This window comes from Hyperolius riggenbachi, chromosome 6 (genome assembly GCF_040937935.1).
Source record: "Hyperolius riggenbachi isolate aHypRig1 chromosome 6, aHypRig1.pri, whole genome shotgun sequence".
Lineage (NCBI taxonomy): Eukaryota > Metazoa > Chordata > Amphibia > Anura > Hyperoliidae > Hyperolius > Hyperolius riggenbachi.
In genome coordinates this window covers 199,978,944-200,123,122 of record NC_090651.1, presented here as the reverse complement: position 1 = coordinate 200,123,122, position 144,179 = coordinate 199,978,944, and the positions used below count along the sequence as shown (strand labels likewise).

Below are 144,179 nucleotides of genomic sequence, written 5' to 3'. Positions count from 1 at the left end.
GACAGGCAGAGTGCAGGGCTATGGGAAGATAGTCTCTAGTGCAGGGCTTCGGCAGCCATCTTGCCGTAGCCCTGCCCTGCCTCCGGGAGAAACTGGCTGCTCCGCTGCAGAATCCTGCTCTGCCCAGGGAGCCAGTTTCAACACCTGGGGGGTCCAGGCCCCCCGGGCCCCTCCCCCGCCTCTTTAGGAGGCGGGCCCGGTCGCCACGGCGACCCCTGCGACCGCGGGCCCTACGCCCATGGCCACACAGCATGATGGAACCACCACCATATTTTACTGTATGTAGCAGGTGTTTTTCTTGGAATGGTGTGTTGTATATCCTCCATGCATAACCCCTTGTTATGCCCAAATAACTCAATTTTATTGAAAGTAAGAACAGTATAATAGGATAAACATTATACAGCTAACAATTTCAGAGAAGCGGATTTGGTAGCATAAGTGTTCCAACAATGTTCCAGAGGGGCCTATGTAGTAAAAACATAAAAAAGAAAGAAAGCGGAATTGCCCAAGAAACATAGGACAATAATTACAAATCCTTCTCATGTAACAGCAAATATATTACGCTAATTGTAATCACAGTAGATGTATTCAATAATGTACCAGGCAGCTTTAATTGCCTATATATCCATGTACCCAAGTAGAGAAAAAAAGAAGAGAAAAGAGGAAAAATAAAGAGAGGAAGAAGGAGGATGGTAAGTATCTTATCGTCGAGAAAGCAATTGAGCCCAACTCCAGTCGTGGAGACCGGGGGTGGCGTGATGACGCATTTCCGCTTAAAGCGGAAGTTGTTTTCAGCGTTCCTCCGCCATTGCTTCTCAGCGGCAGAGCGGAGCAGAGGGAAGGCATGGAGCAGTCAGACGCCTTACCCTCTGAGCCCAGCGGACCCCCCTTCAGTCACCTCACAAGCGACAGGACAGGTGAGAAGTGGACAGACAGAGGCTCTTTTTTGTAAGGCATTGCCACAGTCTGTCCACGAGAAATCCATCTTTGCGTGTGATAATGCTGGGCAGTACCTGTTAGCCTATATTGTGTATGTGGGTCATCACAGGTTACTGAAAGAAATGTATATGTTGTTATGTTTTGCAGACTGTCCCTTTGCCACCTGAGGACTCTAGCCAACCTCAGAAGGCTGCTGACAAGGCCGGGCGCTGCAAACAGTGTGATGTTAAACTAGCCAAATCAGGGTCTAGATCACATTGTGAGAAATATTTAAAGTCAAACCCTACCCCTAAAACTCCAGACCCCACTATAGTTATGATGAACTTAATGGAGTCTATGCAGAAAGACTTTTCGTCCACATTTAAAACTTTTAGATCTGTTATGTCCTCACCGACTCTATGTACGGTACCTCAGTTACCTACACCTGTCGTGCCGACTCTTCCTACCCAATCAGAAACTCTGCGCACTCCTCAACCCCCCCCCCCCCTCCTCCTACAGGTGTACCGGCTGCCCCTCCTGGGGTCCACTCAAAGCCCGGCACTCAGGATGTGGCAATCTCTTCCTCAGTGGAGGATTCTTTAGAGGAGGGTGAGGAAAGGAGTGAACCTGACTCGGACTTGGAAAATTTAGAAGATATTCCTCAGAAATTCTTCTAAATACCTTTTCAATGCAGGGGGGACTGCGGGAGGCGATATATGAGGCGGAGCAACTAGCTGAGCCAGCGGCTTCATCATGAGCAAGAGATGATATTTTTGCAGGGTTGGAGTGTTTAGGGGGTAGAGGCTTTCCGGTACACCCGGCTATTCAGAAAATTATTTTAGCCCAGTAGGGAGACCCGGAGAAAAGACTTTCTATTACCAGATCCTTTAAGCATAGATTCCCCTTTAAAGAGGAGGACATTGCTTTATGAGGAAAATGCCCTAGACTGGATGCTGCTTAATCACAATATTCCAAAAATACTAATTTGTCTTTTGAGGACGCGGGGGTCCTGAAAAACCCTATGGATAAAAAGACCGAGAATTTGCTTAAAAGAGCATGGGAGTCCATTTCTTTTTCCTTTAAGCCAGCAATCTCGGCCATTTGCTTATCCCGGAACTGGAACAAATGGCTAGCAGGGCTTAATAAGCATCTGGTGGATGGCACGCCTCATGCTACTATTCTAGAGTCATTTCCGGTAATTGCGCGATCAGTATTTTTTTTTTTTTTTTTTTTTTTTAGCAGATGCTGCTACTGAATCTCTGAAGTCTGCAGCCAGAGCTTTGGCCTTAATCAATACAGCAAGGCGAGCGTTATGGTTAAATACCTGGGAGGGTGACTTGGTTTCTAAACAGAAATTATGTTCGATAAAATTTGATAGTGACCTCTTGTTTGGTAAAGGATAGACAATATTCTAGAGAGGTCTTCTGAGAAGGGAAAAAATTCCCGGACAAGGGGAAAAAACATTCCTTTCGTAAGAACTTTCAGGGCAAAAGGCAGTTTGCCCAAAAAGATACAAAGTATCAATCCCCGAGAAAGAGGTGGACGTATAGCTCAGCAAAATCTTCAAATTTCAGGGAGCTTTTTGCAGTAAAATTGTCACTGCTGGAGTTCTCCCAGCCATACAAGATTGTCACGTAAACATACTGTCCGACAATATAGTAACTGTATCCTACATTCAAAAACAGGGAGGAACGAGATCAAAGGATCTAAGGGATTTAGCGCTCCAAATTCTACAAATAGCGGAAGAAAAATTTCAGGACGATCTCGCCGGTGCATATAAAAGGCTAGCTAAATATTTTAGCGGATCGACTAAGTAGATAACCATGCGCAGAAGCAGAATGGTCTCTCAACCAAGAAGTGTTCGACCAGTTAATAGCTCATTGGGGACAGCCGAGTGTGGATCCATTTGCGTCACCACAAAATGCGAAAGTCAAAACTTTCTTTGCCCTTCATCCCTCATCCAGTCTGTCACACCTGGATGCTCTGGGGGTACCATGGCCGAAAGGACTTCTATATGCTTTCCCTCCCTTCAACTTGATAGTGAGAGCATTGAAGAAAATAGAGCAGGAATCAGCTCTAGTAATTTTTGTAGCCCCCACTGGCTAAAAATAAAAAGCATGCTTTTCGAAAATACTTCATCTATATCTATAGGGACCGTTGTTTCTACTTCCCAGGATGGACCTTTTGTTACAGGCAAAATCTTTGCACCCGAACCCCCAGAAATTTGCCCTAGCGGCCTGGCTCTTGAGCGGGAATCCGTGAAGTTAAGAGGATTCTCAGAAAGAGTCATTTCTACTTTAGTCAATTGCCGTAAGTTGACTACAAGGAAGATTTATTGTAAAGTTTGGAGAGTATTTTCTTCTTGGAAACGAAAAAAGGAGCATAAAAGAAACCACACTACCTATTATTTTGGATTTTTTGCAAGATGGTGTTGATTTAGGTCTTGCTACCAGTACCCTAAGAGTCCAGGTTGCGGCTCTATCCTTTTTTTCCTAAATTGAAACTAGCCAAGGAACAGGCAGTTATTGATTTCCTGAAAGCAGTATCTAGATCAAAGCTGATCCCGTCAAAGCTAATACCTCCCTGGGATCTAAGTTAGTTTTGAATTATTTAACTGATTCTTCTCTTGAACCACTCAATTCAATTTCGTTAAAATGGCTAACTTTTAAAAACCGCTTTCTTAGTTGCTATAACGTCAGCACGTAGAGTGGGGGACATTCAAGCCCTTTCAATTAAATACCCGTATATATCGGTATTCCCAGACAGGATAGTCTTCAAAACAGATCCCACTTATCTGCCTAAGGTCTCCTCTGTATTTCACAGATCTCAAGATATTATTATTCCCTCTTTCTGTGATCCACCTTCCAATCAGAAAGAGGCAAAATTTAACAGACTAGATGTCAGGAGAATTCTTCTTTCTTACCTGGAGACTACAAAATCTTTCAGAAGGTGAAATCACCTTTTCGTAGCCTTTGCAGGCTCAAGGAAAGGACTACAGGTCTCAAAGAATACTATCAAATAGATGAAGAAAAATGGAAGCTGGCACTGCTGCAGGTGGTCAATTTAATGTCGTAATATAGTAGGTACAAACGTGCAATAGTGTAACAAACATGCAAGTTACAAATGATGAAGCACATACCCTGTGAGAAGAGGCATAGGTGGTGGTGGGTGCTGGGCACTGATGCCTGACGGCCGTTTCGCGCTAAGCAGCGCTTCTACGCCTGTAGTGCCAACCTTCTGCTTCCCTTTACTTCTTACTCAAAGAATACTATAGCAAGATGGATTAGGGAGATTATTACTTTAGCCTCTAGCGATGCAGGACAATCCATCCCTCAAACTGCAAATGCACACTCCACTAGATCCCTCGCCACTTCTTGGGCTGAAAGGTCACGGGCTTTCTTAGAGCAAATATGTAAAGGAGCGACCTGGTCTGGTCATCAGACTTTTGTGAAAGCATTATAGAGTGGATCTATTGTCAAGTCAAGACTTATCTTTTGGGAGAAAAGTTCTACAAAACATCATCCCTCCCTAAGGTAACCTTATTAAACTTCTCGTTGGTCTCTCATGTATTAGCCATCCTGGAGGATGAGTTGTTAAAACCCTGTTAGAACTTACCGGTAGCGGTATTTCAACGAATCCTCCAGGATGGCTACCTTAGTTCCCTCCCTATCTGGGGGATTATAAAATTTAGTAAAATGGTTAATATAACTATGAATAATTGCATGTTTTCCTCTTCCTGTTGGATCCTTCTAAGTGGTACTCTATAATAACTGAGGAGGTGAAGGCAGGGGAGGATTTATGGGGCCTGTCTAATTGATTAATTTGGAGGTGTTTCCTTTGGTGGGTGGAGCAGGCTTCCTCTCATGTATTAGCCATCCTGGAGGATTCGTTGAAATACCGCTACCGGTAAGTTCTAACAGGGTTTTTAACACACCTCGGGTTCTCTTTAAGGATCCCTTGTGATTCAGTATGAAAATCTTTTGCCAATGCTCATCATCCCACACAGTTCCCAAGTCCTCTTCCCAATATCTCTGAAAGTTGAATTTATCTGCATTAGGCGTCTGTACTACCATCTGATACAGAACAAATAACTCAATTTTAGTTTCATTAGTCCACAGCACCCTTTTCCAAAATGAAGCTGGTTTGTTCAAATGTGCTTTAGCATACCTTAAGCGGCTCTGTTTGTGCTGTGGGCAGAGAAAAGGCTTCCTCTGCATCACTCTCGCATACATCATCTCCTTGTGTAAAGTGCGCCAAATGGTTGAACAATCTGCAGCAATCTCCATCTGCAGCAAGACGATGTTGTAGGTCTTTGGTGCTGGTCTGTGGGTTGACTCTGACTGCTCTCACCATTCGTCGCTTCTGTTTATCCGAGATTTTTCTTGGTCTGCCACTTCGAGCCTTAACTTGAACTGAGCCTGTGGTCTTCTATTTCCTCAATATGTTCTTAACTGTGGAAACAGACAGCTTTCTGTATCCTTCCCCTAAAGGATGATGGTGAACAATCTTTGTCTTCAGGTCATTTGAGAGTTGTTTTGAGACCCCCATGTTGCTACTCTTCAGAGAAAATTAAAAAGAGGAGGGAAACTTACAGCTGACCCCCTTAAGTACTCTTTCTCATAATTGGATTCACCTGTGTATGTAGGTCAGGGGTCACTGAGTTTACCAGGCCAGTTTGAGTTCCAATAGTTAGTTCTAAAGGTTTTGGAATCAATAAAATGACAACAGTGCCCAAAATTATGCACCTGCCTAATTTTATTTAAACAATTATTGAGCACTTTCTGTAAATCCAATAAACTTAATTTCACTTCTCAAATATCACTGTGTGTCTTCTATATGATATATTTAACTGACATTTTTTAATCGGAACAACTAATTTATACAGGAAAATCATGACAATTAACAAAGTTGCCCAAACTTTTGCATCCCACTGTATAATAATTCAGCAAAATTGCACTAAAGTCAATGGCACAGACGTGCAGTTAATAGCAAAACTCCCATATTTGCTAGAATCACCAAGGAGAAAAGTGGGAACAAGGGAAAACATTTTTTTGAAAAAAAAAACACAAAAAAAAAAACCCAAAACCTTGCAGTTTTGTAGTTTGAGAAAATCAATTTTAAAGTATACCAGAAAGTGCTGAAACACAAAAATTGATACTTATCCAGGGCTTCCTCCAGCCCCATAAGCACGTTTGAGTCCCTCGCCGTCCTCCGTTCAGCCGCAATCACCCCCAGTAACTGGCTCAGTCGCGTCAGTCGGGGTCTTTTGCACATGCACAGGAGGTCCGCGAAAGCCCAGAAGACCCTGACTGACGCTACTGAGCCAGTTACCAGACCCCAACTGACGCTCCTGAGCCAGTTGTGGAAATGGGTAAGGGGTTGTTAAAGCGGGCACCATGAATTCCCCCTCCCACTCCTCAGGTCTACATCCTCTGGTGTTGGGGTAGTTACTCCTACTCTCCTCCCGGGCACTGTAGGTGGGGATGAGCCCTTTGTCAATGGATTGGAAAAGAGGTCTGGGGGAGAGGGGGAGGCTTTCCCACACCGCTCTTCCAGAGTCCCTCCCATACTATGGACCATGCGGTCTAGTATAGTTCAGGCTGTGGAGCCCCACAAGGTCCCTCAGCAACAGTTCTGGACTGAATGCTGTACAGATACATCGTTAAACTACATGCTAGCAGAGGAGGGATGACGATGCAGTGGACAATGGAGAAGCTTGCGCTGGGTGGGGTGCATAAGGGAGCAATGCAGTCAGGTGTCATCTTCACTAAGGATGCCACATGGCCAAGTGCTGTATGTAACTAGTATCCAGTGAGTATAACTAGCTTAAAGTGTAACTGGCGGCATAAAATCAAAAATTAATTATTTATTTATACCTAGTAAACAAGTAATAAGCATGCTACCCAGGCAATCCAAAAGTTAAAATCACTATTACTTTTCTTGTTGATAAATGATCATTCCCCAGTTTACCTGACTCTTATTTGGTACATTGCCGCACAGAGGAAGTTGCAGGGCATGCTAGGTTGTCTTTTTTTTTGCTTCTTTACTTTGCTCTCAGACTTAACTAATGTAGCCTGATTGGCTGAAGCGTCTTTCCCCCATTTTCCCCTGCCACACCTCTGTTCCTCTCTGATTGGCCAATATAGCTCTTGCTGAGACAATGTACTTTCTATTGCATAGCTGGGTGGGAGTGCCTGAAGACTGGTAGGAGGGTGGGCAATGCATACACAATTAGAGGAGATTAAGGGAGGAAATGAAATCAGGATTGCCTTCAAGATAGACACAGTTGAAATTGAGAATCCTAAGAAGGATTTTCTATTTTTTTTACTATAGAAAAAAGAAAATCACTAAAATCAAGACGTGGACTGCACTGTGTTATGTTATGTAAGTAGAGCAAGTATTTATCTACTTACATATGTGGGTTTTTTTTCTGAGATATTATGGCTGACAGCTCCTCTTCAAGTCAAAATCCCTTGGGTGCTTGTGTTCCTCTCTTTCACATATTTGGGACTGCTTATAACACACATTCAAAAACAATATGTACCAGCAAGTTGGAAGAAGAGTGTTCAAAAAAGTTATGGACAACAATAAGTTAATCTTACGTTGCTACATTAAAATAAATCTCTAGCCAAAAATGTATTTTATTTGAAGAAAAAGGCAAAAAATAAAAATATGGTTAGAGCCTGGACAGGTTTTTATTGCTGTCCATTTCAAATGCTAGGGGAATTCCTTCACTTCCTGTGGTGTTCCAAGGAACAAGGAACAGAATATCACGGGAATCCCCTCTGGTGGGAACACAGAAAGCAAATGAAGTTGTATTTTCAGAATGCCTTGTGGAGCTGAACCATGACAATGGCTAATTGGCTGTAGTAAGCATTCTATACTTCTATGGTATGACTACATTCTGCAACATGACTATTCCGTCACTGGTATCTGTTTTTAATGCACAGTGGACAAAAGTGAGACTCACATACATGATGAGGCTTAATGCTGCTACAGCAGAGTCAGCCACACAAAAGACATGGTAAAAGGTCAAGGGGAAGTGTGAGGCAGTTCTGGGACAAAGTTATAACTGCCTCTACTTTGCAGTTTTGGTAGTGAGAAAGCCAGAAAGCCTGAGGCCGGCTTCACACTGCATATTGGCAGTTCGGTGCAGCTGATGCCTCAGTGTGAAAGGGCCATTAAGGTTACAGAACTAGATCACCAGTAAAGGGGATTGCACCATAGAAGAAGAACACATGGATGTGCCGATTTAATGTCTCATGTACGTAAAAAGAAATTGTCACAATTGCGAAGATAAATGACAAAGAATTTTGGAAAACGGTCATCTACGGTGTCCTGGTTACTCCATTTGACCGCAAAGATTAAAAAACGCCACTGGGTGCGGGGTACCTTAAATATGGTGCATGATATTATAGCCAATTGAAGTGCTCAGCTAATAGATAGCCCAGCACTTGGCTATAGAGCCAATCGTGAATTTGGCGCATCCACTCCACTATAACATGGCCGAGTGTTCACAGTGCGCATGCACAGAAGAGCCGACTGGTGCGACTGAGCCATTTTACCGGGACCGATACCAGGCGCACCATGCCACTCGGGAGGATGGCGAGGGACGTATCGGTGCTCATGGGGCTGAAGGAAGCCCCAGGTAAGTATAAAATCTTTTTATTTGCCCATCTCAGGTTTACTTTAAAGGCATACGAAATGTATTGGATATTCAAACTAAGCTTGCTACAACCAGAAGGGCTGAATAGCTGTCTGGAACACATTCTATAGAGACCGAATATCCCACTGACAAATAATTTCCTCTCATTAACAGCTATGACAGCCACCATACACTTCTCACTTCAGATAGTCCAGCCGGCCACTATCCCCCTCTGGCACCCAGTACTAACTTTGTATCCAGAAAGGTAAGCCATCCCAAAGCAGCATCAATTTTAACCCATACCTCTTATCTTTACTTTATAACCACTATTCAGCCCTGCCCATTCCAGAGCGGCACCCCGTATCTCCGATCATTAAAGCCTTACATCAGAGCTCTACCGATACACCCCCTATCCCATGCCCCGAATCTTTTAGCCTTACCCATTACCTTATATATCCCCTCTCACGCCCCATAGTGTACCACGATATCCTGTTCTTTTTTCCCCCCTCATACACCAATATTCCCTGGTAATACTTGGTTAATCCCATACTGCTATTTTCCTTCACTCATTTTTTTTTTTATGTATATTATTCCTTTTGTATATTTCTATAAGATCTGCTACGATTAGATATTTATACATTTTATTACCATTCATATCACCTGCTATATTGTTTATGGGAGGAGATGGGGCACGTGTGTCCAGACTCCATTACAAACCCAGAATGATTAACTATATATGTTACATACCATACAAATGTCTATTTTAGTACATGTTGTAGTGTCTTATTTTAGTCCTGAGCACACTGCTTATTTTTAACCACTTTCCCCACCACTACAGTATATCTACGTCAGCTGTGGCACTCTCCAAGCCACAGCCACGTAGATATACTGACCTGCCTTAAGCCCTTTTGTGCAGGGACAGGTGCGCTTCAGAGCGCACCCCCCGGCACTGTCGGTTGCCTTACTAATTGGCAAAAGGGAACATGTTCCCTTGTAGCCAATTAGTGACCCCCCCCGCGGATGAACGATCACCGCTGTAACAAACAGCGTGATCCTTCATCTCCCCCTCCTCCGTGCACAGATGCTAAAAAAATGTAAATAAAGCCGCCTCTCTCACCTTACCTCGTTCCAGCGATGAGCCTGCAGCCTGAGCATCCGATCCCAGCTCTGAACTCAGCCGCGTATTGCCGGTGACCCGGGTCCCGGCTTGATGACGTCATCAAGCCGGGACCCAGGTCACCGGCAATACGCGGCTGAGATCAGAGCTGGGATCGGATGCTCGGGCTGCAGGCTCATCGCTGGAACGAGGTAAGGTGAGAGAGGTGGCTTTATTTACATTTTTTTTAGCATCTGTGCACGGAGGGGCTGCCTAATGGGGGGGGGGGGGTTTCATACATCTGGCTACCCACACTGGGGGGGGGAGGGGGGGGTTGGGGGTGCAAAAAACTGCCAGGCATCTGGGTAATTGGGGGGGATGACATCTGACAATGGGGGATCATTTGATTATCTGGGGGAGGGGGTAACCTAATACTGGGGGCACATCTGGCTATAATTGGTGGGGGGGGCAATTATGGGGGTACATATGGCTATAAAGGGGGAAATTTTATCCGGGGGACACAACTGCCTATAATGAGGGGTGCCAATCCTGGCGGCGTTACTGTCTCTCTGTACTGGGGGGTGGTAGATACATGGGACACATCTGACTATACCGGGGTGCCGATATTGGGGTCACATCTGGCTAAACTGGGAAGGTTGGGCTGATACTCGGGGCACATCTGACTATATTAGGGGGGACATTAACTGGTGGAATGGTTTTATAAACTGTGGTACTTTTTATTTTTAAACTGGAATTGTTAAAAACTGAGAAATAATGCATTTTTTTTTATTTTTGTTCCCTTTTTTCAATTAAAATGCCTAGAAAACAAAATTGTTCTTGGGACTAAATACCCCCCATTGAAAGCCTGGTTTGTCTTGAAAAAAACGATATATAGATCATTTAGGTGTAGTGAGTAGGGATAAAGTTATTGCTGATTGAATAGGGACACCGCTAAAGCGTCAAAACTGCTCTGGTCAGTAAGGGGAAAACAAGGTCTGGATGCGAAGTGGTTAAAGAGAACCAGAGGTGGTTTCTTGGGGGGTAGATGGGACACAGAGGCATGTTCTCTGCCCCATGACATGCCTCTGTGTCCCCCTACCGCCGTTCTCTGCCCCAGCCCCCCCCACTGCTGTGCTATGGCCTCCCAAAATTAGCAACAATATTGGTCGCTATCTCTGAGGGTAATGGAAGGAGAGATTCCCTGCTCAAAACGCCCACTATGGGCATTCCTGCAGGCTTTCTCTCCCTGGCCAAGCCCCCTTCTGCTCCGTGAGAGATCTCTCTCCTTCCAGCGTTGTGACCCACAGGTTATGAAAATGAAAGTGGGGCAGTGTGGGCCTCTGAAGCGGCAGTTTTGGCGGCTACCTGATCCACCCAGCACCCGGATCAGGTGGCATAATTTTTTTTTTATTTTATGAGCCCACCTCTGGCTCTCTTTAAGGTACAATATTTGAAAGCAGCATACGCCGTAAAATGCATTGTCTACGAGTGCACAATAAAGAAAGGTTTTTTTAACTCTTAAACTTGAGAATTATTTATCGAAGGTAGGATCTCACTTTCAATAATGTGCATACATCGTTTACAGATACACACACAACAATTTTTGGAGCATCTCCAGTAATAACCTTACTGCAGCTGAAAAATGTAATCCCTCACACTCAGTGATGTTAGTCTTAAAGGCTGGTGCACACTACAAGAGAGAGCCTTTCTAAGCACCTTGTGATTTTAAAAGCTCCTGCGAATGTTATCCTATGTGTATGTTCACACTAGAGCTATGAGATTTTGTAAAAATCCCCCATAGCACTGCATTAGCAAGAGCTTTTAAAATCTCTAGTGTTTAAAAAGCTCTTGTAGTGTGCAGCAGTCCTAAGACTAATTAAAAAAAAAAATCAGCCTTGGATGCACAGCCTTCTGGGTAATTACATCACTTGCAGCTCCTTCCTGATTTTCATAACTGATGCTGCTGATATGTATGCCCTGGTATCTAAGCACTCATACCTCCTACACGTGTACTCCATAGTTCGAGGCTAGAGAGCGACCCACCAAATTAACTCTGTGCCACCACTGGTTCACAAGGTAGCTTCCATATACCCCATCTCAGGAACGAGCAAGAGTGGGGGCTGCAATTTGGCACAAAGGTAGTTTGTGGGGTGCCCTCCCAACCTTCGAAAGGTTGATGTGTGTAGGAGGTATGAGTGACATGAGATATCGGGGATTAAATATCAGCACCATAATCTAATATTGTAGAAAATTTGATCAGGCACAGCTCCGGCATAGCAGCCTAGTAGAAAACAGAGAAATAGCAGAAAACAGTGTGAAAACCAGTCTGTCTCACACTAAACATTGCGGCAAGTACATTTGCGATTCTCTTTCAGAGAACAAGAATCGCTCGCTAAACGAGAATTGTAAACAGAATAAAATTGGGTATCTATATAAGAAAAAAAAATGGGTGTGTTTTCAACTAAGGGAATAAAAAATAACCCTTTAGCTCTGTGTGCCAGTAGTAAACATGATTCCTCCCATGCTGCATGAGGCATTTTTTCTATACCACACTGACAGGGTAAGATGATTTTGTCTCTTTGGATTATGTTCTCTTCTCATAACACACTCTTTTCCTGTGTTTTGTAAAAACATTTTCCTCACCTTACAGTTTCTCTTTAAGACAACTTACTAAGGCCTAGTCACAGTTCCTCTTAACAATTCTAAACAAAATAAAAAAAATTGTTCACAAAGCACATTGCTAAAATACTTGGTATATTGGCAGGTAGGAAGGGATAGGTTTTAGGGATAGGTGGTAGGAGCATTTATTTATTTTTCTGCACATAAAGTAGTTTTACTAATGTACATTTTATATTTTTACTTAACTAATGGTAATTTGGACAATATATTCCTCTTACTTTTTGACGGTTAAAAAGTAAACACATTTATATGATTTATATAATTTTACTAATGAAAATAAGTAACAAAAATAGTAATACCATAAGCAGGCAAATTTAAATGAGAGGAAAGAAGAGAGAGAGACAATTCTTAATGACATCACTCAGTCTTTGTGCACAGAAAACAAAAAGGTGTCACCACATTTTTTTCCAGGCCTTTACTGAAAAAAAATAAAACGTTAAGAATAGCAAAAAAAGTGGCCCAGGCAGGAAAAACTGACAAGATGGAACAGTATGAGAGTACTGAAAAGTATGCCCCAAGAAGTGAAATTCTGCATATGAGTGTCATTTGTCACATCATCAGTGCTATTTATCAGATCATCAAGTTTACATTTCTGGGTTGTATCAAAGTCGTGGAAAATGTAGCCAGCAGAAGTAGACCATACAAGTATTACAAGCTTACAAGTATCTTCTCCTAAACTGCTAACGACAAGCTTTGTCAGATTTACCTAGCCAGATGGTTAAGACCACATGCCACTAGGGTGCCACTCAGTGGCATAGCAATAGGGGGTGCAGAGGCAGCGACTGCATCGGGGCCCTTGGGCCATAGGGGCCCTCCCCCAACCACAGTATTAGCTCTTTATTGGTCCTGTGCTGATAATATTCACTTCTATAGATGCTTTGAATAGTAGTAATCACGAAAACTGTTCCCCAGTCCCTTTTTGCACCTCTGATATTGTGGTTGTCCTTGATTGCTGAAATCTGCTCCCAAAACCGCTAGCGTTTTGCAGATCTGCTAGCGGTTTTGGTGTGCACTGGGCCTTACAGATTGCCCAGCAAGCTCATAGTAAACCAAAACGCAATGATTCAGAACATGGAGGAGCTCCTACAAACTGTGTGAGAAAGCCCATGTAGAATGTCGCTTCACACTGACTCTCTTAGTCTCTTGTGTATCATCATACACACATGATTTAACTGACATTCATCTGCAGATCAGATCCACCAGGATGGATTTTCAGATCTGCAGATCTGCAGATGAATGTCAGTTAAATCATGTGTGTATGATGATCTGCAGATCTCATAGACTATCATTGCAATTTGCAGGAATTGATTTTTGGCAGGAACAGATCTTTTGCAGATACTGATCTTTTGTGTCTGTACAGCATCTGTGTGTGCAGCATCTTGCAAAGATTTTTTTCTGATGTGGAGTTCAGCTCCATAGAAAAGACTGTGTAGAGTATGGCTCTTATACTACAGGAAGGGTGGTAAGATTGGCCTGTGATCTTTCATTTTCCAAAGACTATGGTCTGATGTCTGTATGTGGCCTAAGAGTAGGTTCCCACTTGTTTTAAAAATGTATCCGTTGCTCAGTTTTTTGGCCCGGATCAAAAACAGAGCCATGCATACCAATCATAAAAATAGCATCCTTCTTCACTAAAAAAAAACCCAAACAAACAAACAAACAAAAAAAAAAACAGATCCGTCTGCGTTCAGGGGGATCCGTTTTAAAAACCTGAACAGACGGTATGGATTTGCAGCATTTTCCCGGACCGTGATTTTCTTCGCATACACGGAGGGGTAGTGAAGGGCAATGTAAAAACGGATCCCCCTCCACACAGGCAGTTTTGGACACAGAAACAGATCTGTTTCTGTGTCACAGCCTGTGGGTGGGGAGGGGGTCGCCATGCTGGAGGGGGTAGCACCCAGGTCAGGGGTGACAGCGGTCGTCGGGGAGGGTCACCCCCTCCCTTGGGTCTCCTGTCCCTGCTCCCCCTCCAGCTATTCATGCGAAATTTGTTAAAATGTATGCAGCAAATGGGTAGCTTACCTTCTCTCCACTTGTTCCGCTGGCTACGTCACTTCCTGCAATGCTGCTCTCCAAATTATTGAGGGAGACATTGCAGAAAGTAAAGCGGCAAGCGGCGAAATGCAAGAAGAGAAGGTACGCTTCCCTGCTCGCCGCATACTTTACATTTTAACAAGTTTTGCACAAATAGCTGGAGAGGAGTGAGGACGGGGGGACCCAGGTGAGGAAGGAAAGGGCGACCCCCCCCCCCCCTCCGACTGCTGTCACCCCCGTCCTGGCTGCTTCCCCTCCAGTATGGCACCCTCTTCCCCCTGGGCATACGTTTCTACGGACTGGAAACGTATGCTCCTAACATATTTAGAAAGTTAAAAACTGAGGACAATAAAAAAAATAGAATATATATATATATATATATATATATATATATATATATATATATATATATATATATATATATATATATATATATATATATATATATATATATATATATATATATATATATATATATATATATATATATATATATCAAACCGGATCTGTTTCAAAGTTCAATAGTGCACTGCATAACGCTACAACAGGGGCAGAGCCCAACGTGCACTCTGCACATTATAATGTGCAAGTTCCTTTATATAGCATGAAGCCTGTTATAGTAATGTGCTTGCTAATGCAGGAATTATCCAGAAATGCACTGTAGAAATTCCATTTAGGTAGCAGACCAGGTAAATAATAGATATTAGATAGCAATCAATTATTTACCTGATTGACCGCAAATTGACCAATGTACTTCCACCTTTAGGGCTCATTTCCACTACAGCGAATTTGCATGCGTTTTTCGCATGAAAATTCGCATAGCAATACAAGTGAATGGGACTGTTTCCACTTGTCAGGATTCCTTTGCGTTTTTCTGTGCAGAAAAAATTAGCATGGCAGAGCCATCAGAATTCGCATACCGCATACCGCTATGCGAATCGCATACAATATATTTAATAGGAAATTCGCATGAGGTTTGTGCATGCGAATTTTCATGCAAATTCGCATAGAAACAATGGAAAAGCACACCAGCACTGCCATGGTTAAATTCGCATACATCGTCATCCGTTCGCATGAAAATTCGTATAGACCCGCATGCGAAATTCGCATCCGCATGCGAATTTTTACCGCGGCCATTCGCACCGCACAAGTGGAAATGCAGCCTCAGGATACTTTCATACAGGAGGCTGAATTGTACACGCTTGTCAAGCATTCTCAGCCTCCAGGCCACGAGCGCCTTTCGGGTGCAACTTCATTCAGTGCTTGTAACCCCACACATCTACATTTGACACATGATGGTGTTCAGTGGAATAACTAGGGAGCTTGGGACCCAGGTGCGACTTTTACATGGGGGCCCCAAGCACTGTATTGATATGGAGCCCCAAAATCTATTAAGGACAGCTGCAGTGTCAGAGAGGTGTATTTAGAGAAAGGAAACAGTTTGTTAAGGCATACCACTATGCAATGCACATACAGAGGTGTTCATTATCAGAATAGCACCAATAAAAGCTAATAAGATGAATGAAGGTGGGCCCCTATGGTCCAGGGGCCCCGGTGCGGTTGCTACCTCTGCACCCCCTATTGCTACGCCACTAGTGGCATTACCGTGACATGCCACTTCTCCATCATCCACTCCGAGTGCTAGCAAGTGCCTGGCTAGTGCAAGGAGGCAGATGACAGGCAGTGAATTCAATGCCCTCAACCTCCTGGGTGAAAGAGACCAGACATGACTTGTTCGGTGTACTCTGAAAAAAACCTCTAAAGAAAACTTCAGTGCTATTTGTTTCTTTCCCTCCATGCACCTTCCCAGAAACCATTGTAAGGGCCAGTGCACACCAAAAAGTGCTAGCTTAATCACAAACGCTTTGCGCTTTTTGAAGTGATTTTTCAGAGCGATTCTAGGCATGTGCCTAGTGATTTTCTAATCATGCCTAGCACTTTTTGGAGCATTTTGGTGTAGCTTGGAAAATCGCTCTGTTCTAGCACTTTTCAAATCAATTTTTTACTTTCCTATACTTAAAATGGAGGCTGAATCGCCTCAGAAAAGCGCAGAAATGCTGCAGGACCCACATTTGCCTTTGGGAGAAAAACACGTTGCTCTGGTGTGATCCATCCCATTCAAATACATTAGCCAATCGCTTTTCAAAGCGCTAGCATTTTTAAAAGCGCTCAGTAGCGCTCTTGGAGCTCGATTCACAAAGCTGTGATAAATGCTATCATGGCCGTGATAAGCTCAGTGCGCGGGTTAGCGCACGTACAGGTTTGCACGCATAATAGTAAAGGTTTGAGTGCATTAACTTTCCCATTTCCCATTGAACGGGGAAAGTTAATGCACGCAAACCTTTACTATTACGCGCGCACAAACTTGTACGTGCGCTAACCCACGCACAGGGCCAGTTTTAGCAACAATGGGGCCCCAGAGCAAAATAAACCTGGGGGGCCCCCCAACAGATGCCCCAGTGTGAAGCCTTAATCGATCGGAGCTCCACATTCTGGCTATCCTAGCCTGCAAGAGGGGACACAACATCATTTAAAAAAAAAAAAAAAACTTCCCACACTCTTAACATAAAAAAAAAAAAAAAAAAAAAAAAAAAATATATATATTGGGAAAATAGGAAAAATGCCAGGGATCTTCATACAGCCATATTACGGCTGTATAGCGATCCCTGGCCAAAGCGCTGCGGCTGCGGAGGGGTTTCCAGGAGCGTATGGACCCCCTGGAAACCCCGTCAGGAAATTCATTCCTCTTTCTTTTGATACATGTAAAATTACACAACCGTTAGGTTTATTACTAAAAGTGTCATTTACTGCATTCAAAAGTATACTTTTTTCCTTTGAAACTTTAAAATCGATTTTCTCAAAAACTATAAGGTCTTTTTGAAAAATGTTTTTTCCTCTTATTCCCAATGATCTCCTTAACATATGCTGCAAATTTAGAGTTTCTAGCTTTTAAGGTGGATTTGCTATTAACCGTTAAAGTCGGCGGGTTTATAAATGTGTATTTTTTTTCTTTTGAAACTTTAAAATTGATTTTCTCAAAAACTATAAGGTCTTTTTTGAAAAATGTTTTTCCTCTTGTAGCCACTGGGGGCCCCTACAGGCTCTGGGGCCCTGGGGCAATTGCCTCCTTTGCCTCTATGGTAGCGCCTTCTCTGCCCGCGCACTGAGCGTATCATGGCTGTGATAGCATTTATCACGGCTTTGTGAATCAAGCTCAAGGTGTGCACCAGCCCTAACAGGGGGCCAATGAACCAGAAACAGTACCACCCCTCCAAGTGGAGCATGGTAGTGTGTCGTTACAGCCACACTGTAACGCAGAATGTCGCACCACAATACAAAACCAATTTGACATTCACAGTGTGGCCATGGCTGTGCAGTCTAATGGTGTGCAGCATCCCAACACACTGCATGCAGTGCACTACCGCACCTTAACAATAACAGTAAGCATACTTTCATTGATGGCATTCTTCACTGTATACAATGCAAGATTCAGATAACGTGCAAGTACGACTTTTCTGTTCCGTTCTCCTGCTTTACAGGGGGTGCAACGTAACTAACGACCCACACTGAGAACCTAGCCTTAAGGCCCATTCGCACTTGCGTTTTCAAAACACCGGCGATTTTTGCCGGCATTTTGCAGTAGTGATTTTTCCGCAATTTCACATGGAAAAATCACTGAACACTGCGTTGATTTGTGCTTCTATAGCACTGAAACGTGATCGCCAGTAAATCGCCTGAAAATGGTGCAGGCTACGTGTTCACGGTTTTTGGGCAATTTGTGGCGATTAGCGCTAATCGGCCAAGTAAGAACGGGCTCATAGGGTTTTATTACACTAGCGCTTGTGTTTGAGCGTTTTGCCAAAACCATGGCAAAACGCTCTAGTGTGAATGAGCCCTTAGCGTCTGAGCCCACTAATGCAGTTGTGTCCAATTCTGTCCACTTTTCAGTATCTGTAACATTGATGTGTGTTACAAAAAAGCAGAACAACTGCAATAGTGGGCTCAGGCCCAAAGTGAATTTTGATTTCTCAGAATGCAAAAGATAATAAAAAAGGTTTCACAATCATGAAAGGAAATCCTTCAGTTTTGCACATCTGGGTTTTTTTTTCCCGTTTTTTTAAATAGCTTTCTATTCCAGTACCTTAGACAATAAAAAAATATTTCCACTACGTCTGCTTGCAGGTTTCAGACCTCCCACAAGAGCTTATTATCCATTTGAAAAGAGATGAAGGAGATCACATTAATGAAACCATATAAAACATAACGTGTTCCAGGAACTAGATAATAACACCAGGTCCATTATTATAGGCTGCAGAACCTCAGTAAAAGAAAAAAAAAATCATTCACTTTACAGAGACTTGATCGTGAACCTATACAATTTCCATAAAATAAAAAAAATCTTTCTATCCTATTATGGATTACAGTAACTTATATTTAGTCTGCATTAGGAATCTTTCAAGCGAGCATTCTAAGGCCACATTTGCAGTGGGGTATTGATTTGTTTTCCCTATATAACAGGAATGCAACGCAATGGAACGCAAAAGACGTATCACACCTTACGGCCGCGTTGCTGCACATACAGTGAAGCACCCAGTCAATTAATAATAAGCTTTACCCTACCGTAAACATGCATGTTTCTTGGTAATGCAGTGCGTTACCATACCGCAATCCATTGTTTCGCAATGCACCCGCCGCACCATGAACATCGCCTAGGTGGTGCATAGTGGTGCAGTAAGCCAGGTTACAACGCGGCCATTGCACCACTGTGAACACGGGGCACCACTGCCAACACATGGTAAATGTACGACTTGAAAGTTATAATACATTCAAAAAATAAAGAAAAGAAAAACTCACCCAAAAAAACAAAAAAAAAACCTGCAATTATGGAATTACGAGGTATTAAAAAAGAGTAAATGACCTTAAAGGGATACTGTAGGGGGGGGGGGGGGTCGGGGGAAAATGAGTTGAACTTACCCAGGGCTTCTAATGGTCCCCGCAGGCATCCTGTGCCCGCGCAGCCGCTCACCAATGCTCTGGCCCCGCCTCCGGTTCACTTCTGGAATTTCAGACTTTAAAGTCTGAAAACCACTGCGCCCGCATTGCCGTGTCCCTGCACCCGCTGATGTCACCAGGAGCGTACTGCGCAGGCCCAGTATGGTCTGTGTCTGCACAGTACGCTCCTGGTGACATCAGCGGGTGCAGGGACACGGCAATGCTGGTGCAGTGGTTTTCAGACTTTAAAGTCTGAAATTCCAGAGGTGAACCAGAGGTGGGGCCGGTGCATCGGTGACTGGCTGCGTGGGCACAGGATGCCTGCGGGGGACCATTAGAAGCCCCGGGTAAGTTCAACTCATTTTCCCCCGACCCCCCTACAGTATCCCTTTAAAGGAGTTCTGTGTTAGTCAAAAAGTAAAATAAGCTGACACTTACCTGGGGCTTCTATCAGCCCCCTGCAGCGGTAACGTCCCGCGCTGTCCTTTCCCGATGCGCCGGTCCCCGCCGCCAGTTCCTGTGTAATCACGCGAGTGATTTCACTGCAGCTGCGCGGCCGAGCTCTCGCTCCCGCACGCGTCATCAGAGCTTACTGCGCAGGCGCAGTACAATAAAACTTCGTACTGCGCCTGCGCAGTAAGCTCCCGATGATGCGAACAGGAGCGTGCATTATTCAGCTATGCCAGACGAATAATGCCCGGTGCCGGTGGCAGGGAAAGGGTGATCAGAGGAGGATGGTGTGGGACATCACCGCTGCAGGGGGCTGATAGAAGCCCCAGGTAAGTGTCAGCTTGTTTTACTTTTTGACTAGCACAGAACCCCTTTAACATGTAAAAAGCACAAAAAGGGCTGGTTCACACAGGCTTCTGCCGAGCTTTCGCTCAGCGCCACATTCAAATGCCAGTGTTTAGACGCTAGCTTTTGAAGGCTTTTGGGAAGCCTTCAAGGCTAGCAGTTTGGATCTTTGCACTCTTTTCCTGCCATTTACCGCCTCTGAAAGCAACATGTTTCTTTCAAGACGAAACACAACGCCTAAATCTACCGCAGGCTTTCATGAAAGCCTGCCAAAAGCCAGCTCTAATCGCTCCAATTCACTCAAATGGGACGGCGGTAGATCCCCAAAAATGCCTGTGTGAATCAGCCCTTACACATTAAAACTATTGTATCTGGTTCAAATGTGGCCTTTTACAAAATTAACTGCAAAATGTGTACAGAAATGTTTCCACCCCATTAACCTGTGAGATAGCGGATTCAGCAGACTAGTATTTAGTACTGGAAACTCCTCAGTGCTGACCTTGGCTCCTGAACAGTTACAGATTGATGCTTCAGTGCATAGGCATTCTTGCTACAATTGTTGACAACACACATGCTTGCAACACTCGGCCACAGGCATAAATTCTGACTAGACACAAATTCATTCTGCCACATTGTAAAACAGACAGCATCGCTGAGGAGAAGCCAATAGATTCCTATTATGTACACACACAGAAGGCAAGAGGTTCTGGAGCAGCTGCATTGGTTGTAGACGGCTGTGTTTACGGACTTGTCAGAGACGATCATTTCTGCGAGCACTACAGCTGTGCGCTCTATTCGCTGCAGACCGTCTACAATGCGTAACGCTGCTAGATATTCCATGAACACGCCAAATAGCAGCTGCGTTCCCAGCCCCCCCCTGCGCGCTAATCATTCATAAATTTCTCAGAACTGCAGAAACACGGCTAGAGTAGCAGCAGCCGCAGCCTCTGAATCCTCCTTATCAGCGTAGCGGACCAGATAGAACTTACGCCCTTGCTTTCGGGAAGCCCATGGACAGCAGGATTTCAAGGGAAGATCCATGTTTGATGGTGCCTGTGCGGTGCTGCCTGTTCTTTCGAGGGATGATCTTACTGTAGAGGTCTTCTTTGGCTGCCATAGCAGGGATGGGGTGGAAGCAGTTTTACGGTCTCATTCAGCCATGTCACAGACACAGGCTTGTGATAAGAGGCAGCTTCTAGTGTCAGCAGCTTCCTGCAGTGGTCACAGGCAGGGTAGGAAGTGACACATTTTATCAGTGATCCAGCACGCCTGCTATGAGCTCACAATTCTCCAGGAGAGCCCCCCTCCCCGCACTTCCTCCAGCCAGGTAATGGGCCCTCTCTCCACAAGTCATGTTTGAATGGATCAAAAGAGGTGTCTTCGGGCCATGCTACCCCCTCCCTCCTCCTTAAAGGGGCAGCACGGGGTCCCCAGCTTTAGCTCTTTGGAAACAGCAGAGCACTGTTGCCTATTTTAATGCACATTCACTCCTGACAAATAGTATTGCAGTGCAGCTGCCATCTACTGGCTTAATACAGACACTGCAATATCTATTGCACTCACAAAATGCTTATATTACTTTTTCAAAAGTGGAAGAAATTCAAATTCAATAACCCGAATAAACATAATGTAAATCTACTGAAATATGTACTAATAATATTGTGGGACAAAGTAAACTTAGATACTGAAATAAGCTTCAGTTTGTGGAGTCCCTATCCCATCAAGGAACCCCACAAGAGACTGAGCCATGCTTCAGAACTACATGCTCAATTTAGATTTTCCTCAGCCAACCTGTTTCTAATTCTTTTGCCTGGTTTTCCCTAATCTGGTTGGTGGTCACCAATACCCATTATTCAGGATCTTAGAAGATTCGGGACACCACTTTGCACCAGGGAGGAGCCAATGTGCCAAAAAGTAGGCATGGTCATGATAGGCAGATCTTAATGCGCATAAGCATAGCAGCGAAGTAATTCAAAGACAGTGGGCAGACCAAGCAAAACTTTGCCAAATTCTTTAAAAACAGGTTCACTATCGCCCCCCAAAAAAAATAAATACAATTAGTTTTTTTTTATCCTACATACAGATAAAATGTACATTTCTCCCAGAGTACAATGCACTTTAAATTACTTTTTCCTTATGTTACAGTCACATACATTAGGTAGTAAAAAGCCGATAAATCTGACTATCTGACGATTTTGGACTACTCCACTTTCTTATGGGAGATTCTCAGAATTACCTTTAGGGTACATTCACAATGCATCACTTGTGTTGTAGAATAAATCTGCATATCAACTCACTGTCACTCACAATTTAATCAGTAGCTCAATGAACAAAAGAACAATTTCTAAAATTTTCATGGCTGAGTTTTATTGAACACTTGTTTACCTCCATAACATGAAATTAAAGTTAATAATAAAACTTAGATCACAAAATCTTTAGTTTTGCTCAAATTGGTTGAAGCAAAAATGAATACACCCCACAACAAAAACTACTACATCTAGTATTATGTATGACCACCGTGATTTTTAAGGACAGCGCCAAATCCTCTAGGCATGGAATTAACAAGTTGGTGACATATTGCATCTATTTTTTCCATTCCTCAAGAATAACCTCTTTTAGAGCCTGGATGCTGGATGGAGAGTGATGCTCAACTAGTCACTTCAGAATCCTCCTCAGGTGTTCGAATCTGTTCAGATCAGGAGACATAATGTAATAGATAGCGGAGATGCCGCCGCAGCGGTGAGCGGCATGGCGGCTGTCTCCGCGTCTCAGCCGGCGGCCTCCGCCGCGCAATTACATGGTGGAGTTTTGCCTGGTCCTTCAGTTGCAAATAGACTGTGGGCTACACGCACGCGCACCAGGCGGCAGGACCTTTATGCGAATTGAAGGGGAGTCAGCTGATCGGCTGGTCAGCTGACTCCAGCAGTGCTCCTGATTGGCTGAGTGACTGGGGCGGCGCTGTGGGGCGCTCTCAGTATATATAGGACCTGCCTGTCAGTAGCTCCTCGTCTGCTGTTGCAAATGCTACGTGTTAGCACTCAGACCTTAGTCAGATCCCAAAGTGTGCTAGAACCAGCAGGAGCTGGGGATCCACACTTAGTCAGATTCTGTTGATAGCTAAAGTACTAATTTAATTGTATTATTTGTTATGACCTTCTGCTAGCCTTGACTACTCTTCTGATTACTGATTCTGTGCTTCTGCCTATCTGATCCTGTTGCCGACTCAGCCTGAACACTACTCTGATTTAGCCTTCTGTCTTTGTACCGTATCTGTCCGTTTGTTGCCGAATCTGCTTGTCTGACTCTCCTGCCTTCACCAGTAAGCCTAGTCCCTGGTGAGGGATTCTCTGTACAGCTTAATCACCTGCTCCTCAGGTGACCAGTAGCTGCAGTACAGTCTTAATCACCTGCTCCTCAGGTGACTAGTAACCACGGTACTGTCCTCATCACCTGCTCCTCAGGTGATTAGGAGCTGCAGTACAGTCTTGATCTCCTGCCCCTCAGGTGATCACCTGCTGCAGTGCAGTCTGAATCACCCACTCCACGGGTGATCAGAACACATTGTCTTACTGAGCACCACCCGCTCCTCGGGTGAACTGGTTACTAGTTCATCTGCATCTCCGGCTTGCTGGAGTGCTGATCCCTGTGTTCTATAGAGATATCTTCCTCTACTAGCTCCTCTGGGGGAGTTGGTATCTCTATCTGTATTACTGTTGCACCAAACACCTATCTTTACATCTGGTGGTCCTGTGTCTCGCTATACTCGCATTATTGATGATTCTACAGATCACTACACAATCAGGTATAGCATCTGTATTATTGGTGATACTGCAGATCACCAATAATCAGAAAATCTGTTCTTGCTGACACCAATCGTTACACATAATTGGCCATTCAATCACCTTCACCCTGTTCTTCTTCAGACAAAGCAACAGTAGCTTTAGATGTGTGTTTTGGATCATTGTCATGTTGGAAAAGTGTATGATGGCCAAGTGCACGGAGTGATGGCAGCATCTTCTCCTTCAGTATAGAGCAGTACATTGTTGAGTTCATGATACCATCAATGAAATGCAGCTCCCCAACCCCAGCAGCATTAATGCAGCCCCACATTAGGATACTGCCACCATCATGTTTCACTGTAGGCACCATGCATTTTTCTTTGAAATCCTCAACTTTACAAAGCCATACAGTTTTTAAACCGTTAGTTCCAAAAACTGATCTTTGTCTCATCACTTCAGAGTATAGAGTCCCAGTAGTCTTCATCTTTTTCAGCATGGGCCTTAGCAAATTCTAGGCCTGCTTTGTTTGTGCATGGTCTTTAGGAGAGGCTTCCTTCATGGATGATACCCTTGCATGCCATTCCTCTGCAGTGTGCGCTGTATGGTGTCACCCGAAACGGTCACTCCAGTTTGGCTTTCTACTGCTTTAGCTAACTGCAGTGAACTTGCATGGCGATTTTCTTCAACCCTTCTCATCAGAAGACGCTTTTGTCGAGATGTTAACTTCCGTGGATGTCTCTGTAAGATGTTTGCACTTCCATCTTTCTTACATTTTTGGATCACTTTTGCTACAGTTTTTTGACTGATATGTAAAGCTTTGCTGATCTTCTTGTAGCCCTTATCTTTTTTGTGTAAAGTAATGATTTTCTTTCTCAGATTTTTTTTTTTTACATTTCTCTTCCATGTGGAGCCATTGCTGACAGCATGAAATGGGATGGGCGTTTCTTTGTTAAGTAATGCCCTTTTTATAGTCACCTGTCTGCTGGACACCTCTTAAATAAATCATTAGGCTAACCTGTGGTTGAATTTTATACCAATACAAGGATATGTATAAAAGATATTGAAGAAACTCAAAAAGGTTTAAATGCAAAAATACAAAAAGTCTTTATTGAAGACAAAAGTCGTGCAAAATATTCATAAAAGGTATCCTTCAAGGATCATATTCCATAGCAGAGGATGGCGAACATACAGCAGTGATTAACATCAAGATTAGTGCAATACTTACAATTGCACTAATCTTGATGTTGATAGGAGTGCAGCTAAGGCTAGACAGGTACTGGTGGTAGGGGATTAAATTATTAGGCACACAGGGTAATCTGTAAAAGAAACCGTGAATGCCGTACAGTCTGTTGTGTCCCGGGTGCTCGAGTTCGGCATGTAGCGGAACGAATTGACAGATTATTGGGTGGGGCTGGGGAAGACCCGGCTGTTATGGTACACATTGGCACCAATGACAAAGTTAGTGGGAGATGGAAGGTCCTCAAAAATGATTTTCAGGTACTTGGAGATAAACTTAAAGCAAGGACCTCCAAGGTGGTGTTCTCTGAAATACTGCCAGTGCCATGTGCTACATCTGAGAGACAGAGGGAGCTTAGGGAGTTAAATAAGTGGCTGTAAAATTGGTGTAAGAAGGAGGGGTTTGGGTTCCTGGAGAACTTGGAAGACTTTGCAGTCGGCTACAGCAGGGATGGGCTGCACCTTAATGGGGAGGGTGCAGCTGCATTGGGGGAGAAAATGGCTAAACGGTTGGAGGAGATTTTAAACTAGGATCTGGGGGGAGGCGGGAGGATAAAGTCTCAATACATAGACAAGATCAGGTAAAAAGACAGTGGGAGCCTAACATTATGGGGGGTGGGGTCAGTGTAAAGATTAAGGAGGTTGGTAAAACTTCAAGTAGCCCATTTCATGTAAATAAAATTGGTAAATGTGGTGGTAAAAATATAAAGTGCATGGTAACCAATGCTTGGAGCCTTGCAAATAAAATAGACAAACTAGAGTTCATTCTGAATGACAAAGGCTATGACATTGTGGTAATAACGAGACATGGATGGATGAAAGCCATGACTGGATAGCTAATTTAGAGGGATACAATGTGTTTAGGAAGGATAGAACAGGGGAAAAAAGGTGGAGGGGTTTGTCTCTTTGTTAAGAATTCTTTTACAGCTGTCCTCAACAATGAGATGGAGAAAGATTGCGAAGATGTGAAGTCCGTTTGGGTAAATATTCATGGTGGAAATAAAAGTTGCCAATTGCTTATTGGGGTATGCTACAGACCACCTCATATTAATGAAGCTGCAGAACTGCGATTACTACAGCAGATTGAAAAAGCTGCAAGTAAAAATGAGGTCATATTTATGGGCGACTTCAACTTTCCAGACATTGACTGGGGTATTGAGGCTACCCATTCTGGTAAAAGCAGCAGATTTCTCGCAGCACTACAGGACAATTAAATTAGCCATACACTGGCCGATTTGCCATTAGATCGACCAACTGACAGATCCCTATCTGATCGAATCTGATCAGAGAGGGATCGTATGGCTGCCTTTACTGCAAACAGATTGTGAATCGATTTCAGCCTGAAACTGATCACAATTTGTTGAGCTGCTCCTGCCGCCTGCCCCCCCCCTCCCCCCCCCTCCCCCGTATACATTACCTGAAGCTGGCTCCGGGTCCTCTTCTCCGCGCTGCACCGCATCCCAGTGTACACTGAGCGCCTTCTATTTGAACTTCCTGGTCACTGGAGTGACACAGGAAGTTAATGTACGCTGGGATGAAGCAGGAACAGAGCCGTGCAGCGCGGAGAAGATGCCCGGGAGCCAGCGTCAGGTAATGTATACCTGTATCGGATCGGCCGCCGCTACCCGCGGGCGATCGACGGTAATTTCCCGCACGGCGCGATCGACTGACCGATCCGATTTCGGGAGGAAATCGGATCGGCGGGTGCATTTAGCGCGAACGATTGGCAGCAGATTCGATCCCAGTGATTGAATCTGCTGTCGAACGGCGGCAAATCAGGCCAGTGTATGGCCAGCTTTACTTGACTCAAATGGTAACGGAACCAACTAGGGGGAATGCGTTACTGGATCTGATCATTTCTAATAGACCAGATAATGTATCAAATGTGCAGGTTCAAGAACATTTGGGAAATGGTGATCACAACATGATAACATTTGACCTGGTGACTGATAGGCCACGGGGCAGCGGGACCACTAAAACTATGAATTTTAGAAAAGCAAAGTTCAATCAAATTAGGCAGGCACTAAGTTTGGTGAACTGGGATAATGTACTACAAGGGAAAGACACTGAAGGGAAATGGCAAGCTTTTAAACTTATTCTCAATCAATATTGTAGTATGTATATCCCATATGGAAACAAAATGTCTAGGAATAAAACAAAAGCCTCTATAGATGAATAGAAAGGTTAGAGATAAAATGAAGAGGAAAAAGAATGCCTATAAGGTCCTAAAACAGGAGGGGACCGAGGCTGCACTAAGCAATTATAAGGAGTGCAATAAAAATTGTAAAAAAGAAATTAGGCTGGCAAAGATCGAAGCTGAAAATCAAATCGCTAGGGATATCAAATCTAACCCAAAAAAAGTTTTACAAGTACATCAACTCTAAAAAAGAAAAGGTTGACTGTATAGGACTCCTAAAGGATGAGGGTGGGAACTCAATGGTGGATGACCAAGGTAAGGCAGAGTTATTAAATGCTTTCTTTGCTTCTGTCTTCACAAAGGAAACAGCACTGTTGCAAATTACGGATGCAGAAGAGTCTCAATCTTCCAACTGTATTATTAAATACTTAACGCAGGAAGAAGTGACGGCAAGACTAAATAAATTAAAAACAGACCAGGCACCTGGCCCGGATGGCATGCATCCTCGGGTCCTAAGGGAATTAAGTTCAGTTATAGATAAACCCCTTTATCTTATCTTTTGTGACTCTCTTGCAACTGGCAGAGTCCCAGTGGATTGGCGTACAGCCCACGTTTTCCCATTATTTAAGAAGGGCAAACAATCAGATCCAGGAAATTATAGACCTGTAAGCTTAACATCAGTTGTATGCAAACTATTTGAGGGGTTACTAAGAGATACTATACATGACTTCATAGTAGAAAATAATCTTATTTCTCAGCATCAACATGGGTTTACTAAAGACAGGTCCTGTTTGACTAACATGCTCAGCTTTTATGAGGTAGTGAACGCTAATATGGATATGGTAATGGTAATGCTGTAGATGTTACATACTTAGACTTTGCAAAGGCCTACGACACTGTTCCACGCAAAAGTCTGATGCAAGGACTGGGGAAGAGTCTGTGTGCATGGATAGGGAAGTGGCTAATGGACAGAAAACAAAGAGTTGTGGTCAATGGATCGTACTCAAAATGGGAGACTGTTAGCAGTGGGGTCCCACAGGGGTCTGTACTGGGTCCAGTGCTCTTCAATTTATTTATTAATGACCTAGTAGATGCAGTAGTGAGCAATGTTGCTATTTTTGCAGATGATACAAAATTGTGCAGAATCATCAACTCTCAGGAAGATAGTGTCCTATTGCAACAGGATCTGGATAGGATGGCTATATGGGCACATAAATGGCAGATGAAATTCAATGTTGAAAAATGTAAAGTCATGCATTTTGGTCGTACCAATGGTCTAGCACCATACAAAATAAATGGGATACAGTTGGGGACATCAAACTTGGAGAAGGACTTAGGAGTACTCATCGACAACAAATTAAATAATCGTACTCAATGCCAAGCCGCTGCAGCTAAAGCTAACAAAATTTTGGGATGCATTAAAAGGGAAATAAAAACTCGAGATGCTAGCATAATATTGCCCCTGTTTAAGGGCCCGTTTCCACTATAGCATTGCGGAATCACCGGCAAATCACAGCAGGCGAAATCGCATGCGTTTTTTGCCGCGATTTCGCATGCGAATTCGCATAGGTTAGGGTAATGCGATTTTAACCATGTCACTGCCTGTGTGAATTAACATGGGTACCTATGCGAAATCGCATGCAAATTCGCGGCAAAAAGCGCATGGGGAAAACGCATGCGATTTCCCTATTAAATACATTGCGTGCGATTCGCCTGCATTCCACACGCAAGCAAATTCTGAGGGCTCTGCCGTGCAGAAAAATCCTGCACAGAAAAACGCACAGCAAAACTGACAAGTGGAAACAGTCCCATTCACTTGTATTGGCTGTGCGAATCTGCATGCGGGCAACGCATGCTGATTCGCGATAGTGGAAACGGGCCCTAACTTTCTAGTAAGGCCACATCTGGAATATGGAATTCAGTTCTGGGCACCCCATTACAAAAAAGATATTGCAGTTTTAGAGCAGGTGCAGAGACGAGCAACAAAATTGATACGTAGGATGGAAGGTCTCGCTTACCAAGAAAGGTTAGATAAACTGGGTTTATTTAGTCTAGAGAAAAGACGCCTTAGAGGAGATCTAATTAACATGTATAAATACATCAGAGGGCAATATAATAGCTTGGCGGATGAGCTTTTTGTCCCTAGGCCTTCTCAAAGGACTAGAGGACATGATCTGCGTATGGAGGAAAAACGTTTTAGCCATTTATTTAGGAAAGGGTTCTTTACAGTAAGAGTGATTAAGATGTGGAATGCATTGCCACAGGAAGTCGTTATGGCAAACTCTATACCTGCATTTAAAGGGGGCTTAGATGCTTTCCTTGTGTTGAAAGACATCCATGGCTACAATTACTAGGTAATGCCTAATGATGTTGATCCAGGGATTTTTATCTGATTGCCATCTGGAGTCGGGAAGGAATTTTTCCCTTTTGGGGCTAATTGGACCATGCCTTGTAAGGGTTTTTTTCACCTTCCTCTGGATCATCAGGGATATGTGAGGGAGCAGGCTGGAGTTGTACTTTGTACTGGTTGAACTCGATGGACGTATGTCTTTTTTCAACCATAATAACTATGTAACTATGTAACATAATAGCACAGTATGAAATAAAAAATGGAATAAAATACTTAAGTTTGTGGAAATATGTCCTTTCTGGGAAAATCTGAGCACATGGAAAATGTCCTTTGTTTCAGTTCAGGAAAACGGCCGCCAGCCACTTGGTCCTCTGGCTAGCTTGATCAGGTGATGGTACACAGGGGAGGACTGCCCTTCCTTGTATGCATCCTGGTTGTATGGAAGCTAGTTTCAGGGTGGGACCAAGCCCGCCCCTCTGGTTGACAAACCAATCACAGTTTAAGTCCTTGGAGAGAGATTTAGGTTTAAACTTATAAAACGCTGTAACTCAAAACCGATAAATGCCACATTTGCGCTAATAACAGATTAATACACAGTGGATTCAGGGAATCATACAGAGACCAAGAATCCTGAGTCTCGCCCAAGTGGTTGCACCAAAATTAATAACTCTGCTTAGGGATGGGCTACAAACTCCCACGATCTCTTAAAACGTGCCCAATTTCAACTGCGCCTAAATGTGTTATTTTAGTAGAGATAGTCAGTGGCATTCTGCTACAATCTTACCAAAAATGACTGGCTATATTTTCACTTTGGGCTGTCCATATGACAATATCCTGCTGTGTTGCTGCCATTCTGTCTGTGAGACTGCAGTTTTTGAATATATTTTTATCTAAATAGGGCCTTTCTCAGCAGGAGCCCTGAGCTGTCTCTTGTACAGAGGAATCCTATTCATTCAAACGACCCAAAATACAGAGGAATCCTATTCATCACCTCTCTGGCAACAACTACAGCTCATCAGAAATTATGGATCACTTTGGATGGCTGATATTTAAACTGGATTAAAATTGGACTTGGACTGAAAATGCCTAGCCTGCTAGAAGCTGACCTCAAACTTTGAAATTCTTCAACTTTCTTCAACCCTCAGCTCCTGATCCTTCTTACAGCTTGCAAAAGACCCCTTCCCTTTGATCTCAGCAGGATGTCTATCAGCTGTCCAAATGTCACCATTAAAATACTCCGCTGAGATGCTTATCTTTATTGCAACCTCTGTTCCCAAGAAACTCTTACAAATAGATTCTGCTTTGATTATCCCTCTAAAATCCCTTGGGATTCTCAAGAAAACAAGGCGAGGTAAGAGGGGAAGACGTGCAGGCACCCATAACTCAAAGCGAAATCAATCCTCACATATCTATAAATCCGCTGTATCAGTAAAGGACCCAGATAACAGAGACAGCTGCCACACTCCTGATTACAACCCCCAGCCAGGAGCTACAAACACAAGCCTCAAAGTTAAGGCAAACAACATTAAAGCAGTACTCTGCAATGCCAGGTCCATAAACAACAAAACAGCAGTTATTCATGATCTAATAGAGGCTTCAGATCTAGCTTTAATTACAGAGACATGGTTGGATCAGAACTCAGGACCCACTCTTGCGGCTGCGGTACCAGACAATTACTCAGTTTTACACTGTGAACGGCAAAACCGCAAGGGAGGAGGATTAGCTTTGTGCTTCAAATCCAGTTTGAATATTAAACCCCTTGCTGTAGCCCCCACCCACTCTTTTGAATGTCTGGCAGCCGAACTCTCAGCTGAGAAAAAAATAAACATACTGCTTGTCTACCGACCCCCTAATGGTGGCTCAGCTTTTCTCAAGGAAATAGCAGAACTTGTATCTTGCATAACACTAAAACACCCTAGGTGGATAATTCTGGGTGACTTTAACGCATGGGTCGATACACACTCTTCCCAATTTGGAACTGAGCTACTTCTCTCCATGAATGAACTGGGCTTCTCTCAAGCCATCAACCTCCTTACCCACAAAAAAGGACACACTCTGGACCTCATTTTCCATTCAGAACTCCTAATATCCAATGTGGAAATTGATCCAGTAGTTTGGTCAGACCACCACACTGTCCACTTCTCCTTTACAGCACCGGCTATAAAACACCAAGTGAAAGAACTAATAAAATATCGTTCCTTGAAAGGTTTGACACCCCAACACCTGCAGAACAGCCTCAATCTAGGCGGACTGACAGATCACAACTTAGGCCTTGAACCCATGGACCTTAAATATAACCACGATGTCTCAGCCGCTTTTGACGCCATAGCTCCATTAAGGATAAAACGTTCCGCACCATTACATCATGTTTGCTGGTTTGACAACTCTATAAAGGAACTAAAGAAACAGGGACGCAGACTGGATCGAAGGTGGCGCAAACACCAGTCCCCTGATGAAAAACTTTCCCTAACTGCTCACCTGAAAAAATATCAAATGGCGATTAGCAAAAAGAAGTCCTTATTCCTGTCTCATGAAATTTCAAATGCAGCCAACAGACCTGCCCAACTATTCCGCACGGTTGACAGTCTCTGCAATTGATCTTGCAGGAAATCCAGCATCAGACCGTCACAGGAACTGTGCGAAAAATGTGCCCACTTCTTCTCAGACAAAGTCTCCTCCATACGATCTGCCATTTAATTCACAGCCCAAGAAACCCATGCAGAGCCATATAACCGATGCAAAAATAGCCTACCACCATGGTCTGATTTTAAAGTAATCACTGAAAAAGATATCTTGGACATCCTTGTAGAGAGATAAAGTGTAGAGAAACCGAGAGCCCAATATAGTGTAGTATGTTAAGCATAAATAAAGTAAAGGTTATCGTGAGAAAATTATACTCACAAACGTGGGTTACCACAAAGGCAACCACTGTATAGGCAGGTGAGGAGATTAGACCTGTCCTCACTCAGGGATAAGAAGTCACTCTCTGTAGATGCGAAAGGGGTAGATCACCCCTCCACCAGGGGTGGACACGGTATAGCAGTAGGAGAACAGAGGCGCCAGCAGGATAAAAGCGGATAAAAACTTTAAAATTTGCTGGGAGGAAGCGGTGGACTGAGGCGCTACACCTGCTATTGCTGAAATTCTGTCTTGTCCCCATGTTTATTGCCTGATGAAGCGGGCTGGGCCTGCGAAACGCGTTGCACTGTTTTGGGGTATTAGTTAATAAATGTGATTGCTACTATTCAGACAGTCTTTCGTGTCTGCTTTATGGAGGTAAGTCCACCGCTTCCTCCCAGCAAATTTTAAAGTTTTTATCCGCTTTTATCCTGCTGACGCCTCTGTTCTCCTACTGCTATATCTTGGACATCCTCTCAAACCTTCGCCAGACTACCTGCGATCTGGACCCTGGCCCCACTAAGTTCATGTTGAAATGCCCTGAACTATTTACACCGGCATTCCACAAAATAGTCAACGGTTCCTTACAAGAAGGGTGGTTTCCCTCTACTCTGAAAGAAGCAATCGTCAGGCTACTACTCAAGAAACCATCCTTAGACCCAGATGCTCTAAACAGCTACAGACCTGTCTCTAACCTCCCCTTTCTGGGAAAAGTTATTGAAAAGGCTGTCTACCTCCAACTTGAAGACAGGCTCTCCAGAAACAACATCCTTGACCCTCTTCAATCTGGCTTCAGGAAATATCACACTTGTGAAACAGCCCTCACCCAGAGTTGCAATGATCTGCTCATTGCAAGAGACAAGGGTCAATGTTCCATCCTGATTTTGCTCGACCTCTCAGCGGCTTTTGACACAGTGGATCATGAAATCTTGCTCAACAGGCTACAAGAGTACTGTGGCATAGATGGCATTGTTCTCCAGTGGTTCAACTCCTTCCTGGCTGGCAGAACACAAAGGGTAGCCTTAGGGCCCTTCCTCTCCAACCCTGTACCACTAAAATACGGTGTACCTCAGGGCGCAATATTATCCCCTTTACTTTTCAAAATATACATGCTGCCACTTGGAGAAATCATACAAAAACATGGCCTGACATATCATTGCTATGCTGATGACACCCAGCTATATTTGTCATTCAAACCTGGCATCACAGACCCTACTCCACAAATAAACTCATGCTTAGCTGAGCTTCAGAAGTGGATGAATATTAATTGGCTAAAACTTAATGCTGACAAAACGGAGGTTCTTGTTATCGAGGGCCAGGGCTCAACAGCAAAGCAGCCCCAGTCTCAACCAACACCGCTAAGGATAGGGAGCTCAGACCTGAAAAACTCGGACTGTGTGCGCAGCCTGCGAGTACTGATTGATAGGAAATTACGCTTCAGGAATCAAATCTCAGCTGTTGTGAAACATTCCTTCTTTTATCTAAGGAATATTGCAAAGATTAAACACCTAATTCCTTCAGAGGATCTTCCAACCCTAGTCCATGCCTTCGTCACATCAAGGTTAGACTACTGCAACGCCCTCTACACAGGCCTGCATAAGAAAGACTTACGCCGCCTGCAATTAGTACAGAATGCCGCCGCAAGGCTGTTAACGAGCCAACCCTGCCATTGCCACATAACACCAACCCTGAGCTCACTCCACTGGCTACCGATAAAATGGAGAATTCTGTTTAAGATTGGCTTACTGACATTCAAATCCTTGCACAATCTGGGCCCTGGATACCTGAAGGACTTGTTGCAACTGCATCACACCCCCCACAATCTTAGATCAAAAGGACGCAACACCATGGTCACCCCCAGAGTCCACCTCAAAACCTTTGGAGACAGAGCCTTTTGTCATGCTGCCCCTACACTTTGGAACTCCCTGCCACACCCAATCAGGACAGCTCCATCCCTGGAAGCATTTAAGTTCAAACTGAAAACCTACCTCTTTAGTCTGGCATTCATGAACATCTGACTATCTCCTATGTAACACAACCCAGCCTGCAACCCTGTATTAATCTGAGACACAACTATGCGCTTTGAGTCCTATGGGAGAAAAGCGCTTTGCAAATGTTATTGTATTGTATTGTATTTAGGCCCCCTGCTGTGGCTTTTCCTGACTATTCGTGTGTATGCTGTATAGGCCTGCACGATTTTAGGAAAAAATTGAATTGCACGATTTCTGTCCAAAATTACGATTTCGATTAGATTCACGATTTCCTTCAAATCAAGCTTTGTCCCCCCCCCCCCCCCTTTGTGCCTGTCTGTTCCCCCTCTATCCCCGTCTCTCATTGTGCCCCCTTTGCCCCTTCATGCCTTCTCTGGGTCTCTCTCTTGCCTCCTTTGTGTCTCTGTGCCCACTCTGTTTCTCTCTGTGACCCCTCTGTGTCTCTCTTTGTGCCCCTTTTGTGTCTCCTGTCTCTCTCTCTCTCTCTCTCTGTGCCCAACCTGTCTCTCTCTGTGCCTCCTCTGTCCCCCAAGCTGCATCAGTTCTGGACATAGCTTCAAGCACGAGTCCAGCGATGCCTGTCTATCCACTTTGCCTCCTGCAGGCTCTAATGCATGGAATACTTCCTGTATATCATGTGACATACAGGAACCCGAAGTTTTGCCAAGCACAAGAGGCGGCAGAGGGCGATAGAGGATGGAAAGTATGTCCAACGCTGCGGGCACTGGGACTTTGGGAAAGTTTGAAGGCACTTCTTCAAACTTCCTCATGTGGAAATGACGTCATCGCGATATTCGCCGCTTTGACGATTCTGAAATTGTGATCTTGGTTCCATTTAAATTCGATTTATCTTTCAGGCCTAATGCTGTAGTTCACAGGTAACTGTGATGGGGTTAATTACCTGGTCTGAGTTGTGACAGGTACGTGTGAACTGTCTTCTTGATCAAGTTAATTTAAACCAACATGTCTTAGCTGGTCAGCAAACAGACTTCAGGAAAAGGAAAAATGTCATTCTGATCGCTGCAATGACTGTGCAAATGTAACCGGGAAGCGATCAGAAAATCGACTGCGCGAATAATTCCGATTCGCCAGCGTTTCTCACGGCTGTTCCGTGACAGTGCCCATCCACAGAGATTACTTACAACCAATTTGATCAGAATTTCTGATCGCTCTAACGATTTTTTGCTAGAAATTGGATCGTTAGTGAAGGCTTTCTCCTAAGCCTTCATCCTGTACCTGTACAATTACAGTAGAAGGACACAATCTGGGGAGATGGGGATGTTGAGGCCCAACAACTGGACACTGATGTGAAATGCATGCAGGCTCATGCGGCTGTTTGTGGAGGTGACCAACCTGGTGAGTCGCAGTGAAGGCACCATCAGACTTGCCCTCCATAACAGATTCTCGTTAAAGGATTTAAAGTTGATTCATTTCACATATACAGCAGGGACTCGAAAGTTCTCCTGTATTGTTATTTTTGGTCACTACCTCGGGACGTGCATGCCATGCCTGCTGCTTTCCTTGGATGTGCAGAGGTGGTAGCCATTTCTTAGGCTCCCACTCCGGCCCGGAATCGAACCAGGATTCCCCGGCCAATACCCGTGGTCACTCGCAATGGCAGACTTGCCCTCCATAAGATTCTCGTTGCAGGTACTGAACAGCAAGCAGAACAAGTATTTTAAAAAATAGATGTAAGCTTTAACAATGGTAGAGAAAGAACCATTGAAAGTTGGTAAGGCAGTCAGACATTACCTGACATCACTGAGTGAGTAAAAGCAATCTCGCCATGGTGCGCACCAGTCCAGCACAGCCGTCACTACGCAAACAGCTGTTTGCGGTGCGTTACACAGTGATTTTGGTGTGTCCGTGTGAAGCAGTACTCTAATTACACTCCCTGATTGATGTATACACATGCAAGATTTTTTAACCTCCCTAGCGTTCTGGACGAGCTAGGCTCGTCCAGAGACGCCGGAGGTCACCGCTCAGGCTCCGCTGGGCCGATTTGAATAATTTTTTTTAAACACGCAGCAAGCACTTTGCTTGCTGTGTGCCTTACCCAAACCGCTGCTACCCACCGCGATACAGCCCCCCCCCCCCTCCCAGCCGAGACCCCGTGCGCTGCCTGGCAATCAGTGGCAGGCAGCGCTGAGGGGTGGATCGGGTCACGACGTTCCTCGCCATGGCGACAGGGAAGCTCTCAAGGAAATCCCGTGCAGAATGGGATTTCCAGACGGGCCATTGCGCCGGAGGCGATCGGAGGGCAGGGAAGAACGCCGCAGGGAGGGGAGAATCATGTAGCTAGCGCTAGGCTAGCTACATGGAAATCAGAATGCCAGGCAGGTTAAAGCACTTTAGGCCTGCAATTTAGCATTCAATGTGATTTCTGCCCTTAAAACGCTGCTTTGCGTCAAATCCAGATCTTTCCCCAGGACTTTTGGCGTCTATCCCACTCATCCATACAAAAACTCAGATGTTAGACCCCTTGAAACATCTTTTCCATCACTTTTGTGGCCAGCATAAAGTGTTTCTAGTTTTCAAAGTTCGCCTCCCCATTGAAGTCTATTGTGGTTCGCAGAAGTTCGCGAACCGAAAATCGGAGGTTCGGGCCATCTCTAGTCTTTAGTAGGAACTCGCACATTTCAACCCAAAAAAATTATTAAAGCACTAGGATGTATACTGATCAGCATCTGATGTGCTTGTATTTCACAAAAAAACTGTAACTTATAGTGCTTAAAAATAAATGAATTGGATTTGTTGATATTAATGGTAAATGACTCTTAAAATCATACAGTCATGCAATAAATGTCAATAAAAGTTCATATAAAATCGTGCACACCACATCCAAACATGGAGTTTGGATAACCTCAGTGTCGTTTTCGGTAACACACAATGTAGGGTTATACAGTATCTAAAAAAGTCAGTACTCCTCCAGGGGCTTAACAATAGACCCTGCAAGGGATGCACCTGCAGGGGGGCCCAGAAGCCACAGGGGGCCCCGTGGGGGGGAAAGTTTGAGAGCCTGACAACTAATGGCATGGAGAGAAAACACTTTCTGCTCTTGTACCATTGTTATATTGACTGCATGTGTCCACCACACAGATAAGGTATCATACACACTTTGGAATTTGTACATTGTCCATGCTCCCTAGCGTTCCTAAAAAACATCACACCATCACACTGCAGCAAAGTTCTGATGACTTCGTTACAAACGTTACAAACAAAGGAGTCACAGGTTGAAAAAAGTTGTAGACTGGCCCCTATTCTGGGAGCAGAGCTGCGACAAGGGACTTGTTGTCGGCTGGAGGAAGCCCCGGGTAAGTAGGTCTGGGACTAGCATAGACGTTTCCTTTAAGTCTAAGGCCTCTTTCACAGTGTGACGTTAAAGTCGCATGTTAGAAAATGTTTCAACTCAGACTAACGCACAGCAATACTAAGTCTGTGCTACATTCACAGTTCACACGTTGCGTTTGTGTGTAGAATTATTAGAAAGTGCTGCATGCTGTGCGTTATACACGTTATTAGCTGTGTTAGACTGTTTGCACATGCTCAGTAATGACTTGGAAGCATACTTTTCATTGCCAGTATGCTCTATTGTATGCAACGATAACGGGGCATTAAGTTGCGTTGCAACTTTTTTGGGGTGTTGCGTTGTAATTTGTGTTGCGACTTTATCGTTGCATCAAAACGCAACGTCCTACTGTGAAAGAGGCCTAAGTGTTTTTATCTGCATGTGGAAAACACATTGGTCCTCAGTTTTCCTGTGCAGAAAGCGGTGGGGGTGGGCCCATCCAAAGTTTTGCAGGGGGACCCAGTGATGTCTAGTTATGCCCCAGTACACCTCTCAAATTTTTCCAAAGAGAACAAACTCAAAACACAGTATTTTATTATTATTATTTTTTAGTATTTATATAGCGCCAACATATTACGCAGCGCTGTACAGTGTATATATATATTTTGTCACTAACTGTCCCTCAAAGGAGCTCACAATCTAATCCCTACCATTGCCATATGTCTATATTATGTAGTGTAAGTACTGTAGTCTAGGGCCAATTTTTAGGGGGAGCCAATTAACTTATCCGTATGTTTTTGGAATATGGGAGGAAACCAGAGTGCCCGGAGGAAACCCACGCAGACACGGAGAGAACATACAAACTCTTTGCAGATAGTGCCCTGGCTGAGATTCGAACCAGGGACCCAGCGCTGCAAGGCGAGAGAGCTAACCACTACGCCACCGTGCTGCCCAGTATTACAGTTTCATAAGCCATACAGTGCAGCTTTGCCTATGGATAAGTATCACATTCAATGCAGTAAGAAAAGTGGCAGCGCACATCCATAAGTCAGATTTTATTGCAAAAATGTTAAAAACACATTACCAGATAGCAACACATCGCTATGGAGAGAGGGTATTACACGGCAGTAAGAGGGTCAACAGCCGCTTCGTACTGCCAAAGCACAGCGCTTCTTCAGGACCTCATTTTTGTAAATATTTTATTCTATATTTTCATGGGACAACACTGAAGATACAATGTAAAGCAGTCAGTGTACAGCTTGTATAACAGTGTAAATTTGCTGTCCCATCAACCTCACTGCTTTGTCAAAAACTTTTCGTACATTTTTTTCTCTTAACTTCCTTTTTAAGAATTTTTTTTTTTTTTTTGAGTGTTGATTGAAATCTTTATCTTTTTAATTATTTTAGCTGTGTTGCACAGACTGGCTATATGGAATGGCCCCTATCTTGTAAAACACAAACAACCCACGCCTCTCATAATGTATTACATTTATTGAGCTAAAAAGCAGACGCTTAAAAAACCACACTTATGCTTTGTTCACATCTAAAATTGACATTGCAAATGCCAGCGATTTTTGATTTTTTTGCGTTTTTTTGTTGTTGTTTTTTTTTTACCTCCCAGCGCTCCACTGTGCGCAATGATTTTGTGTACAGCACTTTTCATAGCGATTTTGCAGAGCGATTTGTTTTGTCACTTCCAGGCGTAAGTCAGGAAGTGAACTTATTGACCCGGAAATTAGTAAATACAATGTATTTATTCATGAAAGCGCGAACGCAATCACCACACAAAGTGATTTTGTGGGCATATTGCGCTTTTCCTATACCTTCCATTGTAGCAAAAACACCCTAAAAATAGTACATGCAGCGCTTTGCTGAACTGAAAACAGACGAAACGCGCTGATATGAATTATCCCATAAGGATTTATTTCACTGGTGATTTTAGGGCGTTTTTTAAAATCGCCGGCGCTCAAAAAAAACGCCCTAGGTGTGAACGAGCTCTTATAGAAAGTCACAGTGCAGAGTGTGGGGTAGCAGATCTCATCAACGGAACCGTGGCCAGCGGGACCGCAAGACTTCAAAAGCCCCAACTGGGACGGCAAACAATGGAGCTCCACGCACCAACGTCACTTTCCGTAGGAGTGGTTGAGTCACCTGTATCTTGTGTGTAGGGTGAAAGTGTTCTCCATGTAGGGCTGAATTTGTTGCAGTTGATTTTTCGAAAACCCTCTGTAACAACCTCATTACCTTCCACCTTAAAGTGGGCCCAAATAAAAATACAAGATTTCAGGAATAAAATATATTTTCTAAATTATAATAATAAATAGCAGCCTTTTCAGCTGCATGATGACAAATATAAAATATTTTTTACATTTAGTGGAGGAACCCCTCCCTTCCATATTGCCGGATCGTACACATGGTCTGTACAGACAAGCCCTATAGGTAAGTATATACAAGTGAATAACTTGTTTGTATTAAAAACATTGTTTGGAGAGGAACCATGCTGTTCAATAAGCTGCAGTTGTGTAGCAAACAGCAGATACCACAGTTAGCGTCCATCACTGGTTACCACAGTGGCTAGAGGATCAGGGGTGGACCCAACCAAGCTGCAAGACTATCCAAACCTGCGCAGAGGTCACACCCCCGATCTCTCCTATTTCGCTTGCCACAACCAATTAGATACAAGCCATAGATGAGTGCGGACAGATCACTGTGCAAATAAAATCAGGCATAGAGAGACCAGAGTGCAAGTGATCCATTTATAGCTCGCCCCTCCGCAACCATCTTAAATATGCACTGCGTAGTGACAGAACAGAAAGGAGTGATGATTCATTTAAGAGACCTCAGTCCCAAAATAAACACCCTCAGAGTGCAGGAGGGGAAGAGAAGATATCAAGACAGGATAACTATTACTAATATTGATTCTGTATATACAATATTGAGAAAAACTAGATAAAATGACAACAAATACATACATATAATGCTATCATAAAATACATACATAAAATACATAAAATGCTATCATAACTAATATGTAATGATCATAGCAGGGGAGGGATTTATTTACTGTATTTAAGTATTTAGATAGCGCCGACATATTACGCAGCGCTGTACAGAGTATAATGTCTTGTCACTAACTGTCCCTCAGAGGGGCTCACAATCTAGTCCCTACCATAGTCATATGTCTATCTATGTATCATGTAGTGCATGTATTATAGTCTAGGGCCAATTTAGGGGGAAGCCAATTAACTTATCTGTATGTGTTTTAGGATGTGGGAGGAAGCCGGAGTTCCCGGAGAAAACCCACACAGACACAGGGAGAACATACAAACTCCTTGCAGATGTTGACCTGGCTGGGATTCGAACCAGGGACCCAGCGCTGCAAGGCTAGAGCTCTAATCGCTACGCTACTGATATGAAGACGACCAGGTAGATTCAGTACGGTCCCAGGAAGCAATTTGATTCATTTTTCTAATTCCTTCCAAAATTCCCCAATGCATTGGTCTAAGCGATAATTTTTGCTTCCTTTTGAAGAAATAACTTCTCTCTATCCCCCTCTCTATGGGGTACTTTAACAAAGCCTAAACCCACAATTTTAAATGCTAAGATGTCACCCCATGGCAGAGGAGTAGCTATGGGTGGGCAAGGGGGGACACATGCCCTGGGCACAGCACTGTAAGGGGGATCAGCATGGCCACTGCAGCTCCACATGCGTGGGAGGCAGCTCGCTGGCTGCCCAAAGTGCCCCTGCTTCTCTCCCTGCCTCTGCAGAGGAGTGCAGAAGTGTTAACAGCAGTAGAGAAAGCAGGACATGTCTGCATATCTAAAGGGGGGCACGTCTGGCTATGTATAGGGGGCACACCTCACTATCTAAATGGGGGGAGGGGGCAAATCTGGCTACTTAAAGGGTGGCACATTTGGCTGCTTAACCATTTTAGCCCGCAGGGATTTTCCACCTTATGCATCAGAGCAATTTTCACCTCCCATTCATTCGCTAATAACTTTATCACTACTTATCACAATTTATTGATCTATAACTTATTTTTTCCACCACTAATTAGGCTTTCTTTTGGTGGTACATTTTGCTAAGAATTATTTTTTATAAATGCATTTTAACAGGAATATTAAGAAAAAAATTTAAAAAAATCATTATTTCTCAGTTTTCGGCCATTATAGCTTTAAAATAATACATGCTACCATAATTAAAATCTATGTATTTAATTTGCCCATTTGTCTTGGTTATTACACCATTTAAATGTTCTCCCTATCACAATTAGAGATTCGCCGGCGAACGGTTCCACGCAAACTTTGCGTTGTTCGCGTTCGCATGCGATCGCGAACTTTCCCGGAAGTTCGGTTCTCCCCCATAATGCTCCATTAGGGTCAACTTTGACCCTCTACATCACAGTCAGCAGGCACATTGTAGCCAATCAGGCTACTCTCACTCCTGGAGCCACTCCCCCCTTATATAAAGGCAGGGAGCACCGGCCATTACACTCACTCGTGTTCCTGCTATAGAGCGAGAAGGGCAAGCTGCTGCAGACTCTCTCCTAGGGAAAGATTAGTTAGGCTCTTGGCTTGTAAGCTTGTTCCTGGCTAATTCTTATTGCTATAATAGCACCCCACAACAGCTCTTTTGAGAGCTAATCTTGTTCTTATGATCTATTTTTTGTTCTGTGTTTCCCATTGATCTGACACTTGTGTTGCATAGACAGCTTTTGTAATTCATACTGTGTGTGTACCACTGCCCGGCCCAGCACATTCAGTGACTACCTGTGTGTGTGATAGGCAGCTGCACATTGTAATACCCATTACTGCACATACCAAGCTGTTGTGTTCAGTGAACTCACCTCATCACTGCATATACTTACCTACCTTTTGTGTTAAGTGAACCCACCTCATCACTGCATATACCTAGATGTTGTGTTCAGTGAACCCACCTCATCACTGCATATACTTACCTAGCTGTTGTGTTAAGTGAACCCACCTCATCACTGCATATACCTAGCTGTTTTGTTCAGTGAACCCACCTCATCACTGCATATACCTAGCTGTTTTGTTCAGTGAACCCACCTCATCACTGCATATACCTAGCTGTTGTGGCAAGTGGTGTCATCATTGTCCGCCATAACAGATTCTTGTTAAAGGATTTAAAGTTAATTCATTTCAAATACAGCCGGGCCTCGAAAGTCCTCCTCCTGTATTGTTATTTTTGGTCACTACCTTTTGTGTTGAATGAACCCACCTCATCACTGCATATACCTAGCTGTTTTGTTGAGTGAACCCACCTCATCACTGCATAAACCTAGCTTTTGTGGCAAGTGGTGTCATCAATGTCCACCATAACAGATTCTCGTTAAAGGATTTAAAGTTCATTCATTTCAAATACAGCAAGCCCTCGAAAGTCCTCCTGGATTGTTATTTTTGGTCGCTACCTCGGGACGTGCATGCCATGCTTGCTGCCTTCCTTGGATGTGTGGTGGTAGCCGTTTCTGCTCCTTTGCCTACAGCGTGCCTGCTGCCTTCCTTGGATGTGTGGTGGTGGTAGCCGTTTCTTAGGCTACCACTCCAGACCAGAATCGAACCAGGATTCCCCGGCCATTACCCCTGGTCAGTCACTATGGTACTGAGAAAGTACCACCGATAATTTTACACAGTTGAATGAATGGCAGACTTGCCCTCCATAACACATTCTTGGCAAATGCGTTCAAATTGGTTTGTCTTCCGCTGGGTCAAGGCTCCATCTGACCACATATGCCTGGTCTGCAAAGCACAGTCAGGGCAGGTACATTGCTTATACAGCATGGGTCTCAGGCTCCCACTTTGGACCAGAATCGAACCCTGATTCCCCAGCCATTACCCACAATGGCAGACTTGCCCTCCAGAACAGATTCTCGTGAAAGGCAAGTGGTGTCATCATTGTCCGCCATAACAGATTCTCGTTAAAGGATTTAAAGTTAATTCATTTCAAATACAGCAGGGCCTCGAAAGTCCTCCTCCTGTATTGTTATTTTTGTTCACTACCATGGGACGTGCATGCCATGCCTGCTGCCTTCCTTGGATGTGTGTGGTGGTAGCTGTTTCTTAGGCTCCAAATCCATACCGGAATAGAACCAGGATTCCCCAGCCATTACCTGTGGTCACTCACAATGGCAGACTTGCCCTCCATAAAAGATTCTCGCCTCCTTGAGGAGGAGACCAACCTGGTGAATCGCAGTGGAGGCACCATCAGACTTCCCCTCCATAACAGATTCTCGTTAAAGGATTTAAAGTTAATTAATTTCACATACACAGCAGGGCCTTAAAAATCCTCCTCCTGTATTGTTATCGGGACGTGCATGCCTGCCTGCTGCCTTCCTTGGATGTGTGGTGGTAGTCGTTTCTTAGGCTCCAACTCCAGGCCGGAATAGAACCAGGATTCCCCAGCCATTACCTGTGGTCACTCACAATGGCAGACTTGCCCTCCATAAAAGATTCTCGCCTCCTTGAGGAGGAGACCAACCTGGTGAATCGCAGTGAAGGCACCATCAGACTTGCCCTCCATAACAGATTCTCGTTACAGGATTTAAAGTTGATTCATTTCACATACACAGCAGGGCCTTGAAAGTCCTCCTCCTGTATTGTTATCGGGACGTGCATGCCTGCCTGCTGCTTTCCTTGGATGTGTGGTGGTAGCCGTTTCTTAGGCTCCAACTCCGGAATAGAACCAGGATTCCCTGGCCATTACCTGTGGTCACTCACAATGGCAGACTTGCCCTCCATAATAGATTCTCGTTGCAGGTACAGAACCGCAAGCAGAAAATGTAATGTAAAAAAATAGATGTAAGCTTTAACAATGGTAGAGAAAGAACCATGGAAAGTTGATAAGGCAGCCAGACAATACCTAACCTGACATCACTGAGTGAGGAAGAGCAATCTCGCCATGGTGCGCAGTAGTCCAGCACGGCCGTCGCTACACAAACAGCTGTTTGCGGTGCGTTACACAGTGAGTTTGGTGTGTCAGTGTGAAGCAGTACACTAATTACACTACCTGATTGATGTATACACATGCAAGATGTTTTAAAGCACTTTAGGCCTGCTATTTAGCATTCAATGTGATTTCTGCCCATAAAACACTGCTTTGCTCCAAATCCAGATTTTTCCCCGGAACTTTTGGCATGTATCCCACTCCGCTATGCCCCCCTCCAGGGGTTAGACCCCTTGAAACATCTTTTCCATCACTTTTGTGGCCAGCATAATTTTTTCTAGTTTTCCAAGTTTGCCTCCCCATTGAAGTCTATTGCGGTTCGCGAAAGTTCGCGCGAACCGAACTTTTGCGGAAGTTCGTAGACCGAAAATCAAAGGTTTGGGCCTTCTCTAATCACAATGTATGGCATCAATATTTTATTTTGAAATAAAGGTGCATTTTTTCAGTTTTGCATCCATCACAATTTACAAGCTTATAATTTAAAAATGTTCGTAGTATACCCCCTTCACATGCATATTTTAATTTTTTATTTTTATTGTAATTTTCTTTTTTCATAAAACATTTTACTTAGGTAATTTTTTGCTGTTGGGAAATAAACAGTTAATTTTAAATATTATCTAGTTTTGCTATTTGACCACAAAATGTGACTCCACCCATGACCACTTCCACATTCTGAAGTGTGGCAGGTACACTTTGTCCAGGTGTGTGTGTGTGTGTAGGGGGGCGCAAAAACTGTCTTTGTCCCTGGGCGCTACAAACCCTAGCTACGCCTCTGCTCCATGGTCATTCCTGAAATGTTAATTACCCTTGGACAGCCCTGTCCAGACTCAATAGACCTCTTATGCTCCTGGAATCTCGCCCTCATCGGCCTGGTCGTCATCCTTATATAAAACCTGCCACACGTGCAATAAAGTGCATACACCACAAACCCTGTATTGCAGGTAATAAAGTCCTTAATGATGTAGTTACATACACCCAGGACAATATTCTTCTGTTTCTAAGTAAAGGAACATGTGGAAAAGTGGCCACATGGAAAGTTCCCACTTGGAATCATACCTGATAACCATGTCACATTCTTTTTCTTCCTAAACTCACTGGTAGTCACTATGTCACTTATAGTTCTACATTTCCTAAATGAGATAATCGGGGGATTTTTCGCACTGTCTTTAAGAAAAGGATCATCTTTTAACATAGGCCAATGTTTGTTGTTTCCTTCACTTTTTTGCCATTGTAGAAAAGTCAAATGTGAAAAATGCTCTTTTAGATGAACCCGAATGACTCACCACCTGGTTTCTTGCCCTTTTCCAGTTCCTTGGTTTCTAAAAGAGAGACTGAAGTCTCATTTTTTACTTTAATTTCTTATTCATGCTTCTTTAGCATTAAATTCTAAGCTGAATCGCTGCATCCTCGCAGCAGAATGAGTTATTTATAGCCCTGAAATCGACCTGCAAAGTTCCACGACTTTGCAGGTCGTAAATTTTGCAACCTGGTAGAGACAGAGCTTTGCTCAGTAGCTCTGCCTCTACTCCAGTCAATTTCTGCCGATCTCCGCCTCTTTGATGAGAAATGGGTGTCTTCCAAAAGATAATAAGACGATGTACAAGAGGAATTAATGTGGGGAAAAAAACAATTTCTCAGCTTTTTTTTTTTTTTTTCTTTCTTTTTTTTTTTCTTTTTTTTTTTTATTTTAAACTCAGCACACAGCCCCAAATTCATGAGTAATCAGTTACATGGGGCATTAGCAATTTCTTTTCTTGCCATACCCCTAAACTGAAATGTGTGATCATCATAGTTTATTCATCATAGATTGGTAAGAGCTAAATAAGCATATCTGTGACTTTCTTCACCATTAAACTCTTATTCCTCACCATTACATGACTGTTGCTGAGACAGCTATCTATTTATCCTTCTCATACCACAATCATATACATTTGCCCCATCAACATCCTGCATATACTCCTCTCATCTCTCCAACCTCTCTTTTAAAGGGTATCTGTACCCTGCAGAATCATCCAACAAACATAAGCGTCCCAAACGTACCACTCACAGTCACCCCATCATCCACTCCTTCCCAGGGGCCCATCATCACACTCTAATACCAACCAACACCGCCCCCCTCCAGCCCCAACAACGCTCGCCAGCGACTCCCAATTCTCAGCTCAGTCCCTCCCCAGGGTAAACCTAACCGAGATTAGCTGTAAGGCTTCTCCATATTTCTTCTACTTTATTCGTACTTCCCAGATCCTTGTTCTTACACAGTTCATCCATCCTAACAAACCATTCTCCTATATCTAACCTAGACGGATTTTTCCAGTTATTAGCGATAATACTTTTGGCAACTATCGTGCCGTAATCTTTAATCAGAGAGCATCCAGGGCTTTCTTTTTTAGCTGTGTAACTAAGGATTGCTTCCTTCGGTGTAAGTTCAAATTTTTCTTTTAGCAATCTCTCGGCCAAGAGGATGATATCATCCCAAAATTTTCTAACTATCGAGCACTGCCACCACATATGTAAAGTACCTCCGTCCCCCTGTCCACACCTCCAGCACATCGCCTTGCGGTTCGCAAACTTACCAACACGGAATGGTGTCATGTACCATCTACCAATTGTTTTAAATTGTATCAATTGCAACCTTGGATCTTGGATTTTAAAAGTATTTACCCATATTTGTGGCCATAACCCTTCCAGACTGGACCCCAGCTCAATTTCCCATTTCCTGCAATATGCAGGAAAGTCCTGGTCACAATCTGCTGCGCAGATATCTGAGTATAAACTAGAGATAGATTTATTCATTTTTTTTCCCAGGTAAAAATGTTTCTCAAAATTGTTCAGATCCCTCTTCTGAACCAAATGCGAGGTAAACTTATAGAAGAAACTATGTATCTGGGAGAAACCCCATGAATTAATCTGGTCATTACACTCAAAGATCGGTCTAATTCCCAGCGTGGGGTTTCCCCCAATATTAACAACACGTGTTTCGCGACTTATATTGTGTTTACCAAACCAAGCTGGGTCAAGACCTGGGGGAAAGTCTGGATTATCTCGTAGGGTTATTAAATGGGAAAACCCTGTTTTTTTTTTTTTGCCATTTTTCAATTATCCAGAGCAGTGATTTCAGGGTTGGTTTAATCAACGGATGGGACGATAAATTATATACTTTATTGATATTTTTAATGATCCAAGTAAAGACAAGATCAAAATCTGATTCTTCCTCCTCTAGCCGCGGCCATATCTTATTTTCTGCATCAATGGTGGCCTCTATTTTCCATTCCAGAATTCTTGTCAGATGTACACTTTTATGATAGTTATATAAATTTGGAGCGGCAAGTCCGCCCTGGTCTTTTCTTTTCATAACTAGTTTATAATTTATTCTGTGCTTAGCGTTGTTCCAGATAAAATTCTGGAATATCTTGTGCCAGTTCTGGAACCATATATTAGGGATGGCTATTGGTAAGCTCTGCAACAAAAAAATAAGTTTAGGGAGGATCAACATTTTAATAATGTTGATCCTACCAATTAGGTTGAAACACGGACGGTCCCAGGATCTCAACTTTTTTTTACATTCACCTACTATTTTTAAAAAGTTATTTTTGAAGAGAGAATCAAGATTGTTGGTAAGGTTAATACCTAAGTATTTAATTGCATGATTATTACACTTAAACTCACTGCTCTGTTTTATCTCCTCCATGAGTTCTACCGAACAGCCTATGTTTAGGATCTCTGTTTTTTCTTTATTCAGTTTAAAATTTGAATATTTTGCAAAAAAATTAAGTTTATCTCGACATTTTATAGTTGAATTAAGTGGGTCCGTCAGAGTTAGGAGTAAATCGTCGGCATAGGCCAAGATCTTCATTTCGCCTTGCCTAGTTTTTATACCTCTAATTTCATCATCTTGTTGAATAGCTTGAATAATTGTTTCAATGCCAAGATTAAATAGAATGGGGGACAAGGGACATCCTTGCCTAACCCCGTTTGAGATAGTAAAAGTGTGATCAAGCTGATTATTTACCTTGACGCTTGCACTTTGGTTTTTATAAAGTTTCTTCAAGTTCCCAATAAATATTGGGCCTAGTCCAAATTCTGCCAGCACTGCAAAGATAAAGCTTCTTGATATACGATCAAATGCTTTTTCAGCGTCCACTGCAATCATCACTGCAACTTCCCCTCTGTTTCTACACCTGTGAATCAGATCAATTGCAGTATATATATTATCCTTAGTTTGTTTATTTTTAATAAAACCTGATTGTTGACTCCCCAAAAGATGACTAATTATTTTATTTAATCTATTTGCTAATATTTTAGCGTAAATTTTTACGTCACAATTTATGAGGGATATAGGTCGAAATTGAGCACAACTTGGGTTCGGTTTATCCCCTTTTGGAATTAAAGTTATGGTTGCTCGGTTTGATTCATTAGAGAAAATTATGGAGTTTTCGTCATTATTCACAAGCTTACAAAAGAGGGGTGCTAAGATGTTCGTAAATGATTGATAGAACTCGGCATTAAAACCGTCAGGGCCTGGGCATTTTTTTTTGGGTAGCTCCTTTACAGTGCTGAAGAATTCGGCCAGGTATATCGGGGATTCTAGTTCTGCTTTATCATTCAAGCTTACCTTTGGGAGGTTTATTTTGTCTAGGAAGTTTTTTGGATTTAGCAGGCTTGATTCGTCCATATTATATAGTTCCTTGTAGAAATTAGAAAATTCACTTGAGATCTGTTTAGTATCATGGATTATTTTACCTTTTTTATCAGTTATATGGTGAATAAATTTATATCTTCCTTTATCTTTCAGGAGGTTGGCTAGAACTTTCCCAGATTTGTTTTTCCCCAATGTATATCGTTTTTTTAATTTTTTATGTTCTGATGAACATTTGTTATTCAGGAGACCATTAAGTTCTGTTCTAATTTCAGTCACAATTGATAAAGTTGTTATAGTTGAGCTTTTTTTATGTTCACTTTCTGCTTGTTGTAGGGATTTTAGTAAAGTATTAATTTTATTATTCCTTTCTCTGTTCACTTTACTTTTAATGCTAATTAGAATTCCTCTAATAACGCATTTTAAGGTGTCCCACAGGATACCACATGAACTGACAGAGTTTTCATTCAGATCTATAAAATCTTTAATTGCACTTGCAATTTGTTGCCTATAATCAATGTTGTCCAACAGTGAAACATCTAGTTTCCATTGTTTACCTTCAGTGGATCTTTTCCCTAATAAAATAGATATTATCACCGGTGCGTGGTCGGAGAAGGTAATTTGTCCTATTTTTACATCTGTCACTGACAATATAGTATCCTGCAGGACTAAAAAATAATCGATTCTCGAATAATTATGATGAACATGTGAGAAGTATGTGAAATCTCTTTCATTAAGGTTTTTAATTCTCCAAATATCGACCAATCTATTGTTACTAATTGCTTTTTGAACTTCTGATATTTCATTTTTAGACAGATATGACCTGCCCTTAGAGGTATCTTGTTCAGGATTTAAAGGTAGATTAAAATCACCTCCCAAAATTATCATCCCTTTAGCTTTAATTTTAACTTTATTAATAAAATTGATCACAGCGGCAGATTGGCCTCTGTTCGGGGCATATATATTAGCAAGTGTTACAGGGTCTCCATTTACCCTCCCCAATACAATAAGTTCCCTGGCATCATCATCCTTGTATATTCTATCCACAGAAAAATCGAGACCAGTTCTTATAATAATTGAAACCCCACATGTTTTCTTAAGACGGTTAGGATTATTGATCCACTCCTTATATCTTTTATCAAAGATTGTTGGGGCCTTCCCTAATTGAAAGTGTGTCTCTTGAATAAAAGCAATATCAATTTTATTTTTTAACAACATATCAGTAATTCTTCCTCTCTTACAGCCTGAATTGGCTCCTTTTACATTCATAGAAAGGATTTTTAATTCACACATCTTTATTTATTTTTTTTAAAAGCAATAGGCAAAAGAAATGATTCGCGGCCAGGGGAGAATAGGGCAAGAGGGCGCGTGAGAGGAGATGTAGGCTGGGGGAGGGGCTCCAGGGCAAGAAACATACGACCAACCCGCCACACTCCCATTTCAATCATACCTAAAATAAACATCGCAAACAATCAAACAACAAACTCTCTTTTTTTTTTTTACCTAGTCCGCTCTGTCAACCTTGTTGACTTTTTGTGTCGGACTCTTCTAAACCTGTCAATCAACAAAAGTAACAGGAGTAGAGCCCCTGCTGCCCAATCTGACGCATATTCACCCCCCCCCCCCCCCTCCATCAGTGATCATACTAGAGAATCAGGGACAAACTATCCCTACACATCTGCCATAAATCAGGCCTCAGTGTCTTCCCAGCCTGGGATATGTATTGTGGGTAGTTTTAAAGCCTTTTGGATATTTATCAGTGGTTCTCCATCTGTCAAGTTATATGTTTTTCCATCTATAGTTGCTCTTAAAGAGAAGGGGAAACCCCAGCTATATTGCCCTCCTTTTTTTTTAATCGCCTCCAGTAACGGTTTTAATTGTCTTCTTCGATCGATAGTTCGTTTTGAAAGGTCAGGAAAAAGTTCAATTTTCCAACCCTTAAACTCGATATTGCCCAGGGATCGCGCCTTACTTAGAATTCCTTCCTTTTCATGAAAGAAGTGAATCCTACACAGGATATCGGTACTTTTCCCCTCTTTTTGTGATCTTACTCTACCAATCCTGTGGATTCTGTCAATCACAATTTTATTTTCAGAATCCTTATACAGCAAATCTTTAAAAAGTTCTTGTGCTAGTGATGGTAGTTCTTTGGCCGGAATGTTGGAGGGGACACCCCTAATTTTTATATTATTTCTTCGACTTCGGTTTTCAAGGTCATCTATTTTTAGTGTAATTTCTTTTATCATCTTATTATGTGTTGCTAAATCGTTTGATTGCTTATTAGTGGTTTTAACCACTTCCTCCACATTTTTTTCCAGCCTATCAACTCTGTCCATGAGCTGATGTAACTCTTCTTTGATAATTTTGAATTCATTACTCACTGCTTCTTTAATAGTAGCTTGCCCTGTTTCGACCATAGTTACTTTTATTTTTGCAGAGAATTCTTCCATTAAGTCCCTTATGTTTATATCGGATGTAGGTCCCTTTGGGCAACTGTTCTCACAAATTTCCTGGTTAGCCTCATTCTCCGTTGCCAGTGTGGTTAAATGTTGTAATTCTTGGGGAGTAGCTTGTTGTACCTCTTTAGTATTTTTTTCCCCCCGCCCTTGAGTTTCTTTGACTGATTTTTGGACCATGTCACAGAATTCTGAAATGTTTTTGATGTGTTTATTAATATCTTGTGGTGTTACCGATCCGTGGGGGGAAAACATACCCTCTGCTTTTCTATTTGGTGTTGAGGGTTTACTTAAAGGTCTTCCCCTTGACCTGCTCCCCCTGTACCAAAGCCAAAGTTATGTAGGCCCTTTTCAGGTTGGTTTCCCTTATTTTTCCTTGTACCTGTAGCCATTGTTGGAGTTCAATCTTACAATCTTAACTAACACTATACAGCAGACAGTACACAGTAGACACACAATACAGAGCCTTTTGTTAAGAAGGATTGTACTTAACTCTCCTTGCTGGGTCTTCTGCTGTGGTAGAGATGTATAATATGTACTTTAAATAGATGAGACAGATGCTGTCAGGAGTTAGATACTCAGAGTACTCAGAGTATCATCAGGTCCAGAGTATTTTCAGTCCAAAGCCTAAAAAGATCAGGGTATCTGTAATGTCTTGATTAGTAGCGACTGGTGGCAAAAGTGTGGTATATAGTTGATATAGCTGCGATGAGGGGACAGCACCACTAATCAACAAATTGCAATTGTCAGATAAGTAGCAGTAGCAGCAACAAATTGCAATTGTCAGACAGCAGCCGACCACGGCACTGAGTACATGATAATAGATCAATAGTCGTTCTGCAATCAAATAGCAGTTAGCAGTTGACCAATGGTCGCCGCTGTAATCGCTGCAGCAACAGCAGCAGCAGCACAGCACAACACAGCATAACACACAGTACAGCAGCACAGCAGCACAGTCAGCACAATCAAATAATATTGGTAGTATTTGGTAGTATTTGTAAATAGTAAATAGTAGATAGTAGATAGTATTAATATAGTATTAATGTAGCCATTGTTAACAGCAATATAGAGAAAGCCCAGTTAGTCCAGTTAGTAGTTGCGTTGCGTAGTAGTTGCGTTGCGTAGTGTACAGCTTGACAGGGCACAGGGCACAGGTAACCTAGGAAAAGCATTCAAGACAGGAGAACATATAGAAGCCAACATAGGACATCCAGGGGGCATCCAGGGGTACAGCTGCTCAGCTGCTCCGAGGCTACAGAGGCAGGCCAAAGAAACAGGCTAAAGAAGGCCACCGAAGCCACAGCCGCAGACAACACCAGCCGCAGGCAACACCATGCACCAGAATGCCTGACGGGCCGTCTCAGGCACAAGGATACATCCTCTCCCTTCCCATACCGTGTCTCTCCAACTGCAACTGTACCTGACCCGCTGCATGCACGGACAGCGGGCAGTTATAGATGAACCTCCACAATGGGGAGCAGGAGCAGGAACTCAGCAGGAAGAGCAGACAAGATCCGGGTGTCAGAAGTCAGAGGTCTGCAGCGACGACAGGGAAGGCGACAGAGAAGGTAGGAAGACAGGAGGAGGAACGGGCCGGAAGCTAGATACCGCTGGATCCGCCGGGCGCTGTGACATCCGTGAGCGCCGAACAAAACAGCCAAGCAGCCGAGCAGCAGAGCCGGGCAGGGCCAAGCAGACTAATCCGATCCGCGGCAGCCAAGTAACTATCCGCTGTGCCCGCAATGTCAAGCCAGCTGTATCCGGATCAGCAGGCGGGTGAGCGGGTGAGCGTTCAAGACTGCCGCAGAAACATGCCACCTAAACAGCGCAGGCAGCGCAGGCAGCCAAGAAGCCAAGGCTTGAGCTACACGAAGAGGGGTGGGCGGAAGCGCGTCACAATCAGGAAGCTGGGCAAACAGGTCCTCACATCCTCACATCCTAACACCAACCCCTCCTACCTATGCCTAATACTATCCTTTCCTACCTATGTCTAATTTCTCAGCTTTTATTTACATTTCAGCAAAAAGTGTCCAGTCCAAAATTATTCATACCCTTCTCAATAATCAATAAAAAGGCCTTTATTGGCTATTACAGCAATCAAATGCTTCTTATAATTGCAGACCAACTTTTTGCATGTCCCCACAGGTATTTTTGCCCATTCATCTTTAGCAATGAGCTCCAAATCTTTCAGGTTGGAGGGTCTTCTTGCCATCACCCGGATCTTTAGCTCCCTCCACAGATTCTCAATTGGATTCAAGTCAGGACACTGGCTGGGTCACTCCAAAAACGTTAATATTGTTGTCTGCTAACCATTTCTTCACTACTTTTGCTGTGTGTTTTAGGTCATTGTCATGGTGAAATGTCCACTGGTACCCAAGACCAAGTTTCTCTGCAGACTGCCTGATGTTATCGTTGAGAATCATCATGTATTGTTTTTTTTTTTTTTTTATATGGTGTCATTTACTGTGATTAAGTTGCCTGGTCCATTGGCTGAAAAACACCCCCAAAGCATTAAAGGGGTTCTTTCGCGAAAAAAGTAGGCAGTTAAAAAATATGACAGATGACAGGTTTTGGGCCAGTCCATCTTTTTCAGGGGGATTCTCATGGCTTTCTTTGTTTTCAACAGCATTTCCTGGACAACAGTTGCAAAATTTAACTGACATAATAGTGTGCAAGTGATTAGGGAGGCCGGCTGGTATCTTGCTATTTTGGCAGTTAAACTGTTGTTCAGGAAATGCTGTTGAAAACAAAGAAAGCCCTGAGAATCCCCCTTAAAAAGATGGACTTGCCCAAAACCTGTCATCTGTCACATTTTTTAACTGCCTACTTTTTCGCGAAAGAACCCCTTTAACTTAAGTTCCCAACACCATGTTTGACAGTGGGGATGATGTTCTTTGGGTTGAAGGCTTCTCCTTTTTTACGCCAAATGAAGGAAACCTCATTGTGACCAAACAATTCAATTATTTGTTTCATCTGACCATAACACAGAAGACCAAAAGTCTTCTTCTTTGTCCAGATGAGCATTTGCAAAGGCCAATTGAGCTTTTGTGTGCCTTATCTGGAGAAGTGGCTTCCTCCTTGGTCTGCATCTGTGAAACCCAGCAGTGTGCAGTGTCCATTGGATCATCTGCCTTGAGACATTGCCACCAGCTGAGCCCAGATTTACCAGGATGGCCTTGGTGGTGATCCTTTGACTCTTTTTCGCCTCTATCACTATCCTCCTGGCCAGCACAGGTGTCACTTTTGGCTTCCGACCATGTCCTCTGAGATTTCTCACAGTGCGGATCATCTTGTATTTTTTTTTATAATACTTTGCACTAGTCACTGGAACTTGAAAACATTTAGAAATGGCCTTGTAGCCCTTTCCTGACTTGTGAGCAGCCACAATGCGCAGCCGCAGATCCTCACTGAGCTCTTTGTCTTAGGGCTCTTTCACATTAGGGCAGATTTTCTGCGTTTCAACGCAAAGGGTAAAGTTTGCGTTACCCAAGGTGAAATGAAAGTCCATAGACTTTCATTTTAGCTTTCACATGTAACGCAGCCTTTTTGTGCGTTGCGTTACACTGCACCCAGGCGCAGTTTTTCGGCCGACGCTAGCTTTATGCGTTACAATGTTAGTCAATGTAAAACGCACACTATGCGCGTTTTTAATCCGTTAACGCAGGCAATCAGTCCCAGAATGCAACAGAGGAACAATGTAGAAAGTTGAAAACTAAAAGAAAAAAAAATTACCTGCGTTTTTCTATCTGCAGTAACGCATTGAAAACGGATTAAAAACGCACACTCACTGCAGTGCAACGCATATCAAAATGCATACAACAAAACGTATGCTTTGAGCGTTCTCCAACGCAAGCTCTGATGTGAAAGAGCCCTTAGCCATGACTGTCCACAAACCAACTGCAGAGAGCTGCTGTTTTTCACCTGTTAAGTTGATTAAAACAGGTGTTCCCAATTAACCAGGGTAATTAGGATGCTTTACAGCTTGGACTATTTGGAATGGTATAGAACTTTGGATTTTCCCACAGACCGTGGCAGTTTGTGAAGGGTAAGAATAATTTTAAACTGGACACTTTTTGCTCAAATGTAAATAAAATGAGAAATTTTTTTTCCACAATAATGCCTCTTGTAAATTGTCTTACTGTCTTTTGGGAGCCACCTATGTCATTTCCCGTCAAAAAATTACTTGCTGGTTGAATAAAAGTAACTTTAAGTCAAAATTTGCCAGAGGTATGAATAATTATGGGCAGCACTGTATATATTGTCCCTTCAAAGCCATTTTACCTTCATATACAATACAATAATATTTCTATAGTGCGTTTCTCCAATAGGACTCAAAGCGCTTCGGCTCTCTCAGATTCAGTAATTGGTAGTAGCATGAAGTATTCACAAAACAAAAGTTATATTTCTGCAAATGCCAAATTGAACAGGTGGGTTTTCGGTCTGGATTTAAACACGTCCAGGGATGGAGCTGTCCTGATCTGTTGAGGTAAGGAGCTCTAAAACGTAGGTGCAGCATGACAGAAGGCTCTGGGACCAAAAGATTCCAAGTGGACTCTGGGTATGACTAGATTATTAGAACCTGTGGATCTGAGAATGCAGGGATTGCTACGTAGCTGCAACATATCTTTCATGTATCCAGGGCCTAGATTATTCAGGGATTTAAATGTCAGTAGGCCGATCTTGAATAGGACCCTCCATTCTATAGGTAGCCAGTGAAGGGAGTGCAGGATTGGCGTTATGTGGCAGTGACGGGGTTGGTTGGTTAGCAGTCTGGCAGCAGTATTCTGTATCAGCTGTAGGCGGTGCAAGACCTTTTTTGGAAGGCCAGTGTAGAGAGCATTACAGTAGTCCAGTCAGGATGTGATGAAGGCATGGACTAAGGTTGGCAGATCTTCTGGGGGGATGAGGTGCTTGATTTTTGCGATGTTCTTTAGGTGAAAATAGGATGATTTCACCACAGCAGAGATTTGAGTTCTGAAGTTTAACTCTCCATCAATTAGAACTCCCAGGCTACACACATGATCAGAGCTGCGTAGATCCGTGTCTCCTATTCCCAGTGTTGAAGACTGCAAGTTAAGTTGTTTTGTTATCATGCTCTGCCCTCCAATCAGAAGGACTTCAGTTTTGTCTGCATTCAGTTTCAGCCAGTTGTCATTCATCCATTGCTGTAGTTCACGTTTTTACTCAAATGTCACCATTTCTGACCCCAATGTCCTTAGCAATAGCTATAGGCAAACAATTTGCGCCCACTATACCCAAAGTTCTAAGTATGTGTAAGGCACATTAATCAACCATTTCAACAATGCATCAACCTGCAATTGTTTATCTTATATATTAAAAAAGATCAAACAAGGTTTTATTTTTATTTTGTCAATAACTGACCTAATTCTTCCATTTGTTTTCATGTAACAAAAATTTGAACAGTATGCACTGTACCCGTATGCATTTGTACCTTCCAAATTTCAGTGCTACACGTCACAAAATAAAACATATTTTTCTTTTTCCACAGTTTTGATTTTCTCCTGGAGAAATTGTGGCCCAGACTTATAAGGACAACTACAGTGTTGAGGTGGCCTATCTGTCCTACACAGAGTTTTCTCATAACACTAAGGTACATTTAATTTAAAATAATGACCACTTTGTGGTCAAAGATAAAAAATAACATTCAAAATCTTTAAAAAACAAAATGTAAAATTCAAAATTAAACCTTCATAACTATTTGCTCTATGGAAGTAGGCCACATTACATTTCGTCAACAAACAATAATGGTGAGATGCAGCGTGTCTCAAGGCTCATACACACGGGTTACAACTGTCGCCGCAACCACGCGGCCCGCGCATGTTGCGGCGACAGGTCCCCCGTGTGTATAACGCGTGCGCCACGAACCGTCGCTACTCAGAGCTGTCGCCAGGCGATTGGCGTTGGCAATCGCCGGCAACAGCTGTCGCCGCAACTTCGCCGCAACTGTCGCTAGTCCGCCGCACGTACTGCGTGTGTATGCGGACTAGCGACAGCAACCCACTCACCATGGACTGAGCTTCCGGCGGGAGGGAGGAACCTTCGGCGACATCTTCCGCCGCATCTCTGTCCCTCTGTGCGCCGTGTGTACGGCTGCTGCACAGAGGGACCTGGCGACGAGCTGTCGCGCACACGTCCCCGGTGTGCTAGCGACAGGCTACAGCGGTACCCCGTGTGTACCCACCTTTACTGTCAGGTAAATGTTGCTGTGGCTTGTTGTGACCACTACCTTGATCACTTAGGTCTGTATAGACTGGTGTGGACTTGATAGTCTTTGAGGCATAGGTGGTGGTATGGGTGGATAGTAGGGGTGTGCAGGCCTATGGGCATAATGTTGCATACTTGGCAATGAGTAATTGTGAGGCTCATATACAGGTTGACCATAATAAGGTGGCCGTATGGGTGCCTGTATGGATCATGAAATGACCCATATGAGTATGGCCATAATATGATGTGTCTTGGGTTTCCTTTGCTGGTTCTGGTATGAGATATTTGTTTAAAACCTTTTTTTCAGGTGGGATTTTTTTTGTAAAGATGGTACTAGACTGAGGAGGAAATGAGTACAGGGCTCATTCAATGCATCTACGTTTTTTGTGATCTTTTTTCCATATGAGTTACTGCCTTCTCAATGGAACTTATCATTTTGTAATTGTTTCAGACCTAGCCATGCCTCTTTCTGATCTTCTCAGCTGAAAGCTTTGTCTAGTCCTATATGATCCATTACGGGTACATGGGGGTATGAAATTAGTGGATCGACTGTCTGGGGAGTGCATAGGGATGCTCTCCTCTTGTTCATGCACAGATGTGGCACTAGTATTCTGCGATGAAGGGTCATTAATGTCCACATTTGTACTTGGTGTTTCTGGGGTATCTTCATTAGAGATGGCCCGACCTGTTCCCGGCGAACTTCCGTGGTTCGCGATCGCGGCGAACCGGGAACTTTTCCGGAAGTTCGGTTCTCCCCCATAGTGCACTATTAGGGTCAACTTTGATCCTCTACATCACAGTCAACAGGCACATTGTAGCCAATCAGGTTACACTCCCTCCTGGAGTCACTCCCACCCTTATAAAAGGCAGGCACCCCTGGCCATTATACTCACTCGTGTGCCTGCAGTAAGTAGAGAAGTAGAGAAGGGACAGCTGCTGCAGACAGAGCAGACTTTCATAGGGAAAGATTAGTTAGGCTCTTGTAGGCTTCTTAGCTTGCTCCTTGCTGATTCTTATTGCTGTTGTAGGGTGTTATTGCTAAAATAGCACCCTACAACAGCTCTTCTGAGAGCTAATCTTCTTGTGATCTATTTTTTATTTCTGTGTGTCCCACTGACACTTGTGTTGCATAGACAGCCTTGCTAATTCATACTGTGTGTGTGCCACTGCCAGCCAGGCCCAGCACATTCTGTGACTACCTGTGTGTGTGACAGGCAGCTGCACATTGTAATACACAGTACTGCATATACCTACCTACCTGTTGTTCACAGTGCACCCACCTACCTACGTGAGTTGCGTGCATGCAGTGTCACTGTGCCTGTCCGCTACCTGTCTGTGTGTGACAGGTGCACATTGTAATACCCATCACTGCATTTACCTACCTACCTGTTGTTCACAGTGCACCCACCTACCTACGTGAGCGCACGCAGTGTCACTGTGCCTGTCCGCTACCTGTCTGTGTGTGACAGGTGCACATTGTAATACCCAGTACTGCATATACCTACCTACCTACCTGTTGTTCATAGTGCACCCACCTACCTAAGTGAGTTGAGCACACGCAGTGTCACTGTGCCTGTCCGCTACCTGTCTGTGTGTGACAGGTGCACATTGTAATACCCATCACTGCATATACCTACCTACCTGTTGTTCATAGTGCACCCATCTACCTACGTGAGTTGAGCGCACGCAGTGTCACTGTGCCTGTCTGCTACCTGTCTGTGTGTGGCAGGTGAACATTGTAATACCCATCACTGCATATACCTACCTGTTGTGTTCGGTGCACCCACCTACCTACGTGAGTGCACGCAGTGTGATATACCACTCCGTGCATACCTGTTAACTGCACCTGTGTGACTGCACATTGTATTAGTCAAGTCAGTGCATACCTTTCACTTCATCCCCCCCCCCCCGATATTGACACAACGGACAAAACAGACAGAGGTAGACCCAGAGGAAGGCCACCCGGCAGGTCTGTGCAAGGTCACGTCCCATCAACTCCCAAGATTGTCAGGACGTGGTTGACTATTTAACACAGAACACCTCATCTTCCACAGCCACCAGCGCTACTACAAGTACCACACCCGTTGCATTTGACACTTCGCAGGAGTTAATTGGTGGGAAATTAACTGATTCACAGCCATTATTGTTACAACCAGATGAAGGCGCTAAGCAAGTTACACCACCTCATATGTCTGAGTTGTGCGGCGACACTATGGACGTAACGTGTGAAGATGATGAAGTACCTGCTGTTAGTACAGTTTTGGAGGTGTCTGAGGCAAGCGAAGCTGGGCAGGATGATTATGATGGTGACGATGATACGGATCCCACAGATGTTCCCAATAGAGGAGATGAACAGGGGGACAGTTCAGAGGGGGAGTCAGAGAGGAGTAGGAGGAGACGAGTTGCTGAAAGAAGCAGGGGGAGCTCGTCGTTAGAAACAGCTGGTGGCAGTGTCCGGTGCCATGTATCGCCACCTATGGAAAGCCTGCCAACATGCCCTTCAACGTCAGCTGCTGATGCCACCATAGTGCCAGGGCCGGCGCTACCATAGAGGCAAAGGGGGCAATTGCCCCAGGGCCCCAGAGCTTGTAGGGGCCCCCAGTGGCTACAAGAGGAAAAAAAAATTCAAATCGACCTTATAGTTTTTGAGAAAATCGATTTTAAAGTTTCAAAGGAAAAAAAAATACACATTTAAAACCCGCCAACTTTAATGGTTAAAGAGAACCCGAGGTGGGATTTAATTATGTTACTGGGGCACAGAGGTTGGTTGTGCACACTAAGACCAGCGTCCGTTGCCCCATGGTGTGCCTCCATGTCCCCCCTGCGCGCCGCTATACCCCCGCAGTGCTGGCGACACGCAGCGTGTCGCCAGCACAATGTTTACCTAAGCGCTGTCTGTCAGCGCCGCTCCCCCGCCTCCTCCGCATCGGCGCTACCCGTCCGTGTCCCTTCCCTCCCGCTGATAGGAGTTAAGTGACGCGGGCGGGTAGCGCCGATGCGAAGGAGGCGGGGGAGCGGCGCTGACTGACAGCGCATAGGTAAAGATTGTGCTGGCGACGCGCTGCGTGTCGCCAGCACTGCGGGGGGTATAGCGGCGCGCAGGGGGGACATGGAGGCACACCATGGGGCAACGGAGGCTGGTCTTAGTGTGCACAACCAGCCTCTGTACCCCAGTAACATAATTAAATCCCACCTCGGGTTCTCTTTAATAGCAAATCCACCTTAAATGCTATAAACCCCAAAGTTGCAGGATATGTTAAGGAGATCATTGGGAAGTAGAGGAATTTTTTTTTTTCAAAAAGACCTTATAGTTTTTGAGAAAATCGATTTTAAAGTTTTGAATGAAAAAAGTATACTTTTAAATGCGGTAAATGTCACTTTTAGTAGCAAACCTAATGGTAGTGTAATTTTACATGCATCAAAAGAAAGAGCAATGAATTTCCTGACGGGGTTTCCAGGGGGTCCATACGCAGCCGCAGCGCTTTGGCCAGGGATCGCTATACAGCCGCAATATGGCTGTATGAAGATCCCTGGCATTTGTTCCTATTTTCCCAATTTTAGAGTGTGGGAATTTTTAAAAAAATTATGTGGGGTCCCCCCTCCTGAAACTTTTTAACCCCTTGTCCCCCATGCAGGCTGGGGTAGCCAGAATGTGGAGCTCAGACCGATTGGGGCTTCACACCCTGACTATACCAGCTGCAAAAAAGGTCCCTTAATGCCGATTTTTGTTCCAGGGTATCTGTTGGGGGGGGGCAGGTTTATTTTGCCCTGGGGCCCCATTGTTGCATAAACCAGCCCTGCATAGTGCCATCACCCCAGGGGGGCTCATCGGTTTGGAAATTTTTTCATGTGTCTGCCTCAGATCGGACTAATGCCATCTGTTCTCTCTGCCTCCTAAAATTGAGCCGTGGAAAGGCCAACACTCACGTAGGGACAAGTGCGAAGGCACATGGAGAAAAGGCACAAACTGCAATGGGAAGAGCACCTGAGCAGAAGCAGCACACAAAAGAAAAGCCACCTTCCTTCTCTTCCTCCTTCAGGTGCAGCATCTTCAGCCGCTTTCTCCCTTGCACCTTCACAGCCACCCTCCTCCACTCCGCCTCTGCCCTTGAGCGGTTCCTGCTCCTCTGCCCACAGCAGCCAGGTGTCCGTGAAGGAAATCTTTGAGCGGAAGAAGCCAATTTCTTCCAGTCACCCCCTTGCCCGGCGTCTGACAGCTGGCGTGGCGGAACTGTTAGCTCGCCAGCTGTTACCATACCAGCTGGTGGACTCTGAGGCCTTCCGTAAATTTGTGGCCATTGGGACACCGCAGTGGAAGATGCCAGTCCGCAATTATTTCTCTAAAAAGGCGATACCCAAACTGTACCGTAAAGTGGAGAGGCAAGTGGTGTCATCTCTGGCATACAGCGTTGGGTCAAGGATCCACCTGACCACGGATGCCTGGTCTGCCAAGCACGGTCAGGGCCCCTACATTACTTACACAGCCCATTGGGTCAACCTGATGACCGATGGCAAGCAGGGAGTACGTGACTGTGCAGCGGACCAACTTGTTGTGACACCTCCACGGCTTTCAGGCAGGCCTCCTGCCACCTCCTCTCCTCCTGCTACATCCTCTTCGCTGTCATCATCCTCCTTCTCCTTGGCTGAGTGGCAGTTCAACTCTACTGGTGCTGCGATCTCCTCTCCAGCTACACAGCCCCAGCTCCCCAGGGCCTATGCTGCATGCCAGGTACGTCGGTGTCACGCCATCTTAGACATGTCTTGCCTCAAAGCGGAGAGTCACACTGGACCAGCTCTCCTGGCTGCTCTTAACAAACAGGTGGATCAGTGGCTGTCCCCGCACCAGCTGGAGATCGGCAACGTGGTGTCTGACAATGGCAGCAATCTCCTTTCCGCTTTGAATTTGGGAAAGCTGACACATGTACCCTGCATGGCATATGTGCTCAATCTAGTCATTCAAAGCTTTGTGTCAAAGTTCCCAGGCTTAGAGGACGTCCTGAAGCAGTCCAGGAAGTTGTGTGGGCATTTCAGGCGGTCTTACACGGCCTTGGCACGTTTTGCGGACATTCAGCAGAGAAACAACTTGCCGGTGAGACGCTTGATATGTGATAGCCCGACTCGCTGGAATTCGACCCTGGTCATGTTCTCTCGCCTGCTAGAACAGAAGAAAGCGGTCACCCAGTACCTCTGCAATTACAGTAGAAGGACACAATCTGGGGAGATGGGGATGTTGTGGCCCAACGACTGGACACTGATGCAAAATGCATGCAGGCTCATGCGGCCGTTTGAGGAGGTGACCAACCTGGTGAGTTGCAGTGAAGGCACCATCAGCGACTTGATCCTGTACGCTTACTTCCTGGAGCGTGCCATGCGTAGAGTGGTGGATCAAGCTGTGGAGGAGCGTGAAGAGGAACAGTTACAGCAGGAACAGTTGTGGGAGCAATTTACATCAGAATCAAATGTTTCCTCAACACCTGCGGCAGCACAGAGGGGGGAGGAGGAGGAAGAGTCGTGTGGGGAAGAGGAGTCAGACTTGGATGATGAGGAAGGTGTTTCTTTGGAGGAGGAGGCGGCGGCGGCAGAAGAACAACCGCAGCAGGCGTCGCAGGGGGCTTGTGCTGCTCAATGTTCCTGTGGTATTGTTCGTGGCTGGGGGGAGGAGGAGGACTTACCTGACGTCACTGAGGAAGAGCAAGAGGAGACGGATAGTACGTCTGGATCCAACTTTGTGCAGATGGCGTCTTTTATGCTGTCCAGCCTGTTGAGGGACCCCCATATAAAAAAAAACCTTAAGGGGAATGATAATTACTGGGTGGCCACGCTACTAGAAGCTCAGTATAGGCACAAAGTGGTGGACATGTTACCAACTCACCAGAAGGCTGAAAGGATGCAGCACATGCAGAACAAGCTGGCAAGTATGCTTTACAATGCGTTTAAGGGTGATGTCACAGCACAACGCAATAAAGGTAACACTGCCAGTAATCCTCCTCCCATGTCCATGCAAGCAAGGACAGGACGCTCCAGCGATCTCATGGTGATGTCGGACATGCGGACATTCTTTAGTCCAACGCCTCGCCTTAGCGCTTCCGGTTCCAACCTCCACCAACGCCTGGACCGGCAGGTAGCCGACTACTTGGCCTTAAGTGTGGATGTAGACACTGTGAGCAGCGATGAACCCTTGGACTACTGGGTGCACAGGCTTGACCTGTGGCCAGAGCTGTCCCAATTTGCCATCCAAATTCTGTTTTGCCCTGCCTCAAGTGTCCTGTCAGAAAGGACCTTCAGCGCAGCTGGAGGCATTGTCACTGAGAAGAGAAGTTGCCTAAGTCACAAAAGTGTTCAGTACCTGACCTTTATCAAAATGAGCAGGAGGGCTTTTTTTAGTAGGAGGGCTTTTTGGTTCCTTTTATCCCCCTATACATTCCTAGTAGTTTGGGTCACCCTGAGCTGCTTGGTTACTCTGTTATCAAAATGAATGAAGCATGGATCCCAGAGGGCTACTGCCCGCCCGAAGACTAAGTCAGTTCCCACACAGCATCTCTGCCTGCACGCCGTGTGACTGGCTGCCTGCCCCCAGATTAAGTCGCTCCCCCCACACATACATGGCAGATGAAATTCAATGTTGAAAAATGTAAAGTCATGCATTTTGGTCGTACCAATGGTCTAGCACCATACAAAATACAGGGAGTGCAAAATTATTAGGCAAATGAGTATTTTGACCACATCATCCTCTTTATGCATGTCGTCTTACTCCAAGCTGTATAGGCTCGAAAGCCTACTACCAATTAAGCATATTAGGTGATGTGCATCTCTGTAATGAGAATGGGTGTGGTCTAATGACATCAACACCCTATATCAGGTGTGCATAATTATTAGGCAACTTCCTTTCCTTTGGCAAAATGGGTCAAAAGAAGGACTTGACAGGCTCAGAAAAGTCAAAAATAGTAAGATATCTTGCAGAGGGATGCAGCACTCTTAAAATCGCAAAGTTTCTGAAGCGTGATCATCGAACAATCAAGCGTTTCATTCAAAATAGTCAACAGGGTAGCAAGAAGTGTGTGGAAAAACCAAGGTGCAAAATAACTGCCCTTGAACTGAGAAAAGTCAAGCGTGCAGCTGCCAAGATGCTACTTGCCACCAGTTTGGCCATATTTCAGAGCTGCAACATCACTGGAGTGCCCAAAAGCACAAGGTGTGCAATACTCAGAGACATGGCCAAGGTAAGAAAGGCTGAAAGACGACCACCACTGAACAAGACACACAAGCTGAAACGTCAAGACTGGGCCAAGAAATATCTCAAGACTGATTTTTCTAAGGTTTTATGGACTGATGAAATGAGAGTGAGTCTTGATGGGCCAGATGGATGGGCCTGTGGCTGGATTGGTAAAGGGCAGAGAGCTCCAGTCCGACTCAGACGCCAGCAAGGTGGAGGTGGAGTACTGGTTTGGGCTGGTATCATCAAAGATAAGCTTGTGGGGCCTTTTCGGGTTGAGGATGGAGTCAAGCTCAACTCCCAGTCGTACTGCCAGTTTCTGGAAGACACCTTCTTCAAGCAGTGGTACAGGAAGAAGTCTGCATCCTTCAAGAAAAACATGATTTTCATGCAGGACAATGCTCCATCACACGTGTCCAAGTACTCCACAGCGTGGCTGGCAAGAAAGGGTATAAAAGAAGATAAACTAATGACATGGCCTCCTTGTTCACCAGATCTGAACCCCATTGAGAACCTGTGGTCCATCATAAAATGTGAGATTTACAAGGAGGGAAAACAGTACACCTCTCTGAACAGTGTCTGGGAGGCTGTGGTTGCTGCTGCACGCAATGTTGATGGTGAACAGATCAAAACACTGACAGAATCCATGAATGGCAGGCTTTTAAGTGGCTATTTTGGTCACTGATTTGTTTTCGTTTTGTTTTTGAATGTCAGAAATGTATATTTGTGAATGTTGAGATGTTATATTGCTTTCACTGGTAAAAATAAATAATTGAAATGGGTATATATTTGTTTTTTGTTAAGTTGCCTAATAATTATGCACCGTAATAGTCACCTGCACACACAGATATCCCCCTAAAATAGCTAAAACTAAAAACAAACTAAAAACTACTTTCAAAAATATTCAGCTTTGATATTAATGAGGTTTTAGCCATTTACTTAGGAAAGGGCTCTTTACAGTAAGAGTGATTAAGATGTGGAATGCATTGCCACAGGAAGTCGTTATGGCAAACTCTATACCTGCATTTAAAGGGGGCTTAGATGCTTTCCTTGCATTGAAAGACATCCATGGCTACAATTACTATGTAATGCCTAATGATGTTGATCCAGGGATTTTATCGAATTGCCATCTGCAGTCGGGAAGAAATTTTTTCCCCTTTTAGGGCTAATTGGACCATGCCTTATAAGGGTTTTTTCGCCTTCCTCTGGATCAACAGGGATATGTGAGGGAGCAGGCTGGTGTTGTACTTTGTTCTCTGGTTGAACTCGATGGACGTATGTCTTTTTTCAACCAAAATAACTATGTAAAGCGATCACTAAGGGGGGGTCTTAGGGTTAGGCACCACCAGGGCGGTGGTTAGGGTTAGGCACCACCAGGGGGGTGGTTAGGCACCACCAGAGGGTGGTTAGGGTTAGGCACCACCAGGGGAAATTTAGGGTTAGGCACCACCAGGGGGGTGGTTAGGGTTAGGCACCACCAGGGGGGTGGTTAGGGTTAGGCACCACCAGGGGAGATTTAGGGTTAGGCATCATCAGGGGGTCTTAGGGTTAGGCACCACCAGGGGGGGGGGGGTTAGGGATAGGTACAGGGAGGGTTCTGTGTGAGAGTAGGGTTAGGTTTAGTTGTAGTAAAAGGTTACTAATATTTAGTAATGTTTTACTACAGTTATTTTTCATTGTTACAAACAATATTTTCAGATTTTATTACATGAAGAAACGATAAATGAAGGTTATACACAATATTATACAATTATAATTATTATACATATATTTTCGTTTTTTAACAAACGTTATAAGTTTCACTTTTAAAATAGGGAAGATTATCGATTATCGTTACAATTTGCGCACTCATACACATTATTTAATGTTTTTTAATTTGTAAAATATTATTGTAAATTAAATACAACACATTATTGTAAATGAAATACAACACATTATTTTTTTATAAACGTTATTGCCACTTATCGTTTACACCCCACGCCCTTTTTTCCCAACGCCCTTTATGCATGTACGCAGATATAGTACACACCATAGGTCCATTGGAGATTTTTTAAATAAAAAATGGGAGCTCATATACAGAGACCCTTTCCTCAAGCCATTAATACCCCCATAACCAATACTTTCTTTTAAAAGAGCTTCAAACCTGTGCAACTTCTTAGCGTCAACTTCAAGTCAACTCAAACCCACAACCACTCCCTCATCCCATCAGGTTTACTGGGAGCCTTTTGTTGCCAGTGAAGGAAATGCCTAGCATGTCCTTTTATACATAAAAACACCTCATTTACAGTAGATCCTATAGTACTAATACCACCTCCCACCCACTATCATATCATGTATGCTGCTGGTTTTGCAATATATGTTATCTGTGCCCTTGTGGGCTCTAATATGTTGACCACACTACTCAATTGTTTGAAGAGAATAGGACAGCAAAAGAGTAATGTTCTTAAAGGACCATTGTAGTGAGAGGTATATGGAGGTATATGGAGACTTCCATATTTATTTCATTTTAAAGAGGAGCTGTTAGGTATAAGGTCTCAGAGAAAATAAACACATATATCAGTAGCTAAAGATTGGCTGTACTTACATTACATATGCATTTCACTGTCCACGTTTGGATTTCACAGAATTTTGATATAGTATATGCAGAGAATGATGCTCCTGACAGCCCATGGCAGGTTCCATGTTTGTGAAGCCAAATGTGTCGTCATGTCCTGCCTGCTTCCTGATCACAGAGGAGCTCGTACAGAATAACACAGTGTGCAGTGAATATTAATGAGCCATGTGGCTAGGAACAATAGCGGACTCCTGCAGTGTACTCTGCCCGGAGATTTATCTGTGCTGTGGCTGGACTGAGTTAGAAGCTGCTGAAACTTGATCCCGTCTTCTCCTTAGCAGCCGAGGGGAGGGCCCCAGAATGCTTTGCAGTATGGAATGCGGCTTGCGTCCTCCTTAGGAGCTTAGCTTTGCTGATAAGCTACATCAAATGTAAGAGAGATTTTTATCTTTAGTAATGCCTTTTTGGCTTCTGTCTAAACTGTTTAACACAGGAGAATAGAGGTTTAAATTAGCTTCTGCAGCCTGACAGTTACTCTTTAAGCAATACCAGTTACCTGGCTATTCTGCTGATCCTCTGCCTTTAATACTTTTAGCCATACACCCGGAATAAGCATATGCAGATCAGGTGTTTCTGACATTATTGTCAGATCAGACAAGATTAGCTGCGTGCTGGTTTCTGGTGTTATTCAGCCACTACTGCAGATCAGCAGGTAACTGGTATCGCTTAAAAAGAAATAAATATTGCAGCCCAGGGGAGCCTCTAGGCATAGGCAGTACAGGCCATTGCCTGGAGTGCCATTGGTCCTGGGAGCGCAATGTTGCTTGATTAAGCCACGCCCCCTGGATGAATCCACGCCCCCCTGACTAAGCCCCACCCCACAGGTTCTATTACTTGCTTCTGCTGCATCTGCTTAGCGGAAGTTGCAGGCAGCTGCCACTGTGTCCCTCTGTGCCTTGTACATCCCTTTTCCCCCCTTTGTGCCTCCTTCTGTCCCTTTTGTGCCTCCTTCAGTCCCTTGTGCCATGTCGTACCCCCTGTTTGTCCTTCTGTCTCCTTTTATGCCTCCTGTCTCCCTTTGTGCCTCCTTCTGTCTCCATGTGCCTCTTTCAGTCCCCCTGTACCACCTCTGCCTCCCTCTGTCCTTCTGTGCCTCCTTATGTCCCCTTGTGCTTTTCTTTGTCCCCCTGTGCTACCTCTGCCCCCTGTTTCTCCTTCAGTCCCACTCTGCTTCCTTCTGTCCTCATGTGTCTCCCTTTGTGCCTTATTCTGTCTCCATGTGCCTCTTCAGTCCCCATGTGCTACCTCTGCCCCCTGTGCCTTCCTCTGCCCCCCTGTGCCTCCTTCTGTGCCCCTTTGTGCTTTCTTCTGTCTCCCTGTGGCTCTGTCTTTCACCCTCTGCCTCCTTCTGTCTCCCTGTGCCTCCTTACATCCCCTTCTGCCTTTTTCTGTCACCCTTTTTTGCCTCCTTCTGTCCCCCTTTGTGCATCTTTGTGTTCCCCTTTGTGCCTCCTACTGTCTCCGTGTGCCTCCCTTTGTGCTTTTTTCTGTCCCCCATCGTGCCTCCTTCTTCCCCCTTTTGTGCCTCCTTCTTTCCTCCTGTGCCTCCTTTTGTCTCCCTTTGTGTCTCAATCTGCCTCCAATTGTGCCTCTTTCTGCCCCCCTATGTGCCTCCTTCTGCCCCCCCTTGTGCCTCCTTCTGCCCCACTTTGTGCCTTCTTCTGTCCCCGTGTGCCTCCTTCAGTCCCCCAGTGCCTCCTTCTGTCCTTTTTTGGGCCTCCTCCTGTCCTTTTTTGGGCCTCCTTTTGGTCCTCATGCCTTCTTCTGTCCCCCTGTACCGCCTGTTGCCCCTCTGTGTACCTCCTTCTGTCCTCCTGTGCCTCCTTCTGTCCTCCTTTGTGTCTCATTCTGTCCTCCTTTGTGACTTCTTCTGACCCTCATGCCTCCTTTTGTACCCCTGTGCCTCCCTATGTCACCTTGTGTGCCTTATTCAGTCCCCCTGTGCCTCCTTCTGTCCCCCTTCGTGCTTCCTTCTGTCCCCCTTTATGCCTCATGAAAGTAGAGCCCTGCCTATATGTATTTTCTGGTGAAACGCTGCCGCCTTTACGTGTATTTTTCTGGTCAAACAATGCCGCATTACGATTATTTTTTGGTGAAACGCTGCTGCATTATGATTATTTTCTAGTGATGCACTGATGATTATTTTCGGGCGGGGGGGGCACAGGTTTTCTTGCCTGGAGTGACAAAATGACTACAGGCACCCCTGTTGCAGCCTCCATATACCTCTCACTACAGTTGTCTTTTAAAGCTGGTTTTACAACTTGCTGGTGTGTTTGCTGTGCAATGCCCAGCCCTTGTCACACCACAATGCCCAAAATGCCTCACATATGACCCTGCGGCAGAGTATACCAACAAGGTCATATGCATAGTGCAGCCCCACCGCACATCCCTCGCCCAGTGACGTACTCCCTGCTTTACATGAAAAACATCACTGGTATACCTGTCATATTTCCTCATTCTGTGCTTGCGCACCATACCTCTGCTGCCAACATGTTGAAATTTCCTGCATCGCCCATTGACTTATATTACTTCCGTCACCGCGTCGCCACGGAAGTCCAATGGTAATGCGCTGTTGACTTTGTGGCGGCTCAGCAGGCTTTTCTGGCAATTTCAACAATTCTCCTAATATCCTATTGGGCTATTGTTCATTCCCAGGCCCGTTTCTAGGGCCGTGCGGCCGCCCTTAGCACTGGGGGGGGGCGCCGTGATGGAGGGGGGAGTCAGCCGCAGGGAAGGTGGCCGACCTATCCCTCCCTTCCTCTGCCAGGCCGCCCTTCGTGCTCCCCCCTCTGCTGCAGATTGAATGCAGCAGGAAGCACTGTATACAGTCAGCAACATACCTCCCTGCGTTCCCATCGCTGATCACTTGCGGCTGGTCTCCTCCTCTGCATAGCCACTTATACACACTCTACTTCCTGCTAAACAGGTATTAGTGTGTATACCGCGGCTATGCAGAGGAGGAGACCAGCAGCAAGTGATCGTCGATTGGAACACAGGGAGGTGAGTTGCTGACTGTATACAAGACAAATAACATTTATATCGCGCTTTTCTCCTGGCGGACTCAAAGCGCCAGAGCTGCAGCCACTAGGGCGCGCTCTATAGGCAGTAGCAGTGTTAGGGAGACTTGCCAAAGGTCTCCTACTGAATAGGTGCTGGCTTACTGAACAGGCAGCGCTTCCTGCTGTGCTCACTCTGCAGCAGAGGGTGGAGCACGGAGGGCAACCCGGGAGAGGAAGGGAGGAAGAGGTCGAGCCGCTCTCCCCGCGGCTGACTCCCCCCTCCATTATGGGGGAGAGGGCACCTACCTATCTAACCTATATTGTGGGTACCTACCTATATAGCCTATACTGAGGGCACCTACCTATCCAACTTATACTGGGAGCACCTACCTATCTAACCTGTACTGGGGCAGCTACCTATCTAACCTATACTGGGGGCACCTACCTATCTAACCTGTACTGGGAGCACCTACCTATCTAACCTGTACTGGGAGCACCTACCTATCTAGCCTATACTGGGGGCACCTACCTATCTAGCCTATACTGGGGGCACCTACCTATCTAACCTGTACTGGGGGCACCTACCTATCTAACCTGTACTGGGGGCACCTACCTATCTAACCTGTACTGGGGGCACCTACCTATCTAACCTGTACTGGAGGCACTTACCTATCTAACCTGTACTGGGGGCCCCTACCTATCTAGCCTATACTGGGGGCACCTACCTATCCAACGTATACTGGGAGCACCTACCTATCTAACCTATACTGGGGGTGCCTACCTATCTAACCTGTACTGGGGGCAGCTACCTATCCAGCCTATACTGGGGGCACCTACCTATCCATCTAACCTATACTGGGGGCACATACCTAACTAACCTATACTGGGGGCACGTACCTATCTTACCTATACTGCAGGCACTTACCTAGCTAACCTATACTGGGAGTGCCTACCTAGCTAGCCTATACTGGTGGCAACTATACTGGCTACCTATTATGGAGGCACCTACCTAACTAACCTATACTGGGAGCACCTACCTATCTAACCTATGCTGGGGCAACTAGTATGGCTACCTATATTGGAGGCACCCACCTAGCTAACCTGTACTGGGAGCACCTACCTATCTAACCTATACTGGGGGCAACTATACTGGCTACCTATACTGGAGGCACCTACCTGGCTAACCTATACTGGGGGACCTATAGCTGGCTACCTATACTGAGTGCAACTAGACCTTGCTAACCTATACTGCAGACACCTATACCTGGCTCCACGGCGCTGGGGAGGGGGGCACAATTTTTACTCCCTCGCCCTGGGTGCATTTTAGCCTAGAAACTGCCCTGTTCATTCCAGTAGTAAAGAGTAGAAACCACCTTGAATCAGGGCCGGCTTTAGGGGGGCGAGAGGGGGCAGAGCCCCCTCAAATAGACTTCTTGCCCCCTCAAATCAGAGCCGCTCTGCAGGCATAGGGCCATTATGTATCCTTGTGTTTTTTTAAAAAAAAACTTATTTCCCTGGGGGTCCCACTCCTGTCCTCCCTCCCTCACCTCGGGTGGGCCCCCCTCCTGTAATTCGCGGCGGAATATAATGCAAGGAACCGGCGGACTGAAGCAGTCACTAGAGGTTCAGTCTTCCGGTCTACACTGTCTCCTCTGTAATGACATTCTTGCGCTACTTCCTGACTCACAGCGAGAGCAGCGTCGTTACAGAGGAGACTGCATGGATCTGAAGACTGAAGCTCTTTCCTCTGCTTCAGCCCGCCGGACACTTGCATTGTATTCCACCGCGCATTACAGGAGGGAGGCCTCCGAGGCCAGGGAGGGAGGATAGCAGTCGGGCTCCCCTCCTTAGCAGGTAATTATGACACTGTGTATGTTCTGGTCAAATCTGCCGACCTTGTGTATGTTCTGGTCAAATCTGCTGACATTGTGTATGTTCTGGTCAAATCTGACGACATTGTGTATTTTCCGGTCAAATCTGCCGACATTGTGTATGTTCTGGTCAAATCTGCCGACATTGTGTATGTTCTGGTCAAATCTGCCGACATTGTGTATGTTCTGGTCAAATCTGCCGACATTGTGTATGTTCTGGTCAAATCTGCCGACACTGTATGTTCTGGTCAAATCTGCCGACATTGTGTATGTTCTGGTCAAATCTGCCGTCATTGTGTATGTTCTGGTCAAATCTGCAGACACTGTATGTTCTGGTCAAATCTGCCGACATTGTGTATGTTCTGGTTAAGTCTGCCGACATTGTGTATGTTCTGGTCAAATCTGCCGACACTGTATGTTCTGGTCAAATCTGCCGACATTGTGTATGTTCTGGTCAAATCTGCCGACACTGTATGTTCTGGTCAAATCTGCCGACATTGTGTATGTTCTGATCAAGTCTGCCGACATGGTTGAACATATTTTCTGGCCAAATCTGATCACATTACGTGTATTTTCTGGTGAAAGCTGATCATATTACATGTATTTCCTGGAGAAAAGCTGCGCAATTATGTGAATCAATTTTTTGGGAAAAGGGTCACTAAAACTTGGGCCCACTGTCTTTGCATTGTATTTTTTAAATTACAGTTAGCTCCGCCCTCATCCGGCCAGGACCACACCCATTTTCGGCGTGCAGGGTTTTTTCCATGCCCCCTGCAAATTTCTGTCTGCCCCCTCATATGTGCTTGTCTAGAACCGGCCCTGCCTTGAATACTTTTGAAACCCTGGAAAAGGATAAAAATTCTAAGTTCTGAAGGAGTGAATGAATTACTTGAAAAAAATACACTTAAATAATTTTTGCATGCAAAGTTCAAATCACTCTTTTTTTAATCGATTGAATTAATTTCTAGTCTTTCTAATGTACATTTTATTGCATTATAATTATTTTCCTGTTGTATATTCTATGTTTAATTTGTGTTACAACTTCCTATGTTTTGTGTGTTCTGAATGTGATATATCCCTCAGTTTGAACGAAGGATAGCTCCTCTGTCCTCGCATTCCTGGTATAGCCTGTAAGTACAAATAATATCCTGTCACTAGATGGCAGCATACCACTATATCATGGTACTCACGTTTTAAACCTTACTTGGCATACTTTGAGTAGCAGATTGCCAACAAGCTTATGGTGAACCAGAACTTCTAGGAGTGTATTACAGGCTAAAAAGGACCAAAAAGCCCTCTGAAATACCTTCTGTTTCAGGAAGACAATGTTCTGTTCTGCATTTGCATGCTTTATACTTGTACTGTAATTGCTATGGTCTTAGTTTTTCCTCTATTCTTTTCTGTTTTATTCTAGCTTCCTCTGTCTTATTTTTCAGTATTACTCAAGTTTTTACGCTTGGTCAGTAAGGGCAAAACCTTCAAGCTTTACGTAGACTGCCCATTTCCAAAATGGCTTCCGCATGACATCACTAATGGGCGACGTTAGTCCCTCCCATCACAGTCGACTAGTTCATCTGATAGAAGCTGAGTGTTCTAACACCACGGTACAGGGTGAGTAACCTACCAGTCACAGACTTTTTTTTTTAACATCTCACAAGCAGTGTGCAGACGGTAACTTTCACTTCCCTGCTCTGAATGTTTTCACTGGTACTGGAGTTAAGTGTTTACAGTTCCTTACACACACCTATTGTCATAGGCTCTTCACCTCCATTGCTTCACTACACCCCTTATAGACCTCCTTTCTCAACACACTGTGTACATCTTATGAATACTGTGAGACATTTGGCCCTTTGCTGATTAACCTCTTAAGTTACGTACCCACCATGTGATTTTTCTGATGACTGGTGATTTTTTTTGAGCGATAAGCGGTTGTTCCTGTGGTCTCACATTGTGTGTACAGGTGCGTGATCACGCAAGTGACGTTTAGTGATGTGTGCCGATAACAACTGCAGCAGCCGGAGAGATACATAGAGGGCACACGTATTTTGGACAGACTAGATGAAGTTACGGGACCCGGGAGAAGACTGAGGATGGCGGCGTGGGAGCGATCTGTGCGCATAGGGCTGGAGGAAGCCCCATGTATTTTTAATTTCTCTCAGCTTTGGTTTCCTTTAAAGGGGACTTGAAGTGAAATAAATGTGGGCAGTTTAACTTACCTAGGGCTAGAGTTGGGCGAACTGTTAGCGCAACTGCAGCCGAACTGTTCGGCTGCCCAACCTGTCATGTGGCTGTGGCTCTTACTACTTCCGGGTCGCAATGACCCGGAGTAGTACGTCTGCGCTGGCCCGGCGGAGCGTGTCCTAGATCGCGCTCCCGTTGCCGGGCACTCTCTGCGCATGTGTGTGACGTCACTCATGACGTCACACACATGTGCAGAGAGTGCCCGGCAACGGGAGCGCGATTTAGGACGCGCTCCGCCGGGCCAGCGCAGACGTACTACTCCGGGTCATTGCGACCCGGAAGTAGTAAGAGCCACAGCCACATGACAGGTTGGGCAGCCGAACAGTTCGGCTGCAGTTGCGCTAACAGTTCGCCCAACTCTACCTAGGGCTTCTTCCATCCTTCTGTAGTCATCCTGGTCCCTCGCTGTCGTTCCACACTGTTCAATGTAGCTGCTGTGGTGCTCTAAAGCTGGCTGACTAGACCAGTCACTTGCTACTACACATGCATTGCCCTGGCTGCGCGCCTCCTCAATCGCATTTTTGTAGCCAGGAGCATTCAGCATTGTTGCAGTTTTTACGAACTGCGCAAGCGGAAGACACTCCCTTTCACGGAAGCGTGGTCAAGAGGTGTGCTGCCCAGAGCTCTCAGAGGAGCACAGCTGCTGATCAGAGCACAGTGGAACTACTGCAGGGGCTAGAAAAAGATCCAGGCAAGTCAAACTGGCCACCTTTATTTCACTTTAGATTCTCATTAAACTTCCCCTGATCTGGGGGAAAAAAACATGAATGAAGTTTTAAACAGGCTAGATTACCTTGTCTTGATGCTGTTCCTGACTGGCCATCCCGATCCCTATGCCTAGTCTGCTAAGCATTCAACAGGATCATTAAAGTGGATCCGAGATAAACTTTTACTCATTGCATAATTGTGTTCCTTTCATATAGTTTATAGGGCATTCCTCAAGCCAATTACTTTTTTTTTTGTTTTAATACACTAATTCCCTATAAACTAAACAAGCCTCGCCCACAACTTTTTCACAGTGATTTGGCACAGTAGCACTTTTTCACAGTGCCTTGGCACTGTAGCAAGGGCTTATGGGAGCTCAGTCTGGGCAGGAGGAGGTTGTTACTAGCCAGAGATTTCAGAGGCAGAGGGGAGGTGGAGAGGGGACTGAATTTACACACAGGCAAGCTGATAGCATATCCAGCCCTCAGCCTGTGACATTGTGACAAACAGAACATGGCTGCCCTCATTTTATCACAGGAATAAATAAATCATAAACCGTTGAAGCTGTTTGCAGCTAGATATGCTGTGTAAACTTTAGATAAGATATATAGACAAGTTACTTATAGTTAGTTTTTCATCTCTGATCCACTTTAAGTCAAATACTTTCCCTGAAGGTGCCCCAAGAAGTGGCCTTTAGATGCACGACAGTTAGATTGCATAAGGCCCCATCGATTTTATTGTTCCTGTCTGCACCCGCCTCAAAGTACTCTTACTGAGGACTAGTTTTGATTTCTATTTAACAACTACTTCTTGTGGGTCACCCTTTATATATTTTTTTTTCTGGGAGTGTATTGGTTTCCCCCTTATATAAATTCCCCTGTTGGTCTTGTGGTCCTCTTATGGCTTTCCTTGGTGGTCTCCCCCCAACCTCTTATAGTTTCAATCTACCATGGCACAAGCAGCGAGTCTTTAACAACGTCTTATAATGAAACTTGTTGAGCGGAGCGCTGGTCGTAGTATGTGGCAATGCTGGTGGCTGTTAGTAGTGGATGTGGCCTTCCAAGCAGAACCAGTACTTTTGTGAGTTTATCAGTTCATTGTCAAAGGGGCACTACAGCGAAAAATTGTAAAATTTAAAATATTTGCAAACACATACAAATAAGAAGTACATTTTTTTTCAGAGTAAAATGAGCCATAAATGACTTTTCTCCTATGTTGCTGTCACTTACAGTAGGTAGTAGAAATCTGACAGAAGCGACAGGTTTTGGACTTGTCCATCTCTTCACAGGGGATTTTCAGGGATTTATTTATTTTCAAAAGCACTTAGTGAAAGGCAGTTGCTCTGTCCAACTGCCAAAAAACTGTGTAGTGAGCAGGGAAGCTGGCCAGCATCATTGTTTAAATTATTTTAGGGAATATCTTTATAAAGAATAAAAGCCTTGCTGGGAATCCCCTATACAGAGATGGACTAGTCCAAAACCTGTCACTTCTGTCAGATTTCTAGTACCTACTGTAAGTGACAGCAACATAGGAGAAAAGTAATTTATGGCTCATTTTACTCTGGAAAAACCATACTTCTTATTTGTTTGTTTGCACATATTTTAAAATGTTTTGCCATAGTGCCCCTATAAAGAGTGTGTGTGAGTATGTGCACGCACGCACGCACGCACGCACGCACAAGCAATTCACTATGTAAAGCCCCTTTTTTTTTCCATGCGCACTGGTTAATCTTTGTAATTGATGCCCTGTGTGTGTGTTTGAGAGGTGCGTATAGGCTTACCACACCTCCCGTAGCTCGGTGGCTGGGCGTCTGCCTCCGTTTAGATGATACGTGTCAAACTCCGGCCCGTGGGCCAAATCTGGCCCCCTCGGAGCCATCAGATTTGGCTCTCAACTAGTTTCTCAATTTGCATTATGTTTGGCCCACTCTAAAGCTGCCGTTCCAGAGTCCTAGTCAGCGCAGACACAGTAGGCCTGCAGGAGTATGCGTGCACTCCCACGGGAAGACGTAGCCGTTGCGTGTGCCCTCTGACCTGGACATACTATGTACACATTCGCAGTTTGTCTGCTTGGGGATGTGATATTGATATGTATACAGTACACCACTCCTGACTGGCTGCTTCTGGCTCTGCAGCATGTAAAGTCTGACTGATCTATGCTGGGAGGGGGGTAAACATTGATAAGACTAAGGGCCTTTTTCCACTAGCCTGCGATTTGCGGTTTGCTTCTGATCGCAAATCGCAAGGTACATTAAACTAATGGAAACTGCAGCAGCAATTTCCATTAGTGCGATGCGATTTTGGTCAAAGCGCAATCGTCGTCCTGCCGCGTTTTGTATGCGATTGAGCTGGACTATGAGTATAGTAGCTCAATCGCAATCGCATGGTGGAAATTGAAACGCGATTGCGATCGCATTTCATAGTGGAAAAGGGCCCTTTTCCACTATGAAATGCGATCGCAATCGCGTTTCAGTTTCCACCATGCGATTGCGATTGAGCTACTATACTCATAGTACAGCTCAATCGCATACAAAACGTGGCAGGACGACGATTGCGCTTTGACCAAAATCGCATCGCAATCGGATCGCACTAATGGAAATTGCTGCTGCAGTTTCCATTAGTTTAATGCACCTTGCGATTTGCGATCAGAAGCAAATCGCAGGCTAGTGGAAAAAGGCCCTTACTGATAATGGCTTTGTGAGCAGTCAGATAAGTGAAGATGATAAACACACATTGCTGGAAACTTAAAGCGGACCTGAACTCAGAACTTCCTCTCTGCTCTAAAAGATATGCGACAGCATAATAACCTTTACAGAAAAACATTTCTTTGTTATAGCTGATACAAATCCTGCAATAAATCTGCACTGTTTGTACTTCCTGCTTTCATCGAAGCAGACATATTTTTTAACATCCTGCGCTTTCAAATGAGCTTATCTGCTGTGGTAGTCAGGTGACACAGGGGAGAGATCAAATTACAATTTGTGATTAGACACAAATGAGGGGGAATTAGACAGGCTAAGCTGTATCTATCTATCTATTAAACTATCTAAATACATACAGGATTCATTTCTCTGTTTCTTTCTGCCCTGTGAAAGAGTTCAGGTCCACTACAACACCTTACCACCACCTGAATGAGATTCTTTCAGCTAGGATAATTTCACAGCACAGAGGCAGGCCTGGTGCACACCAAAAACCGCTAGCAGATTCGCAAAATGCTAGCAGATTTTGAAACGCTTTTTCTTCTTTTTCTGCAGCTTTTCAGCTAGCATTTTGCTGTTTTGTGAAGCGTTTTTGGTGTAGTAGATTTCATGTATTGTTACAGTAAAGCTGTTACTGAACAGCTACTGTAACAAAAAACGCCTGGCAAACCGCTCTGAAGTGCCGTTTTTCAGAGCGGTTTGCGTTTTTCCTATACTTAACATTGAGGCAGATCCAAAATCTGCAATCCAAAATCTGCAGCAGCCCGGGAGTATGCGTTTCTGCAAAACGCCTCCCGCTCTGGTGTGCACCAGCCCATTGAAATACATTACCCTAGCGGATCCGCACCCGCAAGCGGATCGCAAACCGCAGCAGAACCGCTCTGGTGTGCATTAGGCCGCAGAGCTGCATGAGGAAATAAACTGCTCCTAGTACTTGAGGTAATGTGTTCTCTAACATACAGTATCTTAAAAAAAAAAAAAAAGTTTCTTTGATTGATAGTTGTCTTGTAAGGGGATTTTTGTGGTTGTAGAATTTTTGTATGAATAAATACAATGGGCTTGATTCACAAAGCCGTGATAAATGATATCATGGGCGTGATATGCTTAGCATATTGTAAGGAGAACAGAGGCGCCAACAGAATAAAATATATCTAAAAACTTTAAAATTCCTCGGGAGGCGGTGGTGGACTCATCTCCCCCGAAGCAGACATGATACTGTCGCTTTTAGTACAAACAAATTTATTTATATGTAGAGCAGTACAGAGGCGCTAGTAGGGTAAAAAGTCACTAAAATTGTTTTAGAATGAATGGTGTCGTAGGTGGATACTATATACTTCTCCCCCCAAACATTATAGTATCCACCTACGACACCATTCATTGTAAATTTAGTGATAAGATTATATATGCACAATTTATTACGATTTTAAACACGCAGGAGAACCCCTGTGCAGGTTTTGTAATAACTATACTCAATAGGAGAATTATCACTGTGTGATTATAAAACAGTTTTCCACCCTCATACATGTTAATTGTGCAAATACTACATGTAGGTCATAAAGTTTTACTACATACGGTTTTCTAATTGTCGCTTTGTATCTCTGTTGTTTTCAGTGTATCACTCCTGTTTATTGCCTGATGAAGCTGGATTTTGCCTGCGAAACACGTTGCAACTTGTACTAGGAGTATATGAATAAATTGTCTAACTATAATCGACAGTGCTTGTGTCTATTTTGGGGTTTGCTGGTCCACCACCTCATCCCGAACGTTTTAAACAATTTTAGTGACTTTTTACCCTACTGGCGCCTCTGTACTGCTCTACACATCAAGAAATCCACCCTTGGTGGGTGTTACACCCTCTTTTTTCCCTCTATCCGCAGAGAGCGACGTCTTAATCCTGAGTGGGGACAGGCTTGTTCTCCCCACCTGCCTTCTCAGTGGTTGCCTTGGAGGTAACCCTGGTTTGTAAGTATATTACTTACGTTCTACATTGCCTTCTACTTTTTCCAATACATACTACACTATATTTGGGCTCTCGGTTTTCTATTTTTTAAATTTATTTATATACTCCAACATACAGTGCAACGCGGTTCGCGGGTATATTCCCGCTTCTTCAGGCAATAACGAACAGGAGTACACACAGTGCAGTCTTAAGGTCACGATAATCACCTCACGATATGCTTAGCGCACAGGTTTGCGCGCATACAAGTAAAGGTTTGCGCGCATTAACTTTCCCCATTCACGCACTAACCCATATTTTAGCGCGTGAACGGGGAAGTTAATGCGCACAAACCTTTACTATTATGCGCGCAAACCTGTACACGTGCTAACCCGCACACTAAGCATATCACGGCTTTGTGAATCAAGCCCAATATCTGATGAAGCAGACATTGTAATTTTTTTTTATTTTTTTTTTGTATTCTCACTCGCACTGTTCATTCACGTGGTGGCTCTGCTTAATATAGGGGTTACAGATGATCTTTAAGAGACTCCGTAACAAAAATTGCATCCTGTTTTTTTATCATCCTACAAGTTCCAAAAGCTATTCTAATGTGTTCTGGCTAACTGCAGCACTTTCTGCTATCACAGTCTCTGTAATAAATCAATGTATCTTTCTCCTGTCAGACTTGTCGGCCTGTGTCTGGAGGGCTGCCAAGTTCTTCAGTGTTGTGGTTCTGTGATGAATCTCCCTCCTCCAGGCCCCTCTCTGCACACTGCCTGTGTGTTATTTAGATTATGGCAGATTCTCTCTTCTCTCATCTTTTGCAAGCTGGATAAATCGTCCTCTGAGCTGGCTGGGCTTTCACATACTGAGGATTACAGACAAGGGCAAAGCTGTTTGCAAGAAGAAAAGAGCAGCCTTAAACTTCAGTGCATGAGAGCAGAAGGGGGAAAGAAACACACAATGATCTCTTGAGATACAAAAGGAAAAGTGTATACAGCCTGCTTGTGTATGGATGTATTTTCTATGTGTGGACATGCTGTACATCAACCTATTTCCTGTTTTGGTGGCCATTTTGTTTGTTCATAAACAAACTTTTTAAAACTGTTTTTAACCACTTTTAATGCGGCGGGGAGCGGCGAAATTGTGACAGAGGGTAATTGGAGATGTCCCCTAACGCACTGGTATGTTTACTTTTTGTGCGATTTTAACAATACAGATTCTCTTTAATATATCTAACGCTCCTCAGTGCTTTGTTTATTTATTTTTGCTGTACATTACAAAAATCAGGCTTTGTAGCGCTTTGCACGGTGGTTTAGTTAAGATGCAGAGGTGCCTGCTGACATCCCTTGTTATGGTCATAGGCAGTGGTGTGTAACAGTAGCCTCTGCAAGGGATGCAGCGGTGCCCAGAAGCCACAGGGGGCCACGTGGGGAGAGAAGTCCTGAGAGACTCGTATCTAAGGATGTGGAGAGAAAAAGCTTTCTGCTCTCTGCACAATTGTTCTAATGACTGCGTCTGCTCAGCCACTGATATGGAATCGTACAAAGTTTTGTAGACAGTCCCTATTCAGTGTTCAGCAGGCTCTTCTGTACAGCGCAGCTCTGCCCCCAACCTACCCCTCCCCAAGAGCTGTGTACTGTAGTGATGTCGGAGAAGTCTGCAGAGCCAGTTGTGCTCCATCAGAGGTGGACAGTGAGAGTAATAAGCTGAGGCTGGGAGACAAGTGGTGCACTGGCCAGGGGGGAGGGGGGAGATTTCCTTCCAGACTGCCTCTCATTTAATTAGAATAAATTTATTTGATAATTTTGGACCAGTACAGTGCCTGCTGCATTCGGGTTTTTGTATAAGGCAATGTGAACCACTAGGCTGGATGAGGGAAATAAAAGCTCCATTACAGAGCAATTAGAGGGTGGGCAAGTGAGTAAATGTACACAGCATGATGCAGAGCAGAAGCTTGTCTCCTGCAGGGTCCGTAGAAAAACATCTATCTGCTCTTCCACCATTGTTATGACTGCATGTGCACAGCTAAATAAGGTATTACATAGGATGAAAAGTTTTCGACAGTCCCTAGACACCAGTACGGCTGCTTGCAGACTTGTGTGATAGACCATGAACTATATACCCCCTATACTGTCACCTATACCCTCCCCATGCCTATAATCCCACAACCACCCCCTCCCCTGCTAACACTAATGTTTTGCTTTGGCAATGCTAAATGGTGGACTGGCAGGAGTCATATTATAGGCAAGTAGCCTCTGTGTGATGTGGGACTGCAATACAGAACCTCTCTGCTCCATCTCAGGTTATTCTCAGTCTCCCTCCACTCCTCCTCTCTCCCTTATTCACCTTTGTTTTCCCCCCTTCCCCTAGTGCTGGGTGTCTGTGTCTGCTTGTAATACAAAAAAGCTAAATAAAAGTGCAATTCTGGTGAGGCAAATATCTTCTTCCCCCTCTTTGAGCTTTTTCAGAATCCTTTATTTCGCCAAGCATGACTGGGTTATGCCTGAAATTGGTTTTAGCAACAAAACAGGCAATTTAGGCGATGAAACACTGACCATAAGAAGAAAAAGTGCTGCAGCAGCAAATGACAGTCAGAAAAACACAGTACGAGAAACATTATGCATTAGGTGCATGATAGGGACACTTCCATGGATACAATGACAGTGCAATAAAAAAAAAATAAGCAAGCAACAGAAACCGTCATAATAAAAATAACACTCAGTAACGTGGGCACAGCACCTAAGGTGCATCTTTATTGGGGGCCCTGGGGGCTTAACCACTTAACGATCATAGGTTTAACCACTTGCCGACCGCCCACTGTAGATTGGAGGCAGCAAAGTGGCATGCCCAAGACCACGTAATGCCAATTGGCGTCGGGTCCTGGGACTGTTCTGAGCCGGAGATCGCACGCAATGATGCGCGCGCATCCACTGGCAATAGGCTCCGCCAACCCGCGACGTCAACCCGCAGGCCGTTCGGAAGCACCGGCAGGTTGTTAACCCCTCGATCGCCGCGTTACAATCGTATAATACGCTTTGTAATGTATACAAAGCGTATTATACAGGCTGCCTCCTGCCCTGGTGGTCCCAGTGATCGAGGGACCACCAGGGCTGGCTGCAGCCACCCTAGTCTACACCCAAACACACTGATCTGCCCTCCCCCCTGCCCTCTGGCCGCCCACAGCACCCCTCAGACCCCCTCCCCCCCCCCCGCCCACCCCCACAGGCCCCTGTTTGCACCCAAACACCCCCCTAACCACCCATCAATTACTCCCTGTCACTGCTATTTTTAGATTAGGCCTTTAACTGCCCCCTGGGGGCTCCTGATCACCCCCCCCCACACCCTCAGATTCTCCCCAGACCCCCCCCCCCCTTGTGTACTGTATACATCTATCTTCCCCTATAATCACCTGTCAATCCCCTGTAAATCACCCATCAATCACCCCCTGTCACCACCTGTCACTGCTACCCATCAGATCAGACCCTAACCTGCCCCTTGCGGGCGTCTGATCACCCACCCCACCCACACCCTCAGATCGTCCCGCAGACCCGCCGTCCGATCACCTCCCAAGTGCATTATTTACATCTGTTCTCTCCTCTAAACACCCACTAATCACCCATCAATCACCCCGTCACCACCTGTCACTGCTACCCATCAGATTAGACCCTAATATGCCCCTTGCGGGCACCCAATCACCCGCCCACACCCTCAGATAGCCCCCCAGACCCGCTCTGATCAACTCGCCAGTGCATTGCTTGCGTATATTCTCCTCTGCAATCGCCTACTGATCACCTATCAATCACCCCGTCACCACCCGTCACTGCTACCCATCAGATCAGACCCTAATCTGCCCCTTGCGGGCACCCAATCACCCGCCCACACCCTGAGATAGCCCCCCCAGACCCCTCTGATCACCTCCCCAGTGCATTATTTACATCTGTTCTCCCCTCTAATCACCCATCAATCACCCCCTTTCACCACCTGTCACTGCTACCCATCATACCCATCAGATCAGACCCTCATCTGCCCCTTGCGGGCACCCAATGACCGGCCCACACCCTCAGATCACCGTCAGATACCCCGATCACCTCCCCAGTGCATTGATTGCATCTATTCTCCCCTCTAATCACCCACTGAGACACCCATCAATCACCTCCTGTCATCCCCCAAGCACTCCTATCCATCAGATCAGGCCCTAATCTGCCCCCCTGCGAGCTTCTGATCACCCGGCCAAACCCTCACCCGCCCCACCGCAGTGACAGAATTTTTTTTTTCCTGATCACTGCTGGTACGACTTAATTGTGGCAAGACCAACCGTTATGCCACACAATACGCAACCGCCAATCCAAGAAGCTACTATGCCCAGCCTTTACGGTGGAAGCCACTCCAAGATTCCAAACGTAACATTTTTTGGGGCCTTCCCCTGAACATGGGTCTAGTCAAAAAGAATGTATTGCGGTCTTATTGGTCTACGCACCCAATACATCACATGCCCATGTTCTCTGCTGCCATGTCCAGATCACGATTAGAGAACATCCTGCGCTTCCTGCACTTCAGTGCCAATACAACCTGTCATCTAAGAGGCCACCCTGCTTATGACTGTTTCCACAAAATGCGGCCCCTCATAGACCACGTCATCAAAATGTTCAGATGCTTATACCCCTGAACAGTCATTTTGAGGCATTTGGTTTCTAGACTACTCCTCATGGTTTTGGGCCCCTAAAATGCCAGGGCCGTAAAGTAACCCCACAAGTGACCCCATTTTAGAAAGAAGACTCCCCAAGGTATTCCGTTAGGTGTATGATGAGTTCATAGAAGATTTTATTTTTTGTCAAAAGTTAGCAGAAATGTATTTATTTATTTTTATTTTTTTTTCACAAATTGTTATTTTCCACTAATTTGTGACAAAAAAATAAAATCTTCTATGAACTCACCAAACACCTAACGGAATACCTTGGGGTGTCTTCTTTCTAAAATGGGGTCACTTGTGGGGTTTCTATACTGCTCTGTAATTTTAGGGGCCTAAACCGTGAGGAGTAGTCTAGAAACCAAATGCCTGAAAATGACCTGTGAATAGGACGCTGGGCCCCTTAGCGCACCTAGGCTGCAAAAAAAAAGTGTCACACATGTGGTATTGCCGTACTCAGGAGAAGTAGTATAATGTGTTTTGTGGTGTATTTTTACACATACCTATGCTGGGTGGGAGAAATATCTCTGTAAATGGACAATTGTGTGTAAAAAAAAAAAAAAAAAATCTTAAAAATCTCATTTACAGAGATATTTCTCCCACCCAGCATGGGTATGTGTAAAAATACACCCTAAAACACATTACACTACTTCTCCTGAGTACGGCGATACCACGTGTGACATGTTTTTGCAGCCTAGGTGCGCTAAGGAGCCCAAAGTCCTATGAGCACCTTTAGGCTTTAGCACCCCCAAAATGCCAGGACAGTAAACACACCCCACAAATGACAACATTTTGGAAAGTAGACATCCCAAAGTATTCAGAGAGGGGCATGGTGAGTCCGTGGCAGATTGCATTTTTTATTGTCACAAGTTAGCAGAAATGGAAACTTTTTTTTTTTTTTTTGTCACACAGTGTCATTTTCCGCAAACTTGTGACAAAAAATAAAATCTTCTATGAACTCACCATGCCTCTTAGTGAATACTTTGGGATGTCTTCTTTCCAAAATGGGGTCACTTGGGGGGTATTTATACTATCCTGGAATTCTAGCACCTCATGAAACCTGACAGGTGCTCAGAAAAGTCAGAGATGCTTCAAAATGGGAAAATTCAAGTTTTGCACCGTAGTTAGTATAGAAAGCTGTATTAGGGACAAGAAAAGGAGGTAAAATTCATTTAGATGGTAGGTTGTATGACCGAGCAATAAACTGTTAAAGCTGCAGTGGTCTGAATGGAAAAAAAAACTGTCTGGTCCTTAAGGGGTTTTATGACTGCAGTCCTTAAGTGGTTAAACCCCCCTAGTGACCAGGGTATATTTTACAATCTAGTGCAGCTTTAAAAGCTCACTGCAGAGCCATATAACTTTGCACACAAATCAATATCCCCCCTTTTGTTGCCACCAACAGAGTTTTCTGCTACTGCGACCTTAAAACTTTAAAAAAAAAATAAAAATGGCTCTCCCCCCGGATCAGCGCGATTGTCTCTCGGCATCAGCCTATGAGAGGCGATCGTTTGTAAGCCTCTGCTGGGGACAGCTCAGTGACAGAGCTGTCCCCCGTACAGCTATGCGCTGCTGTAGATTGCAGCGCTGTACAACCGTTAGAAACGATCGCAGGCTAGCAGGCTGATGTCTGAGCCCAGCTCCGTCATTCAGCGGGGATGATTCCCTGCAAAACACTCCCACAGGACTTGACGCCAATCAGTGTTACGCGGTCCTGGGGCTGCCACCTTGCAGCTGCCGATCGGCATAAGTAGGTTGTAAGGTGGTTAAAATAGAGTTCAAGAGTCTAACCGTTGTGACTGTGCCTCGATGTCTTAGTGGGGATAGCCCGGAACCTCCGGCCCAATGGAAGTTCTGTTTTCTCCCCTCTCCGTTATCTCTCCCCTTTTCTCTCCTCTGTCAGTCTCTACTTTGTCCTTCCCCCCCCCCCCCCCCCCATCTTACCCTCACAATTTAATCACCCCAATCTTATTAGTAACTAGGGCTGCACGATTTTAGGGGAAAATCGAAATTGCGATTTTTTTTTCTCTCAGAAATCAAAATTTCGATTTTCCCCCGATTTTTTTTTTTCAAATCCTGCTTTTTGCACTTGAGGGGGGTTGTTCACGGTCCGCAATCTGTAACTTGCTTCTGGCCCCGCTGTGCGCGGATTGGCCAGAAGCAGTGAATATGTATAAGTGTTAATGAGCGGGGGGGGGGGGGGGATCCACTCGAGCGAGCGGCGGGCACATACAGCATTACTAATCGCTGGCTAGCGATGGAATGACGGCAGCGGTAGGCGGAGCTGTATGCTCTGTACAGCTCCGCCTACCGCTGCCATCATTCCATCGCTAGCCAGTGATTAGTAATGCTGTATGTGCCCGGCCGCTCTCTCGAGTGGATCCGCCCCCCGCTCATTAACACTTATACATATTCACTGCTTCTGGCCAATCCGCGCACAGCGGGGCCAGAAGCAGTGATCCTCAACACTAGCGGCTTAACTAACAACATTAAGCTCGACTGAGATTTTCAGCTTGTGCTGCAAGGAGGGCACGTCTGAGTCAAGCGCTAGTACCAGTCTGGTACTATCTGCGCTTGGCTCAGACGTGCCCTCCTTGCAGCACAAGCTGAAAATCTCAGTCGAGCTTAATGTTAGTTAAGCCGCTAGTGTTGAGAATCACTGCTTCTGGCCCCTCTGTGCGCGGATTGGCCAGAAGCAGTGAATATGTATAAGTGTTAATGACCGCCTACCGCTGCCGTCATTCCATCGCTAGCCAGTGATTAGTAATGCTGTATGTGCCCGCCACTCGCTCGAGTGGATCCGCCCCCCCCCCCGCCCGCTCATTAACACTTATGCATATTCACTGCTTCTGGCCAATCCGCGCACAGGGGGCCAGAAGCAAGTTAGACAGCGGACCGAAAAACCGAAGGCACTGACGATCAGCAGATCGTCTTGCCTCGAACCGCGGTTTCGGTTTTGAACCGAAAAACCGTGCAGCCCTATTAGTAACCCTATCCTAGAGCTAGCCATACAATTATTTATTTATTGTATTTATAAAGCGCCAACATATTACACAGCGCTGTATATTGAGGTTACAGACAACATTTAGGGGTGACATACAGCAATAAGACAATACATGCAAACCAGATCACGCAGCACAGTAGGGGCTTGATTCACAAAGCCATGACAACTCTTATCACAGGCGCGCTAGCATTTTGCGTGCTATAATGTGCGTAACGGTTTTCGCGCAATCACAAATTTTAGCACGAAAACCGCTACACTCATTATAGCGTGTGCAAAACGCTAGCGTGACCGTGATGAAAGTTATCACGGCTTTGTGAATCAAGCCCTATGAGTACAAGGTAATGCTTAGTCAGTCACTGGATGAGAACATGGAGATTAGGCAAGTCGAGTTCACTCAGATCCATAGGATGGGTGTACAGTAATGGAGGTGCATGATCAGGTAGGAGACATAAGGAGGAGAAGGAGGACCCTGCCCAAAGGCTTACAGTCTAGAGGGAGAGGTGGGGACACGAAAGGTAGGGGACCAGAGTTCAGCTGCGGGTTTAGAGCACTAGTGAGGGGGGTAGGCCAAGGTAAAAAGGTGACCTTTGAGGGCCTTATTGAAGATGTTGAAAGAGGGGGAAACCCTAATGGGGGAGGTAGAGAGTTCCATAGTGTTGGAGAAGCTCTTGAGAAGTCCTGGAGGCGTGCATGGGATTAGGTGATGTGGGGGGCAGTTAGGCGAAGTTCATTGGAGGAGCGGAGTGAGCAGCTAGGTGTGTACCTCTGGGTAAGATCGGAAATGTAGGTTGGACAGGTTTTGTGGACAGATTTGAAGGCCAGATACAGTATCTTGAATCTGATTTAGGACTGAATAGAAAGCTAGTGGAGGGATTCACAGAGGGGAGCCGCTGTGGTGGAGCGATGGGAGGAGTGTATAATTCTAGCTGCCGCATTCATGACGGACTGCAGAGGGGCAATTCGGGTCATAGGGAGACCAGACAGAAGGGCGTTGCAGTAGTCAAGGCAGGAAATTATGATTTTATGATTTATTTATTTTTTTGACATTCTTTCACTATGATCAAATCTGCTGATTATCAACCAGCCACTTTGATCGTAATTTTGATCAATCTGTGGCAACAATTTATATAAAATTACTATCAAACAGAAAAAGTGCCAATACATCAGAAGATTATTGGCAGATTCGACAGATACATTTCTCTAATTGTCATCCGGGACAACTTGAGATCCGGTCCCGCCCAGGATCTGTGGAAACACACAATCAATAAGCCCCCGCCCTCCCTCAATCCTCAGTTCATCTGTGTTTCCGTGACAGAAACACCTTCAGAGAGCGGTGGGATGGCGGGACTCTGGATACATTTAAGGAATCTTTTGTTCCACCTCCTGCTGAGTCCCTTCCAGGTCCCTCTCTTAGGCCCATATGCAATTCACTTTTTCACCTGAGTTTTCTCCAAGTTGACATTTTCACATCTTGTCATAAAATCCCTATTAAGCCACCAGCCAGCAAGAAAATACTCAAAATTATTTTGATAGTACTTTTTCTTTACTTTTTGGTACATTTTACATGACAAAATGCTGCAAAGTTATTTTAAAAAGAAGTAGAAAAAATATCTCCTAGGAGAAAACTCAAGTGAAAAAAAGAATTGCATATGGGCCTTAGTGTTTTCTCTCAGCCTTCAACTTTTCCTGATGTATTAGGTGCTGAGGAAGAGGGGGAAGATATTCTTGAGACTGGGTCTCAGGAAGAGAGTGAGCAGCCTCGATCAGAGGGTTCAGAGAAGGAGGAAACAGTAAATACTCCCAGGTTTTTATTCACTGCTGATGAATCTTCTGAGTTTCTCAAGGCAGTATATTCCATGGAACAAATTAAAGAACCAGTTCCAGAAATTACCCCTCAGGATCAGGTGTATTCAGGTCTAGGTCAATCCACAGGTAGAGGGTTTCCTATTCACAAAACCTCGCAGGAAATTACCTCTCAATGGAAAAACCCTGAAAGGCCTTTATTTGTACCTAAATCAGCAAAAAGGAAATATCCTTTTGCTCAAACTGCAATTGACAAATGGACTAAATGTCCTAAACTGGATGCATCCCTGTTTAAATATTCTAAATTCGGACTTATCGTTTGAGGACGCTTGTTCTCAAGGATGTAATGGATAAAAAAGTTGATGGCCTTCTTAAGAAAGCTTGGGAATCGTCTGCTTTTGGCTTCATTCCCGGTATTTCAGACACCTGCATATCACGTAACCTTAGAATTTGGATGGATAATTTAGTCGATCAAATTTCTAAGGGCGTTCCGCTTAAAGATTATGCGGCTTCCCTTCTGGTTGTTCTCAGAGCAGTCACCTTTTTGGCTGATGCTGTGACAGAACTTATTCGGGTTTCTGCGCGTACTACGGCTCTTATTAATTCAGCGAGACGAGCAGTGTGGTTGAAGACCTGGGGGGGAGACTAAACGTCCAAAAATAGGCCATGTGCCATACCGTTTGAGGGAAATCTTCTATTCGGGTCAGGTTTAAAGGATGTTCTGTCACGTTCAGAAGAAAAAGGGAAGCAATTCCCTAACAAAAAGAAGAATATTAAAGGGAAGAAACCTTTTGTACCTGGAAAACAGGATTCTGAACAAACAAAAAATAGGAATGTGCAGAGGAAATGGTTCTTTCCGAAAGGAAGGGGTAAGGGAGGGTTCACTCTTGGGAAGACTGAACCCCCAAGCAAAATAAATGACACATTGCCAGTATGGGGAAGACTGATTTATTTTCGATTAGAATGGGAAAAGTTGAATCCCAATCCTTTTTGTTTTGCAAATTATAAAGGAAGGTTATCGCCTTCAGTTCTCAGTCGAACCTCCTCAGAAAAAAATTTGTGAATTCAGTTCCAAGGGACCCAGAGAAAGCCAGGGGTCTGGAGTGGGAAATTCAGAAGCTTTTAGAAAAAACGTTATTGTTCGGTTCCCCAGGAAGAGGAATTCCAGGAGTACTACTCCCACGTATTTTTGGTGAAGAAAACCAACCAAGGTTTTTTCTAAACCTAAAGTCTCTCAATCCCTATCTGATTTACAAGAAGTTCAGGCTGGAGAGCATCTACTCGGTGAGGAGTCTATTACAAGGCAAATAATTCTTTGTCTCAATAGACCTTCAAGATGCCTATCTGCACATTCCAATTTTTTTCAAACATCAACATTTTTTGAGATTTGCAATCAGAGCTCCCTCCTACATTCGTCACTTCCAGTTTCAGGCACTACCTTTCGGTATAGACTCAGCCCTTCGGGTGTTCACAAAGGTACTGGCGGAAGTTATGAAAGAATTAAGAATTCAGGGGATTTCAATAGTTCCATATCTGGACGATCTTCTAGTTTTTGCAGATACGGAAGATCTAGTCAAATCTCACAGAGACATTGTCATCAAAACATTGACTCAGGTTCGATGGATTGTGAATTACACCAAATCAGCTCTGCCACCAGTTCAGGAAAACAAAAGTTTGCTTTCTTAAAACAGAAAGAATTTGCAATAATTCAGGTTCAGGGAATTACCTTTCTGGGTTACAAGATAGACTCAATAGAAAAGAAGATATTTTTACTATCAAAATCAAAGATCTTAAAGATACAGTCGGAGGTGGGTATGCTAATCAGTCGAGAAATATCTTCACTTCGACAGATTATGAGAGTACTGGGACTATTTTCAGCGGTAATTCCGGCAGTCACTTGGTCCCAGTCACACGGCAGGAGCCTTCAATCTCTTCTATCAAATTGGGACAAATCCAAGGATTCCTTGGATCTCCTGATTTCAATACCGGAATCAGTAAAGTCCAGTCTACTTTGTTGGTTGGACTGTCAAAATTTGAACAGGGGGAGATTTTGGAGGCAAACCAACCCTGTGAAAATATTTACGGATGCAAGTTCTTGGGGCTGGGGGGCAACAGCAATGGGCAATCATGCTCAGGGGAATTGGCCTCAGTCCATAAGCATAAAGTCGTCCAATTTCAGGGAACTTCTGGCAGTCCAAAAAGCTCTTGTATCTTTTCAGTCCCTGATAGAAGGGATCATTAGTATAAAAGATTTTGGTTAGCACTCCAGCTTCTCAGTGAGCAAAAGATTTTTTATTTTCCAGTTACATGTCAACACTTAAGTTAACAATTGTTTCGGGGCCATCAGGGGTCCCCTTCTTCAGAACAGTCTGCACTGTTCTGAAGAAGGGGACCCCTGATGGCCCCGAAACAATTGTTAACTTAAGTGTTGACATGTAACTGGAAAATAAAAAATCTTTTGCTCACTGAGAAGCTGGAGTGCTAACCAAAATCTTTTCTACTAATGGACTGTCTATTGGATGTGGCTTGACATCCGTGGTTATGCACCCGAATACTACGGAAAGGTGTGCCTCTCCCCACCATTTACCCTGATAGAAGGGAGTCATACTCTAGTCTTTTCAGACATCACGACAATGGCATACCTTTCAAAACAGGGAGACACAAGGTCGCTCGATCTCAAGTCTATCTGTGCAGAGATTCTAATTTGGTAGAACATTGAGTTCTATCTTTATCGGCTATTCACATAAGGGGAATTCTCAATGTGAAAGCGGACTTCCTGAATCGTCAGGAGGTGAACCAGTTGGAGTGGGAACTTCATCCGGAAGTTTTCCAGATGGTTATACAATGACAATTAAAACAGAATAATGTTGTTCCACCCCTAATTACAGTCCTATACAAATTCCACACAAATAGATACAGGGCTTTAAATAAACAATTCGTCTTTTATTCTTCCTTCAAAGTTTCTTCAAAATTGCGGACAAGCTTGCAAACCCAGTTTCTGAATTCCAAATCACAACAAGACTGCCTCACACGTGTTTCATGGTCAAAGACCGCTTCCTTAGAGGCACACAGTATACATACAGTACAGACCAAATGTTTGGACACACCTTCTCATTCAAAGAGTTTTCTTTATTTGCATGACTATGAACATTGTAGATTTACACTGAAGGCATCCAACGATGAATTAACACATGTGGAAGTATAGTACATAACCAAAAAGTGTGAAACAACTGAAAATATGTCATATTCTAGGTTCTTCAAAGTAGCCACCTTTTGCTTTGATTACTGCTTTGCACACTCTTGGCATTCTCTTGATGAGCTTCAAGAGATAGTCACCTGAAATGGTCTTCCAACAGTCTTGAAGGAGTTCCCAGAGATTTTTAGCACTTGTTGGCCCTTTTTCCTTCACTCTGCGGTCCAGCTCACCCCAAACCATCTCAATTGGGTTCAGGTCTGGTGACTGTGAAGGCCAGGTCATCTGGTGCAGCACCCCATCACTCTCCTTCCTGGTCAAATAGCCCTTACACAGCCTGGAGGTGTGTTTGGGGTCATTGTCCTGTTGAAAAATAAATGATGGTCCAACTAAACGCAAACCAGATGGAATAGCATGCCGCTGCAAGATGCTGGCCATGCTGGTTCAGTATGCCTTCAATTTTGAATAAATCCCCAACAGTGTCACCAGCAAAGCACCCCCACACCTTCTCCTCCATGCTTCACGGTGGGAACCAGGCATGTAGAGACCATCCGACCACCTTTTTTGCGTCGCACAAAGACATGGTGGTTGGAACCAAAAATCTCAAATTTGGACTAATCGGACCAAAGCACAGATTTCCACTGGTCTATTGTCCATTCCTTGTGTTCTTTAGCCCAAACAAGTCTCTTCTGCTTGTTGCCTGTCCTTAGCAGTGGTTTCCTAGCAGATATTGTACCACGAAGGCCTGATTCACACAGTTTCTTCTTAACAGTTGTTCTAGAGATGTCTGCTGCTAGAACTCTGTGTGGCATTGACCTGGTCTCTAATCTGAGCTGCTGTTAACCTGCGATTTCTGAGGCTGGTGACTCAGATGAACTTATCCTCCGCAGCAGAGGTGACTCTTGGTCTTCCTTTCCTGGGGCGGTCCGCATGTGAGCCAGTTTCTTTGTAGCGTATGATGGTTTTTGAGACTGCACTTAGGGACACTTTCAAAGTTGTCCCAATTTTTCGGACTGACTGACCGACCTTCATTTCTTAAAGTAGTGATGGCCACTCGTTTTTCTTTACTTGGCTGCTTTTTTTCTTGCCATAATACAAATTTTAACAGACTATTCAGTAGGACTATCAGCTGTGTATCCACCTGACTTCTCCACAACGCAACTGATGGTCCCAACCCCATTTATAAGGTAAGAAATCCCACTTATTAAACCTGACAGGGCAGTGAAGTGAAAACCATTTCAGGTGACTACCTCTTGAGGTTCATATTCCTGAAAATAAAGAAAACACTTTGAATGAGAAGGTGTGTCCAAACTTTTAGTCTGTACTGTACATCAAATGTCGACCCACAAAGGTGTATAACTGCAACCTAAAAAAATTTGCCTAATAAAGATCAAAGACTGATGTTCACTGATGATATCCTGGACGCTAACACGCAAGAGACCATTTTTCCAGATGGTAATGGAGAGGTTCGGGGTACCGGAGATAGATCTCTTTGCGTCCCCAAAGAACGCAAAGGTGAAGCGTTTCTACTCTCTCCACAGATGCCAGAAGTCTCTGGGATTGGACACGCTCAGTCTACCGTGGGAATTCAACCTTTGTTACGCCTTCCCTCCAACAGTACTCCTTCCTCAAAGTCTAGTCAAATTACAAAAAGCCATGGTATGCGACCTTATTGAGAATATCAGTGGAACCATCGTTTCCGCTACCATCCCGTCTCCAGATATCCTGATCCAGGGCCCGCTAATTTATCCCAGACCACAATTATTCAAACTGGTAGCCTGGATCCTGAGAGGGTAATACTAAGGATGATGGGCCTTTCAGAGAAAGCTATTGAAACTTTAATGTAACTCAAAAGATTTATCGTAACATTTGGAACGTGTATTTGTCGTGGTGCGAATCGCATGCCAAGAATCAGATGTTAACTAGCTCAGTTCTGGAGTTTCTCCAGGCTGGTTTTCATATGAAGTTAGTTCCAAGCACTCTCAAGGTTCAGTGTTCAGCTTTGTCCCTTTTGCTAGACAGGCATTTGGCACAAGAAGAGTTGGTTAGAAATTTCTTTAAAGCTCTGCAGAGATCTACTCCAGTTAAACAAAAGATATTTCCGCAATGGGATTTATCTCTTGTCCTTAATAATCTTACGAAGGTTCCCTTCAAATCTTTTGAGGCGATTGATATAACCTTTTTAACACTCAAATTAGCTTTTCTTATCGCCATTACGTCTGCTAGACGTTTGAGTGATTTACAAGCATTATCCATTAAGGATCCTTTTCTGATTATCTGTCCAGATAGTGTGAGACTGATGCTGGGCATACACTATTTGTTTTTCCCTTATCAATCGAGCCGCTGATGGCTCGATTGATAATATCCGACAGGTCGATAATATCCGCCGGATCGATTCCCCGCTCGATCTGGATGAGCGGGGACGCGGCGGGAGTCGATCCGGCGTCTAATCGAGCCGCCGGGTCGACCCGTGTATGCCCAGCATCAGACTAGATCCGGCTTATCTACCGAAAGTATCTACAGAATTTCATAGATAACAAGTAATCATTCTCCCTTTTGCTCCAAACCATCAGGTACTAAGGAGGAGGGGTTTCATTGTTTAGACGTAAGACAATCTTTATTAGTTTATCTCTTCAGATCGGGAGAATTTAGGAAATTGAGCAATTTGTTAGTCTTATTTTCAGGGAAAAATAGAGGTCAGCAGGCATCTAGGCAGACCATTGCAAGATGGATCAGACAGATCATTACTTTAGCTTATAAGGGTAGCAATAGCCCCTTACCTCCTAACATTAAAGCTCATTCAACATGCTCTTTATCCACGTCATGGGCAGAAAGGGCAGGAGCCACCATTCAACAGATATATCAAGCGGCAACATGGTCGAGTGCATCTACCTCCATTAAACATTACAGAGTCGATGTATTATCTCAACAAGATCAGTCGTTAGGCAGAAAGGTGCTTCAGGCGGTGGTCCCTCCCTAGGTGAATCTTTTTTTGTTAAAGTGGACCCAAATTAAAAATAGAAGATTTCAGAAATAAAATCTATTTTCTAAAGTATAATAATAATAAATAGCAGCCTTTTTTCAGCTGAATGATGACAAATATAAAATATTTTACATTTATTGGAGGAACCCCTCCCTTCCATTCATATTGCCGGGATTTTTCCGGCAAACTGGTGGAGGAGATAAAAAACAAAAACAAAACACAGGCTGCTACTGATGATGTCGCAGGGGAGGTGATCTCAGCTTGTGCGAGATTTTACATAGACTATGCCCCTGTGAGGGAGGGTAACTAGTGACAAACACATCCATGATCTAAAACCTTGTGCTAATCTCAGAAGTAATGGCTGCCACCTGTATAACCCTAGTTATGAAAATAGAAGGGTGAAAAGCATGCACTGAAATGCTCATAGGCTTAAAGAGACACTGAAGCGAAAAAAAAATTATGATATTATGATTTGTATGTGTAGTACAGCTAAGAAATAAAACATTAAGATCAGATATATCAGTCTAATTGTTTCCAGTACAGGAAGAGTTAAGAAACTCCAGTTGTTATCTCTATGCAAAAAAGCCATTAAGCTCTACGACTTTCAAAGTCGTGGAGAGGGCTGTTTTCTGATTTTTTATTATCTCAACTGTTCCTGAACTATTTACTTTTTCTCTGCCAGAGGAGAGGTCATTAGTTCACAGACTGCTCTGAAAGAATCATTTTGAATGCTGAGTGTTGTGTAATCTGCACATATTCTAGAATGATGCAATGTTAGAAAAAAACACTATATACCTGAAAATAAAAATATGAGAATATTTTCTTTGCTGCTAATCTTCTAGAAATTATTCATAGTACACAACCAATTAACTATATTGTATATTTTTTTTCGCTTCAGTGTCTCTTTAAAGGAGTGTTTATTTATCTTTGTATGTGTCAGAGTGGTGCAACTAAATATTTTTAATAAAAAAAAAAAAAAAGTTTGGTTTGGGTCCGCTTTAAAGACTTCTTGTCTATCTCTCAGGTTGTCCCGGATGACAATTAGAGAAATCCTCCTATTAGACCTACCGGTAATGGAGTTTCTGGTTGTCATCCAGGACAACGTCTATAACCCTTCCCTATACCTGTCTTGCACCTTTCTTTTAATATTCAGGATCACAGGGCATTTTAGTCACTTGTGGTGTCTAATTTCATTCCTTCATCTTGGTGTTTCTAGTCTACTTACTTTCAGACGCACTAAGGATTGAGGGAGGGCAGGGGCTTTTAAACTTCTTGATTGTGTGTTTCCACAGATCCTGGGCGGGACCGGATCTCAAGTTGTCCCGTATGTCAACCAGAAACTCCATTACTGGTAGGTCTAATAGGAGTATTTATCTCTAATCAAATTTGATTAGAGATAAATTTGTTTCTTTGTCTAAGCTGCTCATATACTGCAGGCCGATTCCCTTCCGATTTCAGCATGAATTCTTAGGGGAATCGGCTGAGCCTGCCTCGTCTTCCCCACGTCTGCCCCCTAATTTATAAATGTACAACACCTCCCCCTCCCCCCGCATGTGCATTATACATTTCCTGTCCTGTGTCAGCCTTCAACGTGGTGTCCGTAGCCCCCAGGCCTTTCTCCGTACACGCCACTGGCGCATAGCATCTGACATCAGACACTATGCACCAGTGGCATGTACAGAGGCCGCCCGGAGGTTACAGGCACCTTGCGGAGGCCGACACAGGACGGGTAATGTATAATGCACATATTGGGGGGCACATATATACATTATGGCGGCAGCCACGGGGGTTGTCGTTTTGTCACTCATTCCGAAATCTACCACCGCACACCCAATCAACCAACTTAGGCCTGACATCTTGCACCATGCACTCTTGAGTAACGCAACCAATTTTGGCCCGAAATTGGTCACATAGTCTATCAGGCCTTCACTTGGTGGCACTGATTTTCAACCAATTTGATCATCGAATTGGTTGGCCGATCGGCCGTCAAAGTTGCCTGATGTATGGGCACCTCAAAAGTCCCAGTCCTCCCCTGCTGGGAGCGCACTTGTTTGTCTGTTTTTCTGTATTTTTCTGCACACCACGGGCTTGATTCACTAAACCGTGATAACTCATATCACGGCCACGCTAGCGGTTAGCGCTCGTTATAACGCGTGTAACGGTTTGCGTGCGCAAACGTGAATTTTTGTGTTTACGTGCAAAAACCGTTATGCGCGTTATAAGGTGCGCAAAACTATAGCGCAGCCGTGATATGAGTTATTACGGTTTAGTAAATCAAGCCTCGTGTGTCTGTATGTGTGAAAACATGCACATTTTATCACAGAAGTTAATGTGATTGATAGAGAAAATGTGTTCACTGCTGTCTGTTTTTATCTGCATGGGGAAAACACATTTAGGCCTCTTGCACACTATATGTGATTCAGATTTCGATTTTTAATCGGTATTGCTTTCTGCGTTTTTCTTTTGATAGCATCCAGGGAAAATCGGAATTGCAAATCGGATTTGCAGGGTGCCTCAAGTGTGCCCAGACAAGCATGTGACCAAGCACCACGCATACGAGAGGAATCGGCGCAGGATACAGCTTGTATGGCTTATCCTGCTCCTGCACAAATTCCCATAGATGTTAACTATTCCGCCTCCAGGCCACCATGGATGGTGAAGAATGAAATAATTTGTCTTCCAGCAATTGCTGACGGACGAATTATAGTGTTTTATAAGTAACTTCAGCTCTGTCTTCTGACGGCGCCGACATTACTCACTGCTGCGCTCAAGTCTCCTGCGCTGGAATGAAAGTGTTCAAGCACCACACGTGCAAAACTGCTGTTGTGCCCGTCTGATTTGCCTGAAACCCACCTCTTCCCACCTGTATACTACTTGATGTAACTTCCACATATTGCGTTATGTATCACCCTGCTGTGATTTTTTTTTTTTTTTTTTTTTTACCTGAGCAATAAATGCAGCGGCAGAGACAGTGCCTGGCCTTTGTCTCCTGTTGCTATGTATTTGAGGGCTGGTGCCCACCAAGAGCTTTTTGAAAGTTTTTAAAAACGCTAGCGTTTGAAAAGTGCTTGGCTACTGTATTTCAATGGAATGGTGCACACCAGAGCGATTGGTTTTTTCCAAAAAACGCAAACTCGGGTCCTGCAGCATTTTGCTGATTTCTGAGGCGATTTAGCCTCAATCTTAAGTATAGGAAAGTGGATGAAATCGCTCTGAAAAAAACGCTAGATCAGATCGATTTTTTGTTACAGAAGCTGTTCAGTTACAGCACTACTGTAACAACAAATACAAAACGCTACACCAAAACGCTCCAAAAAATGCTAGGCATGTTTAGAGAATTGCTCTAAACATGCCTAGAATCGCTCAGAAAAACCTCTCCAAAAACCTCTAGCGTTTGCGGATCAGCTAGCAGTATTTGGTGTGCATTGGCCCTTAGTGTGCACTAGCCAATTGAATAACATTGGTTCTCAGATTTCCTGTACAGAAAACAAGGGGGGGGGGGGGAGAGGGCATGCAAAGTTCCGCAGGGAGTGTCCAGTGACTAGTTACACCCAGTGTTCTCCCCAGAATTTTTTTCCAGCCGGGTGGCATTTAATTGTAGCCGGGTGGCATGAAAAAGTAGCCGGTTGGGGCGAGATGAGAGAATGCAAGGCTGGTGCTTCTGTGTGCCACTCTGCTTACAACATAGGAGGAGGTGAGCCAATGACAGCCGGGTGGTCACCAAAACTAGCCGGGTGGAGCACCCGTCTAAAAGAGCCTGGGGAGAACACTGACACCCCTGGTCATAGGCTCAGCATACATCTAGTGCGATATTCATCATCATGACCCAGGAAGTTAGGTGTTGTTTCACTTGGTTTGTTATCAGGGCTGTGGAGTCGGTACAAAAATCAGCCGACTCCGACTCCTGAGGTTAGGATTCCACCGACTCCTCAACTCCGACCCCTCTAATTTGCATATAACAATCTTGTTGATTGAAAGTATGTAACATGAAATGCTTCTCTTAACTGCCAACGTTTAGGAATTTTAAAAGACAACTGAAGTGAGAGGGATATGGAGGCTGCCATATGTATTCCCTTACCTGGATATCCAGCAGATCTTCTGCCTCTAATACTTTTAGTCATAGACTAAAACTAGTCCTTGGTAAGAGTACTTGTAGAAGGTACAGAAAGGAACAAAGAACATCTATCAGGCCCTAGACAATGTAACTATGGGTGCATGCAATAGTGATGTGCAGGTACTCTGCAGGAGAATGAGGCCATTCTTCCTCTATTATACATTCTTCAGGTACAATCTGAACCAGGCTTATGGGTGATAGACAACACCTCTGTGTTCATTCTCAGTGGATTCCCTGCAGCTGTGTGGGGAGTGCATATGTATAGTACTACTGTGTAACAAAGTAAACCTGAGACAGATGAAAATAAAATTTTATACATACCTGGGGCTTCCTCCAGCCCCCTTCCGGCTAATCAGTCCCTCGCTGTCCTCCGCCACCTGGATATTTTGCTATGGGTCCAGGTACTTGAGCCAGTCTTGCGTAGTGCACATGCACACACTCCGCCGGGAGCATTCTACATCTGCGCAGCACTATTGCTCAGGTGCAGAATGCTCCTGGCTGTGGGAGTGGCATGCGGCCGGACTGCACTGACTGGCTGAATTACCAGGACTCATAGCAGAAGATCCAGGTGGCAGAGGAGGACAGCAAGGGACTGATTAGCCTGAAGGGGGCTGGAGGAAGCCCCAGGTATGTATAAAACTTTTCTTTTCATCCGTCTTAGGTACCCTTTAATTCGTAGTCCTCAAGCCAAATGTTAACAACATATAACATTATTTGATTTCATGAGCAAAGGGAGTGCATACAGTTGCATAAACCAGCATCAACGCAGAATTATTTCCATCTCATTGACCATCTCTATTAGTGACACAGCTACACATCAGGCTTTATTCTTACAGCATATATATTATTTAGCGAGGAGAACGCCAGTGCATACCACTAAGGCTGCATCTGAAATGACCACCAGCTCAAGGTGCAGCACCTAAATAGATTTTCTGCACACTTCACATTCAATTCAGATGCAAATCATATGCAAATCTGCTACTACTTATTATGCAAACAGGAAACTCAGGCGGAGGGGCTAGGAGCAGCTAACCTGATAGTTACATAGTTAAGAAAAGGTGAGGGGAAAGGCTGCGTATCCCTAAACACATGTTGCAATTGAATGGTTAATCGCACAGGCATACACCGCCTCTGTCAGACTGAAAAATGCATGCCCTGCATCCAAGACAAGTGCTAACATTTATTAAGCTAGGAGGAACTTTAGCTTCCAATATGGTTTGCATGCAAAGTATATTATACTAGACACTTGCGCCACGGTGAGGCAAACCTCCGGGCAAGTGACCTAACCTAAATTTAAAATCTTGGGAGCAGCTAAGCAAAACTTCACTTTCAATTCAGATGCACTCTCCTCCACCATTCAATTGCAACATGTGTTTAGGGATGCGCAGCCTTTCCCCCCCACCTTTTCTTAACTTTGTAACTATGTAACTATCAGGTTAGCTGCTCCCAGCCCCTCCTCCTGAGTTTCCTGTTTAATAAGTAGTAGATAATAATAAGTAGATTTGCATATGATTTGCATCTGAATTGAATGCGAAGTGTGCAGAAAATCTATTTAGGTGCTGCACACTGAGCTGGTGGTCATTTCAGATGCAGCCTTAGTGGTATGCGCTGGCGTTCTCCTCGCTGTTCAACAAAATGTAAGTTACACATTTTTTTTGCTTAGCTGCTCCCAAGGTGTTAAATTTAGGTTTGGTCACTTGCCCGGAAGTTTGCCACACCGTGGCGCAAGTGTCTAGTATAATATACTTTGCATGCAAACCATATTGGAAGCTAAAGTTCCTCCTAGCTTAATAAATGTTAGCAATTGTCTAGGATGCAGGGCATGCATTTTTCAGTCTGACAGAGGTGGTGTATGCCTGTGCGATTAACCATTCAATTGCAACATGTGTTTAGGGATGCGCAGCCTTTCCCCCCACCTTTTCTTAACCTTATATCTATATTATTTAGTGTATATATAAGAGATTCCTGTGTACACATAATATATACAGTCACAATCAGATATGTATATCTGACTTTAAAAATACGGGGACTGCTTTATTGAAGCAGCGCAAGTAACTATTTTTTGATTGGTTTATTTCATTTTTGTGGACTAAGCAGAGCTATTACTGTATATATAAATTATTTATAAAATAGAACATTTTATCATATTCTCTATTTTAATTACAGTTTAAATTCATTCGGAGTCGGTGCATTTTTTCCCCCGACTCCAGGTACACAAAAATTACTCTGACTCCTCGACTTCGGCTCCACAGCCCTGTTTGTTATACCAGAGTAAAGGAAAAAGGATTGCTCCACCTGTTAAAGTTTTAATAAGACCCTTATCCTATATAATAATTTTCAAGTGTCTCTGCGTCCCCTGTCCCTGTGTCCGTGCGTTTGCGCTACTGCGCATGTGCAGCACGGACAGCCGATGGGACAGGAGGGGGCGGGGCCGGGCGGGCCTTTGCGTGGGCGGACGCACGCTGACATGCGGTGGTGGGGATGGTCACAGGGGCGGGGGGTTGTGAGACAGACATAGAGCCCGTTACGTTATATTAATGGGCTTAGGTCTACTAGTTAAGTATGAGTGCATATAGCCTTAGGGCCCGTTCAGATCAGAAATGCGGATGGCCATGCGTGCGGAACGCGTGCGGACCGCAACGCGTACGAACGCATGGCCATCCGCGTTTGTGTGCGTTGCGTGGCTGATCCCATCACTGAAAAGTGAATGGGACAGCCACGCGTTTTTGCAAAATCTGCGTGCAGCATGCGTTCCCGGACCGCACAGGTCCGGAACGCATGCAGTGTGAACATCAGACATTGCACTCTATGCAATGTCTGATGTCGTGCGTTTTGGCCACCTGCACGCGTTTCCAAAACGCGGCTGGAAACGCGTGCAGTGTGAACGGGCCCTCAGGGCTCGTTCACAGTGCTCAGTTGATTTGTAAAATAATTCTGCATGTCAACTCACTGCCCATAGAATTCTATGGGCCTGTTCACAATATTGCGTTGTGACTGATTGCATTATTCTAACTCGCTGCATGCTGGATTTGTAATAAAGTCTATGTCTAGTCTCCATTGCAGTACACACTCATTATAACACGTGCATTCTTCAGCGGACCACTGTGAATCCAGCCTTAATTTAGATTGTCCTACTTTTCCCAATGTTCAACCTTGCTTCATCAGAGAACAATTGCAATAAATCATGCCCAGTGAGTTGACATCCCTAGGATTCAATAAAAAATACCTTTAAACTCAAAACAATGTCTGTAAACATCTCCTGAAAGGCCTCTCATTTCTCACTTATACTATGCATTTGCATGTCTATTAATGCATGGGCTTTTTTCCACACATTATGTGCACATTACCCAGCATACTTACATTTTTGCCTACTGTCAATAATATTGAAACGCATGCGATTTCAAAATGTAATGCAGTGTGCTACAGTTTCTAAAATGCGCGTGAAAGCTAAAATGTTTGTTCTTATGGAAAACCACATTGTCACAGGAGCCCTGGTGGTCAGACCGCAAATGGCCTTCCAAACGGTGCCAGCGCACGGATCGTGCGAACTCTGGTCGCAGTCAATGCGCAGGAACCGTTGGGACAAACCGCAGACAAACCAGAAGGGAGCCTGTGAGATATGGGTAATTACAACCTACACACGATTCCAGGGTATCTGCCACCACCACTGGTATGGGCCAGTGGACCCGATTTACTGACTGACTGGTCCTGCGAATAAAAACGGTTAAAACACGCTGTATTCTGTCTAGCCAACAACAAACAATAGTAACGTCTCTTTAGAGGTCTGGTTCAGTTGTGTGCGTGCTGAATGGTAGGGTAGCTCAGAATCAGTTTTATCAGAATCAGTTTTGTTTCGCCAAGTACAGCAGAGCTGTAATCGGAATTATTTGTGGTACACATGGCATAGACAGAGTAAAAACAGACAGAGTATAACCAGACACACAAAAACACATACAGAAATAGAATGCAGTAGTCAGTTCGTAACGGCCATTTCACTGCTGTGCAGTACAGTCCGGTGAGAATAAGAAGGTGCTGGTGAAGGGCCAGGCCATTTACGGATAAAGAACCAGGGGCAGGCAGCGGCGGGAACCGGGTGACCAGCCCAGCAGTTAGAAATGCAGGCCGGGCCGGGGAAGGTTGGAGTTCAGTAGCCGAACAGCTTGGGGGAAGAAGGTGTTCTTCCGCCTGGTAGTTTTGGATGGTATAGTCCTGTAGCGGCGGCCCAATGGGAGGAGCCTGAAGTAATGGCTGCCTGGGTGAGAGGGGTCGCGGGAGATCATGGTTGCCCTCTTCCTCATCCTAGAGGAGTGGAGGAGATCAAGAGGTGGAAGAGGAGAACCGATGATCTTCTCCGCGTCAGTTATGACTCTCTGCAGCTTGTGTTTGTCGCTTGCCGCAGCGCCCGCATACCAGACAATTACAGAGGAGCAGAGGATGGATTCTATGGTGGCGGTATAGAAGCTGGTCAGCAGCTCCTTGGGCATACCAAATCTCTTCAGTTGGCGCAGAAAGAACAGCCGCTGCTGGGATTTCTTCTGAATTTTGGTGGTGTTTAGCCCCCATTTCAGGTTGTTAGTGAGAGTCGTGCCGAGGAACCGAACCGATGACACCCTAGAGACTTCAGTCCCTCCAATGAGGACAGGTGGGAGGGGTGGAGGGTTTCTCCTGAAGTCTACGACTAGTTCAACAGTCTTTGCTGTGTTGAGGACTAGGTTGTTGTCACTGCACCAGTTGCATATCCTCTCGACTTCGCTGCGGTATTCGTGCTCCCCGTTGCTACCAATAAGGCCGATGATGGTGGTGTCGTCTGCAAATTTGATGACCTTCACAGAGCCGGCGGATGAGATGCAGTTGTTGGTATAGAGGGAGAACAATAGAGGTGATAGAACACAGCCTTGTGGAGCCCCTGTATTGGTTGTCCGGACGCTGGAGTAGTAGTTGCCAAGCTTCACCTGCTGCGTTCTGTTAGTCAAGAAGTCTTTGATCCATGCTCGGAGAGTAGGATCAATTCCGAGCTGCGTCAGATTGGTGATCAGGATGTCAGGACAGATCGTGTTGAACGCTGAGCTAAAGTCTAGGAACAGAATCCTAGCATAGGAGGCGGGGCTGTCCAGGTGCTCAGTGATGTGGGCCATGCTGACATTGATGGCATCCTCCACGGATCGGTTTGCCCTATATGCAAATTGGAGCGGGTCTAAAAGGGCGTCCGTGGACCTCTTCAGGTGGGCAAGGACCAGCCGCTCAAGGAGCTTCATGATATTAGAGGTTAGGGCCACCGGACGGAAGTTATTTTGCTCAGTACTGCCTGGTTTTTTTGGGACTGGTACAATTGTAGACCTCTTAAAACAGGAGGGAACTGTACCCCCCGATAAAGACTTCTTAAATAAGGAGGTGAGCACAGGGGCTAGCTGGTCGGCACAGGTTCGCAAGCAGATAGATGACACACCGTCTGGGCCGGAAGATTTCCTGGGGTTCAGCTTGCGGAGGTGCCGGAGTACCTCTGATTCCCGAACGGTACCAGGCGCCAGGGAGACAAGTTCACCCATGGGGGGAGGGGGCGAAACTGCGTGGCTCACGGGCTGGATGGACTGGATGGGATGTTGCTCGAACCTGCAGTAGAACTCATTGAGCTCCTCCGCCAGTCGAGGACTAGGGTTCACCGTCAGGGGTGCCGATTTGAAGTTCGTGGCTGCTCTCAGGCCCTTCCATACCTCTCGTGTGTTGGTTGACTAGAGGCAGAGCCCCAGCTTTTCGGCATAGGCCCTTTTTGCCAAACGCAGTTCTCTTTTCAGGGCGTGCCTGGCCTCTCTGAATTCCTCAGGGGAGCCGGACTTGTGCGCTTCCTCTTTGCGTTTCCGAAGCCGGCGAAGTCTGTCGTTGAACCAGGGCTTGTTGTTGGGATAGACTCTGAAGGACTTAGACGGAATACACGCTTCTTCGCAGAAGCTAATGTAGGAGGTGACATTCTCGGCCCATTCATCAAGGGTGGGTGCCTCCAGAGTCGACCAGTCTGTGGTTTCAAAGCAAGCTTGGAGCTCCAGTTTGGCATCTGCTGTCCATTTTTTTGAGGTTTTGACGATGGGCTTTGAGGTCTCCAGGAGCCTCCTGTAGGTGGGGATCAGGTGTATTGTGTTGTGGTCAGAGTTCCCAAGGGGGGCTCCTTGGATGGCCTTGTAAGCACACTTGTGGACCGTGTAGCAGTGGTCTAGGATGTTACAGTTCCTGGTAGGACAGGTGATGTGCTGCTTGTAGCGGGGCAACACGTGCCGAAGGTTCGCCTTGTTGAAGTCGCCCAAGATGATGAACAGGGCATCCGGGAGGGCTGTTTCCCAGCGCGAGATACAGTCGCTGATTTCTTGCAGGGCAGTCCTGGAGCATGCGTCGGGAGGAATGTAGACCCCAACGAGGACAAGGGAAGAGAACTCCCTCGGGGAGTACCAAGGCCTGCAGTTTATGGCAAGGATCTCAACATCTGGGGTGCAGGCCTTGTGGAGAGTGATGGTGTTGGAGCACCAGGAGGTGTTTATGTAAAAGCAGATACCACCCCCTCTCGTTTTCCCAGAGAGGGCTGCGTCACGGTCTGCTCTTAGGAGGCTGTGGCCTGGTACATGCAGAGAGTCGTCGGGGATGCTGTCGCACAGCCAGGTTTCTGTGAAACAGAGAACAGGGGTATACTTGCTGATCTGGGGTTTGCTGCCGAGTAAGAGGAGCAGCTCGTCCAGTTTGTTGGGGAGTGAGCAGACGTTTGCTAGTAGAATGGCAGGGACAGGGGAGCGTAGGCCCTTCCTTTTGAGTCGGACCTGGGCCCCCGCCCTCCTACCTCTGTGGCGGCGTTTGTTTGGGGCTCGCTTGGTGGAGAGATATTTGATGTGATCGGTGACAGTGTTCCACAGGGAAGAATCCGGTGAGTGATTGGGACTGACCGTGGGTTCCCATCTAAGTAGGGCCTCCCTAGAAAGGGTGGCAGACCGCACTCCGGCCATGGCACAGCTACCACGGTAGGTGCAGTGTGCAGCACAGTGTGCACCTACAGTGACTCAGATGAGGTGCAGGTGGTGTGGAGCAGGCGTACAACCCGGACAGACACAGATAGATGCCGAGGGTCGGGCCGCCCGTCACGGAATGGGGCACAACTAGATGGGCTGGAGCAGGCGGCGTAGCACAGTGTGGCACATTGGATGGTGCGGTGGGTGCAGCACAAAAAGTGGACCGAACAGGTGAAGTGGGGCAGGCAGCACAACACAGACGGTGGTCCAAGTGTGTGGTGCGAAGCAGGCAGCCCAGACGGACACAGGCCCAATAGATGATGTGGGGCAGGCAGCAAAGCACAGACCAGGGTACAGTTAGATGATATGGAGCAGGCAGCACAGCACAGTCAAGCAAAGGCACGGATAAGAAGGTGGGAGCAGGCTAGATGGTATGGAGCGACAGCACAGCACAGTCTGTGACACAGATAGCTGGATGGAATGGAGCTGGCAGCACAGCACAGTCAGTGTCAATGGCAGATGGCATGGAGCAGGCAGGTGAATGGCATGGGGCACAGCACAGGCAGAGGCACAGAGATGGTATGGAGCAGGCACAGCACAGAAGATGGTATGGAGCAGGCACAGCACAGCTTACAACAGAGGATCCCCAGTGGGAGGTGGGGAGAAGAACTGCAGAACTCACCAGGATGACACAGGACAGGCTGTGCAGTTGGAAGAGGTCATGTTTTTTCCAGCAGCGTTGGTGGGATGCAGGCCGGGCAGAGCGGAGTCATCGTCAGCAGCAGTGAGCCCTCAGGTTTGGTGGGATGCAGGCTGGGCAGAGCGGAGAACCACCTCAACAGGCGAGATGCTGCCCGCTGGGCAGCTGATGACCAAGGAGACCAGGTTGTTGATGTTGATGACCACGTGGCTGCAGGCCTGGCCACGTGGGTGCAGCAGGGTAGGCGTACTGCAAAAGGAGAGCGGGCCAAGGAAGTTACTGTAGCGGCGAGAGGCCGCCGGGGGAAGCGACCAGGGTGCCGGGACCAGGAGCAGCGTCAGGAGGCTGGTGATGCGGCGGCCGCCGGGAGCCGCGACCAGGGTGCCAGGATCAGGAAGCTGGTGATGCGGCGGCAGAGTTGTTCGTAGCTTGAGAAACAGCCGGGAGGAGCAATCCGGATGCCGGGACCAGGAGCAGCGTCCGGTGCCAGCTGGGCGCAGAGTAGCTGAGGTGCGGCCGCCCGATGCAGCGGCAGACCGTGCGTGAGCGAATCGAGGGCAGCCGGGGCCAGAATGCAGGAGGCCAGGGTTGCAGCGGCGCCCAGGTTTCCGGAGCAGCCGGGAGGTTTGCGGACTGCGGAGAGGGGCCGCCGAGTGGCTGGAGACAGTGTCCGGAGGCAGGAAGCCAGAGCGGCAGTCGGAGTGTTGCAGCCGGGAGGTTTGCAAAGATGCACACCGAGCTGTGGACGGGAGCCGAGTGTCTGGAGACAGTGTCCGGTGGCAGGGAGCCAGAGCGGCAGTCGGAGGCACAGAAGAAGATGAAGCTATCCCTACACTACTCCTGAGCACAAAACAAGGTAATTAAAACTATAAAACTATAAAACTATAAAGGAAAAACATTAAAAACTGCCTAAAAGTGGGAGCCATGTGACCGAGGCAACCTGCGTGGGCGCCATCTTGGTCTAACAACAACAACTGGTCTAACAACAACAACTGACGATAGCGTCAGTTTATTGAAAGCAATATAAATAATTAATATATACAGACAATTATTAAAATCAACAATTATTAAAACAGTAATAGCCAGTATGAAAAATAAAAGAAGGGAGAAAAAATACTTAGTTCCTGGAAGGATGTCCTTTTTGTGGGAAGAATCATAAAGTTCTTGGTTTCAATCAAAGTTCAGAGTCCAGACCAGGTGGATGCCAGCATATCCTCAAGCTGGCACCGATGAGTTCAAGAAGTTTCAGGGTGGAGGACACTGAGTTTGTCTCCTCTGCCATTCTTATGCCCCTGATCCAGTAGGAGGGAGTGAAGGCAGGGCCACACACCCCCTTAGAACATGAGATGAGTCCTCCCCTTGTCCTGGGGACCAGAAATCATGTCTTAACCACATATGGGCTCTATCTCACAGAACTGTACAGGTCAGGGCAGATTTACTAATATTTTCAGGTCTGCCTCGATTTACCCAGCAGCCTGATACCAAACATGAGGGGTGGGACCCCTGTGGTATCATCAGGGCACTTTCGAACTGCTTAACTGACAGTCTTTACCTCAGAATGTTCTGAAATGTTCTCAGAACCAGCGCCAGACAGGGCCCTACATGCTCTGTTAGTTTGGAGGGTCTGCCAGCCTGGCAACACAGAAAATATGACACATATAGCAGTTTATGGAATATGATCTGCATCTGGGATTGACAGCAGGTCATCCCTAAGTGAGGTTCTTTTTGAAGCTGGCAGCAGCAAGCCACATGTCGGCTCCCCTGCTGGGGAAGGAGCCCGAGTGTCTGAGTTTTTCCCCTCTAGATTGCTTCTGTCATGGTGCTTGTCACCTATACCTGATGGATGGGCCATCAGCACAGCTTGAAGCCAGGGACTCTCTGCAGATGGCTATCTCTCTGCTGAGAAAAGACTGCAGACTCTCCTACACAATAAATCCAGATTCTATTGATCTGAAGCGCAATCGATGCAGAGAATCGAGTGCGATCGCTTTTTCTTCACGGGCGGTTCCAGGACGCGTCTGCGGCCCCGCAACCGTCCGTGACACACATCCAATGCGTTTTTAAAACGTGCACTTATAAAATTGCTGAAATATACAAGCCGTTATCTAATTAACTTTTTTATCCTGAGTTTTCTTCCAGGAGATAGTTATCCATTTTATCTAAAAATAACTTTTTAACACTTAGCAATTAAAAAAAGGAAGGTGAAGTGTAATATCAAACCTATTTTGAGTATTACTCTTAGAAGCCCCAGTATCTCTGCTAGTTAGGGTGTAATGCCCGGCCATGCGCCCATTGCTGGGAGCATTCTGTGCCTGCGCAGTGCATTCCTGGCCGTGGGGGCACCTATTACTGGCTACACCCATCCCTGGCTGCCTATACTGCGGCCACCTATTACTGACTAAACCTATTCCTGGCTACCTATACTGCAGCCACCTATTACTGGCTGCACCTATTCCTGGCTACCTATACTGCGGCCACTTACTATTGGCTACACCTATTCCTGGCTACCTATACTGCAGCCAGCTATTACTGGCTGCGCCTATTCCTGGCTACTTATACTGGGGACACCTGTGCCTAACTAGCTATAGTGGAGGCACCTATACCTGGCTTCCAAATGGGGTGTGTGGGAGTGGAGCTCTTTGAAAACCGTGCTGGAGATTTGGACGCAGCCGCTGCCACCATAGTTCGTAATAGGAATTACGGCTATAGCGGCGCTCAGTGAGAAATTTGGGCGCCGTTAAAAGACAGAGCAAATTACTATAAAAACACTGTAATTCGGCTGCCAGCAATAGCTGGAAGCCAAATAACCTCTTTCACCACTATCCGTGGCGACCTGGAGGGGGAATAGTATTTAACGCCGCCAGGAGTTTTGCAGGAGCAGGGTGAGCCGTTTTACAGCTTTACCCTGCACCCAAATCTCCTGGCGGCTTAAGAGTGGGACACATCTGGCTACCATACTGGTGTGTGTGTGTGTGTGTGTTACATTTAGGGTTGCAACGGTATGAAAATGCATGGTATAATAACCGTCTAAAACAGATACCACGGTATACGGTATTATACAATTATTTGGACCCGGGCCTCCCCTTCCATTAAATAATGTACCCCAACTCACCAGTACAGTAGCTAGATGTGCCCCACTCCCTCAGCATACGTATGCTTAAAGCGCTGGGAGATTTGGGCGCAGGGTAAAGCTGTAAAATGGCTACCCTGCTCTTGCAAAAGTCCTGGCGACGTTAAATACTATTCCCCCTCCAGGCCGTCATTGATAGTGGGGAAAGATGTTATTCGGCTTCCAGCTATTGCTGGGAGCCAAATTACAGTGTTTTTATAGTAATTTGTGCTCTGTCTTTTGACGACGCCCAAATTACTGTTGGAGTGTTGCTGTAGCCGCAATTCCTATTACAGCCTGTGGCGGCACCGGCTGCGCCCAAATCTCCAGCGCTGTTTTTACAGAGCTCCACTCCAACCCCCCCCCACCCCATATGGTAGCCAGGCAGAGGTGTCTCCAGTATAGTTAGGTATAGGTGTATCCAGTATAAGTAGCGGGTAATAGGTGACCGCAGTATAGGTAGCCAGGGATTGGTGTAGGCAGTAATAGGTGGCCAGGAATGGGTGTGGCCAGTAATAGGTGGCCACAGTATAGGTAGCTAGGAATGGGTGTAGCCAGTAATAGGTGGCCGCAGTATAGATAGCCAGGAATAGGTGTAGCCAGTAATTGGTGGCTGCAATATATCTAACCAGGGATAGGTGTAGCCAGTAATAGGTGGCCGCAGTACAGGTAGCCAGGGATGGGTGTAGCCAGTAATAGGTGGCCGCTGTATAGGTAGCCGTGTTCGCCTCAGAATTTTTTCTTTTTTTTTTTCTTTTTTTTTTTTTTTTTACACTCAGATGCACACCACATGCGGAAAGCTTGGCAGCTAAGGGCCTATCAGCCTTAAGTGGCTGTATGCCATCGCTGGGTAGTGCTGTCATCATAGTGTTCATATTTCTTATATTGCTCATAGGTAACTTGATTATATACTCGCCCTTTCAGAGCCCGATCGTCCCCACACTGAAGACAGTCGCGCCACACCAACTGTTCCTTCTCACCAACCCTAAGACGATGGGCAGTAAATTCCGGCCACCGCATGTGAGCACACACACTCTACCCTCATCCAACCAACTCTTATTCCACAGTCTACCCATTCAAAATTCATAAATACCACACCCCTATCACCAGTCTCTACTACCGATTGCCCAACCGCCTCGATCTCCACCCGCCCTTATCCCTGACATGAATCTATGTTTTTTGAGTTGTTTAAATACCCTTCTGTGATTACTCGCCAGATTTTACTACACGGTCCTGCCCATTCACCACCTTTATAAGTCATATCATCTTCCTTCATATCTTGGACTACAGGATACCTGCCACCACACAGCTGGTCCATTCTACAAACCCATTCATCCAGACTTGGGGAAGTTGGTTCTTTCCACTTATCCAGTATCATTCTTTTAGCAACCTTGGAACCTACTTCTTTGATTAGAATGCTACCCTTACATCCACCTGCGTCAGCAAATCCGAAGATAGCTTCTTCTGCAGATAGGTCAAAGGTATCTGTTAGTAATTCTTTGTAAAAGAGGGTTATTTCTTCCCAAAAAACTTTAACTATGGGGCATGACCACCACATATGCAGCTCTGTCCCGTCCTCCTGCCCACACCTCCAACAAACCACTCTATGGCTAGTACATTTCTGGATGCGTGATGGAGTGAAATACCATTTAGCAGTGGTCTTGTACTGGATAAGTTGTAGACTTGTATACCGTATGGACCAGTTACTCTGCCAAATCTTAGACCATTTCTGGCTAAGGGTGGGACTAACAGCCGTTTCCCATTTTTTACAATAATTTGGGGTAGAATTATCGATCTCACCTGGGCTTTTAAGTTTATTAAGTTTAGATAAAGCTTTTTCCATTTTTTTGTTAAGCAAGATGTGTTTTTCTAGGGTATTCAAGTCAAACCTACTTTTCAAATGCACTCTATGCAGGAAACTTTGCGCTTGAGTTAGTCCCCAAGTATTTTTCTGCCCATCATTATATAAGAGGCTAGGTATTTTCAGAGTGTGGTCGCCCCTGAGATTAATAATACGGGTTTCACTACTTATATTATTCTTTATGAACCACGACTTCTTCGCGCCTGGAATAAAGTCTGGGTTGTCCCTCAGTGTAGTCATGGGCGAGAGGCCCGTTTCTTTTTGCCATTTTTGCACAAACCAATAAAAGGTTTTTAGTGTTGGCGTAATCAAAGGATGGTGGGTAGTCGAAAATATTTTGTAAATGTTGCTAGGTATCCATGAAAAGATTAAATCAGGTTTGCCTTCCTCCTTTTCTAATGATGTCCATATTTTGCCTGTTTTATTGGGGGAGGATTCTATTCTCCAGTCTAGAATTCTGGCCAAGTGTATACTTCTATAATAATTCTGGATATTTGGGGCGGCTAGGCCACCTCTCTCTTTCCCTCTGGAGATTAGTTTATAACTTAATCTGCGTCTGGACCTACTCCATATGAAATTTTGAAAACATTTTTGCCAAATTTGGAACCATGAACCCGGGATTGTCACTGGCACACTCCGCAATAAAAAAAATGAGTTTGGGTAGCACTACCATTTTGATAATACTGATCCTACCAATAATATTAAAACAGGGGCGGTCCCATGACTGAAGTTTACCCTTAAATTCTTTTATAATTTTTGAGAAATTAGCCCCAAAAAGATCCTTAGGGTCTTTTGTGAGGGAGATTCCAAGATAGTTAATCACACGCTCATTCCAATTAAATTTGATTTTTTGTTTAATTTTATGTACCGTATCAGCTGAACAGCCCAAATCCAAAATTGTAGTTTTTTCTTGATTTAGCTTAAAGTTGGAATACAGTGCGAATGTGTTTAAGATTTCCTCACATCTAATAATAGAGTGGATCGGGTCAGTCAGGATTAACAACAGATCATCCGCGTAAGCAAGGACTTTAATCTCATCTTCATTCTCAGAATTTTTTTTACAACTGGGTGGCATGAAAAAGTAGCCGGGTGGCAGGAAAAGTAGCGGGGTGGGGCGAGCTGAGAGAATATAGGGGCCGGCACGTATCTGCTCAACTCTGCTTACACCAGAAGAGGAGGCAGGCTGATGACAGCCGGGTGCTCACCAAAACTAGCTGGATGGAGCGCCCGGCTAAAAGAGCCTGGGGAGAACACTGGGTAGCCAGGGATAGGTGCCACCAGCACAGATAGCCAGGAATAGATGACTGCAGTATAGGTAGCCAGGATAGGTGCCCGCAGTATAGAGAGCCAAGTGGGGGGAGGAGGGACACAGCGGAGGCAGTAGACACATACTTGCCGGGGGTCCTGCATGCATGTACTTCTTTCTTCTTCCTGTTCTTGCATTTCATCTCCTTGTAACAGCGCCCAGGGCCCAATGATGGCTTCATCTTGGTCTTACAGGCACATATAGTAAAATGTTTTTCTCTTGAAACTGTTTTCAACTGAGCAAGTGTAGCGACAATATTCAAACTCCATGCAGATATTACCTGATGGTGGTAGAACCCCTTAGTCTCTGCATAGTATTATTATTATTTATATATAGTGCCCTCATCTTCGGTGGCACATCACATCAAAGTACTAAGGTTGATCCTGACTGAAAGCTGTCTAGTTCTTACATTTCTCTTTTCTTTTGTCTAGCTGATGTAAACCAGCCACACAGACAAGATGACAGTATGTGCCATGTTTGGCTGCAAGAACCGCATGCACAAAGGCTGTGGTAAACACTTCTTCAGGTAATCAGTGCTACAGATCATTTTATCTTCAAGAAACCCTGCTTCCTTAAAATAAATTGTATGTTGCATTATTATTATGTATAACTGCTTGATTTCAAGTGTAACTGCGGAATAAAGCGACTGTATTGGATGAATAGACCTTGTAGGCCTCGTTCACATTGTGTGCCATGTGAAACCAATGCAATAATACATGTCAGAGAACAATTTCTTTAATTATGCAGGCTCACGTGTCTTTACACACTGCTTAGTGATTCTGATGTGCATTATAATACAGCATTGCATGATTTTATATGGACAGTAAAAATATTCCTTCAGTGAACTTCATAATTCTGCCAGTAAAAAACCTATGTGAAACATGTTACACATAGCACTACCATGTTTTTGTTTTCTAAATGGCATTGGAAGCACTGTGCAAAAATGTCCTGATAGTGTGTTGTCGTATTGCTATGCAGATAGGACTCAAATGTAAACGTACTTGCTGAGTAACATTGGAATAACTTAAAAGTGATCCCCAGGTAAAAATAAACTTATGAAATGAATAATTTTATTAATCCAACTACTAAAAAAAGCTTTTTTGGATATCCCATAGATTTAATTTATATTTAAACATTTACAAAGTAGATTTAATGTTTTGTTGTCTCTGCTCAGTGGCAGCCTATTAAATGTCCCTAAATGAAAATATATGAACTATTGACCTTTTTCTATCTCCCTCTGCTCTCAGAAATTGTATTTTTCTAGGAAAACTTTTATGGCTGTAATTTGTAATCTGTAATCAGTGATGTTTACTATATTCCGGAAAAGGTACTGGAATATATACACTGGTCGATTTTAGCCTTCGATAGATCGATTGATTTGATCGATCAAGTGGGTATCGATTGATCGTTTTGCGGCCAATTTCGATCAATTTGATCTATCTGACAGGATGGAAGATCTAGGTCGATCTGCTGCTGGCAGCAGATCGATGGCCCAAAGAGTTGCATTGGATTTAATGGTCCAATAATGCATTTAGATCGATTTTTCAATAGATTTCCAATCTAGGAAATCTGTTCCTAGTGTGTGGCAAACATCAGACAGATTCCTGTCAAATTAGACTTGACAGGCATCTGACAGAAATCTATCTGATGGTCGAATCTGCTGTAAATCTATAAGTGTATGGCCACCTTAAGACAGAAGCTGCCACTTCCTTGCCTAAAAAAATTAACTCTTTCAAGCAGCAAAATAAAACAAGTAAAACAGTCTGGTTAACAATGTTTTGCACTGTACATTAACATGGTTATCTCATCATGTCGCCTAGGGTAAACTTTAGAGCAGACTCTAATGTTATCATGGAACCCACACTATCAGCACAGACAGCAGAAGTTATAAGAGTAGAAAGTAAAAATGTCTAAAAACAGACCACTTGTGTCTTGATATCCAGTTTTTGTTAACCATGCCCCCTTTCTTAATCGCTTCCATATTGTGGTAATTGAAATCCACGCCGTGTTTGTGGCTTTGAAATCTGCTCCTGACCGGTTCACAGAGCTCTGCCATCATAGCAACAGCAGAGCGAGGGGCCTATGGTGATGGGAGAGCGGCGCAGTCAGCAGGGTCTGTGTGAGAACGGTAATTGAAATCTATGCCCTGTGTGGCGATAGGCACTGTTTTTTGGTACCATCAGTCTCTGGTCCAGTTTTCTGCCTTTACAGAGACTGATACAAGATTGTGTCATCTGTGGTTGGAGGTGCCTCATAGGGTGCCCAGAGAGGTACTCTGCTTCTACCTGTGCCACCCTATTTCAGAGGAGAGGTGAAGTATTGCAGTGCCAGCCACAATAGATGGGAAAAGTTTTTACCATCTATTTACAAAGGAGTACTTTACAGTGAGAGTGGAAGTATAACCACAGGAAGTAGTTATGGCAAACTCTACATATGTAATAAACAGTTAGAAAAAAAGTGCTCCAGGAGCAGCTCACCATAGCATGTAAAACATCACTTTTATTCGGTCTCGAGAAAGCCCTGATTTGGGGGCGAAACGGACGTAGACTCTCCTCCGCACCTCTGTGTCCTTATGTGCCTGTTAAGTATAACATTGTCTGCAATTTCTATATTTTTAAAGCTGCATGGAATTTTTTAATGCAAGAGTATTAAAAGTGATGTTTTTTATTTGCTACGGTGAGCTGCTCCTGGAGCCCTTTTTTCTAACTGTTTATTGATGGACTTTTGAATATTACTCTGGATGTTGCACCACCTGCTAAGAATATGATACAGTGCTACTATTGCAGTGTAGAGTGAACTCGCCACATACAGTGGGTTGCAAAAGTATTCGGACCCCTTGAAGTTTTCCACATTTTGTCACATTACTGCCACAAACATGCATCAATTTTATTGGGATTCCACGTGAAAGACCAATAAAAGTGGTGTACATGTGAGAAGTGGATCGAAAATCATACATCATTCCAAACATTTTTTACAAATAAATAACTGCAAAGTGAGGTGTGCATAATTATTCAGCCCCCTGAGTCAATACTTTGTAGAACCACCTTTTGCTGCAATTACAGCTGCCAGTCTTTTAGGGTATGTCTCTACCAGCTTTGCACATCTAGAGCCTGAAATCCTTGCCCATTCTTTGCAAAACAGCTCCAGCTCAGTCAGATTAGATGGACAGCGTTTGTGAACAGCAGTTTTCAGATCTTGCCACAGATTCTCGATTGGATTTAGATCTGGTCTTTGACTGGGCCATTCTAACACATAGATATGTTTTGTTTTAAGCCATTCCATTGTTGCCCTGGCTTTATGTTTAGGGTCATTGTCCTGCCGGAAGGTGAACCTCCGCCCCAGTCTCAAGTCTTTTGCAGTCTCCAAGAGGTTTTTTTTTCCAAGTTTGCCCTGTATTTGACTCCATCCATCTTCCCATCAACTCTGACCAGCTTCCCTGTCCCTGCTGAAGAGCTGCTCGGGGGGAGCATGATGTTGCCACCACCATATTTGACAGTGGGGATGGTGTGTTCAGAGTGATGCGCAGTGTTAGTTTTCCGCCACACGTAGCGTTTTGCATTTTGGCCAAAAAGTTCCATTTTAGTCTCATCTGACCAGAGCACCTTCTTCCACATGGTTGCTGTGTCCCCCACATGGCTTGTGGCAAACTGCAAATGGGACTTCTTATGCTTTCTGTTAACAATGCCTTTCTTCTTGCCACTCTTCCATAAAGGCCACCTTTGTACAGTGCATGACTATCAGTTTTCCTATGGACAGAGTCTCCCACCTGAGCTGTAGATCTCTGCAGCTCGTCCAGAGTCACCATGGGCCTCTTGACTGCATTTCTGATCAGCGCTCTCCTTGTTTGGCCTGTGAGTTTAGGTGGATGGCCTTGTCTTGGTAGGTTTACAGTTGTGCCATACTCCTTCCATTTCTGAATGATCGCTTGAACAGTGCTCCGTGGGATGTTCAAGGCTTTGGAAATCTTTTTGTAGCCTAAGCCTGCTTTAAATTTCTCAATAACTTGATCCCTGACCGGTCTTGTGTGTTCTTTGGACTTCATGGTGTTGTTGCTCCCAATATTCTCTTAGACAACCTCTGAGGCCCTCACAGAGCCGCTGTATTTGTACTGACATTAGATTATACACAGGTGCACTTTATTTAGTCATTAGCACTCATCAGGCAATGTCTATAGGCAACTGACTGCACTCAGATCAAAGGGGGCCGAATAATTATGCACACACCACTTTGCAGTTATTTATTTGTAAAAAAAATGTTTGGAATCATGTATGATTTTCGTTCCACTTCTCATGTGTACACCACTTTGTGTTGGTCCTTCATGTGGAATTTCAATAAAATTGATTCATGTTTGTGGCAGTAATGTGACAAAATGTGGAAAACTTCAAGGGGGCCGAAAACTTTTGCAACCCACTGTATACTCTCTCTTACAAGTGGATTTAAACTAATTAATTTAATTTTCAAGTTTTTTTTTTTTTGTAATCAATTTTTTTTAAATATTGAATTCAATATAGGTTATTGTATGGAATTAAATAAAAAAAAGTGTTTGCAGCGAGATGTTGATGACGCTGTGTGACCCTGGTGTCATCAACGCCGATCGGCGGGGGACATGAAGCAAAATCCGCCAAGGGACATGGAAGAAGGCACTGAGGAAGCTATCAGAGGTACGCAACGAGGGATCAGCACGCCAATGGTGAGTATAAGACCCAGATGTGTAGACAGGTGTATTATTTAGTCAGAAGTATAGGTAGCCAGAGGTTTTACCAGATGTATAGGTAGCCAGATATTTTGCCAGATGTATAGGTAGCCAGGTGGAGCCAGATGTATAGGTAGCCAGGTCCCCCCCCCCCCCAGTCTCCTCCAGCCCCGATTTACTCACCCGAGGGCTGTCTCCTGCGGCGGCTTCTGTGGGGAGGGATCGCTCTTCCTCGTGGGCTGGTGGCCGGTCGGGGACGCCCCTTTCTGTGCAGGGGGGGGATCCCTCTTCCATGTGGGCTGGTCGGGGATTCCCCCTTCTATGCAGGGGGCGGAGGAGATCCCCCTTCTATGCGGGCTGGTGGTCGGGTGTCTCCCTTCTGTGCAGGGGGGGAGATCCCCCTTCTATGTGACCTGTTGACTGGTCGGGGACTCCCGGGAGGTCGGGGACTCCCCCTTCTGTGCAGGGGGGGGGGGAGATCCCCCTTCTATGTGGGCTGGTGACTGGTCGGGGACTCCCCCTTCTGTGCGGGGGGGGGGGGGTCCCCTTCTATGAAGACGGGCTGTGGGTGGCTCTTACCTCTTCCCTCTCCGGATCCCACGTGCGCCCCCCCCCCTTCCCCGTACCCACCCTCCCCTGATCTCCTGGCCTCCCCGGTATCCAGCCCTAAACTACTCACCCGAGGGCTGTCTCCTGCGCCGGCCGCGATTGGCACCCTTCTCCTCCATCACTGAAGTCTCGTGTTCTGTGTAATTACAGTACGAGGCTTGGTGACGTCACCATGGCCCCATTCTGCAATAACTGTGAGCGGGGAGGAAGCGACACTTCTTCCTCCCCGCTGTGCGCCCATAACTCCGCCCCCTTCACCTGCCGCTTTAGTTCCTATCTGATTAATTGCACACAGCGCGCAGGCTTGTGATAATTGAGGTCGGATATCCTTCTGACTTCAATGACTACATGCCTGCACACAGTGCAGCTCCCCTGCGCACTGTGTGGAATGAATTAGATAGGAACTAAAGCAGCAGGTGGAGGGGGCGGAGTTATGGACGCACAGCGGGGAGGAAGAACAGTCACTTTCCCCCTGCTCATAATCGTTCTGCCTCAGTCGAAGGCTATGACTGAGCAGAACGAGGTCTACAGGGGGCACAGGAGGGGGAGGATGGTGCTGTGTGCTAGTCGCAGCACCAGTAATAAAACAATGGTAAAAGTTTTTAAGAGGAGGGGGAACTGGGTCTGGAGTACTTTAAGTCTGAGTAGATTAGCTACATGCTTGTTTCAGGTGTGTGAATCAGACAAGCAGCAACAATCCACAAGGACTCGACCCTCCAAAAGGTGAATTACAGCAAAATATTTATTTATAAATAGCGGTGATACAGCACACTAAAAAACACGTTTCGGGCAGAGGCCCTTTCTCAAGCACTTGAGAAAGGGCCTCTGCCCGAAACTTCGTGTTTTTTAGTGTGCGGTATCACCGCTATTTATAAATAAATATTTCGCTGTCATTCACTTTATGGTGAGGTGCGATGGGCCTCTGACCGCATTGGACTCCCCGTGTGACACAAAGATTCCTCTGTGGCTGGCAGGCACACTTTGTTCTTGGGTGTGAATCACACACATGCAGCCAAAGAGATCAGCAGGACTGCCGGGCAACTGATATTGTTTAAAGTACTGAAGTGAGAGGGATATGGGGGCTGCCATATTTATTTACTTTTTACCATTGTCTGGCTGTCCTGCTGATCCTCTGCCTCTAATACGTTTAGCCATAAACCTTGAACAACCATGCAGCAGATCAGGTGTTTCTGACATTGTCAGATCTGACTAGATTAGCCACATGCTTGTTTCTGGCGTGTGATTCAAATACTTCAGCCAAAGAGATCAGCAGGACTGCCACGAAATTAGGATTGGTTAACTACCTCACAACCGTGTCACGTCAATGGGCGTGACCGCGGCGGTAGCCCAAGGACCGCCTAACGCCAATTGGCGTCAAGTCCTGGGGCCAGCTACTGCAGGAGTTTGTGCGCGGCTGCGCGCGCATCTCCTGCTTGGGGAACGGAGCTCCGCTCCGCCTTCAGTTTCCGAGCGGCGATCGCCGCTCGTGAGACTGTTAGAAAGCGAAACCGCCGTCTTTCTACAAAGTACAGCGATGCGATCTGCAGCAGCGCTGTACTGCGGACAGCCGTGTGACACTTCTGTCCCCCTGGCACACAGGAGAGCAATCGGCTCTCATAGGCTGAAGCCTATGACAGCCGATCGCGTCATTGACTGGCTGGGGGGAGGGCGGGATTTCAGGAGGGGTGGGGGGAAGGAAATGGTACATTTTATTTAAAAAAACCCCTAACATAAATATTAAAAAAATAAATAAACAATGGTGGGGAGAAAAGGGGGATCACTTGTGTGCTGTGTTGTGCGGCCCTGCAGCGAGCCCTTAAAGCTGCAGTGGCCAATTTAGTGAAAATTGGCTTGGTCTTTAGGGGGGTTTAACACTGCAGTCCTCAAGAGGTTAAAAGGAAAGGCAGCCTCCATATCCCTCTTACTTTAAATTGCTTTTTACAGACAACACTTTTCACGGTATGTAGATAGCTTCTTCAAGTCAGTTACATGTGCCTTTTGCATCCATAGTAACAGCTAAAAGTGCTCATGGCTGTTATTTTGCAATTAGATACCCACAAACTCTTATAAACACTAAGGTTTATTTAAAAACACATTTAGAAGAATATTGGTATTACACATGTCATAGAAAATAGCAGTTATGAAGTGAGGCTGAGTTTAATGCAAATGTATTTTCTTACAGGTTCCCCTTGAAGGATCCTGACCGTCTTCTTATGTGGATCAGAGCAGTTCAGCGTGAGGATTGGACACCTTCAATTCACAGCAAAGTCTGCAGCGACCATTTCACTGAAAAAGACTACATGATTCGTCCAGGGGCTGCCTGCCCCTACCTGCGTATGGATGCCGTGCCCACATCTCTTTTTATTGTGCAGCGCAAGAAAACTAAAAAGAGGAAGTATACTAAAAAGTCTGAAGGGGGAGCTCCAGTTTCCAATAAAGTGGATGTTAAGGATGAAGAGCAGCCGGAACAAATTTTGAACGAGAGCCAGGTGATCAGCCAGCAGGAGGAAGCAATACAAACAGAGGCTTCTGGAGAGGAGATGCAGGAATCTGTGACAGAATGTCCTGCTTCAGAGAGCAAAGCCCACAGCAAAGAGAAGATATCTGAAACCCAAGAAAAGTATTCAGGGGCTCATACACAGGGAAAAAGAGAGACGAATCCAATGCAGGAAACAGATAAGGACAAAGAACAAGAGCAGAGACCTGAGGCACAAATAGCTGAAAAGCAGACCCAAGAGCTAACAGAGACACAGAGTGCGATTGCAGAGCAATCTGAGACTGCCAGGCAGAATGTGGAAATACATGGTGAGAAACACAATACAACGAACCTACGTGATAAGATGGCAGAAATCAATATTAGCATGGAAACTACACAAAATGAGAGGCAGGTGGCATTAATATTAGCTGAATTGGAGGACACACACTGTGAGATGCAAGCTGCAGAGGCCAGGGCTGCAAAGGAAGCTGCCATCAGTAACAGCCAGTCTTCAGGTGATAGTTTGACTGATTTCATTTCATTTGACCATGCATATACTACACTGACAGCCAGTGACAAAGAAAATGATGTACTAGTGGCAACCCATTCCTCCACCCCTTCTACCACCTCTTCGCTCTCCCCTATCATTAACCCTAAAATAGTCAAAATGCGAAAGAAAATCAAGACCTTACAAAAACAGGTTCTCCGGCAGGGTGTGAAGATAAAGAGCCTGAAACAGTCATTGGTAGATTTGAGACGTAACAACATGGTGGAGAAGGACCCAGAGAGGGTAATATCAGAGCACTGCAGTGGCCTAGCTCGGGCTCTATTTATAACCCAGCTTAAAAATCACAGGAAGTACAACGCTATGCAGTACTCCGATACCATGAAGGATTTCTCCCTGAACTTGTACTATGCTTCCCCAAAGGCCTACAAATTTTGCAGACTGTTCTTGTCCCTGCCACATCCAGTGTCATTGAGGCACTGGAAGACTGCAACTGAACCCAGTCAAGGTGAGCTGCAGGGGGTTATATTGCAGACTGAGGCTGAGGCAGAGCCATACCAGGAATCACAGGGATATGTTATGCAAGAAGAGGCTTTGCAGGCTGCAGCATTGCAAACTGAGACTATACAAGCAGAGACCTTACAGAGTGAAGCTATATAAAAAACTGGTATATTTATGAACATTGCTTCTATTCATAAAACGGGTTCTCTAGGGAAGACCTTAAGGGAAATATAGCTTAAAAGTTTTATTTCTAAAACTTCTGTTTTTATTGTTGTCTGTAGTCCCGTTGTGAAGATTTATGCTCACTTTATGCCAACTGTTGAGACAGGAAGTGAGGGGGATCTTTGTAAGTAGATCATGATAGCAATAAAGATGTTTTAGGTTTTCTTTTTCTACTATAGTATAGTAAGGCATGGTTTGAAATGCTGTCCACTTTCTATTTTTTCCTCTGTTTCTGCAGACAGTAAAATACCCTGAATCTGCAGTGGTTTCAGCACCCAATAACGCAACATAATTGATGTTTTGAAGATTGTCTTTTTTTTCTCAGGAAACGGATTGCCCCCAAAATGTCAATTTTTCACAAAAAGTTACCTAGAAGTCGCCCTAACTGCAGGTGCAGTGTTTCTACAACTTACTCATTTTGTAGACGTGGCACACTGACCAATGTCAACAGTGCCTTTGCATATGCTGATCAGTTAAAAAAAAATAATTAAATCCACCTTCTTGTTAATGGGAAGCCTAAACCGTTGCATTATATAATTTGTTTAGCTTAACAATATGCACATTTCATGTGGCTGAAGCAGAACATTGCCTGAGAATTAAATTCAGTAGGGTAATGATTAATTGCTCAATACTGTCAAGTATCATTCATTAGAGATGGTCAATACAAATAATTTCCGACTTGCATGCAGATTGTATGAAGCCTGTAAATTGATCAATCAAAATAAACTGCACGTTCACTTAAAGGGGCACTATGGCTAATTTCTTCCTTTTTAGTCCCTTTAGCATAAGTATTAGTATGTGGAGCAATGTTGATGGCATTTATTTTGGCTGATCAAAAGTTGTTGTTTTTTTTACACTGCTACTAGCCATTTATTCCTAAGGAGGCTCGTCGGAAGATTTACCTTGCTGATGCCGAATCAGTATAATCCATTATGTTGTAGGAGGCATCTGTAACTGTCATCTGTGTTGCTAATATCTTCCCCCCCTCTAGTCCACTCAGCGAGGATCAATCCAACTGTAACTGCAAATCTGTGTAGGCTGCAGCTGCCGTACAGCGCAGATCAGCGATGTATGGCTCTATAGTTTCACGCTGCCCACTGAGCGACGGACGGACACCTATTGTTGTGAAATAATATAAATATATATTATAATATTATAAAAAGCCAAGTGCTGGTTACCACAGCAACAAACAACAATAGGTGTACGTTGCTGTGCCAGCTTCAAAGAAGGGGTCATCAGCGGGCAGCATGAAACTAGAACCGTACAGCTCTGACCTGAGCTGTATGGCAGCTGCAGCCTACACAGATCTGCAGTTGCAGTTAGATTGATCCTCGCTGAGCGAACCAGAGGTGTGTGTGTGTGTGGGGGGGGGGGGGGAGAATATTGGTAACACAGATGACAATTACAGATGCTTTCTACAACATAATGGATTATGCTGATTCGGCGTCAGCAAGGTGAATCTCCTGCCATGACTCCTTAGGAATAAATGGCTAGTTGCAGTGTAAAAAAACCTTTTGATCAGCCAAAATGCTGATTCGGCGTCAGCAAGGTGAATCTTCTGCCGTGACTCCTTAGGAATAAATGGCTAGTTGCAGTGTAAAAAAACCTTTTGATCAGCCAAAGTGTCATTAACATTGCTCATTAACATTGCTCCACATACTAATATGTACAGTGGTGTGAAAAACTATTTGCCCCCTTCCTGATTTCTTATTCTTTTGCATGTTTGTCACACTTAAATGTTTCTGCTCATCAAAACCCGTTAACTATTAGTCAAAGATAACATAATTGAACACAAAATGCAGTTTTAAATGATGGTTTTTATTATTTAGTGAGAAAAAAAACCTCCAAATCTACATGGCCCTGTGTGAAAAAGTGATTGCCCCCCTTGTTAAAAAATAACTTAACTGTGGTTTATCACACCTGAGTTCAATTTCTGTAGTCACCCCCAGGCCTGATTACTGCCACACCTGTTTCAATCAAGAAATCACTTAAATAGGAGCTATCTGACACAGAGAAGTAGACCAAAAGCACCTCAAAAGCTAGACATCATGCTAAGATCCAAAGAAATTCAGGAACACATGAGAACAAAGTACTGTAATTGAGATCTATCAGTCTGCTAAAGGTTATAAAGCCATTTCTAAAGCTTTGGGACTCCAACGAACCATAGTGAGAGCCATTATCCACAAATGGCAAAAACATGGAACAGTGATGAACCTTCCCAGGAGTGGCCAGCCGACCAAAATGACCCCAAGAGCGCAGAGAAAACTCATCCGAGGGGCCACAAAAGACCCCAGGACAACATCTAAAGAACTGCAGGCCTCACTTGCCTCAATTAAGGTCAGTGTTCATGACTCCACCATAAGAAAGAGACTGGGCAAAAACGGTCTGCATGGCAGATATCCAAGGCGCAAACCACTTTTAAGCAAAAAGAACATTAAGGCTCGTCTTAATTTTGCTAAAAAAACATCTCAATGATTGCCAAGACTTTTGGGAAAATACCCTGTGGACCGACGAGACAAAAGTTGAACTTTTTGGAAGGCGTGTGTCCCGTTACATCTGGCGTAGAAGTAACACAGCATTTCAGCAAAAGAACATCATACCAACAGTAAAATATGGTGGTGGTAGTGTGATGGTCTGGGGTTGTTTTGCTGCTTCAGGACCTGGAAGGCTTGCTGTGATAGATGGAACCATGAATTCTACTGTCTACCAAAAAATCCTGAAGGAGAATGTCCGGCCATCTGTTTGTCAACTCAAGCTAAAGCGATCTTGGGTGCTGCAGCAGGACAATGACCCAAGGCACACCAGCAAATCCACCTCTGAATGGCTCAAGAAAAACAAAATGAAGACTTTGGAGTGGCCTAGTCAAAGTCCTGACGTGAATCCTATTGAGATGTTGTGGCATGACCTTAAAAAGGCGGTTCATGCTAGAAAACCCTCAAATAAAGCTGAATTACAACAATTCTGCAAAGATGAGTGGGCCAAAATTCCTCCAGAGCGCTGTAAAAGACTTGTTGCAAGTTATCGCAAACGCTTGATTGCAGTTATTGCTGCTAAGGGTGGCCCAAACAGTTATTAGGTTCAGGGGGCAATTTCTTTTTCACACAGGGCCATGTAGGTTTTGAGTTATTTTTCTCACTAAATAATAAAAAACATCATTTACAACTGCATTTTGTGTTCAATTATGTTATCTTTGACTAATAGTTAACGGTTTTTGATGAGCAGAAACATTTAAGTGTGACAAACATGCAAAAGAATAAGAAATCAGGAAGGGGGCAAATAGTTTTTCACACCACTGTATGTTTAACCTCCTGAGCGGTATGGACGAGCTCAGCTCGTCCATCACCGCCGGAGGCTGCCGCTCAGGCCCTGCTGGGCCGATTTTCTTCAAATAAAGTGCAGCACTTTGCCAGCCGCGTGTGCTGCCTGATCGCCGCCGCTCTGCGGCGATTCGCCGCGAGCAGCGGCGAAAGAGGGCCCCCCCTAGCCGCCTGAGCCCTGCGCAGCCGGAACAAAAAGTTCCGGCCAGCGCTAAGGGCTGGATCGGAGGCGGCTGACGTCAGGACGTCGGCTGACGTCCATGACGTCACTCCGCTCGTCGCTATGGCGACGATCTAAGCAAAACAAGGAAGGCCGCTCATTGCGGCCTTCCTTGTTTATTCTGGGCGCCGGAGGCGATCGGAAGAACGCCTCCGGAGCGCCCTCTAGTGGGCTTTCATGCAGCCAACTTTCAGTTGGCTGCATGAAATAGTTTTTTTTTTATTAAAAAAAACCCCTCCCGCAGCCTCCCTGGCGATCTCAATAGAACGCCGGGGAGGTTAAGGAACGTAAAGCGGTATAAAACTGACATAATATTCAATAAAAACATGTTTTCCTACTTTTTATATCACATACAGTTATCATATTTGCTTTTGTGCATAAGTAGTATTATTCATTTCGAAATTACAAGTTCCCAAAGTACAATTTTTTTTTTTTTTGCTCTGAGAGCTGCAATTGTATTTTATTTATAACTGGTGTATTTCTATTGTAATGTACCAGGAATGATTTCTGAGTACCTCTCTGTGTTCTGTAGTGTCTGCACAGTCAGAGAACTTGATACAATTAAGTAAACACAAGATAATGTTAAGATAATCACTAGTTCGGATGCGTCCACCTTTCTCTGCAGGGAGCCTGTAAGTCCTGTGTTTAACTAGTTGAATACTGTTCTAGAAAAAAAAGTGCTAGTACATAATATGCTGTAAATAATATTTTAGAGCGAGGTAGAAATGCTGGGTTTCATTCCGCTGTAAGGCTGGTTTCACAGTGGGACGTTAAAGTCCCACGTTACAGCAGCCAGTAACGCAGCCTAACTCGCAGCACTGCAAAATCAATGTGCTGTTCACAGTGCACACGTTGCGTTACATAGTGACGCAGCACGTTTAAACAAAGTGCTGCATGCTGTTTGCACATGCTCAGTAATGTTGGAGGAGGAAGTCTCCCCTCCTCCTCTGCGGCCAGCCACATGGCTAATTAATATTCACTGCACTGTGGTGACTCGTGGTGGGGCTGTATTGTAGTCCGGATCATGAAAGAATCTTTCATTTGATCCGGATCTTTTTTGCGAGTCGAATCATCTGGATGATCACAATGAAACATTTGGTTCACAGTGGATGTCTGTCTGGAAGAAACAGTAACATACAGAATGTACAGTGCAGGGAAAGTCCTGTCCTGCTAGTCATTTCACCCAGTCTGCTTCCCTAGTAAAATGATTCAAATGATTCGGTTAAAAGATCCGGATCTTTTCAATGATCCGGATCTTTTCAATGATCCGATTCAAATGATCCGAATCCTTAAAAAGATCCGGACTTCCTATCACTAACCTGGAGCGGCTGCTTTGAGAGCTGCATAAAGCAGCTCAATCTGACGTCCAACTTCAACACCACCATGCGTTGCGTTAGGGGCACGGTAATGCGACCATAACTTCCCCTAAAACGCAACGTCTTTGTGGGAAAGTAGCCTAAAAGGAAGAAATTAGCCATAGTGCCCCTTTAAGTAGCCCAATTGGCATTAAACGTGCATGCAAGTGAGAATTATTTGTATCTAATTGTTCATCTCTATCAATCATTAGCCTTTTTAGTTTGATTAATTTTGTACAAAGGTCCAGTTCAGCTGTTCACTTGAATACAATAAGCCTCCCCATTCACAACTTTCCAAAATATTCAAATTGTATTTTTCTCTGATTTTCCTAAATTGCCGATGCAAGTGGCAGTCAGCATAATTTTGAGACCTCAACCATTTACCATTTGGAATATAATTCTAATGTTATTGAGCAAACCCAATAACTGTATATTTTTCAGAAATAAAAAACTTAAAATGCACTGCTCCAAATTTTTATACACAATGGAGTTTTAAAACATTTTATAGGTAGTAAAAAATTGAAAATGTTCAATTTTGGAACAAAGGCACCAGTTTATGGTAAAATCATTAAAAGCTGTTTAAAAATAGGGAGGTAGTGGTGGGCTTACCTTCCCTCCAAATAGACCAAACAGTCAATGTTCACTAAAAAACAAATTCTTTATTCAAAGGTACTCTACAAATATGCATATTTGTGGAGTACTTTTGAATAAAGAAATTGTCTTTCAGTGAACAGTGACTGTTTGGTCTACTTTGGGGAGTGTGCGCTATACCATTACGACCGGCAAAAGCAAGAAGGGATCAGCAAAGGACGCCCCCCGGTTTGATTGCAAGCCCTATGTTGCTCCTTATGGGGGCGCAACAATAGTCAGACCTTCACTCTAATTGTGCAGTCTATATACATAGATGCCCATTTATGTTTTTAATAACTTTACAATAAAAGTTAAGTTTTAGGCAGCTATTGCACCTATTTTTCGATGCACAATAGGCCCTGTCCTGTAGGACTCATGTCAGATATTCAATTCCCTTCATCAACCCTCAGTGTTGTTGTCTTCTTGTCAAATATCTCCCTATTTTTAAAGAGAACCCGAGTCGGGGTTCTGAGAATAAAATCCCCATACAGAGGCTGGGTCTGCCTATAGAGCCCAGCCTCTGTTGCTATATAGTTCGCCCCTAAGCCCCCTCTGCTCTCTGCAACACCCCCTAAACACAGCCGCGCTGCTGACACGCAGCTTGTCAGAGCGCGCTGTGTTTTCCTCTCTCCTGTCAGTCTCGCCGCTCCCCCGCCTCCTGCATCGCTCCGGTCCCCGCCCACATCCCTTTCCTCGCCGCTGATTGGATGGAATGGACGCAGGCGGGACCGGAGCGATGCAGGAGGCGGGGAAAACGGCGAGAGTGGCAGGAGCAAGGGAAACGCAGAGCGCGGCTGTGATTTATGGGGTATTGTAGAGTGCAGGGGGCGATTAGTGGTGATCTATATAGCAACAGAGGCTGGGCTCTATAGATAGACCCAGCCTCTGTATGGGGATTTCATTCCCAGAACCCCGCCTCAGGTTCTCTTTAAATGACTTTTAATGATTTTAACCTTAACTGGTGCCTCTGTTCCAAAATTGTGCATTTTGTTAGACCACCTTGGGTGAAGGGGTGTTACCCCCTTTTTTTTTTCTACTTCTACAGAGAGTGACATTCTTAACTCGAGTGGGGTCAGGTCTAATCTCCCCACCTGTCATCTCAGTAGTTACCAGTGGTAACCCAATTTTGTGAGTATAATCTCATACATATATCATTTAAATCGATTGAATTGACATACTGCGCTATCTCTACCTCGCTATTTTCTTTTTCTTCAAGGAACTAAAAAATGGTCATTTGCTGAATTTGCAGCCTTAGGAAGTAATATTTACTGAAATCAGAAGCTACTGTTTTTCAATCATAAACGCCTTACCAGGTCAATTTACATATTAACAAACTACCTTTATTTGATAGCAGCATCACAATTCTTGCACATATTGAACTTGAGTTTTTAGAACGTTGCTGTTCTAATTTCTATGCAGGATGTCAGAATAGCCTCCCAGAACTGCTGTGAATGTAAACTGCCCCCCACCCTCATAGATGTTTGAGGATGCTCCAGAGGTTCTCAATAGGATTGAGGTCAGGGGAGGATGGGGGCCAGACGAAGAGTTTTTCTCCCTTGATACCGATAGCAGCCAATGATGCAGAGGTATTCCTGGCAACATGAGATGGTGCATTGTCACGTATGGAGATGATTTTGTCATGTAATGCATGTTTTTTCTTTTTCCACCATGGAAGAAAGTAGTTAGAAACTCTACAGAGGCAGAGGCCCATATGCAATTAAATTATCTCCAGGGAGAAAACTCTGGAGAAAAAGTTATCTTCTATTTTAAATAATTTTACAAGCATTTTGCTATGGAAAAAGCACCCAAAAAATAGTGAAAATGTACTAACTAAATTATTTTGAGTATTTTCTTGCTTGCTGGCGGTTTAAAGGGCATTTTATTGTCAAGTTTAAAAATATCACCTAGGTGAAAACTTGCGGGAAAAGGTCATTTGCATATGGGCCAGAGGATCAGCAGGATAGCCAGGAAACTGGTATTGCTTAAACGGAACTAAATGTAGCAGCTTCCATATACAGTGGTTTGCAAAAGTATTCGGCCCCCTTGAAGTTTTCCACGTTTTGTCTTATTACTGCCACAAACATGAATAAATTTTATTGGAATTCCATGTGAAAGACCAATACAAAGTGGTGTACACGTGAGAAGTACGAACGAAAATCATACATGATTCCAAACATTTTTTACAAATAAATAGCTGCAAAGTGGAGTGTGCGTAATTATTCGGCCCCCTTTGGTCTGAGTGCAGTCAGTTGCCCATAGACATTGCCTGATGAGTGCTAATGACTAAATAGAGTGCACCTGTGTGTAATCTAATGTCAGTACAAATACAGCTGCTCTGTGACGGCCTCAGAGGTTGTCTAAGAGAATATTGGGAGCAACAACACCATGAAGTCCAAAGAACACAATAGACAGGTCAGGGATAAAGTTATTGAGAAATTTAAAGCAGGCTTAGGCTACAAAAAGATTTCCAAAGCCTTGAACATCCCACGGAGCACTGTTCAAGCGATCATTCAGAAATGGAAGGAGTATGGCACAACTGTAAACCTACCAAGACAAGGCCGTCCACCTAAACTCACAGGCCGAACAAGGAGAGCGCTGATCAGAAATGCAGTCAAGAGGCCCATGGTGACTCTGGACAAGCTGCAGAGATCTACAGCTCAGGTGGGGGATTCTGTCCATAGGACAACTATTAGTTGTGCACTGTACAAAGTTGGCCTTTATGGAAGAGTGGCAAAAAGAAGGCCATTGTTAACAGAAATGCATAAGAAGTCCCATTTGCAGTTTGCCACAAGCCATGTGGGGGACACAGCAAACATGTGGAAGAAGGTGCTCTGGTCAGATGAGACCAAAATGGAACTTTTTGGCCAAAATACAAAACGCTATGTGCGGCGGAAAACTAACACTGCCCATCACTCTGAACACACCATCCCCACTGTCAAGTATGGTGGTGGCAGCGTCATGCTCTAGGGGTGCTTCACTTCAGCAGGGACAGGGAAGCTGATCAGAGTTGATGGGAAGATGGATGGAGCCAAATACAGGGCAATCTTGGAAGAAAACCTCTTGGAGTCTGCAAAAGACTTGACTGGGGCGGAGGTTCACCTTCCAGCAGGACAACGACCCCAAACATAAAGCCAGGGCAACAATGGGATGGTTTAAAACAAAACATATCCATGTGGTAGAATGGTCCAGTCAAAGTCCAGATCTAAATCCAATCGATAATCTGCTGCAAGATCTGAAAACTGCTGTTCACAAACGCTGTCCATCTAATCTGACTGAGCTGGAGCTGTTTTGCAAAGAAGAATGGGTCAAGGATTTCAGTCTCTAGATGTGCAAAGCTGGTAGAGACATACCCTAAAAGACTGGCAGCTGTAATTGCAGCAAAAGGTGGTTCTACAAAGTGTTGACTCAGGGGGCTGAATAATTATGCACACCACACTTTGCAGTTTTTTTTTTTTTTAAATGTTTGGAATCATGTATGATTTTCGTTCCACTTCTCACATGTACACCACTTTGTATTGGTCTTTTACGTGGAATTCCAATAAAAATGATTCATGTTTGTGGCAGTACTATGACAAAATGTGGAAAATTTCAAGGGGGCCAAATACTTTTGCAAACCACTGTACCCCTGTCTTCAAGTGTCCTTTAAAGAGAGTCTGAAGTGAGAATAAATCTCGCTTCAGACCTTATAGATAGCAGGGGCAGGAGCATCGCGCCGCTAAACGGGGGTCCCTTCACCCCCAAATCCCCTCGGGGGAGCGCTTCCTGGTTGGGGCAGGGCTAACCGCCGCAGCCCTGCCCCACACGCGTCTGTCAGCGCGTATCTCCGCCTCTTCCCTGCCCCTCTCAGTCTTCCTTCACTGAGAGGGGTGGGGGAGAGGCGGCGATGCGCTGCTGATAGACGCGACTGGAGGCAGGGCTGCAGCCGTTAGCCCTGCCTCCAGGAGCGACCAAGTCTGCGACCAAGTGTTGCAGTGGGGGGTTTGGGGGTGAAGGGACCCCCGTTTAGCGGCGCGATAGCGGCGGTTTAGCAGGGGCACACATGCCCCTGCTAACTATGAGCTCTGAAGCGAGATTTATTCTCGCTTTAGAGTCTCTTTAAGTCTTTGTGAAATATGTAAGGTTTTCATACCTTGTCCAAGGCATTCAACTATTTTACGCTTTTTGGCAGCAGAGAGATCGTTTATATTGCCCAAATTGCTTAGGTCGCAGTCACAGTGCCATGTTGTGGAACTGCATTATAAAGTCTTATAATGCAGCTTACCACACTGCAATGCTAATCCCTATGGGCCGATTACAGTACGACGTTAAAGTCGCGTTAAAAAAATGTTGTGGTGTTAACTCACTGCTTGCAGTGAGTTATTATTATTATTATTATTTATTGTATTTATAAAGCGCCAACATCTTACGCAGCGCTGCACAATAGATAAATGGGTTAACATACAGGTAGAACATACGGAAACTCACAACAAAACAAGATCATGCAAATGATTTGATAACAATACAGTGTCATAGGTCAAAATAGAGACTGTTCGAGTCTACAAGAGGGGTGGTTGCGAGTAAGATTGCATAATCAAGCTGGATACGTTATGGAGGAGGGCCCTGCCGGAGGCTTACAATCTAAAGGGTGGGGTGGAGACAATAGGTGCGTCTTTTGAGAGGGGGTCTAACAGAACATATTATAGTGCTGGTGTAGGGGGGTATGCGAGCGTGAAGAGGTGAGTCTTGAGAGCTTGTTTGAAGGAATTAAAGGTGGGGGCGAGTCTGACGGCTGGTGGGAAAGAGTTCCAGAGAGTAGGGGCGGCCCTGGTGAAGTCCTGCAATCGAGCGTGTGACTGAGTTATGCATGGTGCGACTAGGCGCAGGTCATTGGAGGATCGGAGGGGGCGGGCTGGTATGTGCCTGTGGACCAGATCAGAGATGTAGGTTGGGCAGGTCTTGTGCACTGATTTGTAGGCAAAGCACAGGATTTTGAAATTGATCCTAAAGCTGATGGGGAGCCAGTGTAGTGCTTTACAGAGCGGAGTTGTAGAGGCGCTGCGGTGAGAAGAATGTATCAGTCTGGCTGCCGCATTCATTACCAATTTAAGTGGGTCAGTACGGTTAGAGGGGAGGCCAGATAAAAGAGAATTGCAGTAGTCTAGGCGGGAGATGACAAGGGCGTGGATAAGGAGTTTAGTGGTGTCAGGGGACAGGTAGGAGCGGATCTTGGAGATGTTGCGGAGGTGGAAGTTGCAGGATCTGGCAATACCTTGGATGTGGGCGGTAAAGGAAAGTTCAGAGTCCAGAGTAACGCCTAGACAGCGGGCTTGGGAGGTAGGGTGGATTATAGTATTTTCAATAGTGACGTGCAGATCTGGGAGGGGTGCAGCTGTGCGGGGTGGGAATATTAGAAGCTCAGTCTTGTCCAAATTAAGCTTCAGGTACCTGGCAGCCATCCAGGAGGAAATGGATGTGAGGCAGTCAGAGACTTTGTCCATGGTAGAGGAGGAGAGGTCTGGGGTGTGGAGATATATCTGGGTGTATTCGGCATACAGGTGGTAATTGAAGCCCATGGAGGAGATGATTTTGCCAATTGAGGCAGTATAGAGTGAGAACAGTAGGGGTCCTAGGACGGAACCTTGAGGAACACCAACTGAGAGGGGTGTAGGAGTGGATGAGCAGTCATTGAAAAATGTTGTAAAGGAGCGGTTGGAGAGGTAGGAGGAGATCCAGGCTAAGGCTAGGTCCTGAATGCCCATTAGCTGCAGGGAGTGGAGGAGGAGGGAGTGGTCGACAGTGTCAAATGCCGAGGAGAGGTCCAGGAGGAGCAGGATGGAGTATTTACCTTCGGCTTTGGCAAGGGCGAGGTCATTTACCACTTTGGTGAGGGCGGTTTCTGTAGAATGGGCTGTGCGAAAACCAGATTGCAGGGGATCGAGAAGGGAGTTGGAGTTAAGGAAGTTGGTCAGGCGTTGGTGGGCCAGGCGTTCAAGAATTTTTGAGGCAAAAGGGAGGAGAGAGATTGGGCGGTAGTTGGATGGCAGAGCAGGGTCAAGTGAAGATTTCTTTAGTAGGGGAAGCACAGTGGCCTGTTTGAATACGGAGGGGAAGATGCCGGTGGAGAAGGAGAGGTTGAACAGATGGGTGAGGACAGGGGCCAGATCAGAAAAATGTGGGCGCAGAGAATCAGATGGGACCGGATCTAGGGGGCAGGAAGTGGCAGGTGAAGTTGCCAGCAGCTGGTTGACTTCCTCCACCGTGACAGGATTGAAGGAGGTAAGGGAGGAGAAAGAGAAAGGAGTCGGATGTGCTGGGGAGGCGGGGGCGATAGAGTGGAGGAGAGAAATATCCCTCCGGATGGTTGTAATTTTGTTGATAAAGTAATTTGATAGGTCAGTGGCTGAGAGGGTGGAGGTTGGGGGGGGAGGTGTGGGGTTAAGTAGGGCATTGAAGGTGGCAAAAAGACGACGTGGGTTGGAGGCTTGGGTAGCGATCAAGTGAGTGAAGTATATCTGTTTACTATCAGCGAGGGCAGCATGGTACGTCTGCAACTTGGTCTTGTATCCCAGGAAATCATTGTTGTTGCGGGATTTCCTCCATTTGCGTTCTGCAGCTCGTGTCTCATTTTGTAGTTTTCTTGTGAGGGCAGTGTGCCAAGGTTGGGGGTTGGGGCGACTGTTGGTACGAAGGGTCAGGGGAGCCGCATGGTCTAAGGCTGCAGAGAGGTTACTGTTGTATTGAGCTGCCGCTTCGTTGGGGCAGGTTAGGCTGGGGAGGGAGGAGGAGAGAGAGTGGAGGGGTGTGGCTTGTACATTGGGGTCAAGGTTGCGCAGATCTCTCTGCCAACGTCCAGTTTGGGGAGGGGGACAGGGGGTGCTGGATGGAGTGAGGGTGAAGGTGATGAGGTGGTGGTCGGAGATGGGGAATGGTGTAATGTCCAGGGTGGTAAGTGCGATGGCTTTGGAGAAAATTAGGTCCAAGGTATTACCAGCACTGTGGGTTGTGGAGTTAGTATGCTGAGTGAGACCAAGGGAGTTGGTGAGCGAGAGAAGCTGAGTGGCAGCAGAGGTGGTAGGCTCATCAATTGGAATGTTAAAGTCTCCGAGGATGATTGTTGGGAGGTCGGAGGACAGGATGTGTGGGAGCCAGGAGGCAAGGTTTTCTAGGAAGTGCGATATAGTACTGGAGGGGGGGGGGCGGTATAGGACTGCAATAATGGCTGGGAGGGGATGGTAGAGGCGGATAACATGGGCCTCAAAGGAGGTAAAGTAAACACTTTAACGCAGACACGTTGCGACTTTGACGTTGCATTAAAACGCAACGTCCCACTGTGAATACAGCCTCAAAAATGTTGGTCTACTTAATAATGTGAGACATTCCTCATTAGTAGTGTTTTTTGTCCCTTACTTGGCAAACTAATTATCGCAGGTGTCTGAGATTGATTTCCATGATCAAAAGAGCCCAGAGACACAATACCATCCAGAAGTTTAAATAAAATATTTAATCTTTATGACAAAGAAAATTTGCATAATTTTTATTTAATATTATTTACATAATAATTTAGAACGTGGTGTAAATGTAACTTTTCCCCCTAACAAAAGCAAGAGAAAACATTGGTACCCCATTATATCTTGCATCATACACAAATCTAAAGATAAGCATACAAAATGTGAATGAACAAGTACCCCCATGCAATAAAACTCATTTGTAATTTGTAAAATTATTGGTAAAAAAAATAAAATTCTGAAATGGACAAAATTCAGATAAAAACAATGGGATTCATAGATGTCCATTAATTCATGAGAAGTTAAATGTGTTTATACATACCAAATATCAACATAGTGTAAATTCAATAAACACAAGAAATATAGTAGTTGTAGGTGCTTTGCATGTATAAAGTAGAAACAGCACTCATGAGTACTAAATATATATATATATATATATATATATATATATATATATATATATATAAATAAAACACATACCTATATAGAACAATAGTACTTAAAATGACTATTGGGCGTCATTAATAATTCAAAAATGAAGTACCATATTTTTCGGACCATAAGACGCTCAAGCCCATAAGACACACCTAGATTCAGAGGATAAAATCCAGGGGAAAAAAATACATTGACGTCTTGTGGCACTCCCCCCCTCCCCCAAACTACTAAAGGATGGAATTAGACTGTAAGCTCACAGCGCGCTTCAGCTTGCAGTGAAGATCAGTGTCATTTGCCCTCTGTCTCCACATTCATAAAAGTAGAAACCAGCTAAGTACAAGTCTAAAAAAATTAGCATATTGTGCTAAAGTTCATTATTTTCTGTAATGTACTGATAAACATTAGATTTTCATATATTTTAGATTCAAATACACGCAACTGAAGTAGTTCAAGCCTTTTATTGTTTTAATATTGATGATTTTGGCATACAGCTCATGAAAACCCAAATTTCCTATCACAAAAAATTTGCATATTTCACCCGACCAATAAAAGAAAAGTGTTTTTAAAACAAAAAAAGTCAACCTTCAAATAGTTATGTTCAGTTATGCACTCAATACTTGGTCGGGAATCCTTTTGCAGAAATGACTGCCTGCATGCGTGGCATGGAGGCAATCAGCCTGTGGCACTGCTCAGGTGTTATTGAAAACAAATTCCCCCAATCCATTACGCTGTCACTGTATTGACAGCAGCAATGTCCTGCTACTATCAGCTTCCCACCCATCCCTCCCTCTGATGCACGATGTGTTGCAGCGAGATTTCACTACAATCTACTTTGCTGCGCTCATCTTCCCTCACTCCTTCCCTGCCTCTGATAACCATGTGTTGCAGGGAGCTCAGTAGTGTTACTCACCCCCTCTGTCCGTGGAGCAGCGCCTGTAATTGACTGTACACCTTATGCTCGGTGGATGATCTTCTGTAGTGTAGCCTCTAATAACATTATGCTGAAGGGAGTTCAGTGTTAGTGACAATCACCCCATCTGTCTATAGAGCTGCGGCTGTACACGTTATGCATCGGTAAATGGTTTTTTTTTGTGCTGTAGCTCAGAGCCCCGCCTGATAACCTCATCAAGCAAGGGACGCTTTACCACAGAAGAATATCTGCCGATGCATAACTGGTACAGCCACCGCTCCACGAATAAAGAGGGTGATTGTCAACGCTGACCTCCTTGTAGCATAATGTTATTGGAGGCTACACTACAGGACAAGAACATCCGCCAGTGCATAACGCATACAGCTGATTTATAGCCACCGCTGCACGGACAGAGGGGGTGAGTGACACTACTAAGCTCCCTTGCAGCACATGGTTATCGGAGGCAGCCAAGCATAGTGCGCTCTCTTGCACTAGAGGGGGTGATGGGAGGAAAGCTGATTATAGCAGGACATTGCCGCTGTCAGTTACAGTGACAGCTAAATGGATCGGGGGCATTAGTTTTCAAGCGGGGAGGGAAGGCCGGGAGCCTGGCCCACAAGACTGCCAAGGATTTCATGGAGGCACAGTCTACAGTGACACATTCGGACCAGAAGACGCAGCAACATTTCTCCTCTCTTTTGGGGGAGAAAAAAGTGTGTCTTATGGTCTGAAAAATACGGCAAATAGCTCTCCACATACATATAAGTAAGTTGTATTGGAAGGCTGTGTGTGTGAGGGAGGTGAAGTCTTTCTATGACAATGACTTAAATTCACTAAGGACTATTACGTACCACATTGTGTATTTTAGACACCTTTTCCCAATTCATTAAAGAGAATCCGTAACAAAAATTTAATCCTATTTTCTACCATCCTACAAGTTCCTATACCTATTCTAATGTGCTCTGGCTTACTGCAGTACTTTCTACTATCACTGTCTCTGTAATAAATCAGCTTATCTCTCTCTTGTCAGACTTGTCGGCCTGTGTCTGGAAGGCTGCCAAGTTCTTCAGTGTTGTGGTTCTGTGATGCATCTCCCCCCTCCAGGCCCCTCTCTGCACACTGCCTGTGTGTTATTTAGATTAGTGCAGCTTCTCTCTGCTCTGTTATCTTTTACAAGCTGGATAAATCGTCCTCTGAGCTGGCTGGGCTTTCACATACTGAGGAAATACAAACAAGGGCAAAGCTGTTTGCAGGAAGAAACGAGCAGCCTGAAACTTCAGTGCATGAAAGCTGAAGGGGGAAAGATACACACAAATGATCTCTTGAGATTCAAAAGGAAGGCTGTATACAGCCTGCTTGTGTATGGATGTATTTTCTATGTGTGGACATACTGTACATCAACCTACTTCCTGTTTTGGAGGCCATTTTGTTTGTTTATAAACAAACTTTTTAAAACTGTTTTTAACAACTTTTAATGCGGCGAGGAGCGGCGAAATTGTGACAGAGGGGAATAGGAGATGTCCCCTAACGCACTGGTATGTTTACTTTTGTGCGATTTTAACAATACAGATTCTCTTTAAGCGTTCCACACATGCAGTAATAGTTTGGTAATTTACTGAAAAAATTTTGCTTCATTTCACTAAGACCTGCTTCGTAAAATGTAGAAGTCTTAAACAGCTGTGGAGTAGCTTTCTCCAGCAACTTGTGTTCTGCTACAGTGATGTTCACTCACTTCTGGCCAGTGTTGTGCTCATTCTTCAGGTATAAGTGGTCTGCAAGAGCTGTTCCTGCTTATCCCCTGTGAGAGGTTTCAAGTTTGTCATCCCCGGCATCCCTCTATATGTGCATGCATGCCACTAGAGGACCCTCTTCTGTGTATCAGTCCATGGATCTACACATCTAAAGGGATGCAAGAAAGGCTCTATGAATGTGTTCTCCGCATCTTTATTTATTATTATTTTTTACTTTCTGATGTGGAGTAGAATGGGATGGCAATGCCTATTGGCTGTCAACTTTGTCTGTCCATTTTACCGAATGCTTATAGTTACTGACAGCCCTAGTCTAGTCTTAAAATACTGAACATCTCTCACTTGTTTAACCGCATGCTCTAGTTTTAGTGAATTAACATTAAACCTCCCTGGCGTTCAGTTTCTGCTGGATTTCTGTGCAAAAAGTGATCCAATTAATTTTCATAACCTTTTTTCCTGTAACTTACCAAAATGTTTCAAGCAAGGGTCTAGTATTTATTCTGAGTTTAATAAAAGCTTAAAACAAAATCTAAACTAAATTTCAAAATTACTCTCCAAAATCTCTGATCATTTATACTTCCAAGCTGCAGCTTCTCAATCGGCACTAATCTGAATGTAAAGGTGGCCATACATCTAGCAATGATGGGTAGATTCGAAAAAAGAGACATCTTTCTCTAATCAAATCTGATTAGAGAGAGATTGGTCAGCTGCCCATACTCCGCAAGCCGATTCCCGATCGATTTCAACATGAAATCTCTCGGGAATCGTCCGCGTCCATTGCCTCGCCGCTGCCCCCCAGTGTATATTTATACATTACCTGTCCTGTGTTGCCCACCGAGCCCCTACACCTAGCTAAAGTATACTGGGGGACACTGATACCGTTTAAAACCTCCTGAGCGGCATCTTCGACACTGTAGCACATACTGCTTTCAGCAAAAATTTCTTGCCCCGCTCAGGAGGTTAATGAGGTATTCCTCCTGTGTGTGCCTTTATACGTTACCTGTCCTGTATCGCCCACCGTGCGGTGCCCATCTGTCTTCACTAGCTCCCATATTGCTACTTTACTTTTACTGGAGACCCTACTCCTAGCTAATCTAAACTAAACAACCTCCTGAGGTTGTGCCGGACATACCACTTTCAGCAAAAATGTATTGCCCGACAAAGTGTCAGGCATACCGCTCAATAGGTTACTGAGCTATTCACCACACAAGTCAGTAATTTAGCTAACTAGTTTTTTAACTTTTCAATTTTGTAACAACCTTAGTGAATTTTTTTGACAAGATGTTCAGTAAAATCAGCTGTTTTCTGCATTACAAAATATGGGAATGTTTAATTGAGATGATCCACTGGGAAGAAATGCCGCTCTTTGAAATTAATTATAGCAAACCTGCTGCTAATAAGTTCAAAGCCCCAAACATACATTAAGCTTGTTTCCTCACTATAAATCAAATTATTGTATTAATTGAAATGGGGAGTATGGCTAATTACCAGCCAGAGCAGTGGGGCTTGTACAGAAGAGAGCATGTCCTACAAGGGGGCATGTCGCACACACCTCCAAAATTGCCACATTTTGCATATTCTTGGCACCCAGTAATCTTGCCCTATCATACTTCTAATCTAGCCCTACTGTAATCCATACGCCTAACACTACCCATCCTTGCTTAACCTCCTCTGTACTGGGTGAAACCTGTTTCCGTCCCGCAAGCCTGCTGTGATCACCACTCTCGTTGCTCTGTTGCCGCTGCTTGCCAGCTGAGCTCCATGCGTCAGTCAGTCAAAAGCCAATACTGTGAGCCCTGTAATTACTGTGAACCAATCACAGTGATCTCAGCTCAAATTCTGAAAAAAAGACCCTGGTCCTTAAAATGTACCTGATATGAAAGACATTTCAAGTACCATACTTGCCTGGGACTTCCTTAAGCCCCCTTGAGGACTCTCAGTCCCTCGCCCTTTCCCTGGGTTGCTCCTGTCTCCTTCATTACGGCCCAAAAGCCTGGTCGAGTTGCACATGCGTGGCCCGGCGCATGCGCTCCCATTGCACTCCTGCTGCTGTGAGCGTTCTGTGCTTGCACAGTACTACTGCGCAGGTGCAGAATGCTCCTGGCGATAGGAGCGCAACTGGGGGGTGTGCGCGGCGGGGCCCCGGGGCCGTACCATGGGGACAGGAGATGGCAAGGGACTGAGCGGCCTCAAGGGGGCTAAGAAAGTCCAAGGTTTGTATAGAACCTGATAGGGCTTTTATCTAAGGTTCGTTTTAAGGTACCAGAGCCACGCAGTCCCATAAAGGATAAAGTAATTTGGCCTCCGATTACTATTGTCGGCACCCAAATTATGTTAAAGGAGTTGTCAAGCAACTTATGCTACCCATAGTACCCAGGGCTTCCTCCAGTCCCTGGCAGCCGCTATGTCCCTCGCCGCAGCTCCGCCATCCCCTGTTCCCTGATGGTGCGCAGGACGACCTCCAGGTCGTCCTCTACTGCGCCTGTGCGAGCACCGCTGTCAACCACCTCCACGTGGTCCAGAACGTACTGCGCATGCACAGAACTACTGCACCTGCGCAGTACATTACGGACCACGTTGAGGTGATTGACAGCGGCACTCGCGCAGGCGCAGTAGAGGACTGTGCACCATCGGGGAACGGGGCCAGCGGAGCTGTGGTGAGGGACAAAAGGCTGCCAGGGGCTGGAGGAAGCCCCGGGTAAGCAGTACTATGGGTAGCATGAGTTGCTTAACGACTTCTTTAAGCAGGCATGTGCTGTGTAAGGCGTACGGTCAACATTAGGGCTAGATTACTGTCATTTGTGGCCATAAACGGGGGTGGGTCCTTGGTAGCTGGGAGGGTGGCGAGTCGAGGAATAAATATTCGCACACACACTGCCTTTTTGGAGGTGTGGGTATGACATGCCCTCAGCTGCTGGAGGCTGGATGTAAAATGATTGCTGGCCACAGGATTACCACAGCTCTTGGCACTTAACAGTACTTAGATTTTCAATTAATACTATATTGTATAATCTTGTTATAATAAACTTGGGTATAGTAAACATTCGGATATAATAAACTACCTCTCCAGGTCCCGTCCTGGCCAATCTCCATTATAAGTCCGTGGGCGCAACTCTTACTTGATGCTGACTCTGGATATAGTAAAAGGTGGGCAGCGCATGCGTCATATGGCAGTGTGAAACCCATGGTCAGCTGCTGCTCTCTCCAAGTTAGTTGCAAGTGAGTTGATGCCTGACAAAATATGCAAGACGAGAAGAATGGCACCAGCGTAGGATATACAGTACTTTATAAAAAATCAGCCTGGGAAAATTTAGTAGCAATGGGGAAAATAAGGAATAATGTGAACATAAAATAGCTTGCAGCGTTACTACTTCCATTTTGCAATCACCGATTCCTCCTATGGGATTGTACACACTCCCATCCAGGGTATCTGTTCCCTTGTTAACCACTGAAAGGCGAACTGAAGTAAGAGGTGTAAGGAGGCTGCCATATTTATTTCCTTTTAATCAATACCAGTTGCCTGGCAGCCCTGCTGGTCTATTTCTCTGCAGTAGTATCTGAATAACATCAGAAACAAACATGCAGCTAGTCTTGTCAGATCTGACTTTAAGGTCTAAAACACCTGATCTGCTGCATGCTTGTTCAGGGGCTATGGCTAATAGTATTAGAGGCAGAGGATTAGCAGGGCTGCCAGGCAACTGGTATTGCTTAAAAGGAAATAAACACGGCAGCCTCCATATACTTCACTCTTCATTAAGTCTATCTGGAGGGATATATCCGTCCAGATAGACTGTGCTGCTGCAGCAGTGCCGGGCGCGCGGTCAGGCGTGCTCCCGCCGCCTTCCGTTATCTCTGAGATCAATGAATGGGAACATTGTTCCCCTTCATCGATCTAAGTCCCAGGCACAAAAACCGGCGGCCTCTTATCAGAGCTAACAAAAAAACGCGATATAGACCCTGGGATCTAGTAACATGTCATAAGGGATGTCAGTAAACCCAATTGACCAGTAAGAAACTGCAACACACTCAAGAAAAGGGGCCAATTTAGGCAAAGCTAATTAGTAGTAAAATATGAATGATAATGGAGGCTTCACACACAATATAGTGCAAAAATAACCAAATCACTTTTATTAAGGTCAAAAATACATATCAGGAATAAAATATAATTAAAATCTCCCAATTAAAACTAATGATAATTCGTAATCCTGTCTCCACAAAAAAATGTTGTATAAAAAAATGAAAAAACACCAGTTAATTGATAAGCCCTAAGTAGGCTGAAAAAAGTGGGAAAAAGTGCTGCTAGTGCAAAAAAAACGGGAATTCCAGTGTGAACCCTTCAAAAGCTAGTCCAAAAATGAATAAATGCAAAAATGGCAAAACCGTGGGTACTTCTAACTATCAAAGTGACTAAAAAAGTGCTAAAAAAAACACATAAGCAAAAAAATACATTACGTTGAATATGAAGTGCAAAAATCCATGTACACAGGACCTAAATATATATGTGCACTGTGCGCACACTCCTGACGCAGGTCGCAGCACCGGCTGCTTCTGAAGGAGGCTGGATGACAATGAATTAGGTTGGCCTAAATACTCTAGACTGAGCGCCGGAATGACGTGTGCGGCCACACACATGACATTGGGTCGGCGTGCGTTCTGATTGGCGCACGCCACGTGTGTCTGTAAAGACCTGAGTCACATGATATGTGACGTGTATATGAAAAAACAGTACGTTTTTGTTTATGCGACCTGCAAGCGTACAGGAAGTACGCTTGCAGGAAGGGTTAGGAGGCTGGGAAACTGTTTTTTTCTCACAATGATCGCTGCTTCTCGTAGAAGCAGCTGATCATTGCGGGGGGCTTAGATCAATGAACGGGAAAGGTTTTTCCCGTTCATTGATCTCTGAACGAGCGGGCAGCGGCGTGCGC

The 144,179-nt window shown here is 44.8% G+C and overlaps 2 protein-coding genes across 4 annotated transcripts in view; one reads left to right on the top strand and one right to left on the bottom strand.

The window, feature by feature from the left end:
- Positions 1 to 21,585, bottom strand: part of UBASH3B (ubiquitin associated and SH3 domain containing B) — a 263,575-nt gene extending 241,990 nt beyond the window's left edge. The window contains exon 1 of the mRNA XM_068240295.1: positions 21,152 to 21,585. Coding sequence (XP_068096396.1) covers positions 21,152 to 21,279 — 128 coding nt within the window. The 5' untranslated portion in view covers positions 21,280 to 21,585. The remainder of the gene's footprint in view (positions 1 to 21,151) is intronic.
- Positions 21,586 to 74,326: 52,741 nt separating this feature from the next.
- Positions 74,327 to 123,898, top strand: LOC137521275 (THAP domain-containing protein 5-like). Of its 3 annotated transcripts, none has more exons than XM_068240297.1 (3): positions 74,327 to 74,431; positions 114,581 to 114,675; positions 121,634 to 123,898. In XM_068240297.1, exons 2-3 carry the CDS (start codon positions 114,608 to 114,610, stop codon positions 123,090 to 123,092), a joined length of 1,527 nt encoding a protein of 508 aa, XP_068096398.1. In that variant the 5' UTR covers positions 74,327 to 74,431; positions 114,581 to 114,607; the 3' UTR covers positions 123,093 to 123,898. The 3 variants fall into 3 exon arrangements, with proteins under 3 accessions (XP_068096398.1, XP_068096400.1, XP_068096399.1); XM_068240299.1 differs by lacking the exon at positions 74,327 to 74,431 and adding an exon at positions 77,201 to 77,278; XM_068240298.1 differs by lacking the exon at positions 74,327 to 74,431 and adding an exon at positions 97,388 to 97,424.
- Positions 123,899 to 144,179: the final 20,281 nt, after the last annotated feature.

What these genes read in the sequence shown, in the direction of transcription:
- LOC137521275 (XM_068240297.1), top strand. Translation starts at nt 114,608, where the DNA reads ATGACAGTATGTGCCATGTTTGGCTGCAAGAACCGCATGCACAAAGGC. An exon ending in TGTGGTAAACACTTCTTCAG is followed by an intron (nt 114,676 to 121,633) that starts GTAATCAGTGCT and finishes ATTTTCTTACAG; the next exon opens with GTTCCCCTTGAAGGATCCTG.